General features: G+C 38.9%; 11 protein-coding genes across 13 annotated transcripts in view; 7 read left to right on the top strand and 4 right to left on the bottom strand.

The window, feature by feature from the left end:
* Positions 1–3,634, top strand: part of nav3 (neuron navigator 3) — an 84,096-nt gene extending 80,462 nt beyond the window's left edge. Inside the window, 5 exon segments of the mRNA XM_062443303.1 lie at positions 144–215; positions 801–997; positions 1,274–1,392; positions 2,013–2,216; positions 3,276–3,634. Of these exon segments, the coding sequence (XP_062299287.1) occupies positions 144–215; positions 801–997; positions 1,274–1,392; positions 2,013–2,216; positions 3,276–3,395 (712 nt within the window). The 3' untranslated portion in view covers positions 3,396–3,634.
* Positions 3,635–13,048: 9,414 nt separating this feature from the next.
* On the top strand, positions 13,049–17,195 carry LOC134004596 (zinc finger protein 420-like). 3 transcript variants are annotated; one of them, XM_062443929.1, is made up of 7 exons: positions 13,049–13,127; positions 13,246–13,338; positions 13,508–13,603; positions 13,715–13,825; positions 14,138–14,258; positions 15,372–16,922; positions 16,967–17,195. In XM_062443929.1, the coding sequence occupies exons 1-6, from the start codon at positions 13,065–13,067 to the stop codon at positions 16,880–16,882; spliced, it is 1,995 nt and encodes a 664-aa protein (XP_062299913.1). In that variant the 5' UTR covers positions 13,049–13,064; the 3' UTR covers positions 16,883–16,922; positions 16,967–17,195. The 3 variants fall into 3 exon arrangements, with proteins under 3 accessions (XP_062299913.1, XP_062299914.1, XP_062299915.1); XM_062443930.1 differs by lacking the exon at positions 16,967–17,195 and having other exon boundaries at positions 15,372–16,958; XM_062443931.1 differs by lacking the exons at positions 13,049–13,127; positions 13,246–13,338; positions 13,508–13,603; positions 13,715–13,825; positions 14,138–14,258 and adding an exon at positions 15,079–15,260.
* A 1,650-nt stretch (positions 17,196–18,845) lies between these two features.
* si:ch211-214j24.10 (uncharacterized protein LOC558894 homolog) lies at positions 18,846–25,876 on the top strand. The gene is made up of 4 exons (XM_062444048.1): positions 18,846–18,972; positions 23,486–24,283; positions 24,386–24,418; positions 24,893–25,876. The coding sequence occupies exons 1-4, from the start codon at positions 18,957–18,959 to the stop codon at positions 24,940–24,942; spliced, it is 897 nt and encodes a 298-aa protein (XP_062300032.1). The 5' UTR covers positions 18,846–18,956; the 3' UTR covers positions 24,943–25,876.
* Position 25,877: 1 nt separating this feature from the next.
* Positions 25,878–33,537, bottom strand: osgep (O-sialoglycoprotein endopeptidase). The gene is made up of 12 exons (XM_062444049.1): positions 33,419–33,537; positions 32,348–32,467; positions 32,120–32,239; positions 30,910–31,085; positions 30,667–30,762; positions 30,529–30,578; positions 29,595–29,673; positions 29,364–29,429; positions 29,038–29,128; positions 28,173–28,248; positions 26,799–26,897; positions 25,878–26,249 (listed from the first exon to the last, which is right to left on the bottom strand). The coding sequence occupies exons 2-12, from the start codon at positions 32,460–32,462 to the stop codon at positions 26,210–26,212; spliced, it is 1,008 nt and encodes a 335-aa protein (XP_062300033.1). The 5' UTR covers positions 32,463–32,467; positions 33,419–33,537; the 3' UTR covers positions 25,878–26,209.
* Positions 33,538–33,996: 459 nt separating this feature from the next.
* On the top strand, positions 33,997–39,208 carry apex1 (APEX nuclease (multifunctional DNA repair enzyme) 1). Its single transcript, XM_062443967.1, has 5 exons — positions 33,997–34,068; positions 36,714–36,845; positions 36,966–37,129; positions 37,218–37,410; positions 38,142–39,208. Exons 2-5 carry the CDS (start codon positions 36,785–36,787, stop codon positions 38,654–38,656), a joined length of 933 nt encoding a protein of 310 aa, XP_062299951.1. The 5' UTR covers positions 33,997–34,068; positions 36,714–36,784; the 3' UTR covers positions 38,657–39,208.
* A 13-nt stretch (positions 39,209–39,221) lies between these two features.
* LOC134004627 (zinc finger protein 132-like) lies at positions 39,222–46,044 on the bottom strand. Its single transcript, XM_062443966.1, has 9 exons — positions 45,783–46,044; positions 44,464–44,666; positions 44,161–44,259; positions 43,946–44,041; positions 43,740–43,850; positions 42,656–42,779; positions 41,479–42,577; positions 41,043–41,095; positions 39,222–40,730 (listed from the first exon to the last, which is right to left on the bottom strand). Exons 1-9 carry the CDS (start codon positions 45,814–45,816, stop codon positions 39,463–39,465), a joined length of 3,087 nt encoding a protein of 1,028 aa, XP_062299950.1. The 5' UTR covers positions 45,817–46,044; the 3' UTR covers positions 39,222–39,462.
* Positions 46,045–47,362: 1,318 nt separating this feature from the next.
* selenoo2 (selenoprotein O2) lies at positions 47,363–52,294 on the top strand. The gene is made up of 9 exons (XM_062444205.1): positions 47,363–47,766; positions 48,458–48,661; positions 48,873–49,050; positions 49,200–49,330; positions 49,573–49,850; positions 49,941–50,103; positions 50,455–50,640; positions 51,046–51,202; positions 52,127–52,294. Exons 1-9 carry the CDS (start codon positions 47,651–47,653, stop codon positions 52,292–52,294), a joined length of 1,581 nt encoding a protein of 526 aa, XP_062300189.1. The 5' UTR covers positions 47,363–47,650.
* Positions 52,295–54,085: 1,791 nt separating this feature from the next.
* LOC134004811 (NACHT, LRR and PYD domains-containing protein 3-like) lies at positions 54,086–61,214 on the top strand. The gene is made up of 10 exons (XM_062444206.1): positions 54,086–54,374; positions 54,621–56,385; positions 56,548–56,721; positions 56,890–57,063; positions 57,205–57,378; positions 58,541–58,714; positions 58,817–58,987; positions 59,274–59,447; positions 60,027–60,073; positions 60,670–61,214. Exons 1-10 carry the CDS (start codon positions 54,086–54,088, stop codon positions 61,212–61,214), a joined length of 3,687 nt encoding a protein of 1,228 aa, XP_062300190.1.
* Positions 61,215–63,927: 2,713 nt separating this feature from the next.
* On the top strand, positions 63,928–82,603 carry LOC134004682 (angiopoietin-related protein 5-like). Its single transcript, XM_062444044.1, has 7 exons — positions 63,928–63,944; positions 80,035–80,109; positions 80,325–80,352; positions 80,497–80,588; positions 81,170–81,287; positions 81,715–81,900; positions 82,227–82,603. The coding sequence occupies exons 2-7, from the start codon at positions 80,041–80,043 to the stop codon at positions 82,523–82,525; spliced, it is 792 nt and encodes a 263-aa protein (XP_062300028.1). The 5' UTR covers positions 63,928–63,944; positions 80,035–80,040; the 3' UTR covers positions 82,526–82,603.
* A 2,407-nt stretch (positions 82,604–85,010) lies between these two features.
* Positions 85,011–92,553, bottom strand: LOC134004625 (NXPE family member 3-like). Its single transcript, XM_062443963.1, has 6 exons — positions 92,506–92,553; positions 90,139–90,564; positions 87,815–88,110; positions 87,257–87,327; positions 86,843–87,040; positions 85,011–86,750 (listed from the first exon to the last, which is right to left on the bottom strand). The coding sequence occupies exons 1-6, from the start codon at positions 92,518–92,520 to the stop codon at positions 86,197–86,199; spliced, it is 1,560 nt and encodes a 519-aa protein (XP_062299947.1). The 5' UTR covers positions 92,521–92,553; the 3' UTR covers positions 85,011–86,196.
* Positions 92,554–95,552: 2,999 nt separating this feature from the next.
* Positions 95,553–105,258, bottom strand: LOC134004624 (NXPE family member 3-like). Its single transcript, XM_062443962.1, has 7 exons — positions 105,204–105,258; positions 102,334–102,476; positions 99,486–99,911; positions 98,175–98,470; positions 96,952–97,022; positions 96,401–96,607; positions 95,553–96,310 (listed from the first exon to the last, which is right to left on the bottom strand). Exons 2-7 carry the CDS (start codon positions 102,448–102,450, stop codon positions 95,757–95,759), a joined length of 1,671 nt encoding a protein of 556 aa, XP_062299946.1. The 5' UTR covers positions 102,451–102,476; positions 105,204–105,258; the 3' UTR covers positions 95,553–95,756.
* Between the last annotated feature and the right edge of the window lie 11,913 nt (positions 105,259–117,171).

Raw genomic sequence — 117,171 nt, forward strand, 5'->3', positions numbered from 1 at the left:
AAGCTTAAAGATTAGTACTCGCATTTGGAATTGTATTGTTATTTTTGGTGGGTAGTAGCTAAAACCGAGGCAGATATACATTAGAATCAAAGTCAATCGTGTAACTGAGTACTGATGGATCTTGTCATCTTTGTCTCCATTAGTCCTTATGTTATTGGGACCATGAACCAGGGTGTCTCCTCTTCTCCTAACCTTGAGCTACACCACAACTTCAGGTTTGTGACAGCACTGGAATGTCTCTTTGAACTCTAATACTTGATCTCAAAATATTGTGTAATTACTATAAGCTCTTTATATTGAGTTTAAAATATTCTTCTTGTAATATGTACAAGTGTTATCAGTTCCACAGAGAAAGCTCATTTAGGTTTATTTGCTTCGCATCATGTCACTTGTCTGATAATGTAATTCTAGCTCTCTGCATGTAATATCTCACAGATTGTAAACCATAAACTTTTTTTTTTCAGAGGGAGTGCTGTAATTAAATCTCTTGGATAATTATCCTTGTTAAATGAAAATGAATAGACAATAAGTGAGGATCATTTGTGTTTGGCTTGTTTGACTAGCTGATGATTTGGCAAATATAAAGTCATTAGTGAAAGCTTATCATGGGCCAGACATTAATTTAATGTGAATCATCACAGTGAAGTGAAATAAGCCAAAAACTCTTTATACTGAAACGGCACAAGTCACATCATCTTTAATATGAGCTGCTGTGATGATGAGACGTCTGATGGAGCGGTGAGTTGTTTTATTAGCTCCCGCTGCTCTAATTACACCATTGATCATCTGTCCTGTCGTAGGTGGGTGCTGTGCACCAACCACACTGAGCCGGTCAAAGGTTTCCTGGGTCGCTTCCTGCGGCGGAAGCTGATAGAGACGGAGATCAATAAGAACATGCGCAGCAATGACCTGATTAAGATCATTGACTGGATCCCCAAGACCTGGCAGCACCTCAACGGCTTCCTGGAGGCACACAGCTCGTCTGATGTCACCATTGGTCAGTATATCTCTCTCATTCACACACACACAAACGCACACACACGCACTCACTCACACAGAATACTGAAGCCTGTGCGGTGTACCCACTGTCTGTCTAACCACACTCATATTGACTCTTGCAATATTAGTGAATATTAGTGAATGATACATTCAGAGTCACTGAACCGCTTTTAATTGCTTGAATTAAAAGTTTAAGTGAGTGTGTGATGCTCACAGTTTATCATCCATCTTCCAACCACCAAACACTCATCATCTGGGCTCTTGATCCCTACAGGCCCCCGTCTCTTCCTGTCCTGTCCTATGGATGTAGAGGGCTCTCGGGTCTGGTTCACTGACCTGTGGAACTACTCCTTGGTGCCCTACCTGCTGGAGGCTGTCAGGGAAGGACTTCAGGTAAGATATAACACAGCCTTAAATAACATTAGATCTAATTCAACAGTCAAAGTAATTACAAAAAACATGGTTTTAAATCTGTGCTGTTATCAGTAGATATACTGTATGTACAGTTTTACTATAAGAAAGAAGGAACCAGAATCCTTGAATTATTTATCTTAGATGTTTTTCAAATTATTATATAATAACAGTAATGTAGTGTGTTAATGCAACAAAGTCTAAATAACCAAAATGTATGAATTTATAAAGTAAAAAAGGTCAACTTCAGGACAAAAATGATTACTATACTATACTTACTACTATAGCTGGATGGCACTCTGCTCTCCTTCTGCTGAGCCATTATTGCCACGCACCACTGTGTCTGCACGGCTGTTTAAATGTTACGAGACAAGTAATGAAACTGAGAAGATAATAAAATTCACCCTCTGATTTTTATTTCACTGCACACACTTCTTTTGCGATTCACAAGAAGCACATACAGTGTGTGATTAAAACTAGATTAGATCATCATAATTAGATTCATGAAAATACAGAGCAGTCTTTCAACACTATATGTCTCCATATAAGTTAAAACACTCACATAGGGTTTCTTCTTTACTCGTGTCTTCTTCCCTTTGCAGCTGTACGGCAAAAGAGCCGCATGGGAGGATCCGTCCAAGTGGGTGAACGACACGTATCCCTGGAACGCCGCCGCGCTCCAGCAGGAAGGCCAGTCGCTGCTCCAGCTGAGGCCGGAGGACGTTGGTTACGACGGCTACAGCTCGTCAAAGGAGGGAGCGTCGTCCAAGCAGGTGTCTCAGAGCGACACAGAGGGAGACCCGCTGGTAAGAAACACATCAAACACATGATTCTACATTTAAGACTTGAAAAGATGTAACAGAAGTGGATAACAGATTTTTGAAATAACCAAACACATACATTCATTTGAACTGTGACCTGAGGTTAATGTTTTAATTCAGTCATTCTAATATGTTTCTATATTCATGGTGCAATTTTAACAAATCAAGGCTGCTGGTTTCCATAGAAACCTCAAACAAGCGTTGCCATGGCTTTTGCCAAGTGAAAAATACAACAAATTAAGAAAGCTGTAGGAAGAGGAAGAAAGTAGCGAGGTGGTACCATCTTGCTGAATGCGCGCAGACACACACACACACACACTGGAAGGAGGGTGAACTTCTCAGGGAGAGTAGAGGGAGAGAGGGAGAGAATTAATTTCCATTTGTTGGGTTATTGCAACCCAGGAGGAATTAAAGGTTAGTCATCCAAAAACGACTGACTTAATTTCGCAAGTGTGTGTGTGTGTGTGTGTGTGTGTGTGTGTGTGTGTGTGTGTGTGTGTGTGCGTGCGTGTGCGTGTGCGTGCCCAGGCGTGCCCAGCATAGGCTCATTGTAGGAACACTTGAAGCAATGTGCCAGATTGCAGCAGCACCTCTGCATTATTTAGACCATTAGCTCTGTCACACAGATGAGACTTCGTGCAGTTTTGTTGTGAAGACTCGCAGCAACATTTTAAAAGTGTATTTCATCACATGTAAAATATAGAAAGCAAAGTTTGCGAATCATCAGACTTAAGTGTTTTTAAGCCACTCCTCATAGCATTTCTCACACATGAGTATTTCTATAAGATATTAGTCTCAATCTGTGGTTTACAACCTTTTTGGCAGATGACCCCTCAAAAAGAAGCAGCGTCTACAAAACTGTGTTTTCTTAACGGTTTCACTTGAATAAGCCTGGAGATGAAAAGTTTTTTCATTCTAACCATATATAAAAATACATCTAACTACAATTTTTACTCATGTCTAGACCAAATAAACCAAAAAAAACCCCCACATCATCCACATCCTCAATCTCTCTTATTAAAGTGTGTTTTGTGGCGTTTGCAGATGAACATGCTTCTAAGGCTGCAGGAAGCTGCTAACTACTCCAGCACGCAGAGCTGCGACAGCGACAGCACCAGTCACCATGACGACCAGCTGGACTCCTCGCTGGAGTCTGCGTTGTGAGACCAAGAAGCTTCGCCGGGAGACATCACATCCTTGAAACCCTGAAACCGGGAGACCACGGGAACCTTTGAACCTCCATCACTACCAGACACCCCCACAGTGCACGGATGTAATGATATATGAAAAGTTTTATTATCCAAAAATGATACAACACCACCACCCCCCCATGAGAAAGAAAACACATATTTTTACATAAGAATGGTGCAATATTAGATCAAATTATCATGTTTTAAAGGGCAGTAGCCAACGAGCATCCTAACCAATCATACAAGTTAGACGGTTCTATTTTACAGACCTCAGACAGTGAATTTAGCTCATTTTTTTAACGTGTGTATAACATTTTAGGATGTAACTTTTCATATATGTGTAGGTGGGGCGTGTCTGATAAGGGACAGTAGTTCCTCTGAAGTTGACTTCTAAAGAGTAATCACATTAGTGCTCACGATAATGAGCCGCTGTTCGCTCCATTATTTCTAACTTTGGGCGTCAATCTCCAAAGTGTCCAAGAAACGAGAGAAAGCAGAGGGTTTGACACAACTGGATTTCTTTTGGGGTTATTTTTGTTTTGTTCAATCCCAGTTATATCTTCAGATGTTTACAATCGGGGAGTATCGGGGGTGGGAAGAGGGAGGGTGCCGATTCTGTTGTTTTATGTCTTTCCTTGTTTACAGAGGTGCTTCTCACAGACACACATACACTCACGTACACAAACGCACTTACACACAGGCAGCAGGAGGAGGGGGAGACACTCCTTTTAATCAGAGGCTTTAATTGGTTCAAGTGCCCCAAAGTGACCAAAGTGTCCTTCAGCAAGGCACTGTATCTCCACCACCTCTGACCCCACCCACTGAGGGAGGCGAGTAATGACAGTGGTTCTCTTTTTCCAAATCAAGGACCCCTAAATGGCACAAATTAGAACATGGACCCCTATTTGATAAGATTTTTTGCCTTTAGATGTTTTATTACAGAATGTGTATGAGAACCAAGGCTGTAGAACATTTAAGGTGATGCAGTGCCCTCTGGTGGCCATATTGGAGGCTCTTAGCTCTTAAAAAAAAGTGGCTTTGAACAGCTGATTGTTTCTTTACATATAAATTAGACTCACTGCAGATCCATTTGATTCATTCTGTGTTTTAATAATGTCAAAAACCAGCTGTTTGTCCTGGTTAACTAAACTAGCTCCTCGCAAGTTACTGTTCTAAAGTAGAGTCCATGGCTAAAGGACACATTTTGTTTCTATATCTACTGTATATCTGTATCACCTTTTTTTGGGTGTTTGTACTTTTTCTGAGCATAATTTGTCCACAGACAAGGTTGCAACTCCATGACGTGGTCGACGCATTCGCAAAAACCTCTAACAGCCTCACTGGGATTACTGAAGAATTCCGTTTTCATAGCAAACTGACACACACACACACACACACACTCCTCCTGCCCTCAGCCCTCAGTTGAGCCTCATGGTGCTGGTCTCCCACCCTGAACCTCCTCCGTGTCAGGCACTGCCAAGCCGCTCCTCGCTGCCCTGTACGCCAACAACAAGCACAAAGAAAAAGCGCATTGTCTGTGTGTCATCCAGCCACATCGCTACTGTGAAGAAAATGGACAAGTGCCAATGTTTCCCTTTGATTTACTGCCAAACGTGCACACACACACACACCAACACACACACATGCACACACAGACTTTACATCGCAATGTCGAGCTGACCATGGTTATAAACTTTCATTAAGTTGTTCTTAGAATTCCCTCGAAGCTTGACGTCACTCTTCAGCTTTGCATATATTGCGAGTTGCCTGATGACGTCAGCATTTTTGCTTTAACCTGCTTGGAGACTCATTTTCGGTGGTGTTTTCCTGTAACAAGGAAATTCAGACACTGACAGAAAAAGACAACTTCGACACTGTTCGATCAATCAGCAGTAGTATTAAATTGAATGATGCAAGCTTACAGGCTCATTAGAAAGCCTTGTTCAGCATCTGCACCCATCTAACATCCATAAGGTACAAAAAAAACAAAAGAACCAGAAGTATTTTTACATGGCCAGGGAACAATGATAACGGTGCTTTCTCACTGCCTTAAATGTGCAAAAGTACGGGAGGCATCTCCTGCTCCCATCGGCTATAGTGAGAAGAAAAGATGTTAATGTTGGAAGATGACGATGATGATGATGATGATGATGATGAGCTGCTTCCTGCTATGTCAAAGATGCTGCTTGTAGTCGGGGGGGAAAAAAACTGTTCTGTTTGTTGTCACTCCCTCTTCCTCCAAAACCGCCCCGCCCCGCCCCCCCCTTTTCTCGTTTCTGACATACACAAGAGTTGATGCTGTATTTGAATTGAAAACTGACCAATATTGTAAAAAAAAAAAAGAACATTTAAAAAAAAAAAAAGAAGAAGTGGGATGGGGTATTTTTTAGTTGGTAGTTTTTTCGCCCAGTTGAGCTGGGCTCACTTGAACTGACAGGAGCACAACCAAACAGTTTGGCTTTTCTAGCCTGACGAGCATGTTTTGAGTTTGTTTTTTTCTTAATTATTATTAAAAAAGGGGGGGATGCATTAAGAAGAGACCTTTACCTTTATGTATGCGTGTATTGGACGGAAGCCATTTTGAATTTTGATTGTCCTCTCTTTGTTTAAACGAGTGGGTTGGTTTTGCACACTTGAGGTCGGGGTGGGTTGTAAATACTTAAGTCTTGCACAGTGAATCAAAGATGCATTCTGCCCTGTTGATGTTACAATATGCTTAACCCGCTGAGTAAATTATTGTACTTTGAAGACAGAGAGAGAGAAAGAAAAAAAAAGAAATGCAAAAACTCAACACGCTGTCAGAAACAGGTGTGTGTCTTGTGGTGATTGGATGTTTTGCCTATGCAGGAGGCATAAGGTGTACAGTAAAGAAACCGTTTTATAACTCACTAAAATCACAGAACAAAAAAAAAGAATAATAGGCACTTTTCCAGTATTCTCCCATTCTGCCATAATATTCTCTGGATCCTCTCCGTCTTTAGGAATGCCTGTTATTCCTTAGAAGCACTTCCTCTCTGGACATTTAAATCCAAGCTTACCGCCATGTTAGGCTTGCCAGAGGCACCGAAGCTGACCTGACACCGTACTGTATACATTTACCCACAACCAACAGGTGCTACTGGTCAGTCAGAAAAAAAAAACACATCGGAGACCAAGACGTCACATTGTCACAACCTCAGGACAATCCTCTCTTCTACAATCCTACCTGTGTTCGGCTTCACACGTGTCTCTGCAGCCAAGCCTCTGATGGTTGCTCATACTTCTGGCCAACTCTAGCCAGCTTTCCGTCTGCAAGGGTGTGCGGTCGCATGCTAAGGGGGTAGTCACCATGGTAACCGACTTATACCCATGTATCAAACCTTGAGCTTTCGATCTCACAGAAATTCAGAGCGCAAACACCCCCCGTTTCACCCTCTCAGCTACACTACACTCCTGTCATAGGCCATTAGATCCCGAGCTAGCAGAACTACGACACAGTTAACAGTGTACACCATAGTGTTGATGATCAACTGGTAATTTTTCCACGTACACCTGCAGTTACATCTCAGTTGAAGACCATAGCATTTACTCTGGTTTGAGAGAAAGTTTTTTTCTTCTTTTTGGGTGAAACATTTGTCCTTAAATGTTTTATATTTTGTACATTTGTATGTAACATATCATGTAAATAGACAGAGACAGTGATTTAACTCATCTGGAGGATTTTGTAGTCTTTGTAAAGCCCTAATAAATGGTATTTGGTGTCACACAAGCAAACAACATGCCAAGTCTTTGCCTGTGTCCTTTTTTGTTTGTGCTCTGTGACCATCTGGAGGATGGATGTATTTTTTGGGAAGTTTATGGAGTGGAATCTAAAGAGATCAAAGACTGAGAGCAGCCAAAAACTGTACTCAATTTCAAGTACTGTTTCTAAAAGCAAATAACAACTTGAATCACAGTATACATTTTTTTTGGAATAACTTGAAGCATGTAACTTTTGTAAGAAAAAAAACCTATTTAAAAATAATAGTGAATACAGAGTTAGTGTTCTTGTACTTTGAGAAATCTCCCAAAACAATTTAATGACAAATCAAATATTAAATCTTCAAAATGTATTAGGGTTTAAGTAAGCATGACACTGAACATAACTGGGTGTAATATAGTGATATTTCTGCCAGGGTGAGTGTTAAATATATTCACTTCACCCTATTAAGCCAATGCAGACCGGTTTATGTGCTGGTGTTGCCATCTGATTCTCAAGTGTGCCCAGTAAAACTCTGGAGTTTGGTCTGTCAGAATGAAGCTCAAACTACTTAATTAAACAGCTGTCAACAGAAACAAACATGTAATGTCTCAAATATGATGTGTGTATCTATAAAAAGTTGCCATGTAGACCTGGAAGCTGTCTTTTCTCCAAATAGCTCTTCTATCTATTTTCATATTGATCATATTTGATTATAGTTCAAACTTTCTGGTATATAGACAACAAATATGACTATGTAGAAAAGACATTTGTAGAAAAGAAACAGGTTTAATCACAGTTGCAATATTGATTTTATTTACTTGGATAACAAGTACATTTATGATAGGAATAAATAACAATAGGAGACAGGGTAACTTTGTCATGTGTAGTCACATATGGAGACACTGACTACTAGATCCCAAAGGCTACTAGGCTTTTGGTGATGTCTTTCTGACATCTAGTGTGTGTTTTTTTTAGACACAAACTGAATGAAAGAAAGATAACAGAAGTATATACTGAAATTTAAAGTTTTAAATGTCAAAAGTCCTGTATTCACTGGAAATAAAGTAAAACTAGTATACAGATGTCAAGACGCATAAACACAAAGGAAATGTTGGAAGGTTTTTAATCAACATTTGTCACGAAGAAACAGTAGAGCATGTATATGGACTGTATTTATATATCGCTTTTCTAGGCGTTATGACCACTTGAAGCATGTTAAAAACCTCAGAAAGTACACTTTAATTTAATAGATATTCAACATAATAGCTCAATAAATGAGTGTTATTGAATCTTATTTCAGTATCTTAGACTCATTTTTAATGAGATGTTTTAAATGAATATTGTAAATACTAGACATTCTAGTTCATACCAGTAGGTGGAGGTAATGCGTCAATTGGTTGTTTGTCCATAGCCAATATGCCTCAAGGAAGAAGAAGATGTTTCCGGATACAGCAAAGATGGGAGCAGCTGCGACTGACGGGACAGAGTCCAAACAAGAAGATGTTAAAATGTTTCAGTCTAAAGGAGCTCCGCTTTCTTTACCGAAACACTCCTACTGGTTTGACTTTTGGGTGTTCGTTGTGTTTGACATCGGGTTTTTCTTCTTCATGTATTTCCTGGTTCCTTAAAAGGTGAGAAGTTTGTGCTAACTAACGCCCTTAAATTCATAAGGCGGCTACGGAAGATGCTTAACTAAACTAAACTAAACTAAACTAAACTAGTGAGTATGAAGTAATAGAGAGTTGAATGAGTCAATTATATTGTCAGTTAATTTATTTATTTATATAGATGTATTAACTATTGTCTGTTCTCTGGGTTTATCTGTGCTCATGTTTGACAAACTGCAAACAAATTTTCCGGTCCACCTTAAAAGGGACACATCGCCTGTAGATGGCGTTGCTCAGTCACTTTCAAGTTACTTCATGAGCTGAGACACGTAACAAATGGAGGAAGATAAAATGACAGTAAATAATAGAACTGAATTGTTTTTAATTGATGTACAATCCTAAATATTTCATCATTTAAGCTGTATTATATTTTTTTCTCATTGTAAACTGATGTTCTGTCTATTTGCTGTGATCCTACCTGTCAGTGTTAAAAAGTCTAGAAACTAACACCCAGTGGTTTTTAACCATGAGCCGGTCTAATGTGTCTAGACATTTGCGTCAGAGGCATTTCAAATATGAGTGAGACGATTTTGTGGTGGCGGGGGGGGGGGTTATGCAATAAAAGTTAATTATTGGGGTCAAACCACTCACTCACCTTGCAGGTAAAAGGCATACACCCTAACCACTTAGCTACATAAGTGTGCCACAGTATGGTGTTTGAGTTTTACCCAACAGAACAGCAGACTACAGACTTGTTGTCAGTGAAAAGCGAACAAAAAAACAACATTTGTCCTGATCATCTTGTAAGAGTGTGTGACCCACCTTAACTCAGATACCTGACATCTGAGCATCAATGACAAGCTATTTGGGCATACTCTCCATTCCACCCTCATATAATGGTAGCGACGCCCCTGGGTATAGATGTTCACAAAAGCAGTGAAATCTCCCTTTTTTTCACAAACAGTAAAGGTTTTGAGTTAGATAGTAAAACAAATGCTGCAGTGAAAGTGAATAAAACTCTGTTGTGGACTCCTGCTTTTGATGAAGTAATAGATCTTAATACTTCCAGTACTGCTCGTACAGAAATATCTAGTATTAATAAATAGAATAGCAAAATCTGTGATGGTGAGTAATTTATTAACACCTCATGGTAATTATTGTGATACTGCACACTACAGTCCGAATGATATATCAGGCAACTGTCATTATCAGGCGATATTGACCTATGACAGATATATCAGTTTGGGTGAATATTTTGTCCGATATGTGGCAATTTTAAAAATAAAGTTATATAAGGAGAATTTTATGTATATGTAATCATTTTTCTTAATTCAAGTTTAATATATGATTGTTTTCAGTTCTGTGTGTAATTCTGAGTGTTTTTTGTCTTCATGATGGGTTTTTGTCCTAAAATGGACTAAAAGCATTTAATGAGCCCTTACAACCACTGATATCTTGTATCATGCTACATTTTCACCAGGGGACAATGTTTTTTTGTTAATCGTCATCTTAATGTTGTTCCAGAGCATTTTGCAACTTGTGTTTTGCTTTGTCTTAAATGTGATTGTTTTTGTTAAAGATTCATCTTCCAGACTCTGGAGCATAAAGACATGGAGTGCTGGTCCTACACTGCATCAGGAACGCTAACCCAGCTTTGGCTGAATTTAAAATCATTGGATATCACACCCCAAGTTTCCAGGACTTGCACCCTGTGACTGCAAGTTTTATACACATGCCGTCCTGCTTTCACATCAAAGATTTCGACCACAGAACTCTTTCTCACGGTGACCTGGTGCCAGTTGATATGGACTATGTTTCTACATGGATGGATTCATGTTGCTGCCGCGAGGAAGAGGAACATTCAAGTATTTAATTATTTGCAGCATCTTCATCACTTTGTGCCTAAAATCACCAAATAACTATGTTTAAGGACCAGTGTTTAAGATTTCAGGGGCTCTATTGGCAGAAATGGAAAATAATATTCATAAGTGTGTTTTAATGAGTGTATAATCAGCTCCTACATGCTTGAAAGAAAGGGTTATGATCTCACTGCTATATTCCACTTAATCTTACACACTGGTCCTTCAAGTGTTATGATTGTAATTGTTGCCCAGTAGAGCAGATTTGTGTGTTTTGTCATATTTATACCATTGGATGATCCAGAGTGGGTCAGTGAAGAGTGAAGACACCAGAGGAACAAGACTTTACTTCCACCCCATAAAGAACAATGTGATGTGGTTTTGAGTCTGATACCAGCACACTAAAACTTTGGGAGTTTGCACATGAAAAATACTACAAATAAAATGTTTTACCTACCTGCTAAATGGTTAATAGTTGTTTGTAGTTCGTTTTCATTTACACACACACATGTCAAATCTATTTGTCTGTATTATATCTATTATTATAACGAAGTACAACATAAATATTTTTCAGAGCAGAAAATACACAGTCTTGGACACTGCAATAAAATACAAGTGGACTTATAGTGTGTGTGGGATAGACTTGTGGGGTCTTATTTCTGCACTCTATTGTATCATAACCTAAAGGAGGTTGACAACTAATTAATGTATTTACTTAATATGCAGGGAGGTTAAATATAGAATCATTTCAATCAGTGTGAGTATATGTTTGAAATTCATACTTTTATTTTGAAAAACTGTTACATGTGTTTCCGCTTTGTTAGGAAGTCACAACTTGCTTTCCACCGCCTACCAACATTTTTTTAAAGGATGGCGAAGTTATGACCCGCCCTACTCTCTCTCTGATTGGCTAGTCCTTGTTACCTTCGTTGGTTGGGTTGGTTAGATTTAAACATGAGGCGCAAGATTGGGTAAGAACATCATGATGAGCCAATGAGAGGCAGAGTAGAGTCTTATTGGAACAATCCGTCGCCATCCTATGAAACGTAAACCTGAATTTCCTCCTTATATGCTAGTGTATTGCTGAAGTTTGGTGACTTAAAATTGACTTGTTATCGTGTTCGTGATGGAAACGACTGTCAGTTCCTATCAGTTGGAAAACACAGGTCCGTTTTTCTTCAGTGTAGAAAAAACAGCTAACAGTGAGCCAACCTATCATACTAGCGTTAGCTTACAGTCATAGCTTTAGTCGTGTTGTTTTGTTGTTAGCTGTGCTTTATAAAAGGTTTAACGTCGCATTTTGCCTGGTTAACACATTTCTGTATAAAATTCAACTCATGGCTAATCCTGGAACTGGTTAATTTTTTTTGTCGTTTTGCAATATGAATATAAGGGGCTAGAACAGCACCGTGCTTCACACAGCTGTGAGGAGAGGTGGTGTAAATCCTCAATACAGTTCTCAATAGTCATCTAAAATACACAAGACAGCTTTATATGTTAATGTGTTTATGTTGTGTTGTTGCAGCTGTGCTAGGAGCCTGTGCACTTTTATCTTAGTGATATAACATCAGCTTTCAGCCAACAAGTTCTGCCTGCCACCTGTTGTGTTATTTCTGTTTTTATTCTTTATACAGTTTTCTAACCTGCACATTTACTTGTGAGTGCTTTGAAAGTGTGACTTAAAGTCACCCTCCAACTGAAAATGTTTTGTTTTTTTCTTGTTCCATCAGTTGGATGTTAGATCTCCATTGTACAAAATGATGTATGCTCAGAGTTTAATTTCACATTCAGTTGCTGGAGCACTTTTTGGAAAGTTAATCATGATCATTGAAAATCCAGATTTTTAAGGGGTGGTGCTTATGAGCAGGATTTGTGTAGTGACATCACAACTAGTTTTGGAGCCAATCCAGGACCATTATTCATCTTTCACAAATGTGATTTGGAAAATGAAAGCTTCCAGTGCACTGAGAATGGACTTCACAGTAGAGTGCACGGTTTGGTGACTTACACATTTTGATGAAACGGGTGATAAATACCCTGCTGTTTAATTTGTGGGTACGGGTTGCAGACCACGGCTCTAAAGTGCAATGCCTAAAATATTTTTAAAATGTCATTTCTGCAAACGTGAAAAATATATATTTTTATGCTTAATGGCAAATGTACACACATTGCGGCCAAGCTTCACCAATTTGTGAGTTTGCTACAGAACAAAGACTAATAATTATGGTGGTTTGGTCTGTAAATGTTGAGTATCAAGAAGACCATTGAGAAAAGCCTATAGCATTGACCCTGTCTACTCCATGTCTACTTGAACAGATATATTCCTGCCACTGTCATCGTTAAGGCTGCTGATTCCTCCTCTGCGGCTGCTTTCTGCAGCGTTGTGGCAAGTGGCTCAGCGGAGAGACGTCCTCGATTACGAAAAGCTGGACGAGTTTGTGACACTAGTGACAGCGATGGTTCCAGACCTGCTCAGTCCAAAGCAACGGGGAAAACTGCTGCTTCGACTGAGAGCGAAAGTGAGTGGGGGAATTTCTGATGAAATCGAGTCACAAAAATGACGATTGTCCATCTGCAACGCATTTCTATATTTCAGAGCATCTTGCAATCTGTCTTTTACCATACGTTTCTCCTCAGATGATTCTTGAGTCGTGCAGAAATGTGGAAACAGCCAACATCTCGTCTATACAGCCTCATCTAGAACGAATCCGACCACTAGGGTACACAGGGGTAAGTGAGAGTGCGTCTTAACCATTACAATTCCTAAAATATAGGATTACAACATGTCAGTCCCATCTGTCATTGTCACATGTACAGAATTGTGGCATTCCTCTTGTAATTACTGGTCAGATGGGGCATTGTTTAAAATGGTCCCAGTAACAATGATAGTTTCTTTCAGAGTGGAGATGCAGAGGTGGATGCAGAGGAGACCATTTTCCTGGAGCTCATCCAAACGCTCCTGAAAGACCCAGCAGAGCGGGAACATTTTTACCAGGCAAGGCAGCTTCACACGTAGTCTAACTGGAATCCTGATCATGAGCTTTTTGTCATTACGACTCCTCACAATTTGATTTTTTGAGTGACTTTTACCTTTCATCCTATCCAGGAGGTTTTCCCAACAGAATACGGTCTCAGCTACGACACAGACATGCAGCTCCTTGTGTGGGAGTTTCTTTCCAAATTGGAGAAACTGCTTCCAGTACCAGACCTGGGTCAGGTAGGACAAGGCAGTTGCTACTGAATATCAGGGCTGGGTTTAAGAATGTGTATTTGGAACTCAGATGCAAACTTTTAAACTAAAATTCCAGTATATGAAAAGGGTTATATTGTCGAAATATATAAAGTAAGAGCAGTGATGGATGAATGGATGTGTTTAACTTTTTTTAATGATTCACTGATTATAAAAGCCCCACCTATGAAAGTCCAACACACTTTATTTTGCTCATCATCATCATGACTGTGTGATCACACTTTGGCCCACATATAACTTTATATTCATGCTGACACGTTTCCTTTTTTTCATAAACAGACTGTTTCGTGGCTGACCTCTGCCCCTTCTCTAAAGGACTGCTTGGAAGCGCTCTCCAATCCTGACGACTTAAGATCTCTCCTGCAGCACCACAAGTGCCTCGAGCATCTCGGAACCCAAGGTAAACTGGAGGCTGCTGGTCATGTCGAAGAGTTAAAGCGATGGTTCAGTGTAATTTCGACCTAGCGTCATCTTTACTCATAAATCGATGTATTGGAAAGTTTGTAAGTACACCAGGAGTTTATTAAAATAAACACTTACCTGATGGCTTTTACTCTGCTGCTACTGCTAAAGCTGTAAACATCGTTGAAATCTCACGCGATCACTGAAATCCCGTGTGCCTGCACAGCACATCTAGAGATCTGTGCGGGGATCTCGCGTGACCACACAGGATTTCGACTATGTTTACAGCTTTAGCAGTAGCAGCACAGTAAAAGCCATCAGGTAAGTGTTTATTTTAATAAACTCCTGGTGTACTTCCAAACTTTCCAATGCATCGATTTATGAGTAAAGACCCTATTTTTACTACTGTATAAGTTTGGTAACAACCCAGGCATTATTAGTGGAGTAATTTACGAGATACACTGGTGGGTCCGTTAGCGCCTGTACTAAGCCATTCAGCTGATGGCTCTAACTCCACCAGTTTGCGACAAAATGGAAAAAAAAAGCGGAGCGGGTGGTTAGATAGACCGCATGGTGCATATGATACTAGGTCGAAATTACGCCGAACCATTGCTAATGGCAGTCCGCGTTACTTCTGTAACGCAGACCCTCCTTGCATTATTATGCTATTATATTATCATTATATCAGTGGTATAAAATGATCTTCAAATAACAATAATATCGTTTATCGCGATTATTTCTGAGACAATATATCGTCCAACAAAAGTAGTTATCATGACAGGCCTTGTATAGGAATATTGTTCGTCTAGTTAATGGTCTAACCAGCCAACCAAGACATTTATCTTCATGTGTTTCACTGTTGTTAGCCATCCTTACAAAAATAACCTGATAACTATAGTAGAGATGCGTTTTTGCAAATTCAGCCAACTCACAGTGGTCGTATTAGTCAGCAGAAGGCATAAGAAGGAACCTAGATATCAGCATCAGAACCCTCAACCAGGTATTTGAACCCAGGAGCAGGCGAAGGTGGTTTTAAATGTAAGGGCCACAAACTGTTCCAAAATTGGAGGGAAACATCAATCTTAATACGTTTTTTCTGTGTTCTGTGTAGGTACCACTGTGGAGATGTCCACTCAGGTCTTCGCCTGCTCTGAGTGTCCATTCTTCCACATGCAGGAGTCCTACCTGCTGCAGCACATCGAGCACAGTCACCCTGAGCAGTACAGCAAACTCCATAGAGCTGCAGAGACGGCTGAGGCCCCCAAGAAGAAGATCCAGCGCTCGGTTTTCCCGAAGCCTTTCCCCATCCACGACCGACCCGACCCTCACATGTGCCAAGAATGCGGCAAAACCTTCACGCGCGCCTCGGACGTGACTCGTCACCAGCGGACCCACACGGGAGAGAGGCCGTACACCTGCAAGGAATGTAAAAAGGGCTTCAAGAACTCTTGGGATCTGACCAGACATCAGCGCATTCACACCGGAGAACGACCCTTCCTCTGTTCCCATTGTGGCAAGCGTTTCACTCAGATGGGTTTGCTCAAGCTGCATTTTGAACGAACCGCTTGCGGCCAGGCTTGCGATCCCCCACTTGACTTGACGACGGAGGTGGTGGTGGCGGCAGAAGACGCGGCAGAAGACGCGGCAGAAGTTGCGGCAGAGAAGGAGAGCAGTCAGTACAAATGCCAGAAGTGCGGAGAGAGCTTCAGTAGCATCCTGGAACGGCTGAGGCACCGGCAGAAGCACGTGGTGAGGCGTCAGTACAAATGCTCGCTGTGTGAGAAGATCTACAGCCGACCGTCAGACCTGAAGAGACACCAGATGAAACACACCGGGGAGCGTCCGTTTGCCTGCGAGTGCGGCAAAAGCTTCACACACGTGTGGCTCCTGAATAAGCACCAGCAGATCCACACCAAGGATCGTCCGTACCCCTGCGCTGAGTGCGGAAAGAGCTTCACGCAGCTCCAGATTCTTAACCGCCACCTGCTGACTCACGATGGCCAACGACCTTTCCAGTGCTCTTACTGCGAGAAGAGCTTCACCCAGATGGCTAGTCTCACGCGCCACGTAAGGACCCACACGGGCGAGAGGCCATACCTCTGCGCCACATGTGACAAGACGTTCCTCACGCACAGTGAACTGGTCAGGCACCAGCGCAGCCACAGCAACTTTCGTCCGTTCAGCTGCCCCCAGTGCCCCAAGAGCTTTAAAACCAAGCGTGCTCAAAGCGAACACCTCAACACACACACAGGAGAGCGTCCCTTCACGTGCGCCCGTTGCGGAAAGAGGTTCGCCAAGTCGACCTCGCTAGTACGGCACAACCTGACTCACACGGGGGAACGACCACACCAGTGCTCTCAGTGCGGGAAGACATTCCTCACCTCTGGAGAGCTCCTCCTCCACAGACGGATCCACACGGGGGAGAGGCCTTATCCCTGCTCCCACTGCGAGAGGAGGTTCAGGTGCTCCTCGGACCTCAACATGCACATCCGAACACACACCGGGGAGAAGCCGCACAGCTGCCTGTTTTGTAAAAAGAGCTTCTCCACGTCTACGAGGCTCAAGAGACACATGCACACACACATGGAGAAGGGCCTGGTTCTTCAGTCATTTAGCCTTTGACCTGTCAGAGGCTAACAATGTGCTTTATTGTAGATAACTGGTGCTTTGACAATAGAAATAAAAACTGTTTAATCAGTTTAAGAGATCCTTTAATCCAAATAAGCTTGGTTGTGAACTTCCTTATACTATATAAGGGATACAATTGTACTTTATTACATATTTTGTTGGCGAAAACAGCTCAGTCAAGTCAATAAATTGCCCCCTTCAAATGTTGAACACCGTTTAGAAAATTGAGTAGCTGACAGACTGCCCAGGCATTTTTCCGATGTGTGGTGATGCTGTTATGTGGAAGTTATGTTTGGAAAATTATAGTTCTGCTGGTTTTATGAACATGGAAATTTAAATTGTTTTGGGTGCTTGCTGATGAATATAATCCAAATATGAGTCAGACAAACAGATATATGATATTTATATAACAGATACTGTTATCCAAAGCAACTTAAGATAAGTGCATTCAATCCCTGTAGGGAGAAGAGTTGGATGCTGTCAAAAATTACAAAATACGAGCACGTTCTGAGCTACATTCCAGTGTTTAAAGGATCAAAAGGGACCCTTTGTAGCACTTGTGGTTGTCTAGTGGTTAAAATGTTAGTCTAGCCGTTCATCCATTTCTATAACCACAGTGATGAGATGCTGTAGGTCAATGGTTATCACCCTTATTGGCTTGTTACCCCACACTCAAAACAAACAAACAAAAAACGCTGAGTAGGACATGACGTTTAGGCAGCTGACAACCAAACAAGGGGCCAAAGGACAGATGATAACATTTAGGGCCAGGGTAAGGACATGGAGATAAATGATCAAAGCATGAAAACAATGAAAAGGAGGTAAAAGAGCAGGATGTTTAAAATCTACTCAAGACTTATGTTCTGTCCCTAGTTATGTCCATGATGACATGATGATTACTATTTTGTCTGATGATGGACCAGGATTTACTGCTCTGCTTTGTATTGTCAGTGAGTGTATTGTCACATTCGGTAGATGTCGGTCCCTAGAGGGCGCTGTTTGAAAAGTATTGGTACTGAAATTTTCCGAATTTGGGTGAGATGTTACTTCCAAGGTTTTCAATTTCTGGAGTAAACCACTTGAGATTAAGATGAGAAGATGTTTAGTATGGAGTTCATAATAAAACAATCATCACCATTGAAAAGTATGAAGAGAGAGCAATAGTTTAGATGTGTTTTTTCTTAGGTACACTATAACATGTAGTGTATAGAGCAAAATGAACAGGAATTTTGTCAAGAAGACAAACAACAGTCAGACTCCACCAGATGTGATGCTCAGGGCATATTGTTTTATAAGGATATCAAATGCACTTGTAGGAATGATTTTTCTGGTTTATATTCTCTTAATGTAGGAGATGTGTTAGGTTGTTGTATTTTAATGAAACTAAAACTTTGAATTAGTTTCTGAGATTGCATACTTTTTTTTTTCTTTTTTATTTCCCCATTAAAAAAACATTAAAATAGGGACAAACAACCCCATAGTGTGTGACTACCAACCCAACGATAGGGACAGTTGTCTCAAGTGCATGAGACGTATTTTGCGCTGCACATCTTTTGAAAAGTATTAGCTTAATGAGAGTAAGGCCATTCCAGGATCCAGTAAAAAAAAAGAAAAGGGAAGTTTAAAAAAAAAAAAAAGTGTGACTACCAACCCTGTTCTCCCCTACAGTTTATGACACATGATTTGTCTCAATTTGGCCCTCCATTGAACCTGAATGTCTTACTGACTGTTAAGTGTTTAACAATAGTAACACAATAATATTTGGCTCTTTTTGTAGTATTAAAACAGCAATACTTGTATTGAATTTTGAAAGCAATCTAAGATGACATTTACACTCGGGTCACACTGGTTGCCACGTGGTTATTATAAAACGGGATGAATATTAACATTTTCCCTCCCAAGTTTCCCGCCGGACCCCTTATCTGCGGGGAACTTCCTGTCCCACCCACATTCTCGTGTCGCTTCCGGGTGGCAGTACAAGACTCCTCCAGAGAGCCGACGTTTTCTTTCCGCTGTAAACAAAAGTTACTAAACGGTTCAGCCCCGACGAAACATTCAACGACAAGACATGCATATCAAAACAGGTGAGTTTGTACCACTTTTCCACTCGTCTGACTTAAATCCCTCACTTTTAAGAGGTGTTACTTTGGTGTCTTGCCCGACGGTGTTAGCAGTGGCGCTAGCGGCGTCGACAGCAGCCTTTGAATGGGGGGGGGGTTACGAAACTTAAAGTGAGCTAGCGAGGCATTACTCAAAAATGGTGAAAAGTGGAGCCATTTCCTCGGCGACACTTGCTTTCGACACAGCGTTGAGGGGAATCCACCCTGCTGTAACGTTATACTCGTAAAAAAATCGTCGAGTGAGCTCACCGTACCATGACGCTGCTAATTAAAGTCTGCTAACACCGGTGCGAGCTCTTTATAGCTGCAAGCACCGCACAACATACTCATATATCCGGAGAGTTTTTGGAAAAGCTGCCACTCTTTAGCTCAGCGACTGGGGAGTGTTTTGTTTTGTTTTTTTTGTTTTTAAAAAAAATACACGGTTAGTCAGTTTTGGATGTTGTGAGAGGCGGGATTGGTTGAACTGGCACTAGTTTCTATGAGATGTGGCGCTGAGGAGCGAGCACGCTGCCCCGGCCACACGGAGCGTTTATGAGACGTTTGGCTGCTTTTCACCCGCACAGTAACTATGTTAACCCGTACAGTTACTATGTTAACCTGCACAGCGACTATGTTAACCCGTACAGTTACTATGTTTACCCGTACAGTTACTATGTTAACCTGCACAGCAACTATGTTTACCCGTACAGTTACTATGTTTACCCGTACAGTTAGTATGTTAACCTGCACAGTTACTATGTTTACCCGCACAGTTACTATGTTAACCCGCACAGTAACTATGTTAACCCGTACAGTAACTGTTAACCCGTACAGTTACTATTTACCCGCACAGTAACTATGTTAAACCGTACAGTTACTATTTACCCGCACAGTAACTATGTTAACCCGTACAGTAACTGTTAACCCGTACAGTCACTATTTACCCGCACAGTAACTATGTAAACCCGTACAGCTACTATGTTAACCCGTACAGTAACTATGGAGAGTTTCAACCTTTCCCGCTGACATATTTCTTAACTCGCTATAGAAAACAATTACCAGCAATGTAACGTTACAGCAGTGCTGGGACGTAACTGTGTGTGGTTAAGTATCATTTTAAAGTATACTTGAGTATTTACAATTAAAGCTACTGTTCTACTCCACTACATTTCAGAGGGAAATACTGTACTTTCTACTCCACTACATTTATTTGACAGCTTTAGTTACTCTTCAGATAAAGATTTGACACAATGGATAATATAATAAGCTTTTAAAATACAACACATTGTTAAAGATGAAACCAATGACATCTTGCAAAAAGCAGTGTGTAGCCAGGGTCACATTTCATATGTTAACAGCGCCATCAAATAGTGATTTTTTTCCCCCTCGCTCTGAACTCCTCGTGTGGTTTCATTTCAGTAAATGTTCAATGATCCAATATTTCAGAAAAAATCAAATAATATCTGAGGACCCCTCAGATTTATCCGCTGACCCTTTGGAGGGGCCCGACCCCTAGATAACATGAAATAGGTTTTATTTGTCATTCAGATTATACTCTTTACAGTGCACATCCAAATGGAATTTCGTAGCAATGGCTCATTTGCATACGTGTAATTGCACATCAGTAGTCTGTAAACTTGTACATTCCACGGAATCGCCCATTGTGTGAGTGTGCGTAGGTGGGGGGATTACTAGGGGTTCAACAAACTGATGGCTAGTGGGAAGAAGCTGTTGCAGAATCTGACTGTTCTACTACAAACGCTGCAGTCCATGGTGGGGGTGGGAGGGGTCTCTGATGATGTTGTGAGCTCTGGTCAGACAGTGTTTTTGTGCAGTGTCCTGGATGGAAGGAAGTGAAGTCCCAATGATCTTCTCCCCTGGACTAAACTAGCTAACTATATAAAGTAGGGCTGGGCGATTATGGCCAAAATCAAATTCATGATTACTTGAACTTTTAACCTCGATTACGATTAATGAACGATTATCTCCACCCTTGATGAACAATTATGTATTTTCAGTTTCTTTTGTTTTGTATTTTACACTGCTGCCCTCACACAATATTTTGTGATATTTACGCACATGAATATCTTTAGGGAGTGAAAAGATCATGGTTTGGTTTTTCTAAATGTCGGTTTCGATTAATTGCCCAGCCCTAATCTAAAGTAGTGTAACCTAGCTCCACCTCCAGCAGCTACAACAGTAACATGCTGCTCTAACACTGATGCTTCACTATTAATAATCTAATGATGTCATATATAATAATATATCAGCCAGAGGGACCAAACCACTACTATTACTGTAATAATGCATACTACATCACTCATAATACTGCAGTACTTTTACTGTAATACTGCATACTACATCACTCATAATACTGCAGTACTTTTACTGTAATACTGCATACTACATCACTCATAATACTGCAGTACTTTTACTGTAATACTGCATACTACCTCACTCATAATACTGCAGTACGTTTACTGTAATACTGCATACTACATCACTTATAATACTGCAGTACTTTTACTGTAATACTGCATACTACATCACTCATAATACTGCAGTACTTTTACTGTAATACTGCATACTACATCACTCATACTAATGCAGTACTTTTAATGCAGTAGGATTTTCAGTACAGGACTATGACTTGTAACAGAGTATTTTTACATTACTGTGTTGGTACCCGACTCTGAATATTTCTTCCACTACTGTGTTACATGTCTTGATCCATGTGGACACAGTAAGTTAATTAGAGCGTAAATATATGAACCTTCCCTTTAGCACTTCCCATTAACCTGGCATATTTTTTTATTTTACATTTATGTGTACAATGTGAATCATCCTGTCATACTCAACAGTACAATATAATCAATAGTGAGGAGCATGGTGAGCTGAAGACAAGAAAGACATCACACAGGAGTTTATTATAAAACCATTGTTTACAGTTCCATTTTTTTTATGCTTTTCATGTGAAAAACTGACGTCTAGGGTTGTCACTTAAAAAATATTTTCTTTCTAATTGATCAAGAATGTGGGAAAACCTGAAGTGGAGTCTTCTTGTTGCTTCTTCTGTCCAAGCAACAGTTTCTAACCCAAACATATAATAATTTAAATTATGTAAATTAGCAAAAACAAAGTTGTAACGAATGATTGTCATTTTTTAAACATGAAATTGATAGATTATTAATGGAATAACTTTATTGAGTTAATCAAAACTTTGCATTTCAGCACAATGATAATTCACGTACTATACTGAACATTCTTAAAATGAAGTTTCAGTCTGCTTTGATGACACTCAAGACAAATAAAGACGTCGCTTCAGCTCTGTCGTCTGACTTCATTGTCTGATGCACTTGTTTGTTTGTTCCTGCACAACTTGGCAAACACGCGTCAGAACAGACAGCTGCTGTTCTGCCAAAACTCATCCGACACCATTAAGTCACATGACAAAATGTCACGCTACCCCCGGTGTTTCTTTATATAAAACAGCAAAGTGCAAAGATCCTTTTGTGAACTAGCGCCAAGGGAAAAGTCTCGTAGTGTGAAGCTCCTACATGGATACATTCAGTGTGCTAGCTGAGACTCAACACCACACGACAATGTTTATTGAGAGCAGAACAGAGTTTCTGAAGACTGTGACCAAATGTTCATGTTCTGTTTCACACGCTGGACTAGTCAACCAAATCTGGAACTTGGGTAGTAGTAGGAGGAAGCTCAATACTAGGACTGGGCAATAAATCGATGTTATACTGATATCGTGATATTTCATAGACATCATCTTAGATTTTGAATATGGTAATATAGTGATATGGAATAAGTCATTTTCTGAGTTTAACAGACTGTTCTATTATCTGCCTTTATCCACTTATGGGGCTTTTCCATTATACAGTTCTAGCACTGCTCGGCTCGGCACGACTCAGGTTTTTTTGCTTTTCCATTAGGGATACCTGGTACCTCGTACTTTTTTAGTATATTTTTAAATACTGGCAACAATAGTTATTGAGTTCCACACAAATGAACATGGCTCCTATGCGCAAAACCACACCGTGGTCCTTCAATGAGGTGCAGACGTTCCTGTGTTGTGGTGGCAGCCGTGCTATGACGACCCCGCCCATGTTTAGGAGGTACTATGAAGTAATGGAAAACGACATACCTGGTACCAAACCGAGTACAGTCGAGCCGAGTAGAGCTAGAACTGTATGATGGAAAAGCGCCATAAGTCATTATATCCACATCACTGATGATTATTTATCAAAAATCTCTGTGTAGGTATTTTGTGAAAGCACACATAGTCGTCCCTACAATATGGGTAAAATATTGATATGGAGGTATTTGGTCAAAAATATGATGATACTTGATTGTGCTCATATTTCCCAGCCCTAATAATACACATATCAGTGTTCATTAATCTCAGAGACAAAAGTAAGTTATAAAAGTTAACAGCCAGTAACAGTACAACACGTTTGACCTGCATGTGGATGCTCTGTTTCAGGTACATGGGAAGCCAGCAACACTGTATGTGAGTCCGATACCCTGTGTGATCCAGCAGTCCTCGTTTCAGCCGCCAACTCTGAGCCACACATTCGTAACCGCCGCCTGTCACCCGGCTCTGGCAACTGTGGAGGAGGCGGGGGCGGAGGCTGCATCTCCGGAGGTAACCAGCAGCCCCGACAGCTGTCACCCGAGGGCGACCTGATCGGACCCAGCCACACACACGCCTTCAGCTTCCGCAGGGAGAAAGAACGCAAGGGCCAGCAGCACAAAGGCCGCAGCCTCCGCAGGGAAAGCCAAAAGGGGGTCGGCCGGGCGAGCGAGCGGCCCCAAAAGGTCAACCAAAAGGAGAGGTGGGTGGAGGACAGTCTGTCGCTGCTCAAGCCCCCGCCTGCCTTTCCAGTGCAGGACAGCCCCGCCAAGCTGCAGCCCGCCGTCAGCTACGCCTCCAAGGTGAAGGCGGGTGCGGCGAGCGGAGCGCTGGAGGAGGACCGGCCCGCCATCGGTGTGCTGCTACAGAACCAGTGGGGTCTCAGTTTCATCAGCGAGGCGAGACCGGCCGCCGAGGGCTCCGGCCCCCGCCCGGCCGCCGGCACCCTCGCACCTCAGCCCACAGACACACAACAATCAGCAGACCCACAGCTCGACACAGTTCTCACAGGTCAGCCCCCTGAAGAAACGCCCATCCCAGTCACTACCTCCGTTACCCCCACCACACGCCCCGAGGCGGACGAGAGCAACGGGAAGATGCTGCTTAGCTGTCGCCATCTAATGGAGGCTCTGAATTATCACAGTAGAGGTGAGAGCTGAAAGAAGCATTCAAGCGTACACGTTTTAATCAGTCAACTCATCTCCGTACATGTGATCTAACTGCATCTTTCTTTTCTTTTTTTCTCCGTAGAATGGAATGCTGTGTGCAACAAACAGAAAAAAGGTAAGCTGACTCACAGCTGTTTGAAAGGTTGTGACACTGGCTTCCACGAGCGAGTTGGGACAGGGTTTCATGTTCCATGGTGGAATATTTGAAGGCACTATATAGTGGAGATATTTACACACTCAGCATTCAGATGTTCAAATAAATTAGCGGAGGGTAAATGTGGTGCACTATATAGTAAATTTGGTGTGGTTTTGGACAGAGCCCCTGTCCTTTTCAATGCAGCCAACCAGGAGGCTGATTTAATATTTAACTCTTTATTGCTTTAATGTGATTGGCTCAGAATGTGACACACGATTGACAAAAAGGGCATGGATTGTGATTTGAAGCAATGAGGCAGTCAAATTTGATCCACTTATGAACATCTAGCATAACGGATGATTCTTATTAATGTATCTGCTAAAGAAATGTTATATATTACAACCATTAGAAAAGGTTTATTTGACATGATTTTCTTTTTTGTCTGTGTTTCAGATCCAAAAAGGGTCATCTGGTACAAGGACACCCAAGAGCACCCAGCCTAGCAGTGTGAGAAACCCAAAGCAGAGATATATATATATATATATACATATATATATAAAAACACATACACAACACCTACATGCACATGAGAACACATAAAGATGGACAGTTTTTTTCGAGTCCCCCTTCACACAGACTGCACTCAGGATGATGTCTTCACACAAAAGCCACACTGAGACACTTTGGACTAACTCCTTTTTGAGATCTTACAGCAATGGACTTTTTTAAACGCCTTACAGAAAAGCCTGCCTTAATTAATCAGACCTGTCGTCATCACCTCATTACGATTTTTAGCTTTTATGTGTAAAGCTGGTCTTTTTTTTTCTTTTTTTTTTAAAACAATCTCTGAGGAGCTGTAATTAATTTCCCCCACCCCCTTTTTTTTTTTTTGGTGAAAGCCGCAGTTTTATCAAACTTTTTGTCCTCTGTAAAGCGAGTGGTCAATCAAGCACTTTGTTTAAAAAAAAAAAAAGAAAAGAAAAAAAAAATCTGTTGTGACCAATCCCTGTGTGCGAGAAACCCTCACCAGAATGCTTTTTTTCCTTTCTTTCTCCACCCTTCTCAATTTCTAAACAGAAGAATGTCTTGTAATCTTGAGTTTTACTGTTAATGTATGCAGAAGACTTCTGTATCCATTTCTTCAGTTTACAGAAGGGTGTAGTCAAAGGCACAGTAGAGTTCACCCTTTACCCCGTCCCCTGCCCCCTCCCCCTCCCGTCAGATCTTAATGCTGTTTTACTTTCTTTGTTTTTATTTGGTTCCCTAATTGGGTGAATGTTGCTCATGAATCCAGAAGGGAACTCACTGTGTTCAGTATGTTTCTTTTGTTTTTTGTTTTTTGAAAAGGAAAATTTATCAAATAAAAAAAAAAAAATTACACTGGAGGAGGAATGTAAGTGAACAGTATTGCATAATAAAAATGAATAAACTTGACCTGTTCCCATTTTAGTCTCTTATTTTATTTGAACATAAATTCAGAGTAAGTGCATGACAAAAAGTAAAAATAAAACCTCACATCTGTCAACGTTTCCCTCCTCAGCAAATACAAGCTCATGATATAAAGCTAACTCCAAATCATACATTTATTGTAGTACAGACATCTTTTAAAAAATGGCAAAGAAAGTGTCGTAACTTTGCATAATCTGACCTCATTCGACTTTGTTTCTGCTGTTTAAGACTGATGCACAGGAGTGACAAAATGTGCTCTTAATAGAAATTTCTCCACCGGCAGAAAAGGACTGCTGCACGGAAACCTTTAAGCTCAGTCCATCAGTTTCTCCATGTCACCTCCACTTCATCTGTTCTGTACCTACAACAGGAGAACAGTTAATGGTGGCAAAGTTCTGATTCAAAAGATTTTTGAAATCCTTTTAATTTTGGGAATGCTTATGTGTTCCATTGGAAGTTGGAATTTCAGAGATCCCAGTTGGAAATTTCAACTGGAACTTTTTTTTCTATAGCATTGATAGCAAGACCTTTTTTTGATAGTGTTTCTGTATAAAGTAAAGTGTATTTACCCAGATAATTAAAATCTAATTTAACATCACACATCTTGTGTACACTAGGGACAGTTTTTGTCAAAAAACAAAAGATCAAATAGATACAGCAGAATCTTTTTTCCCCCCAAAATCTGACGCCTACATTACCCACAATGCTACTTGACTGCCGACAGTTGTTTATAGACTTATTATAGACTACTATAATAGCATTTTTAGCTGGGAGGCACCCGAAAGCTTCTTGGGTCAAATTTGGTGGAACACTATGTTATATATTCACAAGCAAGCCATTTACCACATGGGGCACAGATGTAGATTGTCGATACAGACAGATGATTGAAGTAAAAAGTGAAAACGTTTACCTTTGTGTTATCCATGAGTCCTCCAGCTCGGTCACCTGACCGGACCTAAACATCTCCCAGCCGGCTTGAGCAATCATCGCTCCGTTGTCTATGCAGAATCTGTGGCATAAAGTGAACAGTGTTATCTGGACGGGACCGGGAACACAATGTTCCTGGCAGACTGGAATCCAGTTTATTTTAGGAACTCGGCAGTGAAGGCATGTGATGGAAAGAAAAGACGACAGTTTGCTCTTTTCACATATTCATACAAGGGATTGATATGGACATTGTTGTGCTGAATCTTTTCATAAAAGGAAAGCCAACACTTTAGCACTATGTCACTGCTTTTCTATGTTCAGTCCATATAATACAATTCATTTACACTACTGCTAGGCATTTTGCAACTTACGTCATTGTTTTGCAGTGTTTGTATGTCTGAAACATGTCTGACAGGTATTTGAACATAGGGAACCTTTTTAAATGACCCTGTACTTAAAAACTACATTATTATCCAGCAATATCTAAACAGCCATGTTTTTAATAAGTAATAATATTAATAATAGTAAAATAAATTAAAACAATAGCACCTATGAGTTAAACAAAAATGCAACACATGGCAGGCACTGACATCTTGTCAGCACTATATGTGGCTTGTACTAAATAGAATGTTTAGCATGATTATTTCTTAAATTAAGAGATTTTTGAGTTGATTATATATTTTAGTTTATTATTAGATATTCAAAAACCCTCAGCAACAGCTAGGCTTGTCACAATATTTATGTTATCGACCTTTCGTACAATGATGTAATTATCAACATCATCATGTCTATATATGAAATTACCTTGATCATTTTTTTTACCTCAGTATTGCCACACTTCACATTAGCTGCTAAGAGGCTATTCATGTCACATTGGCTAAGCAAGTAATTAACTCCATTCCTCACTGTGTATGTCCTGAGTGGAGACTGCAGAAGAATTAAAGGTAAATAACTCTGTCCCCAACCATAATGACAGTCTGTGTTTTTTGCAGAAGCGTAGGGCCCACCCTCCACACCCCTTTGCATTATTATGCTATTATGTTAACATTATATCAGTGGTATAAAATGATCTTCAAATGACAATAATATTGTTTATCGTGATTTTTTCTGAGACAATATATCGTCCAACAAAAGTAGTTATCGTGACAGACCTAAGAACAGAATTTTCACCATCATGGAACACCCCCACTATATAACTTGGGTTAAAGGGAGTGATGGATGTTACTGTCCTGATACTACAACAGGTGAGAGGTTTGCACTCCTGAACAAGGTACTAACACCTGACTGTAAAAACATGTATTATTTAACCCCATTACCAATACATTACAATGTTATTTTAGTGGACAAAAAGATTTACCGTTCATCTGTGGCGAACAGTTTTGCTCCTCTCTCCTTACACATCACCCCCATCATCTCCTGCAGACGCAGATTGCCTGCAGAGGCAACACAAAGGTCCTGTAATACATTCTCAAGCTCAACCTACTTCACAGACACAAATATGAGGTCCTTTAGAGTGAAGACACAGGAGACCAAATTTTTAGAGACAAAACTAAATTAATGTACTTGAATTCCATTAAATTATCTTTTTTTCATATTTAGAGAACAAACACTGTTCCACTGGCTCTGCATGGACATTTTTTTGTTTTTTGGGTTGTTGTAGCATCTCCAAGAACGTAAATACTTTCCAAAATGGTCTTGCACAGAACAAAAATGGGCACACTGTTCCTTTAAAAGACCCTGAAAATCTTAATCAGCTTCTTTAGGATTTTCCAATATTATATCTTAATCCAAATCTGACATAAGTTGTTTATGTTAAAAAGGTCACTGCAAATCAAATCTGATTAAATCACACCCACAATGTCCTGATTAAACTCATTAAATGATTTTTTTTTCAGTAGTAATTTGTTTTCAGAAACTGTAAAAGAGAATAACATTTGACTTTTATAGTTCATTTCAGTGCATTTATTGTTCCCACTTTGCTCAACTTGTCTCCTCTACTTATTATTCAGTGTATAAGTGATTTCAAAACGTGTGATAGGTGAACTAGCTCAATAACTCCTTCGTGGGAATCTCTGAACATTTACTGTGCGTATTTTAGCTTAGTGAGACATTTTTGCTGCATCGTTGTATTTACAGGACGTATCACTATACTATAGGTGTTTGGAACATGGTTAAAAAGTTAATATTGGATTATTCCTTTCAACACTTCTTGATGTACTTACAGCCAACTCCCCCGACGATGAGGACCTCTTGGGAGCCGCAGTGAGCCATGGCCCTCTCTGTGATCTCAACCAGCATGGAGAACACAGTCTCCTGCAGGAAGGGAGACATTACAAGCTGAGCAATGCTGACAAAGATAAATGTGTTTTTGACCGCATATCTCAACATCAAAGGAGGAACAACATTTTCCAGACATGACAATCTTAACATGTTTTGACACTGATATTTCTTTTTTTTTTTTTCTAAAGTGTTGATATCAGCTTGACTGAAGCTTTAATCTGGAGTGCTGGTGCCTTAAAGTGTGTTGTCTAGTGGCGTTGGTTCTGACCTGCAGTGAGAAACACAGGTCCTCTGCTGTACACTGACCAGAGCTCAGCATCTTATTAGCAGCTTCCTATGAAAGGAAAAGAAAACATAAATCAGGCTTGAAGTAAAAAGCAAAAGAATGATGAAATGATAGAAATCAAACATTGGCCTGGAGCATCAGTCTCAGGATTTTCCTCATCACATGAGAATATAATAGACAGACTTTATTCATTATTTAGATCTTACAGCTCACCTCAATGTAGGATAAAATCCCAGAAAATGACACATCCATTCCTTTTACTGTATAAGGCAGCTCCACATACTGACTCCCCCTGACAGCACGGATGAGAAGTGATGTTAAACAAAGTCAAACTTCACACACACACAGACACATAGGCAGTGGCGTGCACAGACTTTTTGAAGGGCAGGGGCGAAAAGAAAAAAAAAAAGGGCACATACAGCGCGTTCTCGCCACTGAGGAGGGCACCCTAGAGCGCGTTTTTCAACAATTGGGCCACGAGGGGGGGCGACTGCCCCCCCCTTGTGCACACCACTGCACACAGGTCCAGTGAAGCTGCTTAGACTGCAGTAGTGGCAGCAAGTGTGCATGTGGGTCAATGACGTATAAGGATTTTCAACAACTCAATTTTAAATAATAAAAACAAGCATATCTAATGCAGTAGTTCAAACATTCAGAATGTTGTGTACCTGACAATTCATATTACAATTTGAAAGTGATTTTAGTGGGGGGTTTTCAAGATTAATTGGCACTGGCCTGAAAAAAAAGTCATTTGGTGCGACCATGATTCATCTTGAAATATCTTATATAAATAAAAGATCATCATTTACAAAGATTTTAAAAAAAATGCAAATACTTTGTTTCCAAACACTTTATATTACTGAAAACTTGAAAAAAAAGATGTGAAGCATGTTAACTAAATTAATTTATTTCAAGATGAATCGTGGTCGCACCACATGACTCTTTTTAAAGGCCAGTGCCAATTAATCTTGAAAAACCCACTAAAATCACTTAATTTCAAATGTATAATATGGAGCTTCAGGTACACAACATTCTGAATGTTTGAACTACTGCATTAGATATGCTTGTTTTTATTATTCTACAATTGAGTTGTTCTAAATCCTTATACGTCATTGACCCATGTATTTACTAATGTGCAATAACTCACTTCTTGGCCATCTGCTCTATGTTGTAGCCTGGACTGGGATCATTGGAAATCTGAGTGGAGAAACACAACATATGAACACACATACAGCAAAAGGAAAAATATCTGCTAAAATAACGACTTTAATGGTGAATGACAAACCTTAATAACCCTGGCGAACCTGTCTAGACAGTTGCCTACTGCGATGTCGATGGTCTCCCCAAATATTCTATACCGCCGCTCAGAGTACGCAATAACCTTGACAGGAAGAAATGGAGAGTGGTCTGATGACATTTGCTTGACCGTGTGTTACAGATTCACCAGCTCCAGAAGCTCAAAAATCAAGATTCATGCAGACTACTCTTTTTTTTTCTGCAGTAATAAGGTCTATATCCACAAACTAACCTGTGTGTTCCCTCCGCTAACATAAAGCACGGTGGGGTTGTTGGCTTTGGTGATGAGTCGGCCCATCTCGATGTGTCCAATACAGTGGTTGACACCAAGGAGTGGCTTCCCCCAAAGCTGAGCGACCGTACGAGCTACAAGGGCCACTGTTACCAAAGGCGCACCCATTCCAGGACCTGCAAGAGGAGACATTTGTTGCACGAATTGTTGGTAGCTTTTAGGTTTTTTTTACAAACTGATTTAAGTTTAATTTAAACTATTTTAATAACATAACAGCCATGCTAGCTGCTCTTTGAGGCTGTTCTTAGGCACAGTGGTGTTTTGAGCTAACCGCTAACGCTAGCATAGCAACATGCTCACAGCACGGATGTATAAAGAGAACAGCGTTGGAGCGAGGCCCCATTCATTCCTACGACAGTTGCTCAGTAGTGCATGAAGTCAAAAAAGCCACTTCCCGCTATGGGTCCCTTCCCACGGAGCATGCTCACTAGAGACTTCAGCTGGCCGACACAGTTAACCGCCGTTATAGCCCTTCTGCTCATTCGAATGGAGATTTTTTTTTTCTTATTCAATCTTGCTGCTTTTCTAGACTTTCCAAATGTTATCGGGCTGAACAGATTAAATTCTCATAGTGAAATGATTCATTTTGAATGAATGTCTCTATCAAATTTAATGACAATCCATCCAGCAGTTCATGGATTTAATTTCACTAAAAGCTAAAAATGTCTACTCGTGGCACTATAAGTAAGGTCAAGGGTTCACTAAAGTAAGTAGGATTTCTCCTCTGGGAACCATTAATATCTATCCAATAGTGGTTGAGATATTTCCGTCTGGACCAAAGAAGCATTGCCAAACATCAACACAAAAGGTCAAGTGAAGTAAAAAATAAAAAATAAAGTCCCAACCATTAAGTTTAAAAAACAATTGTTTTCCAATGCAAATAAGACAAACTAGCCTCTTTAATATATATATATATTTATATATATATATATAATATAATGTCTTAGGTCCACTATTACAGACTAGTGTTATGAGGACAAGCATTGTTCAAACTCACTTTTTAAAACATTCTGGTCAAAATCAGAAGGTTTCTTAAAAATATCAAACATCATGCTTAAATTGAAGAACATGTACAGCATAACGTGATGCTCAACATATCTAATCTAACCCTTATTTTACTGAATAATGAACTTGCAGGAGCTTATTTTACCTTTGGTGTATGCCACGCAGTCGATGTCTGCAGGCTTCAGCCCTGCTTGCTCCAGAGCCTCCTTCAGGACAGTCAGTATGATGGCACGGTGGTGTCTGGCTGTGTCACTAGGCAGGAAGCCTGATAGGTAAAATCACAGGGTGTCAACATCAGCTGTAGATTTTTATCTTTATTACATCAATTGTTTAGAGGAGGTAACATCACAGTTTTATCAAAAGTCTGACTTGCCTTGACCAGGAGGGGTGATGTAGGTCCGTCTTGGGTTGGACAGCACCTCACCATCCCTGATTATTCCTATGCCAATCTTATTGGCACTGCCCTCAAACCCAATTACTACAGTCATGGTAGCTAAAAAAAATTAGGGAAGAGAAAAGCAATGCGAAGTTAAGAGAGATTAATTTTTTTTAGTGTGAAAGAAGCTCATTGCAAAAAACAACTATTTTTATAATCAATTAATCATTTGGAGTCCTTCTTTAAGAAAAAAATGTCTGAATTCTCTGATTCTAGCTTCTGAACGTGAATATTTTCTGGTTTCTATGACAGTAAACTGAATATATTTGTGTTGTGACCTGTTGGTCAGGACTAAAGATGAGATCTTGAGCTATGGAAGAATAGTGATTGACATTTACTGATAATTGGGTAATGAAAATAATCACAAGTTGTCATTATCCTCAATTCTACACTCTGCACCTTTAAACTTATTTTTAGCTTTCAGTCTATGCATATACAATCATGGCTAAAAATACTGGCACCTATGCACTTCTATCAGGTAATGCACCACTGAAAACTGTTGCAATTACAAATGCTTTGGTATACACATTTATTTATTTTGTTTGCATTGGAACAACCAATACTTTGTTGCAATCTTTCATCAATTGTTCTCTTCCGTCTACATCCAGAGAGGTTCTCAAATCCTCGTAACAACTCTTGAATGAATACCAAAGCATTTGTAATATTTTTGGCCATATATATATACATACAGTACAAGTCAAAAGTTTGGACACACTTTCCCATTCACATCAATGAGAAAGTTTGTCCAAATGTTTGACTGGTACTACACAGACACACACAGACACACACACACACACACACACACACAAGCGCGCGCCCATATATATTAACATAGCCTGTACAGTAACTCCCTCGATACATAAGCAATATATTAAATGCATATTGTCTATATTGATATAAACCACAACACAGCCTTCTGTGCATATATATAGCTGCTATGTTAGCAGTGAAAGCAGACACACTACTCTAACTGTTTTGACCCTGCTGCAGACAATAAGGTGACACTACCTTGCTTGTTACTTTCCTTTCGTAGCTCACATGAATCCAAATTCGTGCCAGTTAAAAATTTAATTGAACTTTTTTTATTTCTTCAGCTAGCTCCAGCAACTCAACTACTCCATATGCAGCTCAGAGGACCCAAACACTGGGAGATGTAGTGTTCGCCTAAAAATTAAAAAAAAAAAAAAATCTCATACTAACCTAACGCTAATTAATATTGCACTTAACCAAACCTTGTGTATTTTCATTCAGTTTTTGTTTCTTTATAGTGAGGTATGAGCACTAGACGTTATTTGTCATTCGAAGCAGGCATTCACTCGGTGCAGCGAGCACGTGGTCCCAAATCTTTGCTGTGCTTTGTGTGTTCGACTCTGACTTAGCCTACTTTTGGGGACACATTTCAGATTAAAGATCAACTCATCGATTTGACCAATTGGGGACAAAGGCCGTGTCATTTAATAGGTAAAAGTCTGGATTTTTGGGCTCAGTGGTTATGGTAAAAATCTGCAGGAAATGAATGAAATCAATGGAATGTCCCCAAAATGGACTCAAGTAAGAATAAGTGTGTGGTTGTGTGTGTGTGTGTGTGTGTGTGTGTTGGGGGGAGTGACTGTGGAAGAACACTCGTCTGCTCGTTTCATCCTGTTGTGAAAGTGCAAGTAAGGTTATTTGCATGTCCTTCTTCTGAAACTTGTAGCTAGTTAACGTTATTTAACAGCATTTGCATTGGTTGATGAAGCATATAAACCGTACAGGAAGCTATGTTAGCTGTTTGTCTCCATAACATCCTCCGTGAAGGCCGCCTGCTGCATGCGTGCTCTTTGTCACACCGGAGATGCTAGCTATGCTAACGCTAGCCTTTAAAGCTACTGTGTAAAACCTATTAAGAGCTTCTGCTGTAGTGCCTTTTTTTGTGTTCTGTATGCATGTTGTTGTTGTTGTTTTAGCACCCAGCGTCAGATAACTTGCAGTTGGTGTGTTTGGCTTTGTGCTCATCCACGTTAAGGAGTTGCTCGACACTCAGCGTGCTCCCCCTTCTTTGTTAGAGTTTGTTTTAAACCTCCAAAAAGTCACTTATCCTTTGCCAAGCGGACCAACACCATTTCTAAAACATGCATAGGTAGAAAACGGAGGCGTTTAGAAACGGAATGCTTTTTTGGGGGCGTAAATACATCAGAGTGTCTTGAAAACCATCAATTTATGTTTCCTCTTATAAGTATTTAGAAGTTTTACATTTCAATTTCAAAGGTCCTCAATATTTTTCTAGCCTGTCATTGGCACCAGTATCATTTATTGGAACCCGACCGATATATGGTTCAACCGATATTATCGACCGAAATTGACCTATCACAGATATATTGGTATCAGTGAATACATTGTGCGATATGTGGCGATATCTTGTAGTTTTTAAAGTTATATAAGCAGCAAAATGAACACTTGATAATTCTTCTTAATTCAAGTTTCAGTTTTTTTATTCATAGCTAATTATAATTATTAAATTCCCCGCTGTGTTTATAGAGTATATTGTTAAACTGTAAAATATCAGCCTCGATTGCATATCTTTGTTGCAAGTGTTTGATAACCACATCTAAGGGATTTTTGCAAAAAAAAAAATATGTATAAATACAGTACCAGTCAAAAGTTTGGACACACCTTCCCATTCACTTCAATGAGAAAGTGTGTCCAAACTTTTGACTGGTACTGTATAATATTATCGGCCTATATATTGATATCAGAATTTGTTTGCTCCCTATTATCAGCATTGGTTCCTAAAATCCAGTATCGGTTGGACCCATTTAGTTATAAAATGTTTTTTAAATGGAATTCAAGCAAAACCTGTCTGTAAAATCCCCAGTTCTATTGTTCCAGACCCCTGATCTGAAATGAATTAGGTTTTTTAATCCATCTATTCTTTATCTACTGCTTACCTGCATCCAGGTCATGATTCATGAGGCATTAGTTATATTAATGGGAATGATTATTAAATACTGCCAGGAAGTAATGACAAAAATGTGAAATAAATTGAAATTGTAATTTGTAATTCTAGGCCTTATCCTGGTTATTGATGTCTTTCAGACTTTGACTGTGATACCGGTATTAAATTGCACAAAATGTCTAAAGTCTTAAATGTAACTTGGTAAAAATCTGTAGTGCTGTTGTGTACCAATACCAATTTGTTTCTATGAGTGATAGCACAAGTGAATGTTGATGATAGTACTTTGATAATTAGCTAAATATTACCTGTAAAAAATGAAGCTAGATGGATCAGACAATAACTTGCAGATATTTTGGTATCAGCACATATATTGGCCGATAAGTAATTGCAGCATAGGAATCTTGGTCACAGTTATACCAAAATTCTTAAAGGACAGGTTCATTGTTATTCTTAAAACAGTCAGATGTCTATATGAACACTGAGAGAGGGTTTCCTCATTCTTCCTGTTCATACTGTCTATTATATTAGCTTTTAAATGTAAGTGATGTGCAAGATTACATTGAAAAGTTTATCTGAAGCTTATATAAAGACATTTGGAATTTGGCTCAAAAAGATACCTATTTGATTCAACTCATTTGGATCTTCTAAAGGCCACTGTGAAAAAGAGGAACGATGACTTAAACTTAATCCTCTTCGTTCCCTGTGGAGCGTAAGGCTGAGCTATCTGCTTCCATCTGGTCCTGTCCTGTACGGTATGTTGTGCCTTGCCCCAAGTTAGATTAGTCACCTTCAGGTCAGAGATCACAGTTCTCTGCCAGGTTGCTTCTGGCCTGCCTTGTTTTCTCGCTTTCTTTTTTTTTTAGCCAAAAAGATCCAACATATCTTTCCGAGACATCCATTGTGTCTTTGATTGAACTGCTGTTCTACAGTCAGATCTTGGTTTTTAGGCTGTACTGCTGACTTCCAGATGATTTGAAGGCTTGCAAATGGACCTTGAGCTTTCCCAAACCTTATGCTACGACAAATGCAAATGCTAAAACCATAGAGGAATGATAGTGTTCATATGGGCAACTGACTTTGCTTTAAGACTGACTTGAAAAAGTGTGAACCCCTCCTTAAAGTTATAGTGTGCATTTACTATTGGCTGACATTTTTTCAAGTATTGGTATCTGCCTCAAAATCCATTATTTGTCATCTGGTAGATTTTACTAGATATAACTTTTCACATCAGATATAAGCCATTAACCAATGTTTTCAATGTTAATTAGTGCTTTTCAAAAAGGCGAGTCTAAAAGAAATCGGTTTATTCTTGAGAACCATTGTGTCCATTTCCGTTGACCACTAAAATTCTTTTTCTGTTTTTTCCAGCGGCGCGTGTGCTGTCCTGTGTGCGTGTTGTGTGTCTGCGAAGTGTGTTTGTAGTCAGAGCGAGTTCAAGCATGAAGAGAGGCAAGAAGGCAGAGGAGGCGGTTGCAGAAGGGGAAAACGACACAGGCTCTGGTACTACAGCAGGCACTAATGCATTCTTCACTTCATTCATTACATCTGAAAACATTTTCCAATATCCTCTTTACCAAATAATACATGTCTGATCTGCCACTTTCATTCATGGCCTTAAAGCTTCTGCAAAGAAGACGAAGAAGGCTAAGGAGCCAGAGGCCCCAGTACTGTACGATGACCCTCCTGACAAGATGACCAGCAAAGATGGACGCGACGCCAACATGAAGATCACGTCCTGGAACGTTGACGGGCTGAGGGCCTGGGTGAAAAAGAAGGGTCTGGATGTAAGTTTGCAGTGAGCTTTAGAAATAAAAGCAAAGTTATTCGTCAAGACGAGGCTGCGGTTTTAATGCTTGTGTTCTTCTGTTCCAGTGGGTGCGCGAGGAGGCTCCAGATGTTTTATGCCTGCAGGAGACCAAGTGCGCTGAGAAATCCCTGCCCGCCGACATTACCTCAATGCCCGAGTACCCGCACAAGTATTGGTCCGCGTCAGATGAAAAGGATGGTTACAGTGGTGTGGCCATGCTCTGCAAGACTGAACCCCTCAAAGTGACCTATGGCATTGGTGAGTTCTGTCTTATGCTGTCAGATCATTTATTGGAGGTCTGAACCTTCACTGCTGCCTGGAAATGGCAAAAATATGTTTTTGATTTTCAAACATTTCTAGCCCAGTGCAGCTCCACGTTGCTCACCTTGTTATGCTAGTAGTTTGACTCAAGAGCTGGTAACATCAGTTGGTCAGTCCACCACTAGACTAAAATATCTCCACAACTATTAGGCTGACTGCAATGAACTGGTTTCCAAACAATGGATCCTAAGAACTGTGGTGATCCCATGACTTTACTTTTGGCGCCACCATCAGGTCAACATTTCTGATTCCAAGTTTAAAATCTCTAACTATTGGATTGTCAAATTCTTTACAGGCATTTAAGATTCTCTCAGGATGACTTGTATTTGGTAGTTCCTTCTCCATCCATATAGCACCGTCATCGAATCAAATATCATTTGGAAGCACCAGTACTTTACTTAATAAAACACCTAATGACATTCCCATTAGCTTCAACAATGAGCAACATAGTAAACATTATACCTGCTAAATATCAGTATGTTAGCATTGTGAGTATGTTTGTACATATTTGATGTGGTTACACATGTGAACAGTGATTTGGCCTCGATTGATGGTCTTTACTTTTATATTAACGTTAAAGCTATACTAAAGAATTTTAAAACGGAACCTTTGTCTGAGTGACTGTGAAGTATCTACATTACATTTTTTGCTGAATCTCTCCTACCCAGACAAAGAGGAGCATGACAAGGAGGGCCGTGTCATTACTGCAGAGTTCCCCAGCTTCTTCCTGGTGACAGCATATATACCAAACTCCAGCCGAGGTCTCGTGCGCCTAGATTACCGCAAAACCTGGGACATAGACTTCCGAGAATACCTGTGTGACCTGGAGAAACAGAAGCCCCTGGTGTTATGCGGCGACCTCAACGTGGCACACCAGGAGATCGACCTGAAGAACCCGAAGGGGAACAAGAAAAACGCAGGATTCACCCCTGAGGAGCGCGAGGGCTTCAGCCAGCTACTGGCAGCCGGATTCACCGACAGCTTTCGCGAGCTCTACCCCGAGCAGACCAATGCCTACACCTTCTGGACCTACATGATGAACTGCCGCTCAAAGAACGTGGGCTGGCGACTGGATTACTTTGTGCTGTCCTCTGGTCTGCTGCCAGGCCTGTGCGACAGCAAGATCCGCAACAAGGCGATGGGAAGCGACCACTGTCCCATCACTCTACACCTAGCAGTGTAGGTTACTCTGGTCTGCAAATCTCTGTTAGAGTGAAGCGTCACCTACTCGGGCAGGAAAATCTTGCATCTGTTGAAATGTCTACAGGTGAAGTTCACAGTAAATTCAGAAGTACCTTAATTGTCTAGTAGTTTTATCTTTTCCAACATCAAGGTTTAATAAAACAATACATGATGCACATTTGTCCTTTCTGTAATTGATGTCTGTCAGTAAACAAAATGATGTACAATGAATTCCTCATGGCGGTTCTGTCTGAAGATGCAACACTAAATCCTCTGTAAGCTCATATTCAACAATGATTTAAAACCAGCTGTAGAACTCAAAGTGGCTCCTGTCTGTACTACTGCTGACCTGAAACAAAAGTCTCTGCCACAGAACCTGCAGGATGTTTGTTTTTTTTGTTACTGTTTAAAATGAAACCACTGTTCCTAAAAGCATATGTAACTTGTTCTGGCACAAAAAGGTTAAAGCTTTTTTTCCAAATCGGTGTTAAATTGTAAAACATTCCCACACTTCTCAATAAAGACTAGATTTCTGTAGAACTGTCTTCTTCTTGTTATTTGAATATACGGAGCCAAGATGTTAATAGTACCAAAAGGCAACTGATGAATTGTAATGCATCAAGACATTGTTCTGCTCAGTGTGGTTTAATTACAACACAACCATGAAATCAAATGCATTCAGTCTATGAAAATGGGACATGAACATGAACCTATAATGCATCTTATGTTACTTTTGTCCTAATCTAAATAATAATCCCAATTTAAATTCCAAATATAAAGTTTCAGATATTTCAAGGTATTGACTGTCTATGTTAACTTCATGATATGTGTTCTTTGATGCATTTTGAGATGATATGACTGCCTAAAGCCTTTCCCGCATTCCACACATATGTATGGTTTTTCCCCTGTGTGCGTTTGCTGGTGTCTTTTCAGCCGATTGGCACTGAGGAAGCTCTTGTCACACTCAGCGCAGGAGTACGGTCGGACTCCTGTGTGGTAGCGCAGGTGAATAGTCAGGTAGCAAGACTGTGTGAATTTCTTGCCACAGTGGGGGCACTGAAAGGGCTTGTGGCCCGTGTGGAAACGCTCGTGCTTCAGAAGCTCTGCGTGGGAAAAGAAACCCTTCCCGCAGTCGGAGCACAGGTACGGCCTCTCGCCGGAATGTGTCAGCTCGTGTCGGATCAAAGTCGCCTTATAGACGAAACTCTTGTCGCACTGCGAGCAGCTGAACACGTTTTCCCTGGTATGGCAGCGCTCGTGCTTCTTCATGTTGCGTTCCCTCTTGAAACACTTGCCGCAGTAGGAACACATGAAGGGCATTTCTTCTGAGTGGATCTTCATGTGGCTCAGCAAACCGCCCTTGTAGAGGAATCCCTTGCCGCACTGCGCGCATCTGTGTGGCCGCTCTTTTTGGTGGATGCGTTGGTGTGCTGTGAGAGCTGCCCGGTAGGCGAAGCTCTTCCCGCAGTTGCAGATGTGCATTCGCTCTTCTTGATGAGTTTGGAGGTGCCTGTTGAGGTAGCTGACACAGCTGAAGCCCAGGTCACAGCGAGGGCATTTGTGAGAACGCTCCACCTTGTTGGCATCCTCGCTGTGGGTCTTCAGGTGTCTCACCAGTGCAGACTTCCAGGCGAATTCCCGGCCACACTCAGAACACAGGTACTCGCCATTCTCCATGTGGGTGCTCTTGTGCTCCCTCTGTGCCACCAGGGACTTGAAGAACTCCCCGCAGATCAAGCACTCATACCTGCGTCCAGACTTGTGCGTCTGCTTGTGCCTCTCCAGTGATTGTTTGAAGGAGAAACGCCGTCCGCACTGAGAACAGAGGAAGGGCTGCTCGCCGGTGTGGATACGCTGGTGGGCTTTTAGTAAGGACTGGAACTTGAAGCTCTTCTCACAGTCTGGACAACTAAAACGTCCCTCCTCTTCTGTGAGACACTGAAGGGACGGCTTGTCATCCTCTACCTCAACAGAGTGAACTTTGTCAATGTGCTGCTGGACCTGAGCTTCTTCTGAATGGTGGAAGGAGCAATTAGGACATGAGAACGCCTTTGATGATCCATCTGCAACAGAACCTTATGGAGAATCAACGCCATTATAAGACTAGAGCAAGAAATCAACAAAAGGGCATAATGATTTATGCAGTTTGGACTTTGTTTTGTGCAAGTGCCACTAAAGAATTTTCAGAAACACTGCAAATTACAGGCCAAAATGAATAATTATAATAATGTCCTTGACTTAAATTAAATTGCAAACAATTAGTTTGGACAATACAGAATTGTATTGAAAAAAAGGACCATTATCACGCAACATGACACTGATCCTTTTTTTCTTTTTCTGGCATGGCAGCAATCAAAAGATTATATTTCTAAAAATGAAACACTCACTTTCATCCCCGTCCTTCAATGAGTCCATGGGTGACCCATAGGAGTGCTCTGCACTGTAAAAATAAAAAAATAAATAAAAAGAAGGGAAAAGTCACAAAGAGGCTAGAGAGTTGTGGGATGTCTCACCATACATAACTATTTGAAATTTGAATCTGTCGTTCAATGTGTGCAGTGAAATGCATGGTGGCATACTCCAAGGGCTCCACTAACAGGCCAGCGTGCAATTAAAAATAAGAATGAGAATATAAGTCAATTAAAAGAATTAGATAAAGAAACATAAATAATGAAAATGAAAGAAACTATATGTAGTATAAAGTAGTAAAATGCATTGCAGAGTGTACACTGGCCTGGTAACTGCATACTAAATCTGAATAAACTAAAACGTTTTAATGTGAGACAGGAACTACTAAGTGATAATGAGGCCAGATGATGTTACCAGTTGAAAGGCAAAGGCTTCAGTGCTGCTGGAGGACTCGCACTGTTGATCTCCTTCCTTCTCTTAGTGGTCATGCGCTTCTGCAAATTTATCACCTGGATCTTCATGGTTGGTTTGCGTTTGCGCCCGCTCGTGCGGACTTTGACTAGAGAAATGACTTCATTGAGTGTGCCTCCAGGCTCTGAGGCGGGACACTCGCTGCTCTCTACCTCTGCATTCTCTGGATCACGATCACAATCATCAGCTGCTCGAGCCTGGCGGTCAGATTCGGCCAGGGCGTCGACCTCTTTTACCTGCTCGTGGCTCCCTGATGTCTTGTTTGCGTCTGTGTGGTTATCAGTGTGAGTTTTCAGGTGCCTTGCGAGTGCGAGCTCCCAATTGAATTTTTTTCTGCACTGCTTGCATGTGTAAACACCGTCTTCCATGTGCGTTTGCTTGTGCTCCGTGCGGGCCATCAAAGAGTGGAAGGTCTCCCCGCAGACCACGCAACTGTACTTCCGTCCTGTCTTGTGTGTGTTCCTGTGTCTGTCGAGGGACTGCCTGAAAGAAAAGCAACGGCCGCACTCGTTGCATCGGTGGGGGCGTTCGCCGGTGTGGATAACCCTGTGTGCAGTAAGCGCAGAAGCAAACTTAAATTTCTTCTCACAGTCTGGGCAGTCATGAGGTCCCAAAGAGGTCTGAAACTGAGAGTCTGCAGAGTCGTCCTTGTTAACTTTTGCATGGACGATATTTATCAAACCACTGACAGGCTTTTCTTGTGTTGTTTCCTCCCCTGCTTCACCTACGTCCACCTCCCTGGTCGTCTCTTCTGCGAGCACCACTAGTGAATCTTCAGCCACCGCGTCTGTTCCTTCAAAGCAGTTTACTCCCATCACCACCTCTACGTCGGTGCTCGCGCCTAGTTCGACCTCCGCGTAATCCGTCACTGTGATGATTTCCATCGCTACGTCATCCACGAAAGAAATAGTGGTGTGTGTGTCATCACTGAGGTCTTGCAGGGGATGTGATTGGTTGGGATCTTCTTTCGGGTTTGCCATTCTTCTGGCGGGAACTGCAGAGAGGGAGGAGAGGATGCTGTCGCCCATGCTCGAGGGCGGAACTGTGCCAAAAAAAAGAAGGGGAAAGCGTTAACTATTGTCTTCAAACTTAAAAACACAGTAGCAGTGGTTACACCTACCATGTTGCTCTAAATGGCCGAGGTGTTTGTGGTGCTGGAGCAAAGTCCTCAGGTGTGTAGGTTCAGAGACCGAACGCACACATTCCTCAAACACAGAACCTTCAGCTCCAAGCCAAGAGACAGTCTGCAGGTAAAGTATAACAGCACACGTCACCACAGATCCAATATCATCAAAAATGATACAGCCTTCATGTAATAAGCTAATATTATAAAACACAAATTGCTGGTTAATAATATTTAATATCTCTTTTGTCTGGTTACACAGAATAAAAAAGTGTTACTACTTTTGAGATGAGAGTGGCACTTCATTAAATGATAGGTTCAGAGTTTTTAAAGTTTGTCTTAAAACATAAGAGATCCTTTTAAAGGGCTTCCAATGAAAACTATAAATGTGGAGGGAGGGGAGGAGAGAGAGAAGGGGTGGTGGACAGATAACCAAACTATAAGACTAGGTGGCTGGACAGGAGTGTAGAGGCCAGGAGGAAAAAATGTTAAAATTCTGTCCACCCTGACGCCCAACTCCCACCCCGTTTTGTTTTTCTTGTTCCTTATCTTTCTGTTTATTTCTTTCAACTTCTTCCTCTCTTTCCCCTTCTTTTCTCTATACTTAATAACAACACCTGCCCACACTGACTGACTGACTGCACTGTGTTTTCAATGTTTATTACTTATACTACACTTAATTTATGATTCACGTCTTGCACTATAAGTGTGTTATGTGTACCTTGTTTCTATTACATTATATAGACATGCTCAAGATTTATGTACACACAGAATGAAGCGGAGAGAGGAATACCCATGGCCTCAACATGGGGAGGATTTTATTTTCCTGCAATTATGATATTATACTTATAGGCCGGTCATGATAACTGGCAAACATATCTGCTTAACCTATAATGTGGCTAGAGTGTATTTAAGTGCTACTTACTCCCTCTAGTGGTCTTAGTTTTTGGTAGCTGTAACCTCTAACTGGAATGTTTTCATATTTCAAAATTTCACCTGCTCGAAGAGGTACGCAGTGTTAGTAGTACATTTTTACCTTATTCTTACCTTTTTATCAAGATGTCATAATGACACTGCTCACCTGCTTGAGGTCAGGGACTGGCAACAGCTGAGCCAGTCGGCAGAGGAACTCCCAAAACAGCGTCTGCAAATCACTGTCATACTGTGGTCCATACTCAGCAGGGAAGACCTCCTTTAAAAAGACAATAAAATACTGTCATGACAAATGTTTCGCTGCATCGCAACAGGAGTGTTTGGCTCCACGAGGTCTGAATGATTGTGACTCACTGAGAAAAAGCCTTCTCTCTCTTCAGGATCTTTGAGCAGGGTCTGAATTAACTCCAGAAAGTCAACCACTACTTCCTCCTCCTCTGATTCTTTTATCTGCAATATTACAAAAGTTCACTACTGGATAGCTGCATATGTTTACATGAACAAAAATGTGGGCTTAACAGAGCAGTTGGAGTTTGAACACTTAATTCATTCAGAGCGTAGACACTTACATCTACCAGGGAAGGATGTCGGGATTTAATCTTGTCCAGGTGAGACAAGATGAAGTCGTGTTCCACAGGCTGTTCCCTTCGGCACAACTCAAGAATAAACTGATGAGGAGAAAAAGAAACACTGCACCAAAATACTACTGTTTTCACACTATAGTTCATATATCATTAGCTATCTATCTGTAAATGTAACTTACTAACTATCTACTGTTTCCTTGCTTCATCTTACATAACAGCATTTGACATTAGCTATGAATCAGCTCATGAATGAGGATGACATTTCTCATGTCCTCCACTGGTACCCACCCTAGCTCTTAACCCCAGGTTAAGTTGCGTCCTGTGCTTGTACAACAGCAGCTCTGGGACCATGTCATTCACTAAAGAGATGAATTCTGCCACTTCCCAGTAGTTCATGACGTCGTGTTTCTTCAGCACCTGCCACATAGAAGCTGTCATGAGCTGAAAAGGTGGGACCAGGAGGCGCAGTGACGCCAGAGGTAAGGGGTAGCCTGAAAAACAGAAACGTAAAGTTGAATGAAGCTTACCTGACATTTTCCTAGAGAAGAGAGGATATCTGTCAATATGTCAAGTTGTCAACCCTATTATCAGAAAATTAAACTGTGGATGGAAATTTAAACTAGGGAAATTATTTTCAGCCGACTTGCTGTTTTTTAATCACATGGTACAATTATGTATAATGATTCTGACATAAAAGCCCCACTATGTGCTTATAGCAACGGAATATGAAAGTGCCCCTTCACTTGAAAACATGTTTGTCTTCTTGTTCCTTAAGTTGGATGTTTGAGCTTCGCTGTGCATGAAGCAGAATTAAGCATGTGCAGAGTTTGACACTGGAAGTCAGTTTTCATATTCATTTGCTGAAAGTGGAACGTTTTATCTGAGCTTATTAAAAATCAAATATTAAGGGGTGGGCCTATGAGCAAGATTTGTGACATCACAACTAGTTTGGGGTCAATCCCGGTCCAACATTCAACTTATGTATGAGGTAGAAACTTGAAGAGTCCAGTGCACCAACACCAAAAATGGACTTTTCAGTAAAGTAGGGGTGATTTTGTGGCCAGCAGTATTTTCATTTTCATTGATTCTGGAATTTTTAATGAGGGAGAAGAAGATGTCATTTTTTATATCAGGCATATGATTGTCAAAAATAGAGAATTTTATACATTTCTGGAGGAGATCTTTAGGATTACTATATTTCCCATCTCTTATTCCGACTCAAGAGGATCTTTCCTCTCCTTTGCTAACTGTATTTTTAGCGACACAGGAACAGAGGTGTGTTTTGAATGCAACCTTACTGAAAACACTGAGTGCGTGTTCAATACAGACAATGTTCCTAAAACTAAGTCAGCTATATATGTGCCATGCTCGTACGAATAACGCATGGAGAAGCGTAATTCATTAACAATATGCATGTAAAATGATTTGTGATGCACACTAAAACCCGTCCAGATACAACCCCAAAATGTGTCAATAAAGTAGCTCATGAAGCTAATTTAGCTTAAGTCGAAGCAACGATAAAAGTCAACTGTAACATAATTATTCCCGACTTCCAAGTTTTCCAACAAATTAGCATGAATTCATCATTGCTAACCCAACAAACAAACCTTCGGAAACGGTCGTAAAAACACCTGAGTCCATCTTCTCTCACTGGTGCTGATGAAAGTTTGACTTGCTTCGGTTAGCTGCCTTTAGCCGGTTAGCTAGCTAACGTAGCCAGTTTACTAGTATCAGGGGCTACTGGATAACACAGACTAACAGGCAGACTGTGGAAGTTATTCCACTGTAAAACTTCTCCTCTAACATAAGAGATGAACTCCAAATAACCGTAAACATTATCAAAACAAACAGTTACATGGTGAATTGATTTGTTGTGAGGCTTCTTCTTCACTATTTAGATTACCCGAGACATAACATGCTCCTTGTTGCATTACTACCACCTAATGGACATTATTTGCATCACTCCGAGCGCTGCTTACCCTATATCTTTTTCTGTATTACTCTATTCCGTATCATTCCGTACTATCCCATTCTGTAATACCCCGTGATAAAGATAAAGTTTTCACTCTTGTCCTTAATGTGATCAGGGGCTTCAAAATACATAAAAACAGACATTGCAACAGATTTATTTTTCCTTATTCTTCATTGTAAAATTATATTTAGGCCCCTTGCGTGTGTACACTTACTTGGCAATTAAGCTGATTCAGCTACTTCAAATTTGATGTTTTTGTAGGTTTTACTGAAGTAATTCCATGTTCTGCTACTTTTACTTCTACTCCACTACATTCATTCTGAGGGAAATGTTGCACTTTCGGAATGACTACTTTTAGATTAATTATTTAGCCTACTTTATAAATGAAGACAAAGCACAGGCATATGATTGGGTTATTGGCTAAATGATTTGTTGTTAACCCTATAAAGCCAAGTGAATCATAATTGATACATGAGTTTCAGAGAGCTCTACATCATCAGTGTGAGCTTTTTTCCCCCTGAGAAACCTGATATATAAGATCAGAGACATGCAGTGCACAGATTCAGTGTTGAATTACTAAATATTTTGAGGTTTATTTTATTATATTAATTCCTGTTGAAAATGCGTGTATCAAATGTGATACAAAAGGCATAGAAGGTCATTTATCTGTACATCTTTCATCATGCATTATTTATCATCATCATACATAAAAAGTTTAGTAGGTGGTGATATGAGCTTTATGAAGGAGCTATAAGGGCTTTAAACAACATTGTATTCATATGTTTTTGTTTGTTAAAAAACAATCTATAAAAAAAACTGCAAAAACTTCCAGATGTATCAAATATGATACAACATTAAAAAAGTGTTATTACATTAATTTTGAAATTACTCATCAGAAGGTCCAATAAAACAAAATTAGAATTTTCTGGCAATTATTTGATGGTTCAGGCTTCATGAAGTCAGTAAAACAGTTAAGACTATTTGCTTCATCTTGACCAAAACGTTAAAAAGCTTTTATTTCTAATGAGTACTTTTCCATTGTGGAACTGACACTTTCAATTGAGTAAAGGGTCTAATAGGCTACTGTCTCTCACTGTAGGTAAGTACCACACTCACACTGACGCCACAACACAGTCTTGTTGTTGGTCAGGACTCAGGACTGGGTTGCATTAAGCTCCAGGACTCATGGAGCCCTCTCAGTGCAGGTCCTCGTCCCTGAAGCGCTTACCTTTCAACAACACTGCTCTGGAAAAGCTGCCGGTGGATGACTCTGAGGAGCCCGGGTCCCGGATCGTCCCAGCGGCATGTTTCTCCCGAATTCGATCTCTTCAGCCACTGGTGCGTCCGACATTCGTGGCTCTGTCCCATTCCGCGCTGGCTCTGCTCGACCTGGGAGTGCAGGATGTGTTGAATGATCCTCTGGGCCCGGAGTATTTGAGCGGCTCCCGGCTACTGCCAGGCTCCCAGCCGGCTGCGCACTGTTATTGCGGTCACCAGTTCGGGATGTTTGCGGGCCAGCTGGGAGATGGAGCGGTGATGTACCTTGGGGAGGTAGAATCGGGCACCCATGGGAGATGGGAGATTCAGGTGAAAGGTGCTGGAGTCACACCTTTCTCCAGGTGATTATGTGTCCCCAGTTCAGGCATTTGTTGGTGCAGTTTAGTTTAGTTTAGTTTAGTTTAGTTTAGTTTACTTATAATGTTTGATACATTTTCTATCATCAAATGAGGATAAGACACGTTGGGCAAGTGACACAGCAAATTCTCCATAAGCCTTCATCATCAGAGGCATGTGAATGCACTTAACCCAGGGAGAGCTGCTTATGAGCTTAACTGCTTGGCACACATCAAATGCATCCCATTGCTTAACTCACAATAGCACTCCATGAAACCAATTTCCCCAGCTGATTTTTTTTCTCTTGAATTAGACATTTTTTCATTCATGACTTACAACATAACTGACCAGTATCACCTCAATTCACTGAAATCACATGTGTCGAAATTTATGGCCCAATTTAGAACATGCAGAATTATATGAGTTGGATCGCTGTCATATTGTAAGTTACATTTTGTTTTGTTAAGATTTGTGTTTTTTTTCTATAGCTTTCTTGTGGAAGAAAATCAATTAAAGTTAAACTACTGTAAATGTATATTTTTTATGCTTATTTAACTTACTTGGCTGACACAAAACAACAGTCATAATTTAAAGATTGGTTGAACAACATTCAGCGTATTTCCAGCACCAGCAGGTTATAACCTGTTTGACTCATGCACTGATTAATCAGATATGGATACAATGCAATTTTCTCAGAGATGGTGATGGCAGGAAGGTGCTTCGCTCCAGCATCAGGGAGTTCTTATGCAGCGAGGCCATGGCCGCCCTAGGGATACCTAGCACCCGTGCAGCCTCCCTTGTGACCTCTGACCTCTGTGTCAGCAGGGATCCACTGAACAGTGGCCAGCGCATTGCTGAGCGCTGCTCAGTTGTCCTGCGTCTTGCCCCTTCCTTCATCAGGTAATCAAGTCTTTCCAGAGTTCATCACTTCTGCCATGATGATGTCTCTGGAAAATGTGGATCAAACTGTAAAGTTGAACTAAAATGCAACTAAGATGAAAAGCTGATTTCATACAGAAAAACCTGTGTGCACACATGATGATGATTTATACTTGTAAAAAAGTCATATAAAACAATTCCAAAAACAAACATCTTTCTTCCGATTGTTTAGGTTTGGATCTTTTGAGATATGTCTGGGCCGAGATGGATTCTCAGGCCTGCAGGGTCCCAGCGCAGGGCGGCATGACATTCGCGCTCAGCTGCTGGATTATGTAATCGAGACTTTCTTCCCTTCCATTCAACAGGGTCATAGCAACAGGAAAAACAGGAATATGACTTTTTTCAGAGAGGTGAGAAAAGTAAATGTCTCCCTCAGGGGATGTAAGGATGTAGGACTCAGTAATTAAGTCATTGCTAAACATGGCAAACACAATTTAGGATTTAATTCATGTTGTTGTTTTAGCATTTTGATCATCATATTGGACTTGTTTGTACCCAGGTGATGGTGCGAACTGCAAAACTAGTGGCCCAGTGGCAGTGTGTTGGGTTTTGCCATGGCGTACTAAACACAGACAACATGAGCATCCTGGGTCTGACTCTGGATTATGGCCCCTTTGGTTTCATGGACAGGTAGGCTGCTGAAAGCACAAGCAAGAAGTAGATATATATCTATATATATCTATATATATAGATATTTTTATTTATTACTATATATATTATTTTATTTTATCAGTAACACATTTCTAAAAGTAAGATTATAATCTGTTTTGACATTCAGTGGCTAATAAGAAAATAATACATTTACATAAGAACAGCATTTAATATAATGTGGCGCATCATATTCTACATGAAAACTGTCCATCTTCTGTCAGATTTGATCCAGATTTTGTTTGCAACGCCTCAGACAAAAGAGGACGATACTCATACCAAGCCCAGCCGTCCATGTGTCGCTGGAACCTGGCTCGCCTGGCAGAGGCATTGGGCTCTGAGCTGGATGCAGCCAAGGCTGGAGCTATCTTGGATGAATTTATGCCTACGTATGAAACCTTCTACCTGTGTATCATGAGGAAGAAGCTTGGCCTTGTGAGGAAAGAAGAAGCAGAGGACAGAGAGCTCATCTCAGACTTGCTGCATCTCATGCACAATACTGGTACAAAGAATTATGGAATATAACTAGAGATGTCAGGGAACAATATATAAAAGTATATTCATCTTCATCTTGTTTTTTTGTTTTTTTCAGGTGCAGATTACACCAACTCCTTTCACCTGCTGAGCCGTGTGCCCTGGCCTGAAGAGGGTGACATTGAAAGGGCCACAGTTGAGCCAGTTGTGGATCTCATCCTAGAGCAGTGTGCCTCTATTGAGGAGCTAAAGGTGGCTAATAAGCCAACTATGGAGGACCGGTGAGGGGGTGTATGGTGGTTGGGTATATGTTTTCTTTTTTTATAGTGTAGCTATAATGACAACATAAAGTATCTAGCTGAACCACCATATACTCCCAATGAATGTACATTTAGTTGTACCTGAGCATATGTCTTTCACCATCTAATCAGTTTTTTCTTTTATATGCAAGCATTTTGGGGAAAAATCTTACCAAGAAAATATGTAAGTTAAATTTGTTTTGTTGTATCTAAAAAGATGCAGGCAAATGAGTCAGTCATACATAGAACAGCACATGGAGCTACTTTAGAGCTAGATTTATGGACAATATTTTTCCTTTTCCCCACTCATCATATTATCTTCCTTGTTTCTAGTGAGTTGGCGATGATTTTGTCCATGGCACAAACCAACCCAGTCATGTTTGGCATTGTGGCAGACAGGCCAGGTGTGTCCAAGCAGCTGCAACTAATGTCTGGACTAAAGGAGCTGCTGGAGACGGATCAGGATGAGCTTAAGGAAAAGCAGCGTGATGACTGGATTCGCTGGGCTAGCCGATACAGGTAAAAAGAGAAAAACTAAAAACAAGGATAAAAAAAAAAAAAGGTGTCAAATTGGACTTATTTCTTGGTTTAAGGCCAAAGCTTACTTTTATGTAATGATTATATAATTAATATATTTACATAATGCATAAGAACTGACCCTATTCCTACATTTGTCAATCCAGTTTCAAAGAAAGGAACACGCTTACATCCTGTTGCTGGTTGCCATTTAAAGCTACACTAATCAAATGTTTTATATTAATAATGAATCAAAAGGCTACTTCTTAGACATCACTTGTTGCAGAGAACCCACAGAAAATAATTCCCTGACTGTGCAGTTTCATTAGACCTAGGCTTACATCTCATTGGTTTGGTTTTACATAGGAAATACTCTTTTTGTGATTTTTTCTTTTGCCACAATACCAGGAGGCGTTTAACCAGGGAATGTGATGGAACAAGTGACTTGTCCCTCATCATAAAGGAGAGACTCAATGTGATGAACAGCACCAACCCCCGTTTCGTCTTACGCAACTATATCGCCCAGAATGCAATTAAGGCTGCAGAAAAGGGAGACTTCTCTGAGGTTAGGAGACCATTCAAAGTTGTGTTCTTTCCTTGTCAAAATTACTATTGCTACACCCACGTCTATTAAAGCAGCTGCTGGTCTACACTAGTTCACTAGTGTACCACAGGGTTCTATCCTCCCCCCAGTTATTTCAAATATTAAAGATAATATCCCACCAAATTGTGTCTTATGCAACATAAACAACAGTAAACACAAGCAGTGATACACTGGATAACTTCTAAGATGGTACTGAAAGAGGATGAATTTTACACTAAAATGCTGCTGACTGGGTATTGCTAACCTTACTTCCTGCGTCAGTGTCATCCTTCTGAATTTAGTATTTTCAACAACGCTGTTACAGGGGTGTCCCTGTAAATAAAAACAGCACATGGCTTCAAGAACCAGGAAGAACTTGGAACCAAGATGGACGTGCTACTTATCTTGTGTTATCTGGAAAGATTGTTGTACTGTGTTTGGAAAGATTGGTTTTTGACAGCCATACATATAGTTTTTTTTCCCCGAATTTCAAATTCCAAATCTCTGAATATTTTTATATTTCTTCTGATGTTAATGAAAGCTTTCTTTATTTAAAAGATTGCTATAAAATACAGTATCATAGAATACTTCATGGTATGCCTCTAATACCTCTTTTAGAGACATTGTCAGTTTATTGCATTGTTGTCTCAAGTCAATGAATTGAGTCAATGAGTACCACTAGGTGGAAACAAATGTCCATCCGTGGTATAGATACACAGACCGGCAGCTCCTGTAATAGACTTAATTATCTCAATGAAGTTTGTGAAAAGTAATACTTTTTGGATTTGTATGTGTTTTGAATTCTGTTTTATGTAATTTAACCATATTTCTGTTTATTTCTTAGTATTTTTTATTTTCCTTCTTAAGAGTTGGTAGTAACCATCTTCTCTGTACATTGGCTTGCAGGTCAACAGGGTCCTCAAAATTCTGGAGAAACCATATTCTGATGCATTTGGGTTGGAGCAATTAGATGGATCTAATGCATGTAGTGAAAAGGAGCAGAAAGGGAGGGGGGTGAATATTGACTATGATAGGAAGCCTCCTGCCTGGGCACAAAAAATTTGCATCACTTGATCCTCGTAGACCCTCCAAGGCAGCAGAAGGAGAGAAGTCTGCTTTCACTGTTGGACCACATACAATAGGCCACAGTTTTCAGAGCAAACAAGATCTGGGTTGTCAGTGTGAAGGGAGATGATTAATTTGGTACTAGCACATCAGTTTTTCTCTTCCCACCTGTGACTTGGTTTCTCTCCTAGCTGAAGGGAGGATGTTTTTATAACTTAGTGTGTTCCAGTGTTCATCAGGATGGGTGTAGAGTTTTATTTGTATGATCATTTCATTCAATAATACAACAGCAACAAATTCAAAACAATTGATGCACTTTAGTCCTTTAGTTTTTTTAAGTCATTTTCAGACAAACTTTCACATATGATCTGTATCATGAAATTCTTTACCCTTCAAGTAATATATTATTACATTTGTAAATCTTATATAGTCTAACAAATGAATTGATTGGTGATAGTAAAAAGCTGTTTTGTCACGCACATGCATGTAGCTGATGAAGTATGATGGCTCAGATGACCAGTCACATAATGACCTGTCTGGGTCTGAAACACCAGGAACACACTAACACTCATGTACTTAATGAATGTATAATGTATACGGTTAGTCTCTTCAGTTGTGCACAAGCAGAATTATGTCAAATTAAATTAACTGAGTTTAACATGGCTGTATCAAATAAGGAGCTCAAACATGTTACCATTAATCACTGAAACCTACTCTAGGAATATGATATGATATGGTCATATATCTTTGTAAGAGTTTCTGATTAAACTGTGTTAAATAACTGGATGTGTGTTTAAACCTATAAGATGATATAAGTACATATCAAAATAAATGATTTTTACATACCTCATAACTGCTTAAATCTAATGTGTTACTAAACTGTTTTTTCTTTTTACATGAACCCTACAACAGCTGTCTATATATTGTTGTATAGACCTGTTAACAGCAGTAAATAAAAGGTTTCTTTTGCACATTACAATGTATTCATCAGCTGTTATAAGGACATTTTCAAATGTTTATCATTTGCACAGTACTTGTCAGAAATTATGTCTTTTTTGAAGAAATGTTATATTATTACTAACTGTGTTTTGTTATATTACATTAATAAAAACGTATATCTGCTTACAATTTAGTGTGTAATAAAAAATGTGCTAACTGCTCATATATTGCCTATAAATGCTAAATAGGGGATGTTTTTTTATTCTAAATTATTGCACTGTTAACAGTCAGCACTAAGCTTTGGAAACATAATGCCAATAATTCTGTGGTCTACAGTTCAACATTAGCAAACTGTCAAAGTACATTCAAACATTCTAGAAGTGTCATACCCCTGTCTGCTTCATTTGAGGGATTGGAAGACACATGGTTTCTTTCTGCTTTACTCTGTTTTGACTAGTTGCCAAAACAAGAACCTTAATGACACAAAATGAAACTAATAATAGTGACTTATGAACCATTTTATAATTACATAAGCTGCCCACATTCCCACTTACCATCCACTTGTCTGGACTTGTTCAACTTGTTTTAACATGTATGGCATGTAAACAAATGCACTCTTGTAGAAGGCTGAGAAGCACGAATAATGTATTTACTGTAAAACAGTAGTGTCCAATGACTGTGCTTTCTGTACTCATTACGTAGTTAATCATTGAATGGATCAACAGGAACTGATGGGTGAGATGACAACTGCTTCAGTCAGATCAAAACTGAAACTGTTGCTGCATTTGACGCTTGCTTCTGCTGAGAAATGGACGCAAAACAAAAGGAGAGAATGAAACATGACTAACTCAGAGAACAGATATGGCTTGTGTCCCGGAGATTCTCTTGGCCACTTTGGAGGAACTGGTTGATAAAGACCTGAGGACTTTCCAGTGGTTTCTTTACAATAATGTTCTCGAAGGATTACCTCATACTCCAAAGTCTCGGGTTGATGGCAGAGATAGGCCAGGTACAGTGGATCTTTTGGTGCAGACATATGGCTACGACGGTGCTATTACTGTCGCAGTGGACATACTGACCAGGATGAAACTCAAACTATGGGCTGAAATACTAATGAGCAAGTATGATGAAGGTAACACATTTAAAAAGTACAACATTTGATGGTTTTGTCAGTCTGTTGGGCAAAATAATCTTGTTATGTAACAGCTATCTCTCCTCTTTGTTTCATTATCAGTTCCGAGAACTCAAGCAGGCAAAAGTAAGTCGATAAAAAAGATAACTGACACAAACACACAGTCATGTTAATAAAGTTCAAATTCATATCTATGTACATATACAAGAGGGTTTAACTATACAAATCTGAAACTGAATTAAGATTTTCAATTTATTTTTTGAACAGAAATTGACCGCCGTGAAATCCGAAAAAAATTGAAATCCACTCTGAGGGAAAAGCACCAAAACTTTTATGAAGGGAATGCAGATGAAGGGGACATCATCTATCTGAAAAAAATCTACACTAAGCTGCATTTGATTGAAGGAGCATGGGGAAGCTTCAGTGAGGAACATGAGGTCAGACAACAAAGGTCTGGGCATGTAACAACAAAGGAAACCTCCATTGAAGCAAGTGACATTTTCAAACCACGCCTTAACCAAGAGAAGCACATTAGAACTGTGCTTACCCAGGGTATACCTGGAATGGGTAAAACTGTCTGTGCACAGAAGTATACGCTGAGTTGGGCAGAAGGGGAAGAAAATCAGGACATTACCTTCCTCTTCCCATTTCCTTTCCGCGAACTGAATCCCAACATAGGCGAGAAGGACTGCAGTCTGATACAGCTGCTCCATCAATTCTTCCCTGAGATGAAACCTCTTGAGACACTGGGAACAGAATGCAAAGTCCTGTTCATCTTTGATGGCCTAGATGAGACTCTCCTCCCCTTGAATTTCAAGCACAACAAGGTTGTGAGAGATGAGACAGAGCCAGCTTCACTTGATGTGTTGATCACAAACCTAATAACAGGGGATCTGCTGGGCAACGCTCTCATTTGGATCACTTCTCGACCTGCTGCAGCCAGCCGTATCCCACGAAAGTACATCCATCAGTGGACGGAGGTGAGGGGGTTTGTTAATGAACAAAGGGAGGAATATTTCAAGAGGCGCTTGTGTGATGATAACCTCGCCACTAAGATCATCAATCATGTCAAGTCATCAAGAAGCCTCTACATCATGTGTCAAATACCAGTTTTCTGCTGGATCACAGTCAGGGTGATGAAGAAAATGTTGCGTGACAACATGACAGGAGCCATGCCCAACACCTTGACTGAGATGTATGCACATCTCCTTCTCTGCCAGATGGACAGGATGATAGAAGGGCACTATCCGATGGAAAGCAGCAATGTTGTTTTGAAGCTAGCAGAGCTGGCGTTCCGTCAGCTAGAGAAAGGCAACCTGATCTTCTACGAGGCTGACTTGAAAGAGTGTGGTATGGATGTGAAGGAGGCGACCATCTACTCAGGCGTTTGCACAGAGGTCTTCATTATGGAGGGGAGAAGAAGAAGGGAAGTTTTCAGCTTTGTACATTTGACCATACAGGAGTTTCTGGCAGCTGTATACGTCCACCACTCCTACACACAAAGGAAGGAAAATGTTCTTCTTGGATACCTGAAAAGGGTGTCTACAAGATTGCTCCCCAAATCTATGTTCACTTTTCACAAGACTGCCATTGAAAAAGCCTTGGAGAATCGGGACGGCCGCTGGGACCTCTTTCTTCGCTTTCTCCTGGGACTGTCGCTGAAGTCCAATCAGGATCTCCTTGCTAGACTACTGCACTTGGAAACAGATGGAGATGAGAGGAGGGATGAAGATGTGTTAAAAACCATTCAGTTTATCAAGGAGAAGATCAAAGAGGAACCAGAGGCCAAGCTCAATCTGTTCCACTGCCTGAGTGAGCTCAAAGAGGAGTCTTTGGTGCAGGAGATCCAGAAACTTGTGAGTTCTGGAAGGCTTGTTGCCAAAAATCTGTCACCAGTCCAGTGGTCTGCACTCACATTTGAACTGATGACATCTGAGGCAACAGAGGAGTTTGACTTGAAGAAGTATATAAGATCAGATCAAGGGGTAGTGAAGCTGCTGACTGTCATCACTTCTGCTACACGTGCTCTGTGAGTTTACCCACATGCTAACACAATGTTCCTCTTAGTTGGTTTAAGTTGCACTCCAAACCAAAATTCAGTTCCTGCATATTACTGCAGCTATTCTTGTATTTATTGCTCACTTTTTCATCCTTTGATGAACTGGACATTTGTATGTGTTGTTTTTCCTAGGCTAAATCGCTGCAACCTCACTGACAACTGCTGCAAAGACTTGGCCTCTGCACTGAGCTCGACCTCTTCTCACCTGACAGAGCTGGACGTGAGTGACAACAACCTGAGGGACTCAGGGGTGAAGCTGCTTTCTGTTGGATTAGGGAGCCCTTATTGCAAACTGAAGAGTTTAAGGTCTGTAACAATTTGTTAGCCATCCTTTACCACCCAAACTATTGCACAATACAACACTAAAACAGCAGACACTAGGCCTGCTTCTTGTAGTTATACTATGGTAGTGGTAAAAACAACACTACTTTTTGTATTTACATGAAATTAAAATGCACATTTTCCTTTGCTTAGATTACAGAAGTGTAAACTGGTAGGAGACTGCTGTGAAGCACTGGCTGGTGCTCTCAGCTCAGAGTCTACCCAACTCAAAGAACTGGACCTGAGTGATAATGACTTCCAGGAAGCAGGAGTGAAGGCTCTCTGTGTTGGACTGAACAACCAACTCTGCAAACTGGAAAAACTTTGGTTGGGCCTCACTCTTGCTGACATACTGTGTTTACTCTCCACTTACTTTATTTCATAATCCCTTTACACATTGAGGAATAGTCAATTTTTTAAATCCATGTTGAGTAGAAAATAATTAATGCATGATCTCTTCTTACACAGGTTGAATCAGTGCAAGCTGAATGAGACTTGTTGTGAAGATTTGGCTTCAGTTTTATGCTCAGGCTCATCTCACATAAAAAATCTTGACCTGAGTAACAACAACCTGAAGGATTCTGGTGTATTTGTGCTCGCTGCTGGACTAAGGAGTTCACACTGTAGACTGGAAACACTCAGGTCAGTGCATTCTCTGAACCAATGACCCTGACTGAGGTTGTCCTGTCTATACCATGAGAGCAAGAGTATATAGCACCTGTCAGTTGTGGCAACCTCATGGTTTAAATGTTAATACATAACTGCCACTCAAAAATGTGCTGTACTGAAGTCCATATATTATAATTACTATACTTAATATCACTTTTTGATATTATCACCTTATTAAGTTAAACATATAGCAGTCATATAGCAGACATAAATAAAGCAACATTTTGATCCTGCTGGAGTTATGTTTCTGGCCACTTAACTGAAGTCCTTTATTCTCTGGCCAGTTAGCTCTATTAACTCCTGCAAGGACTATCTGGACTGTTTGGTGATTGATTTTATTCCACAGCTAGTTGCTAAATGTGAATGTCTTCCATTCTACATTCAGTTGGTTTATTAGAGCTAGTTTGCTGAAAATAGCTGGCCATTCTGCTGCTTCTGAAAATGGAAATAATGGGTGTAGTGAGACTCAAGCATACAATAAACATGTGGGTAAAAACTGACACCACCAGCACCCTTTCATAGTACACATTTGATAATATTAAAGTAAATAATTTTGGTATACTGTTTTAAAGCTGCACTCTTGTTTTGATTAACACTGGAACGAAAAAGATCTTTACTTTCTTTACTTACTACTAGTTTTATCAACTTCATTTTCAAAAGCAGCAGGCAGCAATTTTCATTTAAAGAATAGCTCTAATAAACTCACTATACACTATCTGACCAGCACCAAACAGCAAATAGTCAAAGTTAACAATTAGCTGATAATCATAATATAGTATTAAGTGGCTAAAAAGAAAGATATTTTACTTAGGAGCTGCTGGAGACCAAAAAAGCAAGAAAGAAAGGCCATTAATGTTGTACTTCCATTCACCATGTAGACAGAAACACCACTCCAAAATAAATGCTAATGCTAATGGTAACTGCTAAATATGTAAATAGACAACTGTTTATACGAACAGCCTAATCTAATATGTCTAATTTGGAATACACAAAATAACCACAACATAATTTTTTACCAATAATTTGTAACCATATATAATATTTGTGGATTCTTTTAATAGAAACTATTGATATGTTCATCTTCATTTTGTCAAATGTAATGTGTTGTAACTTGAAATGTTCCTTCACCTGTCAGGCTCTGCTGGTGTGGCCTAACGCATACATGTTGTGACCAGATTGGCGCAGCTCTTAGCTCTGACTCTACTCACCTTAGAGAGCTGGACCTGAGTGGAAACAACCTGCAAGGACCAGGCATACATCTTCTCTCTGCGCAATTGAGTAGTCCACACTGTGAACTGAAGACATTAAGGTCAGGTCACACAGTTCAGCCTATCACTTTAAACATTTGCTAGTGTCACCAGTTAATATAGCACACAACCTATTGGAACAAATGTATTTGTCTCACCTGCAGGTTAAATGAATGCAGTCTCCAGAAATGCAGTGCTGATTTGGCCGCAGCACTCAGCTCTGACACCTCTCAGCTGAAAGAGCTTGAGCTGAGTGGAAATGACCTGCAGGATTCAGAGGTGAAGGAGCTCTCTGCTGGATTGGCAAGTCTGGACTGTAAACTTGAGACATTAAGGTTTGTTAGTCTTGCATTTGGAGAAGCATAACCTTTACTTCCTTAATCATTTCTAATTTTTACCAAGTTCAATAGTAATTAGGATTGGATTGGAGGAATTACGATAATCATGAGAATTTTTAAAATAAATCTCTGGAGAAAAAAACTCCAGAGATTGGAAGTTGGAAGAGATTTTAATGTTATTTATGTAAACTTTTTATGAAATGCGTAGACTGTATCTTTACAAATTACAAAGAGGTGAATAATGTGTTTTTGGATGAAATGTGAATACTCTTCCTCCACCCAGGTTGTCATTCTGCGGAGTGACAGAGAAAGGCTGCACTTATTTGGCTTCAGCATTGAACTCCAACCCTTCCCACCTGAGGCTGCTAGACCTCAGCTACAACTACCTGCAGGATTCTGGAGTGAAGGTGATCTCTGCTCATCAGGACAATCCACTCTGTAAACTGGAAAAACTCAGGTAAAAGAATTCATCACAGAGATTTTGAAATGGTTCTGCGACATCCCTGTGAATAAGTTGACGCTCAATGTTTCTTTGGTTTGAATCTGTTATGGTACCATCAGTTCTTCAGTATCAAAAATGCAAAGAGCAAAAATCCAGAAAGAATATATTAAAAAAGATTTTGAAAATAAAGAAAGTGGAAAACATCATTATACAACATGGCTTGTTAAAATGGGTATTTCTTTGAACATGCAATGCATGTCTTGTGGTTTATAGTTTCAAATCTTCAAGTTCCCTTTATTGAGCTGTTTTATTGCCACACACTTATCTGGCAATTCAAAGCAGAGGCACATGAGCTAATGCTGACCATGCACAATACACTGCAGTAAATGGGAAGTACAATAAATAAAAAAAGCAATGTGAAACAAGGTCAAACACACACATTTTGTATACATATATAATGTATAACACATTGGTTACAAAAATCAGTTATTAATTACATTAATACAAAAGCCATAAAAAATGACTATCCATTTCATCACATATCAGTGTGTCAACCAATGATTAATATCATCTGTACATCCCCCAACACTGCAGTGTGGACCATAATGCCGAGTGCTACTTGAAATCGACTCTGAAGAACTGTAAGTGAATTTCTACAATCTTTTCTTCATTTAATTTTATATATATTTGATATGTATTAAAAAAAAAACCGTACACCTGATGAATCAAAGTTTATGCCAAGCCTTGACTTTTTTAAAAAATGTATAAGGAAAGGAATCCTAAATTAACAAGGCAAAACATTTGAGCCGGAAATGTTAAGTTGCTTTTTTTTTTTTCATTATTTCTTTCAGTTGTGTTTCTGTGCATATATAGATGTGACATCTTGTATATGTGCTTGCTTTACTTCAGCCTTTTCACTTGTGTCTGATCTAACAACATGTTGTAGTGTCATTTGTTCACCATATGGCAGGAGGTAGATGTCATAGCCTAAAGCCTTTTGATCTGATCATTGTGTGGAACAAAATGTAATTAAAATCTCACCCACCTTTTCATTATCAACCCCATTTTGTTTCTTCTTGTGCTTGTTTCCTTTATTCTTTCCTTTTTTGGTCTATGACTATGACTGTTTTGTATGGTGATGTTTTTTTTTTTAGATTAGACACAGAGCTTTTGCCTTAATTTAAAGGGAGTATTATATAATTAATAGAATGATTTCATGACAATGTGTCTTGCACAGATGCGTGTATGCTGACGTTGGACACCAACACAGCTGCCAGATCTCTCTTCCTGTACGATGGTGGAAAGCAGGTGACGTGGGTCAGGGAGCGACAGCAGTACCCAGACCATCCCGAGAGGTTCGAGAGTGTGTCTCAAGTGCTGTGTCACCAAGGCCTTAAGCAGCGGCACTACTGGGAGGTAGAGTGGCGAGGACGATGGGTTGATATTGCTGTGGCAATGAGAGGGATCCGTCGAAGGGCAAGCTCTCATTTGTGTGGGTTTGGTTACACAGACCAGTCCTGGAGTCTGTACTGTTCTGAGGACCACTACATCGCTCAGCACGACCACCAGCGTGTGGAGATACCAGCACATCTGTCTCACTCTCGTAGGGTTGGAGTGTATCTGGATTGGCCAGGTGGCACGCTGTCCTTCTACCGCATCTCTTCTGGGACCCTCAGTCACCTTTACACGTTCAACAGCACTTTCACTGAGCCCCTATTCGCTGGATTTGGGATGGAAGAGGATGACTGCTCTGTAACTATTTGCACAAATGAGGGTGTGTAAAAACTCAATCTCAAAAATTGAAGTATTTTGAGTGAAGAGATTAAATGGTGTTCACAGATGATATAATATGGTAATGCTGAAGAACAAAACTAAGTAAAAAAAAAAAAAAAAGAGCATCCTAAATTTTCATTCAGGGTTAGGGTTACATATATAGGTTTTACACTTTTATTTGTAGTTGTCAAACCTTGAAGACAAAATATTACTATGTAAACATGGACATTGTTAAAATGTGTAATATTTTATTAAAAGGTGTGTTAAACAACTAACTGTAAGCTTTAATCATTTTCTGTCATGGCATAGGTATTACTGGTAAATTATCTGTCTATTTGATCTGAGATATTTAATTACCACTAAGACTTACAGCTGTAATAGTGAATAACAGGCCACAACACAGATTGAAAGACTTAATTGCCAATAGCAAGAAAACGATGCAGGCCCTGCCTGAACCCTGCTGACCTCTACTGGCATTCCACAGTTTCTCCACTCATCCTTTACAGTGCAGCTCACTCTCACTCTGTCACTGGGGTGAGCTCGCTCCAGTCCTTCTTATTTTTTGTCACCAACTGTGCACTGAGGTTACCGTTGGTTTTACTTCATTTAGGTTAACAAATATATGCAGGCAGAAACCAAACCAAAATGCTTCAGCGGATGAGGATTATCACTCATTCTCCATTCTCCAAATCAATGTATTAATTTATTCATATATGTTACATATGTGGGAATGTAGGGTTAGGGTTAGGGTTATTTTGTCTATTGTATTTCATCCTTTTTTTTCCTTATATCTTGCCTTTGTAAAACACTTTGTTATTGCTGATTTTTGAAGTGCAATCAAAATGTACAAATGTATAAATGCAGTGCTGTGCAGTGCTTTTTATCTACCTCTGAGTCTTGTTTTTTAATGAAGCTAGGTGTGCTTGACTCAGGGAAACACACAAGAATTCCAATGTACCCGTACTGTGATGTACCTGTGCAAATGGCAATAAAACTCTAATCTAAGCTTGTATGGACTGGTTTTGTACCGAACCGAACATAACTTGGACTAGCAACAGACTTAATGTACTACTGAACTGAAGACATTCAGAATCAATACTAGATGTTGGGCTATATGAATGATGATGTGCTCACTTACTGTGGAAGTAATGAAGTGCTTAGCTTAGAAAAAAAAGTGAATATACTAGGCCTACATAGTCAGTGACTATGAATCTTTGAGCTGAACTAAACAAAGTGATTTCCACCTCAAGTCTCTGTCTGCCTCATAAAAGGTAAGATAGCTGGCAACCAATCAAAAAACACAAATGCTTACGTTCTGGGAGGGCGTATAGGTACAGCAGTACTTTGAGCTGAATGCAAATGTCATCATGTTTTCAAAAATATATTGATAATTTAATAATTTGATCTAAACATTAAGGCTGATAGGGGACACAAATGTATGCGCCATATTGAACAGCAATTCATTCAATAGTTATTAATTGAATAAATTAATAGATGTGTCAAACAAAAGTCATTACAACTCATTGTTAATGAACCTTGAATGTCAGAACAGACGTTTGTGCTAATCCATCTGGTAGACATAGACACATTTAAAAAGGGAAATATGTCTACAGAAAGACATTTTACACTGGATGACTGAAAATTCAGATCCACTACTAGCACTAGAAAAGTCAAAGTCAGGGAAACATCAAATGCTCTGGAGACCATGGATATCTGTACAAAATGTCATGGCAATCCATCAACTAGTTCTTCAACTGGACTAAAGTGGTGAATCACCATTCCCAGATTCACACCTGCAGCATGGCTGAAAAAAGGTATAATGGTCCTGGAGCATCATTTTAAAGATGCAAGGAGCAAACACCCCTAAACTCCTGAAAAATTATATTTTTTTATTTTCTAATTTACTCTAAATTCATATGTGTGAAACATTTAACCTTTTATTAATGATTCATAATCATGCAGGCCTGATGACCCAAAACTTATTACAAATCTCTGATAAGAGAATTTCAGTTTATGACATTATGAGGTGAAAATAGTGCGTGATTATCTGTGTCCTCTCCATTATATGATGGCTGTGCACATTTGAAGTTGAAATGTATGGTAAATTATCTTGTGGACATAATATAACAAGATTAAAAAAGTGTCACCTTTCATGACTTTAGGGGCTCTGTAGTGTCACAATTAAATATGTCCTGAAAGAGCTACTAATTTTATTAGTGCAAGGATTTTAAAATGTTTAGGGTTAGGATTTAGGGTTAGGTGGTATTTATAGGAATGCTGGAGGTGGAGCAGTTGTGATGTGGTCCTACTCCTGAAACTTTGCTGAATAAGCTCCATTTTAACTTCATTTTAACTGCACTGCATTAGGCTTCAACAACCCACAGCAAGTATTTCTCGAGTCAGTCTTGGAATGTTGTTTGCCTCAAGGGGTGTAGCCAGATGGTAAAAACAGTCAGAGAAATTGGACTGTAAACACTGTTGGTAATATTCTACTTCAGTAGTGTTAAAATGTCAAAGTTGTGTGACGCACATTTCCAAAATAGCACATTACTTGGGAGGAATAGGGCAAGTTAGATGAGTGGCTGTGTTAGTCAGACTTTGTCCCCACCCAGTCTGCATGACAGTAAATGACTGCATTTATTGCAAACCTGAAGGAGGTGTGGCAGTTTAGTGAGTGGATAAAAGTGCTCCTTGTGTTGTAAATTTTGAGCTGGGATACAAGGTCCATCCACCACACAGGTAAGTGTGTAGAGAAAGAAATGATTTATTATTAATAGTATTATTTTACTCTTCAGATTTCTGAAATTTAACAAAAGATGAAACCTCTCACATTTGTAATGGCGCTTTTCCACTACACCCTTCCAGCACGACTCGCCTCGACTCGCCTCGGTTCTTTTTGCGTTTCCACTAGGGAAAGTACCTGGTACCTGATACTTTCTACTTGGGTAAAGTTAGAAAGAGATTGGCAGATTCGAACTTCAGCGATCAATAGCTCACAAACGAAACATTGTTAAAACATAAAAAATGCCTCTTTCCTATCGTGGTAAGATAGACTATTGACTACAAACTCATTTTCGCCAAAACGAGTTGTCATCCAGGCTGCAGGAAATATATTGCTCTCTATGCGCTGCGGGCGGAGAGGCGAGCGCTTAGGGACCGTCTAGAAAGTGCAGTACCAAAACGAAAAATATTCAATATCTCCACTTTTATTCACTGTAGTCTCACCAAATTCACTCCACACACCAACGGTCACCTGATAATCACACTACAATAGTTATTGTTACAAAATGTGCTTGTGTATAATACTTCAATATCATCACTGTCATGTGCTGTCGTTCCATTGATTTCCCTTCAATAGCATCAATATTATACACAGTCTTCACTATATTCACTCCACACAACAAGGGTCACCTGATAATCATACTACATAAGTGATTTCATAAAAAGGAATTTTATTGTGAAAAATCGTCAATAGCGTTAATATTATACAGTGTAGGATGACCAAAATCATGATACACAACAAGGGTCACCTGGTAATCATACTACAACAGTCATTTCAGAAAAAAAAATCTTTTTGCATATTTTTGGGGAATTTTATTGTGAAAAATTGTCAATAGCGTTAATATTATACAGTGTAGGATGACCAAAATCATGATACACAACAATGGTCACCTGATAATCATACTACAACAGTCATTTCCGAAAAAAATCTTTTTGCATATTTTTGGGGAATTTTATTGTGAAAAATCGTCAATAGCGTTAATATTATACAGTGTAGGATGACCAAAATCATGATACACAACAAGGGTCACCTGATAATCATACTACAACAGTCATTTCCGAAAAAAAATCTTTTTGCATATTTTTGGGGAATTTTATTGTGAAAAATCATCAATAGCGTTAATATTATACAGTGTAGGATGACCAAAATCATGATACATAACAAGGGTCACCTGATAATCATACTACAACAGTCATTTCCGAAAAAAAATCTTTTTGCATATTTTTGGGGAATTTTATTGTGAAAGATCGTCAATAGCGTTAATATTATACAGTGTAGGATGACCAAAATCATGATACACAACAATGGTCACCTGATAATCATACTACAACAGTCATTTCTGAAAAAAAAAAATCTTTTTGCATATTTTTGGGGAATTTTATTGTGAAAAATTGTCAATAGCGTTAATATTATACAGTGTAGGATGACCAAAATCATGATACACAACAATGGTCACCTGATAATCATACTACAACAGTCATTTCCGAAAAAAATCTTTTTGCATATTTTTGGGGAATTTTATTGTGAAAAATCATCAATAGCGTTAATATTATACAGTGTAGGATGACCAAAATCATGATACATAACAAGGGTCACCTGATAATCATACTACAACAGTAATTTCCGAAAAAAAATCTTTTTGCATATTTTTGGGGAATTTTATTGTGAAAGATCGTCAATAGCGTTAATATTATACAGTGTAGGATGACCAAAACCATGATACACAACAATGGTCACCTGATAATCATACTACAACAGTCATTTCTGAAATCTTTTTGCATATTTTTTGGGAATTTTATTGTGAAAAATCGTCAATAGCGTTAATATTATACACTGTATACTCACCAAAATCATGCTACACAACAATGGTCACCTGGTAATCGTACTACAACAGTCATTTCCGAAAAATGTGTTTTTGCATATTTTTGGGGAATTTTATTGTGAAAAATCGTCAATAGCGTTAATATTATACAGTGTATACTCACCAAAATCATGCTACACAACAAAGGTCACCTGATAATCATACTACAACAGTTATTTCAGAAAAATGTGTTTTTGCATATTTTTGGGGAATTTTATTGTGAAAGAACGTCAATAGCGTTAATATTATACAGTGTAGGATGACCAAAATCATGATACAAAACAAGGGTCACCTGATAATCATACTACAAAAGTAATTTCCGAAAAAAAATCTTTTTGCATATTTTTGGGGAATTTTATTGTGAAAAATCGTCAATAGCGTTAATATTATACGGTGTATACTCACCAAAATCATGCTACACAACAATGGTCACCTGATAATCATACTACAACAGTTATTTCAGAAAAATGTGTTTTTGCATATTTTTGGGGAATTTTATTGTGAAAGATCGTCAATAGCGTTAATATTATACAGTGTAGGATGACCAAAATCATGATACACAACAATGGTCACCTGATAATCATACTACAACAGTCATTTCTGATAAAAAATCGTTTTGCATATTTTTTGGGAATTTTATTGTGAAAAATCGTCAATAGCGTTAATATTATACACTGTATACTCACCAAAATCATGCTACACAACAATGGTCACCTGATAATCGTACTACAACAGTCATTTCCGAAAAATGTGTTTTTGCATATTTTTGGGGAATTTAATTGTGGAAAATCGTCAATAGCGTTAATATTATACAGTGTATACTCACCAAAATCATGATACACAACAATGGTCACCTGATAATCATACTACAACAGTTTTTTCAGAAAAATGTGTTTTAGCATATTTTTGGGGAATTTTATTGTGAAAGATCGTCAATAGCATTAATATTATACAGTGTAGGATGACCAAAATCATGATACACAACAAGGGTCACCTGATAATCATACTACAACAGTCATTTCCGAAAAAAAAATCTTTTTGCATATTTTTGGGGAATTTTATTGTGAAAAATCGTCAATAGCTTTAATATTATACACCTTATAATCACCAAAATCATACTACACAACAATGGTCACCTGATAATCGTACTACAACAGTCATTTCCGAAAAAAAATCTTTTTGCATATTTTTGGGGAATTTTATTGTGAAAAATCGTCAATAGCGTTAATATTATACAGTGTAGGATGACCAAAATCATAATAGAAAACAATGGTCACCTGATAATCATACTACAACAGTCATTTCCGAAAAAAAATCTTTTTGCATATTTTTGGGGAATTTTATTGTGAAAAATCGTCAATAGCGTTAATATTATACACTGTATACTCACCAAAATCATGCTACACAACAATGGTCACCTGATAATCGTACTACAACAGTTATTTCAGAAAAATGTGTTTTTGCATACTTTTGGGGGATTTTATTGTGAAAAATCGTCAATAGCGTTAATATTATACAGTGTAGGATGACCAAAATCATGATACACAACAATGGTCACCTGATAATCATACTACAACAGTCATTTCTGATAAAAAATCTTCTTGCATATTTTTGGGGAATTTTATTGTGAAAAATCGTCAATAGCGTTAATATTATACAGTGTAGGATGACCAAAATCATGATACACAACAATGGTCACCTGATAATCATACTACAACCGTCATTTCTGATAAAAAATCTTTCTGCATATTTTTTGGGAATTTTATTGTATACTCACCAAAATCATGCTACACAACAATGGTCACCTGATAATCATACTACAACAGTTATTTCAGAAAAATGTGTTTTTGCATATTTTTGGGGAATTTTATTGTGAAAGATCGTCAAAAGCGTTAATATTATACAGTGTAGGATGACCAAAATCATGATACACAACAATGGTCACCTGATAAGCATACTACAACAGTCATTTCTGATAAAAAATCTTTTTGCATATTTTTTGGGAATTTTATTGTGAAAAATCGTCAATAGCGTTAATATTATACGGTGTATACTCACCAAAATCATGCTACACAACAATGGTCACCTGATAATCGTACTACAACAGTCATTTCCGAAAAATGTGTTTTTGCATATTTTTGGGGAATTTAATTGTGGAAAATCGTCAATAGCGTTAATATTATACAGTGTATACTCACCAAAATCATGATACACAACAATGGTCACCTGATAATCATACTACAACAGTTTTTTCAGAAAAATGTGTTTTAGCATATTTTTGGGGAATTTTATTGTGAAAGATCGTCAATAGCATTAATATTATACAGTGTAGGATGACCAAAATCATGATACACAACAAGGGTCACCTGATAATCATACTACAACAGTCATTTCCGAAAAAAGAAATCTTTTTGCATATTTTTGGGGAATTTTATTGTGAAAAATCGTCAATAGCGTTAATATTATACACTGTATACTCACCAAAATCATACTACACAACAATGGTCACCTGATAATCGTACTACAACAGTCATTTCCGAAAAATGTGTTTTTGCATATTTTTGGGGAATTTTATTGTGAAAGATCGTCAATAGCGTTAATATTATACAGTGTATACTCACCAAAATCATGCTACACAACAAAGGTCACCTGATAATCATACTACAACAGTTATTTCAGAAAAATGTGTTTTGCATATTTTTGGGGAATTTTATTGTGAAAGATCGTCAATAGCGTTAATATTATACAGTGTAGGATGACCAAAATCATGATACACAACAAGGGTCACCTGATAATCATACTACAAAAGTCATTTCCGAAAAAAAATATTTTTGCATATTTTTGGGGAATTTTATTGTGAAAAATCGTCAATAGCGTTAATATTATACGGTGTATACTCACCAAAATCATGCTACACAACAATGGTCACCTGATAATCATACTACAACAGTTATTTCAGAAAAATGTGTTTTTGCATATTTTTGGGGAATTTTATTGTGAAAGATCGTCAATAGCGTTAATATTATACAGTGTAGGATGACCAAAATCATGATACACAACAATGGTCACCTGATAATCATACTACAACAGTCATTTCTGATAAAAAATCTTTTTGCATATTTTTTGGGAATTTTATTGTATACTCACCAAAATCATGCTACACAACAATGGTCACCTGATAATCGTACTACAACAGTCATTTCCGAAAAAAAATCTTTTTGCATATTTTTGGGGAATTTTATTGTGAAAAATCGTCAATAGCGTTAATATTATACAGTGTAGGATGACCAAAATCATAATAGACAACAATGGTCACCTGATAATCATACTACAACAGTCATTTCCGAAAAAAAATCTTTTTGCATATTTTTGGGGAATTTTATTGTGAAAAATCGTCAATAGCGTTAATATTATACACTGTATACTCACCAAAATCATGCTACACAACAATGGTCACCTGATAATCGTACTACAACAGTTATTTCAGAAAAATGTGGTTTTGCATATTTTTGGGGAATTTTATTGTGAAAAATCGTCAATAGCATTAATATTATACAGTGTAGGATGACCAAAATCATGATACACAACAAGGGTCACCTGATAATCATACTACAACAGTCATTTCCGAAAAAAAATCTTTTTGCATATTTTTGGGGAATTTTATTGTGAAAAATCGTCAATAGCGTTAATATTATACAGTGTAGGATGACCAAAATCATAATAGACAACAATGGTCACCTGATAATCATACTACAACAGTCATTTCCGAAAAAAAATCTTTTTGCATATTTTTGGGGAATTTTATTGTGAAAAATCGTCAATAGCGTTAATATTATACACTGTATACTCACCAAAATCATGCTACACAACAATGGTCACCTGATAATCGTACTACAACAGTTATTTCAGAAAAATGTGTTTTTGCATACTTTTGGGGAATTTTATTGTGAAAAATCGTCAATAGCGTTAATATTATACAGTGTAGGATGACCAAAATCATGATACACAACAAGGGTCACCTGATAATCGTACTACAACAGTCATTTCCGAAAAAAAATCTTTTTGCATATTTTTGGGGAATTTTATTGTGAAAAATCGTCAATAGCGTTAATATTATACACTGTCTACTCACCAAAATCATGCTACACAACAATGGTCACCTGATAATCGTACTACAACAGTCATTTCCGAAAAAAAATCTTTTTGCATATTTTTGGGGAATTTTATTGTGAAAAATCGTCAATAGCGTTAATATTATACACTGTATACTCACCAAAATCATGCTACACAACAATGGTCACCTGATAATCGTACTACAACAGTTATTTCAGAAAAATGTGTTTTTGCATACTTTTGGGGAATTTTATTGTGAAAAATCGTCAATAGCGTTAATATTATACAGTGTAGGATGACCAAAATCATGATACACAACAAGGGTCACCTGATAATCGTACTACAACAGTCATTTCCGAAAAAAAATCTTTTTGCATATTTTTGGGGAATTTTATTGTGAAAAATCGTCAATAGCGTTAATATTATACACTGTCTACTCACCAAAATCATGCTACACAACAATGGTCACCTGATAATCGTACTACAACAGTCATTTCCGAAAAAAAATCTTTTTGCATATTTTTGGGGAATTTTATTGTGAAAAATCGTCAATAGCGTTAATATTATACAGTGTAGGATGACCAAAATCATGATACACAACAATGGTCACCTGATAATCATACTACAACAGTCATTTCCGAAAAAAAATCTTTTTGCATATTTTTGGGGAATTTTATTGTGAAAAATCGTCAATAGCGTTAATATTATAAACTGTATACTCACCAAAATCATGCTACACAACAATGGTCACCTGATAATCGTACTACAACAGTCATTTCCGAAAAAAAATCTTTTTGCATATTTTTGGGGAATTTTATTGTGAAAAATCGTCAATAGCGTTAATATTATACAGTGTATACTCACCAAAATCATGCTACACAACAATGGTCACCTGATAATCGTACTACAACAGTTATTTCAGAAAAATGTGTTTTTGCATATTTTTTGGGGAATTTTAGTGTGAAAAATCATCAATAGCGTTATTATTATACAGTGTAGGATGACCAAAATCATGATACATAACAAGGGTCACCTGATAATCATACTACAACAGTCATTTCCGAAAAAAAATCTTTTTGCATATTTTTGGGGAATTTTATTGTGAAGAATCATCAATAGCGTTAATATTATACAGTGTAGGATGACCAAAATCATGATACACAACAAGGGTCACCTGATAATCGTACTACAACAGTCATTTCCGAAAAAAATCTTTTTGCATATTTTTGGGGAATTTTATTGTGAAAAATCGTCAATAGCGTTAATATTATACAGTGTATACTCACCAAAATCATGCTACACAACAATGGTCACCTGATAATCGTACTACAACAGTTATTTCAGAAAAATGTGTTTTTGCATATTTTTGGGGAATTTTATTGTGAAAAATCATCAATAGCGTTAATATTATACAGTGTAGGATGACCAAAATCATGATACATAACAAGGGTCACCTGATAATCATACTACAACAGTCATTTCCGAAAAAAAATCTTTTTGCATATTTTTGGGGAATTTTATTGTGAAAAATCGTCAATAGCGTTAATATTATACAGTGTATACTCACCAAAATCATGCTACACAACAAGGGTCACCTGATAATCGTACTACAACAGTCATTTTCGAAAAAAATCTTTTTGCATATTTTTGGGGAATTTTATTGTGAAAAATCGTCAATAGCGTTAATATTATACAGTGTATACTCACCAAAATCATGATACACAACAATGGTCACCTGATAATCGTACTACAACAGTCATTTCCGAAAAAAAATCTTTTTGCATATTTTTGGGGAATTTTATTGTGAAAAATCGTCAATAGCGTTAATATTATACAGTGTAGGATGACCAAAATCATGATACACAACAATGGTCACCTGATAATCATACTACAACAGTCATTTCCGAAAAAAAACTTTTTGCATATTTTTGGGGAATTTTATTGTGAAAAATCGTCAATAGCGTTAATATTATACACTGTATACTCACCAAAATCATGCTACACAACAATGGTCACCTGATAATCGTACTACAACAGTTATTTCAGAAAAATGTGTTTTTGCATATTTTTGGGGAATTTTATTGTGAAAAATCATCAATAGCGTTAATATTATACAGTGTATACTCACCAAAATCATGCTACACAACAATGGTCACCTGATAATCGTACTACAACAGTTATTTCAGAAAAATTTATTTTTGCATATATTTGGGGAATTTTATTGTGAAAAATCGTCAATAGCGTTAATATTATACAGTGTATACTCACCAAAATCATGCTACACAACAATGGTCACCTGATAATCATACTACAACAGTTATTTCAGAAAAATGTGTTTTTGCATATTTTTGGGGAATTTTATTGTGAAAAATCGTTAATAGCGTTAATATTATACAGTGTATACTCACCAAAATCATGCTACACAACAATGGTCACCTGATAATCGTACTACAACAGTCATTTCCGAAAAAAAATCTTTTTGCATATTTTTGGGGAATTTTATTGTAAAAAATCGTCAATAGCGTTAATATTATACAGTGTAGGATGACCAAAATCATGATACACAACAAGGGTCACCTGATAATCATACTACAACAGTCATTTCCGAAAAAATCTTTTTGCATATTTTTGGGGAATTTTATTGTGAACAATCGTCAATAGCGTTAATATTATACAGTGTAGGATGACCAAAATCATGATACACAACAAGGGTCACCTGATAATCATACTACAACAGTCATTTCCGAAAAAAAATCTTTTTGCATATTTTTGGGGAATTTTATTGTAAAAAATCGTCAATTGCGTTAATATTATACAGTGTAGGATGACCAAAATCATGATACACAACAAGGGTCACCTGATAATCATACTACAACAGTCATTTCCGAAAAAAATCTTTTTGCATATTTTTGGGGAATTTTATTGTGAAAAATCGTCAATAGCGTTAATATTATACACTGTATACTCACCAAAATCATGCTACACAACAATGGTCACCTGATAATCGTACTACAACAGTCATTTCAGAAAAATGTGTTTTTGCATATTTTTGGGGAATTTTATTGTGAAAAATCGTCAATAGCGTTAATATTATACAGTGTAGGATGACCAAAATCATGATACACAACAAAGGTCACCTGATAATCATACTACAAAAGTCATTTCCGGAAAAAAATCTTTTTGCATATTTTTGGGGAATTTTATTGTGAGAAATCGTCAATAGCGATAATATTATACACTGTATACCCCATCCTGAGGAGAGCGGAAAGGGCGCAGCTGAAGAGATTGGTTGGCGTGGGACTCAGACCAGACCTTAGGATGGAATGCAGGATTAGCACGGAAAGGGCATGTAGCTCACCCACCCTTTTTGTCGACACAATAGCCAACAAGAATGTAGTCTTGAGCGAAAGCCATTTCAGCTCAACCGTTTCCAGAGGCTTGAACACACCCCCCAACGATAGGAATAAGTAACCCTGGTCGAGGGAGCCCGGGCCCCCTGCAAAGTACCCACTACAGACTGGGGGAATCCCAAGGCTAGAAATTCGGCCCTCTCAGGGGCCATGCCCAAAGCCTGAGGCCCTGGGGAAAAGGATGAAAAAGAGTTCCCTCGGCCTGTGACAGGAGGTCCCGGCGAATGGGTACCTCCCACGGTTGTCCCTGAAGAAGGGGCGGAATCTCGGCAAACCAAATCATCTAGGGCCAATTGGGGGCCACCAGGATGAGGCTGGACTCTCTGTAGGAGTTGGTGCAGGAGGAGGAAGGGAGGGAAGGCATACAGGAGGCCCAGTGGCCACTGATGTGCCATCAAATCCGTGGGAGGATTGTCCCTCCCCATGGAGAAAAAGAGGGGACAATGAGTGTTCTCCCTGGATGCAAAAAGATCTGCCACGGCTGTGCCGTAGCGATCTCATATTCCGCTCACAACCTCTGGATGCAGCTGCCACTCTCCGGGGAGGGGTCCCCCCCTGGAGAGCCGATCTACAGCAAGGTTCTCCCGACCCGGCACGTATGTGGCCCTCAGGGACTTGAACTGGGGATGAGCCCACTCCCATATTGCCCGAGCCAATCTGCACAGGCGAGGGGAACCTAGGCCCCCTTGCCTGTTGATATATGCCGCCGCTACTGTACTGTCTGTTCTCACCAGCTCATGGCAGTCCTGTAGCTCTGGCAGGAAGTGCAGAAAAGCCAGATGGATAGCCTGCAGCTCCAAAACATTTATGTGCTGCGCTAACCAGGGTCCGTGCCAAAGGCCGCTGATGCCCTCGCCTTCGTGGACAGCCCCCCAGCCTACCAGGGATGCATCTGATGACACCACCTGGCGACGCAACACAAGCCCCAGTACCGTCCCACGTGCCAAGTTGGTCGGCCGCCGCCACCAACGGAGATACACACACAGTCTGCCCATCACCAATACGCTGGCCTGCAGATTCCTCTGTGGGCAAAATCCAAGGCCCAGGAGGCAGCGCTGCACTGGGCGCATGTTCAGAAGAGCCAGGGGTATGACATGCACTGTGGCTACCATTAACCCCAAGAGGCGGAGACATAGCCTCCAGGTCACCCTGGCCCCAAGCCGGAACTGGGACAAGCAAGCCCTGAGGGCGGCCTGTCTCACAGGAGTCAAGCAAAGAGTCCCTGCCCTGGCATCCAAACACATGCCTAGGAACTCCGTGGACTGTGAGGGCTGGAGCCTGCTCTTCTTCCTGTTGAGGTGCAGGCCTAGGTACTCTAAGTGCTGCTGGAGAAGAGCCTCATCTCTGTGGCACTGCCCCTCCGAGCGAGCACACACGTTGGCCTCCAAAAGGACCCGTAGATCACTGGAAGCAGCAGAACCTAATTGAGGTGGTCTTGGCTGTGGGGCTGGTACCGGCCCCGCCGGAGCATACCAGACATCTCTTGTGTGACCGGCAAACCGGTGTCACGAGCCGCCATGCTTTCACCAGCCCGGGTAGCAAAGACAGTCGCAGCAATCCAGAGAGGGGCCCGTAGACCAGCTCTCCCAAACTCAAAGTAAGTGGATATTGTGCACACAAGCCGTCTAAACACCCCCCCCCCCCCCCCACATATGGAATATGTGGGATGGAGAGATAGTCTTGACACGATATAGAACATATGTTAGAATATATATTAATAATTTTTCCTCAAGCTATTTTTTATATTCAAAGTCAAATGTTATCCACCAATAAGAAAATATAGTAGACCTAAGGAGAACACCAATGCCCATGTTGCACATATTTAAATCGCTCAAATATATAACCAGTTCAGTTTATTGTTTCAGACAATACTGTCAATACTGTAAAAGGAGCTCACACCTGAGTCAGAGTCCTTTGAAAAGCTTAATAAATGGTTAGATTGCCATCACCTATCAAATAATGAAAAACTATGTACAGATGTTTCAGTTGTGCAAATGTGGCATGATTTTGGTGAGTATACAGTGTATCATATTAAGGTATTGACGATTTTTCACAATAAAATTCCCCAAAAATATGCAAAAAGAATTTTTTTCGGAAATGACTGTTGTAGTATGATTATCAGGTGACCCTTGTTGTGTATCATGATTTTGGTCATCCTACACTGTATAATATTAACGCTATTGACGATTTTTCACAATAAAATTCCCCAAAAATATGCAAAAGGATTTTTTTTCGGAAATGACTGTTGTAGTATGATTATCAGGTGACCCTTGTTGTGTATCATGATTTTGGTCATCCTACACTGTATAATATTAACGCTATTGACGATTTTTCACAATAAAATTCCCCAAAAATATGCAAACGGATTTTTTTCGGAAATGACTGTTGTAGTACGATTATCAGGTGACCATTGTTGTGTAGCATGATTTTGGTGAGTATACAGTGTATAATATTAACGCTATTGACGATTTTTCACAGTAAAATTCCCCAAAAATATGCAAAAAGATTTTTTTTCGGAAATGACTGTTGTAGTATGATTATCAGGTGACCCTTGTTGTGTATCATGATTTTGGTCATCCTACACTGTATAATATTAACGCTATTGATGATTTTTCACAATAAAATTCCCCAAAAATATGCAAAAAGATTTTTTTTCGGAAATGACTGTTGTAGTATGATTATCAAGTGACCATTGTTGTGTAGCATGATTTTGGTGAGTATACAGTGTATAATATTAACGCTATTGACGATTTTTCACAATAAAATTCTCCAAAAATATGCAAAAATATTTTTTTTCGGAAATGACTGTTGTAGTATGATTATCAAGTGACCCTTGTTGTGTATCATGATTTTGGTCATCCTACACTGTATAATATTAACACTATTGACAATTTTTCACAATAAAATTCCCCAAAAATATGCAAAAACACATTTTTCTGAAATAACTGTTGTAGTACGATTATCAGGTGACCATTGTTGTGTAGCATGATTTTGGTGAGTATACAGTGTATAATATTAACGCTATTGACGATTTTTCACAGTCAAATTCCCCAAAAATATGCAAAAAGATTTTTTTTCGGAAATGACTGTTGTAGTATGATTATCAGGTGACCCTTGTTGTGTATCATGATTTTGGTCATCCTACACTGTATAATATTAACGCTATTGACAATTTTTCACAATAAAATTCCCCAAAAATATGCAAAAACACATTTTTCTGAAATAACTGTTGTAGTACGATTATCAGGTGACCATTGTTGTGTAGCATGATTTTGGTGAGTATACAGTGTATAATATTAACGCTATTGACGATTTTTCACAGTAAAATTCCCCAAAAATATGCAAAAAGATTTTTTTTCGGAAATGACTGTTGTAGTATGATTATCAAGTGACCCTTGTTGTGTATCATGATTTTGGTCATCCTACACTGTATAATATTAACGCTATTGACGATTTTTCACAATAAAATTCCCCAAAAATATGCAAAAGGATTTTTTTTCGGAAATGACTGTTGTAGTATGATTATCAGGTGACCCTTGTTGTGTATCATGATTTTGGTCATCCTACACTGTATAATATTAACGCTATTGACGATTTTTCACAATAAAATTCCCCAAAAATATGCAAACGGATTTTTTTCGGAAATGACTGTTGTAGTACGATTATCAGGTGACCATTGTTGTGTAGCATGATTTTGGTGAGTATACAGTGTATAATATTAACGCTATTGACGATTTTTCACAGTCAAATTCCCCAAAAATATGCAAAAAGATTTTTTTTCGGAAATGACTGTTGTAGTATGATTATCAGGTGACCCTTGTTGTGTATCATGATTTTGGTCATCCTACACTGTATAATATTAACGCTATTGACAATTTTTCACAATAAAATTCCCCAAAAATATGCAAAAACACATTTTTCTGAAATAACTGTTGTAGTACGATTATCAGGTGACCATTGTTGTGTAGCATGATTTTGGTGAGTATACAGTGTATAATATTAACGCTATTGACGATTTTTCACAGTAAAATTCCCCAAAAATATGCAAAAAGATTTTTTTTCGGAAATGACTGTTGTAGTATGATTATCAAGTGACCCTTGTTGTGTATCATGATTTTGGTCATCCTACACTGTATAATATTAACGCTATTGACGATTTTTCACAATAAAATTCCCCAAAAATATGCAAAAGGATTTTTTTTCGGAAATGACTGTTGTAGTATGATTATCAGGTGACCCTTGTTGTGTATCATGATTTTGGTCATCCTACACTGTATAATATTAACGCTATTGACGATTTTTCACAATAAAATTCCCCAAAAATATGCAAACGGATTTTTTTCGGAAATGACTGTTGTAGTACGATTATCAGGTGACCATTGTTGTGTAGCATGATTTTGGTGAGTATACAGTGTATAATATTAACGCTATTGACGATTTTTCACAGTAAAATTCCCCAAAAATATGCAAAAAGATTTTTTTTCGGAAATGACTGTTGTACTATGATTATCAGGTGACCCTTGTTGTGTATCATGATTTTGGTCATCCTACACTGTATAATATTAACGCTATTGATGATTTTTCACAATAAAATTCCCCAAAAATATGCAAAAAGATTTTTTTTCGGAAATGACTGTTGTAGTATGATTATCAAGTGACCCTTGTTGTGTATCATGATTTTGGTCATCCTACACTGTATAATATTAACACTATTGACGATTTTTCACAATAAAATTCCCCAAAAATATGCAAAAAAACATTTTTCTGAAATAACTGTTGTAGTACGATTATAAGGTGACCATTGTTGTGTAGCATGATTTTGGTGAGTATACAGTGTATAATATTAACGCTATTGACGATTTTTCACAATAAAATTCTCCAAAAATATGCAAAAATATTTTTTTTCGGAAATGACTGTTGTAGTATGATTATCAGGTGACCCTTGTTGTGTATCATGATTTTGGTCATCCTACACTGTATAATATTAACGTTATTGACAATTTTTCACAATAAAATTCCCCAAAAATATGCAAAAACACATTTTTCTGAAATAACTGTTGTAGTACGATTATCAGGTGACCATTGTTGTGTAGCATGATTTTGGTGAGTATACACTGTATAATATTAACGCTATTGACGATTTTTCACAGTCAAATTCCCCAAAAATATGCAAAACGATTTTTTTTCGGAAATGACTGTTGTAGTATGATTATCAGGTGACCATTGTCGTGTAGCATGATTTTGGTCATCCTACACTGTATAATATTGATGATATTGAAGATTATTGAATATAAAAAATCTCCAAAATTATATAAAAACTAATTTCCCCAAAATAAATGTTGTAGTATAATTATCAGGTGACCCTTGTTGTGTAGCATGATTTTGGTCATCCTACACTGTATAATATTAACACTATTGACGATATTTCAAAATAAAATTCCCCAAAAATATGCAAACTTTTTTTTTTCCTGAAATAACTGTTGTAGTATGATTATTAGGTGACCATTGTTGTGTAGCATGATTTTGGTCATCCTACACTGTATAATATTAACGCTATTGACGATTTTTCACAATAAAATTCCCCAAAAATATGCAAAAAGATTTTTTATGAAATAACTGTTGTAGTGTGATTATCAGGTGACCGTTGGTGTGTGGAGTGAATTTGGTGAGACTACAGTGAATAAAAGAGATATTGAATATTTTTTTCTTTGGTACTGCACTTTGTAGACGGTCCCTAAGCGCTTGCCTCTCCGCCCGCAGCGCATAGAGAGCAATATATTTCCTGCAGCCTGGATGACAACTCGTTTTGGCGAAAATGAGTTTGTAGTCAATAGTCTACCTTACTACGATAGGAAAGAGACATTTTTTATGTTTTAACAATGTTTCGTTTATGAGCTATTGATCGCTGAAGTTCGAATCTGCCAATCTCTTTCTAACTTTACCCAAGTATACTTTTTTAGTACCTGCTCTGGTGAGGTTCCAATGGCGCTTTTCCACTACACCGTTCCAGCACGACTCGCCTCGACTCGCCTCGGTTCTTTTTGCATTTCCACTAGGGAAAGTACCTGGTACCTGGTCCTTTTTTAGTACCTGCTCTGGTGAGGTTCCAAGCGAGCAAGCCGGTACTAAAATGTGACGTCGACACACTGCTGGCCGCTGATTGGTAGTTGTCGCTGGAAGAGTCATGAGCCGTCCCACACAAAAATCAAACCCGGCATTTTTAAATACCGGCAGCAGCGTTACAACCATAGTTACAGATATACGGCTCAATTTTCTTGCTTTGTGTGTGACAAAAAGCCTCATACAGCAGCAAATACACCACTGCCTCAATGTCCTCCATTGTTCATGTGTTTTGTGTCGCGTATAAAAGAAGTCACAGCAGTTTCGCGGAGCGGTGCTATGACGACCCCGCCCACGTGGAGTAGGTACTTTTTGGTAATGGAAAAGGTCTGTTCTGGTACCGTACCGAGGGGAGCCGAGTCGAGGCGAGTCGTGCTGGAACTGTGTAGTGGAAAAGCTCCATAAGTATGTCCCCTATGAGTTGAATGGCAGTTTTCATTTAACATGCATTAATGAAATGCTGTGTTATATCTGTCATGCCTGTTTAGAAAACATTAAGGTTACATTATGAATAACATGACACTTTTAACCTCTGAATAACAGGTTACAATGGAGAGTAAGGTTGGGGGCTGTGGGCTGATCTTGGCCTTTCTCTTGAGCTGCCCAGTGCAGGCTGAGGTATACAATATAAAACTACACTACAACACCATTTCTCTCCAATGTCCTTCACTTACTGTCTTTAATATGTTTCAGTTTAATATATTTAATTTAACTTTAATATGTTGATTCTGAGCTCTGGCTGTTGTGGCTGGGTTTTTTTTAATTTATTTTTTTACATTGCACATTTACACTACCTCAAGTCTCACTTAAAACTGTTTCTGTGGTATTGTTAGAACCAGCAGAGGGCAGTGTCTCCTCAAGGTATGGAGTGCTATTATTGCTTACTGTATAGTTACAATTTCATATAGTTAACAACTTATGGAAGTACAAGGCACCATTTATTTAAATGTTACTTTTGGTCATCATATTCTTGTTGTTCTCTGTCTCTTGTCATGTAAACCTCAGGAACAGACTGCACACAGATTAAGGTTCTCTTGCCACAAGCATCCAGTGGGGTTTATGTAATCCAGCCTCCCGGAGTGAAAACCCCCTTTAAGGTATCACACTATACATTACAAATGGCACAAAATGTGCATAGTATACATTCATTCTATTAGCAGTAGCTTTTGACCAAAGTGACTTCAATCAGTGTTGAGAATACTTCCTCATATTCTGTTCTATGTTGCAGGTGCATTCAGTAACAAATACTGCATGCAAATTATATTTTCTTAGAGCGAGATGGAAAGAGAAGTTTAGACTGAGAGTTATAGCTTTGCTTTGACAGTAGGACTAGTCATTGTTCATCTTTGTGAATGTGAAGGCTCTTAAGCCTACGTGCCCTGAGTTCAGGTAGGTGGGCGTGGTGCTAGTGACCACTCCATAGGCAAATATTAGCATAATGCAAATGGTAATAGGCACATGCATACGCATGATTATCATCCACTAACATAAATTAAGTCAACCTGTCATCTATAACAGAATTTGTAAAAATTTGGAGTTTGTATTTCACTTCTAAAAATGTAACCCATAATGGAATCTTTTCCAAAGCTTTGTAGAATATGTCTCAGTCTTGAAAAAATGTGTAAAAAAAACGGACAGTTTGTCATCTTAGCATGTATTCTCTTCTCCACTTGCTCAGGTGTACTGTGAGATGCAGTCAGATGGAGGTTGGACAGTGTTTCAGAAACGCAGTGGTGGAGCGGTTTCCTTTAACAGGAAATGGGCTGCATATAAAAATGGTTTTGGAAGCCTGACACGTAAGTTAAGTATTCAACTACTGTAGTAACTGCTGTGTGTGTAATTGTCAGTCATTATAAATCCTGTAACCATTTAAAACTGGTGGGGGTTGTTGAAGCGTGACAGGCATGTAGTTTGAGATGAGTGATAAACCTTATCAAACACACATAAAAAATATCCCACAAACGTTTTTGGAACAGATCCAATTACAAGCACATATTGTGACCCTTAGCTTTAAGTTGAGTTTGAATCATTGATTGATTTATCTGCAGGCAAACTGAAATACTTGCATCCCGCACCAAGCAGACAGTTGCTGTTATAAGGAGATTTTGAATAAAAGCATCAGCCAAGTGTTACTCATATCAAAGACTGTCTTTCTTTCTTCTAACTACTAATTGGAAAGTTTTTTCAGAAAAACATAAACCCTTTCTCTGCTGATTCCCTCAGATGACCACTGGCTTGGTCTGCAAAAGGTTTTCTCTCTGACCAAGAACAAAACCAAAAGATGGAGTTTGAGGGTCGACCTGTGGGACCATGAAGGTGGCACTGCTTTCGCTGAGTACGGACACTTCAGATTAGGCAATGGGAAAACGGCTTTCAAACTGCATGTTAGGAAATACAATGGGAATGCAGGTACTGCGGGCTCTTCTGACAACTACTTCTTAGGTTTTCTTATTATTTTCTTTGCTTTTTATAAACACCTAGATAGTGTTTTTGCCTTACTTGTGGACTCTTCCTACTTCTGTATTCTCTGAAAGATTCAGGTGTAGTTCTGTTTGCTTTGAAGCAACAGCGCCCTCTTCTAGTTTTATGGTGTAAAGCAATCCATCAGCTCACACTACAATCTTGATACACAAGTGTACAGCTCATTTGTAATGTGTCTAAATGAATGAAGAGTTAATTTAATCATGATAAAAATCCTACATATGACATTAAATGGTTTTCAAATCTCTCCAAAGGTGATGCCATCCGTGGGGCCTATCCAGGCATTGACCAGAATGGCTATGGCTTCAGTACCATTGATCGGGACAATGATGGATGCTCCCCATGCATCTTTGGCGACATTGCTGAAAGGGAATGTTCCTCTTCAGATGGCGGAGGCTGGTGGTACAGCCGTTGTGGCTCTGCCAGTCTAAATGGTGACTGGCATCCTGCTGGTGACCACATCGGTTGGGCGTCAGGCCTCCACTGGAAAACCTGGAAAACTCCTGCCCCTTACTCCGTTAAGGCCACCAGGATGATGATCAAGTGTATGTGAGAGGGCACCAACCACAACTACACCAACCAGCATGACATTTATACATTAACTGTAAATGTTGACATATATTTATGTGCTTTTTAAGGTCCTCCTTCACTCTATAAATAATATCAATACAAATATTGACTTATGTTATTTTATTGGAGAAAAAACATGGCAGACACAAAGTATTTTCAAACCATACACAGAAAGTTCACTTCACAGAACCAGTATTACAGCCTCAGGGCAACTTTTACTTAAAATATTATTGTGTCCAACAAATCTATTAAATTAGAATCATGTTGTAAACATTGAATGATTCTTGAATATTAATTTTTATCCGTGTTTTCATCATCATACCAAAAACTAATTTGAGTTTTAAAAATCTTATTTCCATTAACTAAATGATTATTGAATTTTATTCATTTATTTTATATTTAGCCTCATACTGTGTGTCTCTGCCACAGCGCAATAAAAGCTGCTCATCTCGCTTCAACATCTGCTGCTGTCAGTCAGGTCAGTTTGGTCTGTAAATACTGAAACATCACAGCAACTAGTTTCTGAAATACTTCTGATCAACACACTGAATAGGCACCCGATGGTGAACCTGCCTGGTTTTCTTGTTTCTTTTTCCGTACAACATACAGCATTATATTAATGGGTCATCAATGTCTATCTTCATTAGCTACCGACACAGCTGGAGTGCGCATAGCGTGCTTGGCATTGCTGTTTATAAGATGTTATAGTTCATAAGTGTGGACGCTCACATCGTTATATTTATAGTTATAGTTATCGTTCTTAGTGTTGACGGCCTTTTACATACCTATAATCATATCCAGATCCAATCTCTCTCTGTATTTTACTGGTGTATAGGACACACCGGTGTATAAGATGCACCATACTTTTAAATGAAAAAAAATGTAAGGTTTAAGGTTATAAAACGTTTTACAAAACCCTGTTTGTATATATAAATTATGGGAGTCAGCAGCAAATTAGTTTAGTGAAAAGACTGGAAACAGGGGAGAAAATGAACTTGGCTCCTCCAAAAAGTGACATAAATTGATGAACCAGAACCTCTAAAGTGCATAGACATGTTATAGCTCATCTGTGCAAAAATCAAGGTGTACAAATGACTCCAGGAAGTCACTGTGAAATAGTTCAGTTCATACTGAAAACTGTTGTCTTTATATTTTGGTTTTCATGCAGAAACAAATAATAGAATGTGTTAATTAGTGAGCTTTAGAGATGCTAGTATGTACATTTTGTTACAGAGTTTCAGGACAAAGCCAGGCTGGCTGTTTCCCCTGTTTCTGTGCTTTATGCTAAGCTAAGCTAACTTTCCCCTGTAACCAAACTGATATTGAAAGAACATATTTAAGAGTGATGTTCTCGTCTAACTCTTGACAAGAAAGCTAAGCTAAGTGATTTTCCCAAAGTGTCAAACTAAGACTTTAAAGTAACTGTTCATTTGGCACCTAATTTTTGCTTGGTTTTAGTCTTAGGTTTTTTTTTAACAAAATACATATTATTTTTGCTTTAATTTCGGGTTTTGATTTGTTAGTTTTATTCTAGTTTTTTGTCAAATGTTCATTATATGTCCTCAAAGCATTTTCAGCTACAGCTATTGCCATCTTTGTTATTTACAGTTACCATGGTTTATTTGTTTATTTGTTTATTTAAAAGGATCCCCATTAGCTGACGCCAAGACGACAGCTAGTCTTTCTGGGGTCCAGACAATAATATTTAATAGAGCACAACAGACATTACAATCTCAAGTAAATATAAAAATGAAAGAAAAACATTATACAGTCATGTATCACATAACAAAACCACACTCAAATAAGATGATATAATAACATTACATTGATATCAAATACATTCTTAATTTTCTTTTAAAACCAGCCTTTCCCTTAATCTCACGAACCTCACCTGGAAGATTGTTCCAAAACGCAATTGACCTATAAAATACTGACAACTTCATAGAGTCGGACTTAGGTAGTGGTAAAGCAATCAGTCCTCTGTTCGAGTGTTATATGAATGAGTATTTGAGCAATAAATTATATTATTATAAAAAAATGTAGGAGTCTGAGTATTAATTATTCTATGCAAGTATATTAGTACATTAGCAGATAGTCTGTCCTTGACTTTCAACCAGGTGAGACGTTCATGCATTTCTGCAAAACTAGTTCTTGGAGAACAACCAAGAACTAGTATATGCTATGTGCAAATAGCACACTTTACTATATATACCAGGGTACAAATAGCATCCACTTCTAATTGTACTGGAGTGAAATTAGCATACATTGATATTTGCACCAGGGGTGCAAATAGCCTTTGCCTATTATTAATGTGCATCCTGATTTATCTAGGCTACTTTTTATTCAAAACGGACATGATTAACCTCAGAGAGTCTGCCTAGATCGTGAAGAACCAATGCTGCTTATTCCATAGATACCAGATCCAAATAATCTTTAAACCAGCTGTGTATATCAAGAAAAAGTTCTATTTTCTCACATCCAATCAGTAAGTATTCCACAGCCATGCTAGAATGTATCTGTATATTGCATTCATTTTTTTCAGTTTGTGTGGGGTAATATATGACCTTAATGAAATCTTCATTGTATAACTTTATACCTCTCACAGTTCCAAAGATCATTTGAATAACCCAATATAGATTCCCACTGGTTTGTTGTGAGAGGTACACCCAGATTTTTCTGTCATTGTTCTTTAACAGATGCACTGCAGTTAAAAAAAAAGGGAATGACAATTTATAAAGCTTGGAAACGGTTTCTCTGCCAGGGCCTGCATCTCTTAATTGAATATTTAGAGTTTCATTATTACCAAGAGTAATGTTGTAATGCAAATACTGAAAGAAGTTTGAATTATTTAAAGTTTATCTCAGGTTCATGGAAGTTAATTGTATCTCTATCCTGTATTAACTGACCCAGCTCAGCAATGTTTGACATCATTTGAAAGCTGTGAATAATGGGTTCTTCCAAGATGGCATGGATACACTACTGACTTTTACGATGTCTATCAATTGCTTTGGCCACTTTGCACAAAAACAGGATTAAAGGGCTTTTGATGTGCTTATTTTATTTAGGGTGATACCAAAAGGAGGCAAGGGAAACATCTTCTCTGCCACTCACCTCCAATGTGTCTTATATGCCCAGAGTAGTGGATATACACTATTGTAGGCCAGGTAATATAAATACCCATCTGGTATTCCTATCCCACCCTCGTTCCTATGAATAGATTTTGAAAGAAAATGATTTTATGTTTTTTTATCTTTCCATAAAAACTGTATTGATCAAACCAATTTCTGTGTAAATTTTTGGTGGGAATGCAGAAAAAAGGAAATCCCCTCTTGTAGTTTTCAGAAGTTTAGGGCCATTCAACTGAAAAACACTATCAATCAGGGATGTGATGTTAACTCACTCTGATTTCATGCCCTGTGACCTCCACACAATTGGGGTTGAAATCAGATAGACAGGGTATGTAAGAAGATTTAACAAGATAGCTTTGCTCTTAGACCAATTCATTTTGTATCCAGAAAAGAGACCAAAATCACTGATGAGAATGAGAAGATGTGGGACTGAATAATCTAGTCTAGACAATGTCAGTAAAGCAACCACAGTAATAATTTCACATAAAAATAACAGTGATTAACTGGACTGATCATAAACGCACATCTAGCTCCTCTTTTGAGGGCATATGTAGGACAAGAGGACGTTGATCATATTCTTAATAATGGGAGGTGGTGGATGGAGGTCATGTGGCAGGTGATGGGCCAAGACCATCTCCCAGGCATCCACCAGGTGAACATTCAGTCCTTTGAACATGGCCCTGAGCACCTTGTCAAGCTGCATCGCATACCAGTCACTCATGGTCAGTGCTACAAAACGTGTCATAGCTTTGGGGTTTGCAGTCCGGATCACAACCAGTGTACCTGGAGCTCTGTCCAGCAGCCGCACCACTGCCCTGCGGATGTTCTGCAGCCGGCGGATGTAGAGCTCTGTGGGGAAAGTGCTGAAGTGTGCCCAGATGCCAAAAACTACAACAGTGTTGATACCTCCAACTACACGGTCTAGTTCATTGGCAATGGAGTGCAGCGCCATGGCTGAGACACCTGTAAAACGGATAGGGGGACTGTGGCAACGGAATGTCACCAAAATGTTGTTTGCATAGTCTAAGGCCATGAAAGGTCCGACTTGTCTCGAGCTGTGCAAGTCAAACTCCTTGAGATCTAAAAGTATTACAGAGAAAACACAATTGGGACATATTGATTATGTTCACACTGTAGCAAAATGTTGCCAGAGATTTCTGTTTATTAATTACCTGGTAATGCTGCAGTGAGACATTCAAACCACTGCCTGACGGTGGAGTCTCCATACAGGTGGACAACCTTGCCTTTCAGACATTGGCTGATGGCAGAAGATGTGCTGAACCTGCTGACTGTGGTGTCACCTATGGCTCGCCACGCATCCTTATAGTAATAGCCAGAGGGTTCAGACTTCACACTGCTGTTCTTTACCTCTGGTTGACATAAAAAGAAGTTGAGGGATATAGCTGGAATTATTGTCATCTTTGCTATTGTCAACCAATGCCATTAAAAAACAAAACTAACAATGCACTGGTAAAGGTAATGGTAGATTGTTTGCAAATGTTTAAATTTTTTACATTTAATTGTCTAAAAGCAAATTAAAGTTTATATTACGGGCAGAGGCTGAGTTAGTGAAACTTCTGCCTTACCTTTCATTTTTGGCAACACGTTGACACTGGTCAATCCTGAGGCCTTAATGGAGACTTTCAAGTTGACTCCCCTGAAGAAAAAAACCCCACACATAATAAAATATCAGCAGCAGCAGACCGTAGCAGACCGCTTTTTTCAGCAAAATAAACAAACAAAAACAATGATAAACCAATTGTACACTATTTGCCTAGCACCTATTGAATATACATTTACAAACACTAAATGATTGTTGCTTAGTGGCATATGCAACTTACAAGCCACGTTGACAATAACCAAACCATTTCTAATGCAGAGACTAATTTATTTTGCTATTTTGAAACTGAAAAAGTTGACATCTGCTACAGCTTCCAAGTGTGCATCTTTACATTTCGTAAAATACCACATCCTAAAATACATTGTACAAATGTGTTTGAATATATTAATCAATATATAAATAAGTATGTCTATATAACATACTTATTTATATATTTATAAATAAGTATGTCTATATAACATACTTATTTATATATTGATTAGTGGTCAAACAAAATGCCAGTCCTGTGTCTCTGCTCCTTCACCTTTTAAAGAGCTTGTCTTCCTTGGCCTTGAGTTTTGGATTGATTCCTCCTGTGGAGTGGTCGATCCTGGCATCACAGCTCAGGTTCTTTGGCTTGTAGCAGAACCACGGTTCACCTGTATTGAGGTCAGTGTAGTTGCACAGTGGCTGCTGGGTAGGACGCAGGAAGACATTGCAGATGGTAGATTCAGAGACTGAGCCTGAACGAAAGACGCTCCGGAAATAAACCCTGTCTGGCTGTTCTCTGGTCAACCTTTGCAGCACTGTGACAGCCTCACTGGGGTGAACCAGTGTCACCTGAAAGGACAGAGAACCAAGTTCAGCCCACACTTCTTGAAACTGTCATAGCAGTAAAGGCAAATCAAGTGAAAATCACAGGTGGGACACATGTAAGTCTCAAGTCTTAACCTTCAAGTCTCAAGCGAGTCCTAAGTTACAGTGGTGAGAATGAAGCAAGTCAAGTCAAGTCATTGGCCATGGCAACAAAAACCAACAAAAAACATACTCTAATAATCACAAAACATAGGTGGTGTGCATATGCTATTGTGGGGGAAGTACACCTGTGTTTGCATGTATGCTTAATTTAAGGCACATTTGGAGGACAAATTGTAAATTTAAAACAGTAACAGCCTGGCAAAAAATGACAAGTGACATCAAACAAGAATTTAAGGAAACACATTTAGGTTTTTCCCAAACCTAACAAAAATAACAGAATGAGAAACTTGTCAAGATACGGCCATGGCGATTCACGAGATGAACTCTTACAACACTTCTCTCCCCCCTCCTCTGTCATTGTGTGTAGAGTGTTAATGGAGATGTGATTTCTTTACAGCTGCATGTATGCCGCAGCTACGGTGGCCCTGAAGGGAAAACGACAACGACAAAAAGGAAAACACAACGGCATGTGTTTTTGTTAATGTTGTTGTGTTTTCCTTTTTGTTGTTGTCGTTTGCCCTTCAGGGCCACCGTACGCAGCTGACCAGCTACTGATCCGGACCAGCAACAACACAGCAGCCTCTGGCGTGTCAGTTTTGGCCTTGCCACATGCCAGGAGGACAAGCTGAGTGCACCTATCCACACACATCCTATCCATCCTCTACCAAATTGACTCTTGGCCCCCTTGGCCTAAGCCTGATTTTAGTCGTCCTTTTATTTATTAGAGCTTATAAAATAAACATTGTATTTTTCTACAAAGAACTGCAGTCTGTTGTTTTTTGCCCACTTCCTCACACTGGTTGGTCAATCTGGGACTTGGTGGGTGTCCTTCTACCCCTTCTTCGAGTCATCCAGCTCCACAGCACCAGGCTCACACTCCCACCAGGTGAGCTGCCCTTCAATCATAATTAAAATTATAATACATTTTATTTATAAATCACTTTATATTTGAAAAATGTTGTGACCAGAGAAAGTAATGCTGGTTATGGAGGATGACTGGATCTGGTGTGTGGTGCCAACTAAAATTGTTTCAGTTTTGGAGCTGTTCAACTGGAGAAAGGTGTGTTTCTTCCACACCTTTATCTCCTCCAAACACGCAAGAAGAAGAAAGTTTTCATGTAAAGTTTTGTATCATCAGCGCAGTAATGAAATGAGATTCCATAACGACTGATGACATGGCCATGACAAACAAGCCAAATACTGTTAATGTAGTAGTTGTGTTACAACTGTTAAAAAAGGCAAGTCCTGTCTCAAGTCTGAGTTTAGTCTCAAGTCTAGAATACGGAGTCTAATGTAAGTCGAGTCGTTTTACAAAGTAAGTAAAGTCTCAAGTCCTCAAATTTGCAACTCCAGTCAAGTCATTTGACTTAAGTCCCATACCTCTGGGGAACACTAAAAGTTGCACATTTAATTTCAGGTGTAAACCAAATTGATCTCCAGATACCCTTGTCTGAACCCCTCTCCTGAGCAGTGATTGTTCAAGCATAGTTTAGCCAAAGTAACTAGGTACAGCAGACCTATCAAACTGGATTTCTCCACATGGTGAAGTCATATGCATGGGGTTGTAGTAAGAGGCATACTTGGCATTTAAAGACTTTTGAGGGTGGTGTAGTTTTTAACCTCTCCAAACACACATTTTAACACAACCCTGCTCTAATGTAATCTGCAAGCATTAGCATGCCCAGCAGGTAGCAACTGATTTTTAAAAGAAATGTAGTAGTAGCCACCTGGTGTCTCAATATTTTAATGGTATTTATTACTCTTAGACATACTAAGTTACTACAGACTGTGGGGTGAGGGGTGAGGTGGGGGGCATAGCTAACGGCCCATTGGAAGATAGACTAATATCACAATCACAATCACATTAAACATAACAGCTTTTAGCGTCACCTGAACCTGTGCGCTTCCCTCCCAGAGTAAAGAAAATACAGCAGAGTAGGAACCATTGAGATGATCCAACACTTTCCCAGCCACACCTGCACCAAATGCTCGGTTGTGCAGACGGGCAAGTAAGAAGTCTCCACCAGACTTCTTGGGACGACCATGGAAGTCATACATTTTGATCATAACTTCCAGCTGATCCCCTACGTGCCACTGTTGTCCACCCTTCTCTGGGAGAATAGTGAATCTGCTGTGGGCAGGATGGGTGGTCTGCTCCAGGGAAAGAGAAGCTGACAAGGATGGAGTTTCAGGCCAAGCAATGGAGTCTAATAGGAGGCGTTCCTCCAGAGCATCCTCAGGGGACAACGGTTGGAAGCTGAAGAAGCGGTGTTGCAGGTGATGTTTTGGGAGAGGGTAGGAGGAGTTCACTTTGTGCTGAAACTGACAGGGGGTCAAGAGAGTGATGTGACAAAGACATTTACACAATAACCGATAAACATAAATGTACTAAATGAAACAAAAAAGATTATTTCATCAGAAAATCAACTGAATATTCGTAGGGGTTGATGAGAGAAATGAATAGGAATTTTCCTTTTTCCAAATCATTCTTAATGAATTTTCAAATGACAACAATACCACAATTTGATGATGATGTTAATATTTAACACAACTGAAGTGATATTACTTAGTTATTCTGGTGAAAAACGAATGCAGTTTTGTGTTTCCTGAATTAGTTGATCATTCTAAAAAAGTAATGTGTTCATAGCCCAGGCCTGATAAGTAAAAACAAAAGTGAATCACATTGTTGCACTGGGTGACATGTTCTTCTATTATCATTAACATGGCCACAAATACTCAGTAGTGCAGTACATTCATTATTATATGTAGTTGGAAACAAGCGCAAAGAAATTCACTACTTTCAACTGATTGGCTAACATTGACTAAAAACTGTAAACTGTAAAAACTGGTGGCAACTGTTCCAGTGAATTGATTGGCTTTCAAAGATTTATAGTAGTTTCTCAACAGGCAAGTGTTGTTACACTACAGCTGCACCATGAAGATAAGCATTTCAACTAAACCCACACAGCAGGGGCTAGCTGCACCACTTTGGTCCTAATTGCTTCCTCCAACACCCCCCAACAGAGCCATGACATCAGTACCTGACTGGCTCAACAATATGTCACTATGTGCAAACGATGAGAGAGAGAAGGACATTTAAGAGTCACAGCATCAGCCATAGCTCAATATGACAACCCTACATAACGGAAAGAAACTGTTCATATTTTTTAATCTGTTTTTAAATATTTACATGTATGTCTTCAGCAGTAACTAATGGACTTAGTGTTGAGTCTGATGGGCAGGAAGGCAGGAGAAGTAGACTGAAGTAGACTCCACAAACTGGTTAACAATGGGTGAGCGACACGTACTGCAAGCTGATGAAATGATGGTATGCAGATGTGCACAGGTTTGCACAATATACAAATCCCAGAGCCAGAAGAGCCACACCCAGACACATAAAAACAAACAGAGAGAGACACAGACGGGGAAGCACTAGGAACACAGGGAGGGGGGAAACACTAGAGAATCTACTGTCACTGTAACAGAGTGCCACAGACAGAAGGACTAACACATTGCTGATATTAAAAAATATACTGATGAAAACAATACAATGGAAATATATAAAAATTATAAAGTTTTGTTTTGTTATGTATTGAGGAAAATGATCCAATGTTACATATGTGTGCGTGGCAAAAGTATGTGAACCATCAGGTTTGGGTGTTTAAATCAAAGGGATTATACTTAAGTGTGAGTCTTGGAGGCCCTGCCTTATTTACAGAAGAGAAATCAGGGTGTTCACTATCAAAGTCTGAACTTCACAACACAGATTTGTGTAAGTGTGACCATTTCTAAAGAGTTTGGACTTCACCAGTTGACTGTTATGTAAGTCAGTGTTCATGACTCCACTATCAAGAGAACATTGAACATCAATGGTGTGCATGGCACAGTTTCACAGAAAAAGTCACTTTGTCACAAAATAGCTGCCATCTATGGTTTGCTCAAGACCACGTGAGTAAGCTGTTGGAAAAATGTTCTGTGGATGAATGAGACCAAAATTGAACTTTTCAGCTTGAATGAGAAGTGTTTTGTTTGGCGATGAACAAACACTGTATTCCAGCATCACACATTACACAAGTGACTGAAAGCAAGGGTTCACACAATTTGGCCTCAATGAATATGTGAGACTGGACAATTTTCCTCAATGAATGAATGAATGAATAATAAAAAAATATATTTCTATTCTCTCCTTTGTTTAATTACATTCTCTATATCTAGTTTAAGGACTTGTGGAAAACCCACTCAAGATCAAATTCTTACCTCCAGGACGTCCATGTTAAAAAGTGCAAGGAGGAAGACAAACACAGCCAGGAAAACGAAGATGGCAGCATACTTCGGACAGCAAAAGCTGACCATTGTTTCTCTACAAGCTCTGACCTTCATGATTGATGATCAGTCTTCACTTGTGTCTAAAATGACACAAACAGTGTTAGTTGACACCTTGTTTAGCTGTATTTATGTTAGTGATTATTTGCCAGAATTTAACCTGAACAGTAATAATAATAATAATAATAATATTAGCGCCTTTCACAAACCCAAGGACGCTTTACAGAGAAAAAAAAAATCAAACAAAACAGATCAAAAAAAGACTACGGAGAGGAGGAGGAAGAGAAATGTTAATTGAAAAGAAACATTTTTAACTCAGACTTGAATGTGGGTGGAAAAGGATAATTAAGCTTGCTTAGCTGTATTAATATTAGTGATTATTTGCAAAAATGTAACCTGAACAGTAAAACTATCTCTATCCAGATTGTGTGATATGTTTGCCTTTAAATAGTTTCTACTAAACTTAATCCAGTCACCCAGGACATTCCTCTGATTGATCGACCAAAGTAAGCAACATTACTCCCTTTACAATTTAACATGAGGATTCATCCCCAGGTGGCCCACTCATTTAACCATTGCAACTTAATGTAAATGAAAACAAAGTGCTGGGAGTATCGTACCTGTAAAATGAGTAAAACAAACCAAAACCAATAATTCCAATAAAAACACAACACTGACAAACCATTACCACTGACAACAGAGACATTACACAGACCACACCTAACAGCAGAGATGATCTGTGAATCAGGATGTGTCAGCAGTACCAAAATAACTGATTCAACTTATAAATAAGCCTGGTTGGGAGGCTGTAAATAACATTTCTCTTTTGGACTCATAGTGGATGCTGAACATTTGCCAGGTGTAAACAAATATAGTTAACAGTCAAATTCCATGTCTGAGTTCCAGGTTACTTACTTTTATCTGAAAGGTTGTTGCCATGATCATAGAGAGATCTGATAATATGTTTGATCTAATGTACTGCATGCTTGAATGTATCATTTAGGACAGAGTTCATTTAAATGTTTTGCTCACATGTTCTGTGGACATACAGCAAAAAGTTGCCCAGTTCAGGATTGACATTGAAATATCCAAATAAAGTATCAGTACAGTAATGGGAGCAACCAACACAAAGAAGTGAGAGTTCAGTTTATTCCAGCTTTAGTTTGCACTTTAGTTAAACCAGGACAAAAGTTATGACATACTGTTGTCCATTGAGGGAACGCATAGTAAAGTTAAGGAATCATACAGTGTAGGAATATATCCAAATGAGATTTGATCCACAAACAAAAAAAGATATATTGGCAAACATAGACATTGTCTTTATATAATTGTACAATTTTTAAATTTGTTTTGCAAAAAATAATTTGTGGGAAATGTAATCACTAATAACTTAAGGATTCAGGGTTTCTGCTGCTAGTTACAGTAAGTAAACTTGTTGAAAATATGAAAATGGTTAGCAGACACATTTAGTTTTCAGGATGTCTTTGAATTGAAACTTCACACATCATCCAATCACACACACACATATTTAAGAATATCAAGCATCTTACCTCAGCAGAGATTCACTTTGAGGGAGCACAGCAAACTCAGTTTAACCCTGAAACTGTTCACTCTGAATCAGAGTTGTAGCAGAGCAGGAGCAGCAGCAACCTGCACAGGAGCTACTAAAGACAGTCGACTCAAGAGGAACATAGGGTCTGTCAAGCTGATGGACTGATGAACCAGCTGCTGGGATGTTCAATGTATAGAAGCTTGTTATACCGGTTCCTCTTCTCCTGTAGCAACCTTTTCAGATTCCTTTGTGTATGATTATCTTTTTACTTGTCTGTTTTTCAGCCTGCAGGAATGCCTCTTGTAATCTTAGTACTTGTTGTTGTTCAACCCATTCTATAGAATCTAGATACATGCTTTTTGGGAAGGGGGGAGGGGTGACACTTTCAGTTGGAAGTATCTTTTGTGCCTACACCATGTTTTAGTGACAGAGTTTATTCCACCATTATTCCAGTCTTTTAATCTTTTTTTGTGGACATACCTGTACAGCCAAGGTGGAGTATTCAATGTTTATTATTTTAACTCCTACCTCCTATCGTCACACTCATCAAGCACCTGCCTGTATCGCTTAGTTTTTCACACCATTATATGATGTCCCCAAATTTTATGTCACTACCGAAAATGGTGAACATTTTAGTCTGTGGACTGAGACAGATTTTAGCCTGGATAGATTAATAGATAATCAAGTTGTACTTCTGTGCCTCATGCATAAATGTTTTTCTTAATGAGGAAAATCACTTATAATTTCTGCTGTGTGGTGGGAGGTGATTTATTAACCTCAAGCAGATATCTTTCAATTCTCTCTTTTCCGTCCTTCCACTGCCCATTCCCCTTATCATTCCCCCCATCTTCCCCCTTGAATCAACCATTGACAATTATTCAAAACATTTTTCTTAATTTTGAGACTATTACTTTCTGCTTCCCCATATCTTGTTTCCGTTTGCAAAGCATCGCCACGACAGAGGCTTTGTCAGCATCCCCCTTTTATGGTTTGTACTATACCTTTTTGTGTTAATAATAAAGGTGTTAAACCAATGTAAATTAAAGCTGCAAGCAGCAATGAACAGCCCTCCCTCCCCTGCCCCACCGTGAAAAAGCGAAATGCGGACGCTAAACCCACCAGGTATAACGGACGCAAAAGATTTTGATAACCTTTCATCTCCAGTGTTTTAAGATGACACTGAGTGAATTTGAATTCGGTGAAATAAAATATCTAGGAGGAGGTAAAGTACAAGGCATGAATGGATAACATGTACAATACTGTACCAATCGAACGTTTGGACACACTTAATGACAAAGTGTGTCCATAACTTTTGACTGGTAAAAAATAATCTTAAGAGCAACAGTGAATCATGCCACAAGTTGTAACATGATACAACCAAAATAACAAGACATTTAAATGTTGCAAAGAAGATACAGTAACAATTAAATGTTTTGTAGAATTACATTTTATTTTTGCCAAGTAATTTTTAAAGTCTTGCTTTCCTCAAAAATGAGTTTTGCTTGAGGAATATAGTGCTCTGTCAACTTCCCTGGTTAAAAATAGAAAAATGATAGAAAGGTAGCACAGAAAGAGCATTTAAACTCAGCACATGTATGTGAATTCCCAGTCATTTCCCCAAACAAATACACATTTAGCTACCCTTTTGAGGGCATATGTAGGACAAGATGACATCAATGATATTCTTAATAATGGGAGGTGGTGGATGGAGGTCGTGCGGCAGGTGATGGGCCAATACCATCTCCCAGGCATCCAGCAGGTGAACATTCAGTCCTTTGAACATGGCCCTGAGCACCTTATCACGCTGTAGCGAGCACCAGTCGCTGTTGGTCAGCGCCTCACGAAGCAGCATAGCTTTGGGGTTTGCTGTCCGGATTAAAACCAGAGTGTCTGGAGCTCTGTCCAGCAGTCGCACCACTGCCCTGCGGATGTTCTGCAGCCGCCGGATGTAGAGCTCTGTGGGGAAAGTGCTGAAGTGTGCCCAGATGCCAAAAACTACAACGGTGTTGGCGCCACCAACTAAACGGTCTAGTTCATTGGCAATGTAGTGTAGTTCGATGGCTGGGACTCTGATAGAACGGACAGGGGGACCGTGGAATTGGTATGTCACCAAAATGTTGTTTGCATAGTCTAAGGCCATGAAAGGTCCAACTCTGACTGAACTGTGCAGGTCAAACTGTTTGAGATCTAAAAGTATTACAGAAGGAAAGAATTGGTGAGGTACAGTGTGAACAAAATCAAAGCTTTTGATTCAAGCTGATTTGTGTTCATTACTACCTGGTAGTGCTTTGTTGAGATATTCAAACCACTGCCTGACGGTAGAGTCTCCATAAAGGTGGACCACCTTGCCTTTCAGACATTGGTTGATAACAGAAGGAGTGTTGAACTGGCGGACTGTGGGGCCACTTATTGACTGCCACACACCCTTGTAGTAATAGCCAGCAGGTCCAGGCTGCACAATATTGCTCTTCACCTCTGGTTGATCTGAGAAGAAGTTAAAGGATAAGGGGGGAAACAATTGGTATGAAGCCATAAAAGCCACTTATGGTTTATCTTCATTCCATAATAACAAGATGTACTACTAACAGTAAACAGCGTTAGTCTAGTCAGCAGTACTCTGTGCTCCCATCACTGTTCAAAAACTGGCCTGAATAAATGTCTACAGGAGGATGCTACCTTGAACAAAGAGGTGTTTTTTTGTTTGTTTTTTAACAAATGTTTATTTCTCTAACTGGTTTACTTCTAATAATCTGTAGAATATTCCATTTTAAATGGTTGTTATTATGATTGATATTATAATTAATATAGAAGAAATAATGGTACATTACCTTTATTTTTTGGAAAGATGGTGACATTGGCAAATCCTGAAGCTTGAATGGAGACTTTCATGTTGTTACCACTGAAGAGAAGGATACATGAAAAATGTCTTACACACATTCCCACACTAACAGCATATGACAAAAGAATTAAGAAGTGAGTTAATGTTGTTCTAATTCATTTTATCATATGCACAGTGAGTCCAAAGTGAAAAAGAAATAAATGTATATCTTTAAGTTTCTGAAAATATAAGAATAAAATTGATCCATTTACCAAAAAAAATAGAATCATGGCAAGTTCTATTCATTAAAAAATAAATCAACCAATGTGATCCATTCTGGACTGCTTTTGGAAGTAAAAGTCCCATTCATCTATCTCATAGACAATGTTACACGTGACATATTTGGAGCACATCTACTGCTTAGAACGGCATGAAACTCTTCTGGTTTAATAATCAGTACAAAACATAAAACTGTGTTAGAAAATATCTGATCCTTTGATAAAGTCAAAAGTACAAAACCAAGGTGCATTACAACGAAAAACATCCAATCCAATTCTATTACGTGTAGTTTGAACGGTGGGTGGAAGCCAACTGTTACAATGTTGAAAAAACCCCAAAAGACAATCTGCAGCTTAAATCAATTCAGTTTTAAAGTTTGAGTCAACTGTTGATGAATTCAGGATCTATGCCACTGCAATACAGAGTGGGGGAAAACACCTCCAGAAACAGCAGTTACTCTCACTGGGAATATCTATTTCACTTTTGATATTATGATTTTGCATTGATTGACGGGTTGTTGTTTATCATACATTCCAACATCTGCTGCATGTTATATTTGACATGTGGAGTGACGTGTTAGAAGGAGCAGTGACAGAAAGTCTGGTGTCCAGCTTGGATGATCATAAGCACTGTGACCTGTATGTTTTCCTAGGTAGATTCCTAAGTAGAGGTACATTGTAATACTATCAGGTGTATTATGAATCTCGTGAGTGAGATCTCACATGTTGTAGCCACACCTATGCACTCTATATAAGATGTTGACCAAACATATATAAGATTGACCAAAGACTGTTATTAAAGGACCTGAACTGAGAATCATCATCTCCTGAGTCTAACTGAGTGTTCCTCATCCATGAGAATCTACTTCAGCATCTCCAGTGATCAACTTTGTATTATATTAGACAGTAAACATCTCTAGATTCAGTTCAGATTCATATCTTTCTGCTCACTCACCTTTTAAAGAGCTTCTCCTCATTAGCCTTGAGATGTCCATTAAACCCGCCATTGTAGTTGCTGATCCTGGTATCACAGCTCAGGTTCTTTGGCTTGTAGCAAAACCACGGCTCACCTGTAGTGAGGTCAGTGAAGTTACACAGTGGCTGCTGTGTTGGACGCAGGCAGACATTACACGTGGTAATTTCAGAGACTGAGCCTGAGCGGAAGGCACTCTTGAAAAAAATCCTATCCGGCTGTTCTCTGGTTAGCCTTTGCAGCACCGTGACAGCTTCACTGGGGTGAATCAGTGTCACCTGATAGGACAGAGACCCAGAGTTCAACCCTATTACTTGAAATTGTCGTAGTAAAGACAAATAAAGTGAGCATTACTAAAACTTATTTTAAACTTATTTATAACAAATATACAGATTCTCCTCTTTCTGTTAAAGTGATATGGTGATGCTGTATTGGGGTGATGTACTGTAGTGTACAGCATGTGCCACTAGAGGTCAGTCTATACCGGTGGAACAGGCAGCTGAACTGAGAAGAAGATTCATATCAGTTGGTCCATAGTATGCCACAACAAGCTGGCATATAGAAATCCTCATCATCAAATGTTCCACTTCAATTTTGTCATGAGGACACACCTGAAAAGGCTTGCCTGAGTGTCATTGAAGGGTTCTCTTCAATTCTCAAATTTCCCTGAACCCCAGGCACGCAAATGGCGTGGAAGGGCGAAGAGGTCGACTGCTTTTGGCACTGCTTGTGGCATCTGCTTGAACATGTGTTATCAACAAAAATGTCCCTTTTTGCTGCTCTGCTTTTGTTAAACGATGAAGAGGTCAAAACTCCAGCATCACTTGTAGTATATAGAACAACTTTATTGTTTTTGTTTAGACTGAAACACCTTGGTCGAACAAGAAAATTATTATGTAATATACTACAAGAATTTCTGATGTTTTGATCTCTATAGATTTGTTTAATTCTCCTTGAGTCTTGGAAGTAGGTGAAGTTTTTTAAATGATGAAACATGTTTAGATGCATCTGTTTCTCATCGCTGTATTATGTTAACTGGTTTATATATGAAAATGAGTTGCCAATCGATGGAAAACACAGATTTTTTAATATGTTAGATGTGTTGATTACTCTTGGACTTATTAACCGACCAACTGTATGAAATGATGTTTTTAAAATTACCCCTATTATAATTGCAAACTGCATATGTGCTGTGTGAAAATGAAAAGTTGACAGGCCTAGCAACAGTACCTAAGGAGGGTGGAGCTTAGCTAAATGTCAGAAGATTGAAACAATTGGATTTAACATAGTCACCTCAACCTTTGCGCTTCCCTCCCAGAGTAAAGAAAATACAGCAGAGTAGGAGCCATTGAGATGATCCAACACTTTCCCAGCCACACCTGCACCAAGTGCTCGGTTGTGCAGACGGGCAAGTAAGAAGTCTCCACCAGACTTCTTGGGACGACCATGGAAGTCATACATTTTGATCATAACTTCCAGCTGATCCCCTACGTGCCACTGTTGTCCACCCTTCTCTGGGAGAATAGTGAATCTGCTGTGGGCAGGATGGGTGGTCTGCTCCAGGGAAAGAGAAGCTGACAAGGATGGAGTTTCAGGCCAAGCAATGGAGTCTAATAGGAGGCGTTCCTCCAGAGCATCCTCAGGGGACAACGGTTGGAAGCTGCAGAAGCGGTGTTGCAGGTGATGTTTTGGGAGAGGGTAAGAGGACCTCCCTTTGTGCTGAAACAGGCAGGGGGTGAAGAGAGTGATGTGACAAATTTAATATATATATATTTTTTAAAGTAAGATAAATGTACTAAATGAAACAAAAGGAAGATATTTCTGCTCATCAGAAAATTAACTAAATATTTGTAGGGGTTGATGAGAGAAGTTGATCAAAGACTCAGTGATAACTGCAACCTAAAAATGAATTTTCAAATGAGGACAATGTTATAATTTGATTATGATATCAAGATCTAACACAACCGAAGTGTTCATACAAGTTATTCAGATGGGAAAATAATGCAGTTTTGTGTTTCTTGAATTAGTTGATCGTTTTACAAGTATTGTCTTTGTTGCCAAGTCCTGATATGAAGAATGTGTATTGTTCCTCATTGCCATAGAGCTCCATTGTTTCCATGAAACAAGTAAAAACACATCAGTGAGTCACACTGTTCTACTGGGTGACATGTTCTTTCAATACCATTAACATGGAGATTGTAGTTCATTTTCAATCAATCCCTAATAAAATGTTCTGCTGCCATAAATACTCAGTACTGTTGGGTCTAACTAGATGACCACATGGTTCTAGGTTCTAACAAAGGGAGTCCTTAAGAAACTCAGCTTCCCACAGTCCTTGGTTGTTCATACCCAGGTGTGAACTCCAACCATGACTCAGGACAACAAAACAAGATCTCTCCCTCTCCTCTTTTTTCTCCCCATCCCTGCTGCTGAGAGTAGCAGGAAGTGCTAATCTTCCTCTAGCTTCAGGAACAGCTCAGATTCTCAGCTCTCTGTTGTCAAGTGTGGCCTGCTCACAGCAGAAACACACAGAGCCCTCCTGAACAAGCAGCGGCACGAGAGCCTGCTTAGGATTCAGCAAGGGGACTATCAGCGGCCTCTTCAGAAACCTGGACCTCTGATCTGGACATCTGATCTGCACATCTGCTCACCGACTACCCACACATGTTACATCCAGTACCTAGGCCTTGCATGGAAATAACCTCTTATTAGCCTGGCACCTTTACACCACATCAATTGGCCTTAAACACAAACTCACACAGCTAAGAGGTTTTAACCCAACTTTACACACTTTACTTAATGTGGCTGCACATTTGTTTTTAAGACACCATATTGTCTGGCCTTTTGTCTGTGTTATCTTCTTAGTCTGCTATTTTGCTAGTTTTCTCTCTAAACACCGAACACGCGCGCGCACATGCACACACACACACACACACACACACACACACACACACACACACACCCACACACAGACACACACACACACACACACACACACACACACACACACACACACACACACACACATCTGTACTTAAGTATATTTAGTTAGATCCCTTGTGTGTTTTTACTCTTCTAGTGAATTGTGTGTTTTGCTTTGTCATTGTTGCCTATGGATATACATGCTGTCTGTTTAATGTTGCACATGAATGAGTTTTTTTTTCTGCAAAGTACTCCAAAATCCTTCAATGTTATTAATATGGTCATTTGGTTATTGTTATTAAGTTAATTATTAACCAGAGTTCCAAATTGATAGCTCATAATTATATAGCTATATAACTATATAAACTATACATGTCATCATAATGAAAGTGTGCATGTTTGATCAGAATGCCATACTAAACATTAAGACGTTTGAATGGAATTTCTGCTGTATTCAGTTTCTATATTATAAATACAATAGGAGGGGATGGGGCTTCATTGATTCCACGAATAATGTATACATTATAAATGTCATCTTTAGGAAAGTGTGCATATTTGATCATTTTAATGGATTTTCTACTGTGCACAGTGAAACTTTTATCAATACAATGAATGTTTTGTTTTTTATTTAAGCATTAATAAATCCCAAAGTATAAGTAGTAGTATTAATAAAAAATCTCAGCATAAGTCTACAAAGAATTCCACACAGTGACATATGGACTGTTTCTGATGCATAAAAAATGAGGGAGATATTTTTTTTAAACATTTTTCTACAATAAGTCTTTCACAAAACATGAGTCAACTACACATAATTCACGGTTGAGTGGTTAATAACAATAACAACAATAACAATAATAATAATGATAATAATAACAATAATAATGATAATAATAACAATAATAATGATAATAATAAGATATAGAAATAATAAAAAGAACATGAGCGTGACTGGTGTACTGCAATCACACTAATTCAAATATATAATATGAATAATATAAATATTTATATTATCAGAGGAGTTATTTCTGTTGGACAAATGTGGAATTGTTAGCAAGAGTACCATTTGCCTTTAATTGCATTCATTTACACATATTGAGAGGAAGAACATCCTCATTAGTTGTCCAATGCCACATTGCATAAAAAAAACTATTTCTTAAAATGTGACCATTTAAAATAGGCTCCACTCTTCAAGCAGTCCCAATCAAGACAAAATTCTCACCTCCAAGTCGATGTTAAAAAGCAAATAGATGAAGACAAACACAGCCAAGAAAAGGAAGGTGGCAGCATACTTCGGAGAGCAAAAGCCGACAACCATTTCTCTACAAACTCTGACCATGATTGACGATCAGTCTTCATCTGTGGCTATAAAATTACACACACACACACACACACACACACACACACACAAATAAGTGTTAATTGACAAATTGTTTAGGTATATCTATGTTAGTGATTTTTGCAAAAACTGAAACTGACTTGCGAGGTCACCTCTATACAAATAGTCTAACACCTTGGCCTTTTCAACTAAACTTGGGTTGAAAATGTTTGAGCAACTCTGTGTATCACATGGCTTTTATGAATGTACTTCATAAACATACAGAGAGGAGAAGGAAAAGGGTGAGACTTGATCGGAATGACAGAGTCTCTAGTGAGTTGTGAGTTCAGTTGGAGGCTGAACTGAACACAAACAGAGGCATACACAGACATAGTCGGTGCCTTCCATTGCTACGTAGCAATATATATATATTTATATAAACATATGCTTTGCTCGTTGCCTTTTCCCCAATCCTGCCAATCCTGCTCTTGCCTATATTACTTTAGTAAACATTAACAATGTTTTATCTGTTTCTATGTCGTGCACATGAGTCTTGTGTTTCTGATTCATTAGTTGCTGCTCTGTGTCTTGTCTCTTACAGATTAAAGCTTAATATAGGCTGCTTACAAATGTAGCATATTGCTAATCTACAGTAATATTCCACCACTATCATCAACGGAAAAAATTAGATTGCGGTAAATTATGATTTAATGGAATAAGCTTAACAAGTTAACTTATTGACACTCGCACGTAGGGTCTGTTATTACTGCTGTGTTTATAAAAGATGAATGTGCAGAGCCTGTGTACACATGCATTCATATTTTTACCTCCACTGTAACAAAAAGACCCGAGTATAGACAGTAAACAGTAAAACAGTTTGAGACTAATGCACATGACAAATGAAAATGATGGAAATGTAATAAAATAGATTTAAAAGCTTAAATAATAGAATTAATTATAAAATAGATGTTTTTGTCCATAAATCACTCTTAGTCAAAATCCAGGCTAAAGAGGCAGCCAAGGCCGTAGCCAGGTTTTTTCAAATACCGAGGTCAAAAATGAGGCACAATTTATATGACTGTTTGATTCAATCCATGATGTATTTATAGCGCTTTCTTGCTGTGCATTTCTCAGTCATGGTCATTCTTGTGGTCCAGTTCTTTCTTATCATTTCCAATTTTGCAACTTAAATCAACTCCTATTTCAGTATTCTACAACTTCCATGGTTGTATATTTAAAAATGATAACTGCAATATATTATTTTCTTTGTTTGTTCTTAAAATGTGGAATGGAGCACGGCCTGCTGGGAAAGGGAGAAAAGGGCTCGTCCAATGAATGAACAGTTTGCAAAATTGGGTCAAGTCCAATTCACAAATGTAGACAACATATTTCTGGCAATTTCAAGGCTTCACTCCACCGCTGGCTATAGCCGGATACTTTCGTTTTGACATGGCAGCGGTATCTGCAAGTACGTGTCACGTGACGGTCCATAGATGCAAGGATAATTGTCTCGTCGGCTATTTTCACTTCACAATTAAACGAAACTTCAAGAAAAAAATACCGAGGGCATGACCTCGGTGTCCTCAATGGTAGCTACGGCCATGGAGGCAGCGGCTCAGAGCATGAAAGATAAAAGCTGCCACATCAGTTATTTCAGTGCTGTACTTTGGACCAACTGAAAGACTCATGCCAGATGTTCTCGGGGGTCGTACTGGTTCCTACACTGTAAGCTTGTGAGACATATTGGCTGGTGCAAGACCATGAAGTGCTTTAAAAACAAGGAAAATAAGTCAATATGTAAACTGACAGGGACCCAATGTAAGGACTCTGAAACAGGCATAATGTGTTCTCAACTTCTGGCTGTGGTGAGCACTCAGGCAGCAGAGTTATAAACCAGCTGTAGCTGATATACAGCTTGTTTGGACAGAGCAAATAGGAGAGCATTACTTTAGTACAATCTGCTAAATATAAATGCATGCATTAGTCTCTTTATGTCACTCAGAGTTAGAAATGTTGCACTTTAACATTATTTTAATTTTTTTAACATTTGAATCGCTTCCTGAACTTTACGCTTTATTAAACAACAGAGAAAAACTGTTAATTAGGATTTGTCAGCACCATCAAAATCACCAGAATTTCTAGTTGTCTTTATTGTATGACATGATTCATAAGCTTGTTTGGCTACTCAGGTTCTAGTTTGTCAATATGTTACTACATACCTTTTGCAATGGTTTACAGACGATTACAAATATTTGCACATTGAATATGTTTGCCAGATGTTAGCTAGTCTGACAGATGTGACTAACATAAGATTAATTTTGACATTGACAGTCAAATTCCAAATTTGCTTTTAGATTGCAGTTTGCATACTTTTATCTGAAAGAGTACAGCAATTATTATAGAGCGTGGACAATATATTTGATTCAATATCCTGTGTTGTTGAATCAATCACTTAGTACAGATTTATCTTAGAGTTTTGCAGCAAATAAATATTCAAATAAAATTAGAACAGAAATGTGCCAGGAACAAACAATGAGCTTTCAGTTTATTTCAGCTATAGTTTGCACTTTAGTTAAACAAGGACACAAACAAAAGTTATGAGATACTGTAGTTTTCCATGGAGGGAAGGCCTAGTAAGATTAGTTACTGTATGGGATTATCCAAATGCCATTTTGTACATAAACAAACAAAAGGACATGTTAGGATATATTTTTTATGATGTCTATTAATTGAAACTTCAACTAAAATATATTTAAGTATATCATGTGTCTTACCCCTTCAGAGATCCATTAGAGGAGCAGATGAGTCTGTTCTCTTTGCTTGACATCTGGATAATGATTGTAGCTTGTGAGCAAATACAGAACCCTGAAAATCCTTCCCACAGAAAATGGGCAGAAATGGCAGTTTGTTAATAATTAGTTTATGCTGTTCATTCTATACAACACCTATGTGCAAAAAAACTTTCCAAACGTGGTGCTTGTACTACCCTTATATATAACAGTAGCACTAAAGAAGAAATTAAAAAGAAAACTATGTTATTATATTTGCAAGTAATATACAGTTACATTTATATGTACATTTATGTAATGTATACAGTATATATGTTGGGGAATGTATATGATTTTATTGCACATGGGAGTGGTTTAGAATATAGGGCATCAACATCATGAGATACTGGGGTCCATTATCTCTGTGGGAAGGATCTGTGGTGATCTGCTGTATTTACTCACTACCCATAATCATTACCTGGATGTCAAGTAAAGAGAACAGACTTATCTGCAAACCCGCAGGATACACATCAGCATTGATTTTGTCAATTTACTGTGTTCCTCTAAATCAGAGGTATTTAATTAAAATTGTAGATCGAATTAAAAATCCAAGAAGATGGAATTAAAGATTCAATTTGTGAGAATTTCCTCAAGTGAAGGTCTGGATTGAGGTCTCATCATAATGACTGTGTTATTTTTCAGCACCTTGAAGTAGCATAGTAGTTCCATCAGCATCTGTGTCTAGTGGCTAGATCGTAGACCGTCAAATAAATACAGTAGAAATCTAGAATACGGCATCAACATTTATTAGTATTTACACTGAAATTGTGGGATTCAAGTAAATAATACAATAAATAAAATGAGAATAAAAAAATAATAACATAAATACATTTTTTTAAATATCAAATAAAGATGGAATTTTAAAATAAAGTACATTACAGACAGCTTTTGATTGTGCCTCTTACATAAAGTGCTTGGTTTCAGAAAAATAAAAAGCTTCCTTTTTCCTGGGCGGCATCAAACGTTTGACTCCGCCCACATTGGGGGGGTCTGTAGTCTGCAGGGTTTCTCTTGAGTTTCCTATGGCCACTCCACTTTTACCGTAATAGCTAGAGAAGCTGCACATATTAAAAAAGAAACACTCAGACAAAATTTAACAATCCTCAGTAATTCATCACTTACAGGTCCGGGTCCACATAGGAAGGCGTCTGGGTCTGGATCCCGACCACGGTCCTCCTATTAGTGATCTCTGCTGTAAATGAATCTCTGATAAGGTTACACACATGGTATTGTGGCGGAAAAACTCCTTCAGATGGGCCTGATGAGTCTTTAGAGTCTCCAAAACACTTGTTATTCAAAATCGCCAAAAAGTGTCTCAGTAAGGAACACAAGGAATCAGGCAGAGTTCAATGCATTTATAGATTTACTGTATAGGCTGTAAATCAAAAACTGATAGCACTATCTCATATCTCCAAATAACCCCTCCTTCAGCAAAGGAACTTCTTGGTAATCCCTGCATGTTTACCATTGTCTTTGACGTTGGACAGTCATCCTTTTATAATCAAGTTATGTACCACCTCTTCAAAGCTGCAACAACTGAAAGTGTTCTCACACCCCTCGTAATTATTTGCTGCTTTCGACATGATTGTATATACTGTTTTGTATCCCTCAGTAGTCAGTGACTGCTTGAAGCAGCTGTCTCCGCACACACATGTATAAACTTTATTCTGTACATCATTGTTTTTCAACCTTAATATATATCCCGCCCTTCTGGGCCTCCACTATGGCCTAAGACCTTTAGTGATTAATACCTTGATTATAAACACAGAATAATATAAAGTACCTGATATCGCCAGGTAAAACTCCTATTCTGAAAACGTTTCTATGTAGGGGAGACCGGGGTTGGTTGTCACACAGGTAGGTTGTCACGGTGCTTATTACAGACACACTAGAGGGTGCTGTGACATGATGTTGATATCAGATAGTTAGTCTGACATCCTCCCCATTTTTCACTGGTCATTTTGTGGAACACACACAAAACATTGAGGTGAGGAGATATTTTGTATTTTTTTAAGGATGAGAGTAATTTTTCATGTTGGTGTTGTTTTTGTATTAAAAGCTTGTAGGTTATTAGTCATTTAAAAAAATCGAACACTTATTAAAAAGCTAAAGGTAATAGCTTTGATTTGAGTCCATTTTTAGCCAGCAAGCTAAAGCCATGCGGTAGCTAGCTTAAAGTGATTGTCAAGAAGTCAGTCAGGAAAGGTTGTCTCATTTCTCTGGGGGTTGGTTGTCACACATGTATCAACCAGCACTGTAAATTCCTTCATTTTACTTTTTATTACAGAGGCTAATTCAAACAAATATTCACCTGCCTCAAATCCATGGTTTAAACACATGGGGGATTGATGAGTAGCTACTATTATGGAGGTGGTGTTCATTTAAAAAAATGTATTTGGTGTTTCTATCTTTAACTAAAAAGTTAAATCACTGTTTAAAATCACTTCTTTAAAAAAAAACTGAAACCCCATTGTTAATTATAGGGACAACCAACCCCATACCACGTGACAACCAACACAGTGATGGAGTTGGTTGTCACAATGTGTCATAGTGTCTTTGATGGTTAATCACTTCTTGTCACAATAAATTGTAAAAGTAAGAGTGATACCCATTTCAAGCCAAGACCTTAAGCTTCCATTTAATGTAGGAATGATTATTGAAAGATGTTTTGATGATCAGCAATTCTCACAAGAGTAAAAAGTGTGACAACCAACCCCTGTCTCCCCTACTTAATATGTCCGCACAGTCTTTAATACTGAGCGTCCACACACTTAAAACTTCTTATACTCAGACAGTTTGTGTCAATGTAATAATCCCTTCATGGCATACAGTCTCAGCTGCACTAAATAGGGGCTGAGGTTTATGACTTCTTTATCTCATATTCATTCTCACAGTTACTTGACACTGCATCCTCACCACGTGAAGCAGTCACGCCTGCAGACGCGCGTAAAAACCGCAACATCAACCCCGACACGAGCCCAGAAAGAGAGATAGAGCAAAGGTGAGATCGTTCGGGTAGCAGATTTGAATAAACTGCGCTCGGATTAAGTGTGCAGTGGGTGGAGTTAAGTATGCTTTAGGGTACGGGAGAAGTTGTTGCCTTCAGATGTCGAAGCCATGCGTAATAGGCGTGACCGCTTGTGAGGAGAATGCTGGAGGATGAGGCAGGACCAGACATGCGACTGGTCCATCAGATTAACACAGGTATGAAGATCCAGGCCGGGAGTGAGCACATAGGCTGCAGCAAGGTCGGAGAAAATCACGAAAACCAGGTCATTTGTTTGCAATGTCAAGACGAGGTGGTGCGGGTTTGTCCGGGAAGTCCACGCTGTCCCCGCCGCGCCATCGCAACGCGCCTCTCCTCCGGATCTGCAGGTATCCTATGCAGCATATGTAGCTAAAAGAGGAGAATACCTCAATAGCTGATTTACATCATTTTGTCAGATTATATCAACCCTGATTTCAGGGTTGAGTGTGTGCTGTGAAATGAGGGTGTGGTACTTCAGTGTGCTTGGAGTGATCGCTCGGGACACTTTAAGAATGAGTGTAGCACCTTCTTCCTATCAATTAATAATGCACAATAGAAGATTGACAAATGAGTGTATGCTATCATCAAAAAATGAATAGTTTGATGTATTTTGAATTATCATGAGTTACAGTCCTAAAGGCAGCCATGTTAAATCAGTAAAAAGTATCTTAAATAGGCATCCAAAGCTTACTGTTACAGCAGATACAGTATGTTGCTATAAATCAGACACAGTTGTGTTTGAATATCTTTAATTTATCATCATTAAACATAGTAGCTTCATTAAGCTCCTCAGTATGTGTTTGGCACACACACTAGTGCCTTTTATTTTCAAATTACCTTGTCTATTGTAGGCATCTATAAAATCATCTAGAGACAGGCTCTGAGTGTGTGGCTTTGTATCACAGCCTGTGAAGTTGCTACAAACACTTGAGATTGCTTCACTCTTGGTTGTTATGGTGTGATTCATATGCAGCAGCAGACATTGACCTCACTGTAAATACATTAAACCAACTTGTGTACATTATTCTCAAAGCTTAAATGATGTTTTTTTTAAAAGCCTGTGTGATGATAAATTATGGATGCTGCTGGAGGCTGCTTGGAGGCTGATATAGGATGCTTAGTCCACTTTCCATAGCTTTGGTAATAAATGGTACCTGCAGCTTTATCTCAAAACATGCAAGCAAATGTGAGTGCTTAAACTGAAAATATTCCCAGTCAGTGATAAATGTTGATGCTGTGCTGCAGTTGCTTTTCTTTAATGCAGCTGTAAGCATATAGATTAGAAAACAAGGAAATGAAAGGAAGTTTTCTAAAGTGTTGGATGAGCAGGCGCTTTTGTATTGAGTTCTTAATGTAATGCAAAAAATCCCAGATGGTATCTGTCTGTAGTGACTGCAGTGCCAGAGAAAGTCTTCTCTTTTGCTGAGACAGATTAATGATTGAACCTCTACCTCGCCTCATAACTTGGAGTTCCAAATTAGGTTTTGATAGTAGTTTAGTATCGTATAGTAGTGTAAAGCTTATTTTTTAATGGCCATGGAACCCCACTGATAGCAAGCAGTGTTTTACATCAAGTGCTGTAGCTTTAGAACAACAAACAATCAAGTATTGTGTTTATGTACTGTTAACTTAAGTTCCAGGTAAGTGAAAGCTGAACTATTTACATTTTTGATTAACAATGGACCAAATGACTATGTGTGATGTGTTAGATGTCAAACCAACAAAATATTATCACCCACCTGTGCAGTTTTTCACCTGTACAGGCTGGAGCTTTAATGTTTAGTTCAGTCTCACCGTTCTCATCAACCCAATTTTCAGTTCCAATCGACAGCTTTTAGCAACCTAGTGGAACAATTACCAGCTAAGAGTCAGTGTAGACTAAAACTGAGCTTAAAGAAGAGTGAATATTAGACTTTTTGCCAAATGGTCAAAAACATGTGTAATTATGTAACATATGCCCCTGTCATTGAACAGTTTCAACATAATAATTTAAGGGAAAAAAACAGCCAATTAATGCTGTTTTGTAGTTAAGTTATATGGACAGTGGATATTAGCTTGCACTACCATAAATGTAAAAGCTACAAGATTTCTATGAGCTAAACTAGCCACAGATATATAAAATAAACTATGAATTTGTTTAATGTATTTGTGCCAGTAATGCTGCAAGAAGACGTACAAGATGCATCTTACAGAGAAGGTAGATATAGTAAGGTGATTGTTTGTCTTGTAACCCAGTAATTAAAGGGTTAGGGGTGGTCAGCATTTGACTTCCAGACTTTAAAGCAGAAACACTGCAGGACTTGAGGCATTATACCCATAAAACTATCAGGGTTAGGGATGGTTTTGTTCCTGTAACTCTTCCAGGGTTATGGGCTCAGTCCCATAACGCTGGTGCTAGTGTTATGAATTTCATTTGCAATGGTCTACCACAGTGGATGATTTTATTCCCTCTATATATATAAACTAGCACAGTATTCCTTCAACTCTGCTAAGGTCAATGTGTTTTCACCTGTGTAGCTCAATATGTGGAGTGAGGCACTAACATTGCAGGATTAGGGGTTTCATCCTGTAATGCTAATAGGGTCATGGCTTTTTTCAAACTCACAGGAACAGAACTAGTTGCTTAATAGATGCAGTTGGAACTGCAGAATTCATGATCCTGTAGGACCCAGAAAATCTTTTAATGTTTTGCCATACACATCAATTACAGCAACAATGGTTGTACACATGAGTAAAACTTTAATCTTCTCTTATGCTAAAAGTGTATGTCTTTGTGGTACTGAGATGCTTTGGATAAGTGTGTGATGACTTATATGAGATGTCTCCTCCTGTCATAGACCGTGAACCCAGCAGTGGCAGCTACAATGTCTCTACTGGAACTTTCTACAGCTGCGTCAGTCAAATCACTATTGGTGAGTACACTTTGTTCCAGATTGACTTGGCTGTTTTTGTTAAGGAAGGTGAAAAATGCATTACATGTTTCGCTATAATCTAGTGCTAGTATCGAGTATTTTATCAAGCCAAACATCCGCAGGTCCACCATGTGCATGTCATGTTTAGTCTAACCAAAGTGTGAAAAAATTGAAAAGTACAGTTTTTTTTATTATGGTGCGTCTAACAGCAGTAATCAGTAGGACAGCATCATTTGTGCTTTCTAAAACCGTTATAAATCACGGTAAAAAAAATAATGTTTTAGGGTGTGACAATGCTGTGGTCTGGTTAGGTTTAAACACAAAACCTACTTGGTACATTGCAACAGTAAACACCAAGAAGGTGTTTGTGAAGGTGAATATTAGTGGTTGGAAATGGGAAACTAACAGCGTTCTCCTGCAGCTAAGTCCAGTTTTTGCCATCAAACTTTCTGCTCATCCACTGCACCTGCCGCCTTCTACCAAGGGTGGACGTAATCTGAAGTGCGTCATAATCACTACAGCCACTAGAAGGAGTTGTTGGCATTGAGTGACTTTTCACGCCTAAACATGACATGACATGTTATCCTGTAGTGGAGTGGCAGCTGTATTACACACCTCAGCATGATACTGGGCTGGTATTTGAATAGTATTTGTATGTAAGAACATTTTCACCTTCCATGTAACTTCTGTGTATGTCAGCGCTGTCAACAGAAAATTGTGCATTGTTGACAAAACAGTCTGAAATACTTTTCCTGTCTGTCACAAAACTGCAGCCGCTTGCCAATTGCAATATTCAGACTTTGCCTTTTGACATTTCGAAAAATATTACAGCCCTGCCTGGTTATTCAGAGAGGCTGTGAGCTGGATGCTGGGACAGTTACGACTTGAGTTCAGCTCAGGTTGTACTGCTGCTGCATGCAGGTGTTCCTCTCCTCTCTCTGTGCTAAATATAAAAACTGAAAGTGCTGAAGGAGAGCTTTGGACCATAGAGACTCACCCTCTTGTTTTAAAGAAGGCAAAGATCTATAGTCTTACCTCGACTCTGACATCAAAAAGAGTTAATGTGCCACCTTTGATTTAAAAGCTCTGGCCTTTGTTTGAGAGGAAAATACATGTCAGCGTCACTGTAGGTTCTTAAAAGATCTAATCGATTATAAACTTACATTCCATTCACCTTCTTTGTTCGTCGTGTTTTTGGTCACTCAGGTAATTTCTTTGGCATCAGTGAGGACACATTGCCAAGAGCTGTGAACATGCTCAAACTTTCTGTGACCTGATCTGGGACTGATTAAATTCAGGTTGCTGTAGTACAGTAACAGTGCTAGAGGAGAGTGTTTCTTAAAGTTTAGTTGACTCTGTGCTTCTTGGATGGTGCACTAAAAATGGTGAAAAAGTTGAGTGTGTATCTATGGATACTTCTCCCCTTCAACGGTCACCATCTTGGCTACGTAGCAAAAGAGGAGGGACTACTTTTCAAACTGGAAATGGCGGCCGAGGACGTTGTAACAGCAACGTTAGGATATATTTTTATTGTCATCAATGGGGCTATTTAGTTTTTCTACCATGTTTTATGTATACGGTGTGCAGTCTGCAGCTTAAACTGATGAGCTATGATATTCTATTAGGATAAAACACACAGGACAAGATGATCATCAAAGTGCAGCTTCTTGATCATTTATAATTTGAATTCCAAACTCTTTTAATTCCATCTGTTGCAGTTTGCTCTATTTTCTATTTTCCATCAAAGCGCTAATGCTAACAGTCCTTGTCGGAATTCTGTTAAGGACGCATGCACATAAACGACTTCCACCTCAAGTCTTTCTGTGATTACTGTACACTCAGCTCACAGTGTGGCCCAGATTTCTGCACCTGCATTTGTTTTCTCACCTCTGAGGGTGTCAGGAACTACAAGTGCTACGTATCTGGGCCTCGCTCTCCTCAGAGAGCCACGTGGACACTTTTTTCTGATGACTGCAACATAGATATTGCTAAGAAGCGACCTTGCTGGAACAGGCTGTGAGTTTTAGAGGTGACATGGATACATGCTAGGTGTAGATTACCAACTCCGCCATCCCCCTGCCTTTTCAGGTGACTTTCATGGGATGCCTAGTGCAGCTCTTAGTGTCTGAAAATCATCAGTCAACTAATGGCAGTTTTTAATTGTTTTCTTTAAAACCTAGACCAAGTTTCTGTAAAAAAACATTAAAATTCCCGAGACAATCTGTCATAGATTTTTTTTGTTGTTGTTGTTGTTGCTATTGGACCTTAAATCCATTAACCTTAATAGTGTTCATTGGTTAGTCAAAGCTGCAAAGAAGCCATTTTTTAAATGTAATTATATTACTTTAAGGCCCCAGTGAATGTTTCATGTTTCATGTTTTTAAAGCTTTTGTTAACTTAAGTGAAGACTGATAATTGTGATTTTAATCAAGTTTCCTAAAACCAAATCTCAAAGAGCGTTCTTAGACCACAACCTACTGTAACATGTAATCCTAACATCCTAAAAATTGAAATAAGGAAATCTCTCCAGAACTGGACACTAAATACTACACTCTCAAATCAACACCACAGCAGCAGTTCCACTGTGTGCAGCCTCATTTTGTCAAAGAAGATAAATTGTTTTGGGCATCTGTCCATCGCTGTGTTAAAATAATCTCCGCTTGTGGGCATTTACTTAATGGATGAATGAGCTGCTGCTAGATATTTTCCAACTTAGAAATTGAAAGAAAAAAGTCTGTGTTGCGTCTGGTACTGGATCTGTTCAAGAGCCAAAAAGAACAACATTTAGACTTAGTTTATTTAAAAATGTGGACTATAGTTACTCAGTTTAACATACAAATATCCAGGTAAACTAGTGATGCTCTTCATCTGGGACAGTAGGGAATGAAAAGGACTGAAAAAACAAATAAAAGTACCACTATGATTTTCTCTAAGTACTGTCATACACCAAAGGAGAGTCCCTCCTGTAATTTCCAAGACAGCAGTCAGACCTTTCGTTCCAAAATCTGCTGTACAAGACAAAATCCCCTCAGGGAAATAAAGACTTTCTCTGTGCTGTAGTTGTTGCAAATGCTGACTTGAGCACATACATTATTTCAGGGACTCCTGCCCTAACGGGGGCACACTCCATAGGGTGAATCTGCCTTTACTCTTGTGGAAGTTTCAATGCTGTGAAACAGCTGAGATTAGATGTATAGCTTAGATTTACCTTGTCCCTCCTCATAATTTATCCTCGTGCTGAATGTGCTGTGTGACGAGTGAGCAGGGAGGCTGAGAGACTGGCGAGGTGTTCCAATACACTTCTATCGATCAGGCTGTGTTTGTTCATTGCTGATGTACCTTTTGAAATCTGCTGGGCTTTGTGTTTCACAGGAAACCAGTAGGTGGAGGCGGAGTGTGATCCCTTGTCCCACCTGCTCCCGGTGTGTTATCTAATGGCAGTGTGTAGGAAATCAGCTGAAAACATATAGTGCAGCACACTTCACTGTATGTGTAATAAATATGAAAATAGGGATCATTTAAGTGGAATAAGATCTGTCAGACACATTATGGCTTCTATCATACATACCTACTGTACATTTAGCTGCCAAATATTACCCAAACCCACAGAACCTGATTGTAACTTCTACACAAGATCCTGAAGTTTCCAAAGTTACCAAATATGTGACACTGAATACAAGTAAAAGGTGTATAAAATGTAGATACATTCTGTGTTGTTCATACTCAACACACAGCCATGAGAGTGGAGTGTGTATGTTACATAACTTGCTAATAAGAACACTGACAAGCATAAAGTTGATATTGATATTTACACATGGATTTTCAACTAAGCAGCTGTCTGCATGAGCACTGAGAATCTGCTCGTGTAAAGGTAGCAACAACATCAACTTAAAATATGGACTGACAACTTGTCTTAAAATATTGAAACAGGTTTTTTTCTGGCTTTGATCGTCGTTATCATACTGAGAAATCTCCAAATGTGCTCACAATGCAAGTGATGGGGAATAAAATCCGTATTCCTTGCTTAGATGTCTGAGTTTTTTCATTGTGTCTTGACTGACAGTGTTTTCCTGTTGAGCTGCAGTGGAAGGACTGTAAGGAAAATAGGGAGTTTTAGCTCTGAAAAGACTAACTTGAGCACTTATGACCCTTTAAGTGACAGTGTTCTGGTTTTTATCTTTATGTATGTATGTATGTATGTATGTATGTATGTATGTATGTATGTATGTATGTATGTATGTATGTATGTGTGTTCAATTAATGGCTGCTGTAACAAAGTAATTTCCTGTGAAGGATTTAATAAAGTACTCATACTCATACTCATACTTGACCCGACTAATTTGGACTGTTAAAGCCTCATATCAATGTTCATTTGGGCTCCTGACTGTTGTTTAAGGACAACTTAAATATTTTAATGATTCTACCACTAGAGGGCAACATTGCAAAGGAGATGTCTAATACTTTGACAGCACTGTCAGAGTCCTCATAGCAGATGCAGCTATGGTCATGTATAATAGAGGAGAAACACAGTTTTTAGTTTCATATTTGGGAAATGGCTTCTTTAATCAGCCTGTGTTCTTTTTGTGATTTGACTCCATTGCCAGGGTTTGACCTTGGGGGTCAAGTGGCCATCGGGATCTCCCACTGGAAGAGTCCTTTCCCAGCAAGTGGCCAGAATCTTCCCAGTCCGGACTGCGTTCACTCTGAGGCCTCCGCCGTCCCACCCACCAGCGAGCATCTTGAGCCTGTGTCCTGTCCGGCATCATTATCAGTCACCCCGCTGCCCACCTGCAACGCCAGCCAGGAGACAATCTGCGACAGCAGCACTAGTATGTAGATAGGAGTACAGTCCAGGTTTAAACCATTAACCCTCACTTTACTGGAGCAGCAGATTTAAGTTTAAAGTCCCCCTCAACTAGAGTATGTGTTATGCTTATTGTCCCTTGAGTTAGATTTTTGAGCTTTGCTGTCACATTCATCTGCTAAAAGGAGGAAAGTTTCTCTGTGCTCACCTAACGTCTGAGTTAGAGGCATGAACATACAACATGATTTGTGACATCACAATTAGTTTGGAAGCTAATTGAAGTGAGATTTGGAAACACTGAGAATGGATTTTTCAGTGGAGGAGGACACATCCTGGTGCAGCACATGAACTTCAAATTTAAAAAAAAATTTGAATATTCATTCAATCTGGAATTTTCAATAATGGAGAAGATAGTTAATTTTGTAGAAAAAACAAAACAGATCAGAAATAAATTATTATCCAAAGAAGAGTATCTTTTATATCTTAAAACATGCCTGGAGGGGGTCTTTAAATTTAGATTCAGTTATCTTGTGTTACTTCTGGCATAAAAAGCGCTGTCAATGAGTTTGAGAGTGATACTTTCCCACCCTGTGCTGGGTAGGGGGTGGGGGGAGATGATGATAAGATGATACCTCTGTGTAATATGTATGATTTCCACTGCAGGTCCGCTGGTCACTGTCTTGGCTGCAGGTCTTTTATTTCAATAACAAGCCAAACTTAAACTTGGCTGTTTGTGGCTTTTTGTGCTCTCTGAAAGCTTGTATGCACAGATGTTGCAAGGAAGAAAAGTCCACTATGTATCACCACTATTTAATTGGGAGTGGAGTTTAGTTTTCTCATTACCTAAAGACATCCAACATAATATAGTGAATTGCAAGTGTTACAAGTATTATTTAATCTGTGTAAAAACTGAAATATAAAAACGAAAACAAAACAAAACAAGAATCGGCGTTCTGCTTCATGATCAAGACCAGCTAACGTCAGTGGAGACTCCAAAAACTAGTGAAAAAAACTAGTGGATGTCACATTTATGAAGTGGGCTACTTTTTAATGTAGTTTACATATCCCCAAAGTGATGTTGTCAGCTAGTACTATGCTGCTTCACTTTTGGAAGTGCTGCAAGTTACATGGGTTGGGTTGGGGAGTAAACTTGTTAGAGCCAGCAAACAC

Source organism: Scomber scombrus, chromosome 22 (genome assembly GCF_963691925.1).
Source record: "Scomber scombrus chromosome 22, fScoSco1.1, whole genome shotgun sequence".
Lineage (NCBI taxonomy): Eukaryota > Metazoa > Chordata > Actinopteri > Scombriformes > Scombridae > Scomber > Scomber scombrus.

Coding starts and splice junctions, on each gene's coding strand:
- LOC134004596 (XM_062443929.1), top strand. CDS start 13,065: ATGGTTCCAGACCTGCTCAGTCCAAAGCAACGGGGAAAACTGCTGCTT. Junction 13,128..13,245: donor TGCTTCGACTGAGAGCGAAA/GTGAGTGGGGGA, acceptor GTTTCTCCTCAG/ATGATTCTTGAGTCGTGCAG. Junction 14,259..15,371: donor CGAGCATCTCGGAACCCAAG/GTAAACTGGAGG, acceptor TGTTCTGTGTAG/GTACCACTGTGGAGATGTCC.
- si:ch211-214j24.10 (XM_062444048.1), top strand. Junction 24,284..24,385: donor TCTGAATTATCACAGTAGAG/GTGAGAGCTGAA, acceptor TTTTCTCCGTAG/AATGGAATGCTGTGTGCAAC. Junction 24,419..24,892: donor GTGCAACAAACAGAAAAAAG/GTAAGCTGACTC, acceptor TCTGTGTTTCAG/ATCCAAAAAGGGTCATCTGG.
- osgep (XM_062444049.1), bottom strand. CDS start 32,462: ATGACTGTAGTAATTGGGTTTGAGGGCAGTGCCAATAAGATTGGCATA. Junction 31,086..32,119: donor CTGCGTGGCATACACCAAAG/GTAAAATAAGCT, acceptor CTCCTCTTGCAG/GTCCTGGAATGGGTGCGCCT. Junction 29,129..29,363: donor ACCTGTGTTTCTCACTGCAG/GTCAGAACCAAC, acceptor CCCTTCCTGCAG/GAGACTGTGTTCTCCATGCT.
- apex1 (XM_062443967.1), top strand. CDS start 36,785: ATGAAGAGAGGCAAGAAGGCAGAGGAGGCGGTTGCAGAAGGGGAAAAC. Junction 37,130..37,217: donor TGAAAAAGAAGGGTCTGGAT/GTAAGTTTGCAG, acceptor CTTCTGTTCCAG/TGGGTGCGCGAGGAGGCTCC. Junction 37,411..38,141: donor CAAAGTGACCTATGGCATTG/GTGAGTTCTGTC, acceptor TCTCCTACCCAG/ACAAAGAGGAGCATGACAAG.
- LOC134004627 (XM_062443966.1), bottom strand. CDS start 45,816: ATGGACTCAGGTGTTTTTACGACCGTTTCCGAAG. Junction 43,851..43,945: donor AGAGAGAAGGCTTTTTCTCA/GTGAGTCACAAT, acceptor GTCTTTTTAAAG/GAGGTCTTCCCTGCTGAGTA. Junction 42,780..43,739: donor CAGTCCCTGACCTCAAGCAG/GTGAGCAGTGTC, acceptor CTTTACCTGCAG/ACTGTCTCTTGGCTTGGAGC.
- selenoo2 (XM_062444205.1), top strand. CDS start 47,651: ATGTTTGCGGGCCAGCTGGGAGATGGAGCGGTGATGTACCTTGGGGAG. Junction 50,641..51,045: donor CGCTGGGCTAGCCGATACAG/GTAAAAAGAGAA, acceptor CCACAATACCAG/GAGGCGTTTAACCAGGGAAT. Junction 51,203..52,126: donor AAAAGGGAGACTTCTCTGAG/GTTAGGAGACCA, acceptor ATTGGCTTGCAG/GTCAACAGGGTCCTCAAAAT.
- LOC134004811 (XM_062444206.1), top strand. CDS start 54,086: ATGGCTTGTGTCCCGGAGATTCTCTTGGCCACTTTGGAGGAACTGGTT. Junction 54,375..54,620: donor AGGTAACACATTTAAAAAGT/ACAACATTTGAT, acceptor TTATTTTTTGAA/CAGAAATTGACCGCCGTGAA. Junction 59,448..60,026: donor TGTAAACTGGAAAAACTCAG/GTAAAAGAATTC, acceptor CCAACACTGCAG/TGTGGACCATAATGCCGAGT.
- LOC134004682 (XM_062444044.1), top strand. CDS start 80,041: ATGGAGAGTAAGGTTGGGGGCTGTGGGCTGATCTTGGCCTTTCTCTTG. Junction 80,110..80,324: donor GCTGCCCAGTGCAGGCTGAG/GTATACAATATA, acceptor TGGTATTGTTAG/AACCAGCAGAGGGCAGTGTC. Junction 80,353..80,496: donor GAGGGCAGTGTCTCCTCAAG/GTATGGAGTGCT, acceptor TGTAAACCTCAG/GAACAGACTGCACACAGATT.
- LOC134004625 (XM_062443963.1), bottom strand. Junction 88,111..90,138: donor AGGGAAGCGCACAGGTTCAG/GTGACGCTAAAA, acceptor CTGTCCTTTCAG/GTGACACTGGTTCACCCCAG. Junction 87,041..87,256: donor CGTGTTGCCAAAAATGAAAG/GTAAGGCAGAAG, acceptor TATGTCAACCAG/AGGTAAAGAACAGCAGTGTG.
- LOC134004624 (XM_062443962.1), bottom strand. CDS start 102,450: ATGGTCAGAGTTTGTAGAGAAATGGTTGTCGGCTTTTGCTCTCCGAAG. Junction 99,912..102,333: donor TTTTTAACATCGACTTGGAG/GTGAGAATTTTG, acceptor TGCCTGTTTCAG/CACAAAGGGAGGTCCTCTTA. Junction 96,608..96,951: donor CATCTTTCCAAAAAATAAAG/GTAATGTACCAT, acceptor ACTTCTTCTCAG/ATCAACCAGAGGTGAAGAGC.